The 142,119-nt window shown below is 44.6% G+C and overlaps 5 protein-coding genes, 1 non-coding gene and 1 pseudogene across 9 annotated transcripts; 3 read left to right on the forward strand and 4 right to left on the reverse strand.

Annotated features, from left to right (window-relative positions):
* Positions 1-16,436: 16,436 nt before the first annotated feature.
* LOC131911094 (ubiquitin carboxyl-terminal hydrolase 1-like) lies at positions 16,437-21,686 on the reverse strand (annotated as a pseudogene).
* Positions 21,687-31,139: 9,453 nt separating this feature from the next.
* On the forward strand, positions 31,140-40,896 carry Duxb (double homeobox B). The gene is made up of 5 exons (XM_059263057.1): positions 31,140-31,164; positions 33,302-33,403; positions 37,660-37,796; positions 39,224-39,274; positions 40,381-40,896. The coding sequence occupies exons 1-5, from the start codon at positions 31,140-31,142 to the stop codon at positions 40,894-40,896; spliced, it is 831 nt and encodes a 276-aa protein (XP_059119040.1).
* Positions 32,498-32,570, reverse strand: Trnaa-agc (transfer RNA alanine (anticodon AGC)). Its single transcript has one exon. It is a non-coding gene; the product is annotated as a tRNA-Ala (tRNA).
* Positions 40,897-52,292: 11,396 nt separating the features above from the next.
* On the reverse strand, positions 52,293-60,836 carry Terf2ip (TERF2 interacting protein). Its single transcript, XM_059263962.1, has 3 exons — positions 60,045-60,836; positions 55,975-56,099; positions 52,293-53,623 (listed from the first exon to the last, which is right to left on the reverse strand). The coding sequence occupies exons 1-3, from the start codon at positions 60,703-60,705 to the stop codon at positions 53,228-53,230; spliced, it is 1,182 nt and encodes a 393-aa protein (XP_059119945.1). The 5' UTR covers positions 60,706-60,836; the 3' UTR covers positions 52,293-53,227.
* Positions 60,837-60,872: 36 nt separating this feature from the next.
* Positions 60,873-82,002, forward strand: Kars1 (lysyl-tRNA synthetase 1). Of its 2 annotated transcripts, XM_059263960.1 has the most exons (14): positions 60,874-61,003; positions 64,300-64,478; positions 67,487-67,652; positions 69,435-69,600; positions 72,874-72,967; positions 73,309-73,495; positions 73,595-73,720; positions 76,241-76,360; positions 77,526-77,862; positions 78,053-78,138; positions 78,732-78,817; positions 79,410-79,536; positions 80,424-80,567; positions 81,740-82,002. In XM_059263960.1, the coding sequence occupies exons 2-14, from the start codon at positions 64,333-64,335 to the stop codon at positions 81,836-81,838; spliced, it is 1,884 nt and encodes a 627-aa protein (XP_059119943.1). In that variant the 5' UTR covers positions 60,874-61,003; positions 64,300-64,332; the 3' UTR covers positions 81,839-82,002. The 2 variants fall into 2 exon arrangements, with proteins under 2 accessions (XP_059119944.1, XP_059119943.1); XM_059263961.1 differs by lacking the exon at positions 64,300-64,478 and having other exon boundaries at positions 60,873-61,003.
* A 1,949-nt stretch (positions 82,003-83,951) lies between these two features.
* On the forward strand, positions 83,952-110,320 carry Adat1 (adenosine deaminase tRNA specific 1). 3 transcript variants are annotated; one of them, XM_059263965.1, is made up of 10 exons: positions 83,952-83,987; positions 86,216-86,430; positions 86,649-86,717; positions 89,431-89,485; positions 90,246-90,376; positions 94,588-95,191; positions 97,871-98,016; positions 99,334-99,433; positions 105,703-105,789; positions 107,075-110,320. In XM_059263965.1, exons 2-10 carry the CDS (start codon positions 86,235-86,237, stop codon positions 107,208-107,210), a joined length of 1,524 nt encoding a protein of 507 aa, XP_059119948.1. In that variant the 5' UTR covers positions 83,952-83,987; positions 86,216-86,234; the 3' UTR covers positions 107,211-110,320. The 3 variants fall into 3 exon arrangements, with proteins under 3 accessions (XP_059119948.1, XP_059119946.1, XP_059119949.1); XM_059263963.1 differs by lacking the exon at positions 83,952-83,987 and adding an exon at positions 84,022-84,643; XM_059263966.1 differs by lacking the exons at positions 83,952-83,987; positions 107,075-110,320 and adding an exon at positions 84,022-84,643 and having other exon boundaries at positions 105,703-105,793.
* Positions 110,321-125,162: 14,842 nt separating this feature from the next.
* Positions 125,163-137,647, reverse strand: Gabarapl2 (GABA type A receptor associated protein like 2). Its single transcript, XM_059263967.1, has 4 exons — positions 137,485-137,647; positions 137,131-137,186; positions 135,718-135,890; positions 125,163-125,764 (listed from the first exon to the last, which is right to left on the reverse strand). Exons 1-4 carry the CDS (start codon positions 137,516-137,518, stop codon positions 125,674-125,676), a joined length of 354 nt encoding a protein of 117 aa, XP_059119950.1. The 5' UTR covers positions 137,519-137,647; the 3' UTR covers positions 125,163-125,673.
* Positions 137,648-142,119: the final 4,472 nt, after the last annotated feature.

Genomic DNA, 142,119 nt, shown 5'->3' on the forward strand with positions numbered 1-142,119 from the left:
ATAGGACTTAGCTGCTTAGGCTCTGTCCTGACGAGTAAGGAAAATGGGCCCCAAAGGGAGTGGCACTATTAGGAAATGTGGCTTTGTTGGAGTGGGTGTGGCTTTGTTGAGGGAAGTGTCACTGTGGAGGCAGGCTTTGAGGTTTCATATATGCTCAAAACATACCCAGGGTCACAGACCATTTCCTGTTGCCTGTAAGTCAAGATGTAGGACATTCAGCTGCTTCTCCAGCACTACGTCTGCCTGCATGCCACCATGTCACTAAGCCACTCCAATTAAATGTTTTTCCTTTATAAGAATTGCCATGGTCATGGTGTCTCTTCACAGCAATAGAAACCCTAAGACACAAGTTGGTACCAGGGATTGGGATATACTGCTGTGATAGGCCTGACCATGCTTTTGTTTGGAGGAATCTGGACTTTGGGAGTTTGGGTTAGGAAAGCAGTGGAATGCTTTAAGCGCTGCTTAATGGGCCATACCTGTAGGAGCATGGAAGACCGTGGTGCTGAGAGTGATTTGAACTGTGGGGGGCTGGCTCAAGAGGTTTCAGAGGAGAATTTCAGTGTGTTGCCTAGAGATTTTTCTTGTGATATTTTGGTGAAGAATGTGGCTGCTTTTTAAGCCCTTGTCCAAAGAGTCTGCCTGAGGCTAAACTGAAGAGTTTTGGGTTAATTCCCTTGGCAAAGGAAATCTCAAAACAGCCTAGTATATAGACTCTGTCATGTGGTTATTAGTGGTCATTCTTACATAGATTTATAATGAAAAGGAGCAAACTGAGCAAATAAAAATATAAAATGTACAGATTGAGAAAGGGGGCAGCAGGAAATGGACTAGAGCTAAATCCTGTGTTCAAGGAGATAAACAGAGTAAGAAATGGAATAAAGGGAGTAGTGACCTCAGGGCAAGATCCCACCCAGCTAAATTTCAAACTTGTGAAAAGAAACTAAAGGAAAACTTAGAGCTGAGTGTGGTGCTGCATGCCTTTAATCCCAGCACTTAGAAGGCAGAGGCTGGCAGATCTCTGAGTTTGGGGCCAGCCTAGTCAGCAAGTTCCAGGACAGCCAAGCTTAGGCAGTAAAGGGAGCTATTAAAAACAGAAAGCCGGTGGAGATGTAATTGAAGGAGGGGCCATGTTCCAGCCCCAGCAAACAGCAGAACTTGGCAGCTTCGGCCATGTGGTTCTGAGCTTTAGAGTCAAGGACAGAAGAAAGGGGTTATGGAATCTCCATCCAAGACTAAGGAAAGCTGCTGAGACTGGGCATGTGTCCGGGGTGTCTGTCCCTGAGTGGAGGCCAAGAGAGGCCATTGTGTGAAGCTGTGAAGGTGAAGCCTGGATTGCCTTGGAGACTCCAAAATATTGGAAGTTACCAGAGCCATGGGCTACCTATGAGGAGAGCTGCTAACAGGGAGTGGAACCAGCCCAAGAGAAAGAAGTGTGTTGCAGTCAACAAAGCTAAAAGGAGTTGCTGATCTACAGAGCGTTTTGACATCAGACATGGAGATATAGAGTTTGAAGTTTGCCTAACTGGGTTCTCATCTTGCTTTGGTCCAGTATTTCCTCACTATGCTCTCTTTCCTCTATTTTGGAACTGTAATGTCTATCCTGTGCCATTGTATGTTGGAAGTATGTGATCTGTTTGTTGATTTTTATTTTATAGGGGATTACAGTTAAGAGATTGCATGAATCTCAGAAGAGACTTTGAACTCTGGACTTTTAAACATTGTTGAGATTATGATAGACTATGGGGACTTTTGAAGTTAAACTAAATGCATTTTTGCATTATGATATGGTTATAAGTCTTTGGGGGCCAGAGAGTGGAATGTGGTGGTTTGAAAGAAAATGGCCCCCAAAGGGCGTGGCCCTATTAGCAGGTGGGGCTTTGTTGGAGGAAGTATGTCACTGTGCAGGTAGGCTTTGAGGTCTCATGTATGCTCAAGCCACACCCAGTGTCTCAGACCACTTCCTGTGGGTCAAGATGTCAGACTGCTCAGCTCCCTCTCCAGCACCATGCCTGCCTGCAAGCTGCCATACTCCCAGCCACCATGCTCTGCTCCCCGCCATGACAATAAAGGACTAAACCTCTGAAGTGTAAGTGAGCCACCTAATTAAAGGTTTTCCTTTATAAGAGATGTGGTGGTCATGGTGTCTCTTCACAGCAATAGACACCCTAACTAGGACTGGGTTCCTATTGCTGTGATGAGACACCATGACCAAAAACACCTCAGGGAGGAAAGGGGTTTTTTGGCTTACACTTCCATATCACTGTTCAGCATCGAAGGAAGTCAGGACAGGAATTCAAATAGCGCAGGAACCTGGAGACAAGAGCTGATGCAGAAGCCGTGAAGGGTGCTGCTTACTAACTGGCACCTTAGACTGATTTCTTTCCTTTCTTCCTTTTTTGTTTGTTTGGTTTGGTTTGGTTCTGTTTTTGTTTTTGTTTTTCAAGACAGGGTTTCTCTGTTTAGTTCTTGCTGTCCTAGAACTCACTTTTAGACCAGGCTGGCCTCGAACTCAGAGATCTGACTGCCTCTGTCTCCTGAGTGCTAGGATTAAAGGCGTGTGCCACCACCACCCAGCAGCTTGATTGCTTATATTCACTCAGGACACCTGCCCAGGAGTGGCACCACCCACATCAATCATCAATCAAGAAATGCCCCACAGGCTAATCTGGTCCGAGCATTTTCCCAAATGACTCTAGCGTGTGACAAGTCAACATAAAACCAGCCAGCATACAGAGTAATTTAGAATGCCACTAACTTGTCATCTGGCCATTTTTCTTGAATAAACTGTCTATACATCACTAGAGGCCTTTTATTTATTTCTGGAGATCCAAAAAGTTCGTTCTAACAATTTTAATCATTTTTTTTCTCATTTCATTGATTCGTGGATGGGGAAAATTCACATTTTTGAAAGCTCTCACTTTGCTAGTTTTGCTGATGCCATCCAAATTTTCCACAGGGGTCAGCCAGCAAAGCTTTCTGGAAAGGAACCGTGGTGACTGGTTTATGTCAACTTGACACAGGCTACAGTCATTGGGCAGGAGGGAGGCTCAATTGAGAACAGAAACACCCTGATCCCAGCTCATTCTCCATCAGAAACAGGCTTTACAAAACGACTTGCCTGCAGGGCTCATGAACCGGCTCAGGAGGTTAAGGGTGCCTGCTGACTGGTCTAACCTGAGTTTCATCCCTGGAACCCACTTGGTGGAAGGAGAGAACAGACTCCTGAAAGTTGGTCTTGACCCCCATGCTCGTGTGCCCCCCCACACACACAAGAATAAATAAATAAATGTTTTTTAAAACGGAGAGTGGGGGGGATGGATTCAAGATGGCAGCAGCAGCCCACATCTACTGCCTGCGGGGTGGCTCCAAGGAATCTGAGAAACCCACAGAGACTTTGAGGAGAGATGCAGCAGTGGACAGTGAGCCTGCAGAGCCCACAATATCTCCAGAACAACCAAATGAGTGACGTATTGGCTACAGGCATGGGAGGGTGGCTGCAACAGATAAAGGAGCCTGCTGTTAATGACTGGGCAGTCCTCGGGCCACCAGGAGGCTTGCCCACCTTGCGCCTGTCGCCAGTGCCTCCTCTTGACCTGCAGTAGTGGAGTTACTGCAGCTGCTACTACTGATGCTCCAGCTGCCTCTCACACAGCTCACCCTGCTGGGGGAAGGAGAGCGCTCAGGCCACTGAGCATCGAGTGATGGTTGTGCCCCTGGTGCTGCAGGATGTCCAATGCCAAGGACAGGGTGATGTACAGCAGCCTGGAGCTCGTCTAGGTCCTGCCCCCAACATGCTGCCCAACCTCATTGACGGAACAAGATCTCTGAGATGAAGAATGGTTCATTTTCTGGATTAAGTCTCCTTGAAAGACTTATGTGGTCCATGCTGCCATCAGGGGCCACGTTGATATCTGTGATCCATGTTGCTGCCAGATGCCATGTTGATGTCCACGGTCTTGGTGACTGGGGTCCATGCTGGCAAACAGAAACCATGTTGAAGTCCACGATCCATGCTGCTGCCGGCTGCTATGGGCAAGGAAGCTTCTTTTGCAGTGGTATTGATGACTGCAGACTCATAACTAAGAAAGAAAGACATTAAAGTGGAAGTGGAAGTTTCTGTCCCACCAGGCAGCTCCCAAATAACCACACAGAGACTTATTATTAATTATAAATGCTCAGCCAATAGCTTAGGCTTGTTACTAACTAGCTCCTACAACTTAAATTAACCAATATTTCTTATCTACACTCTACCACGTGGCGATACCTTTTTTCAGCACGGCATTTCATCTCCTTCTTCCTCTGCATCTGGCTGGCAACTTCACCCTTCTTCTTCCCAGTGTTCTCAGTCTGGCTCTCCCACCTAACCTCTTCCTGCCTAGCTATTGGCCAGTTAGCTCTTTATTAAAACCAATGAAAGCAACACATCTTTGCAGTGTATAAAAGGATTATTCCACATCATTGAAGGCTTCAGTGACAACCTCTCCCCCACCCCACCCCCCAAAAAAGAAAGAAATAGCCAAACAGGAAGTTATTGAAGAGAGTCCTTTAAATCTGTGATAAAGATGCTGAAGTGTAACAGTTTCAGAGAATGTGAATGCCCCTTCTCGCCTCCTCCTGCACTTGTGTGTTCCTAGTGCACATACAGACAAGCAGGCTCACACACACCTAAATAATTAATTTAATTAAAACATTTTTAAGTAGAGAATGATAAAGGGAGATCCTTGAAGACTACTTGACTCCTCAGGAGCAGGAACAGGTGAGTCCACCTGCACGCGCGCGCGCGCACACACACACACACACACACACACACACACACACACACACACCTGCCCATAGTTCACATACATTTTGTCAGACAATTTATAGTTTCTGGGGGGAAGATATTTTCACCAGTGGTATAGCCCCTGGTAAGATGCCCAAGCTAGAAATTTGCAGGCAAATGAATGGAACTAGAAAATATCATCCTGAGTGAGGTAACCCAGACTCAGAAGGACAAACATGGTATGTACTCACTCATAAGTGGATTCTAGACATAAAGCAAAGAACAATCAGACTGCAACCCACAGAACCAGGGAGGCTACATAGCAGGAGGGACCCTAAGATGACTGTGGCTTATAATAAGTTTTGGTTTTACTCAATTACTGGGCAAGCCTCAATCAAACATTTCACTATTAGGATAAGAATTTATACTGTATTAAGCTGATAATAGAAAAATAAATGAATAAATAAATGATGCCCATGCTATTGTAAACAGCTCCTCATCTAAGCTTCCTTAAGCAAGACTCACTGGTGGAGGAAGGAAGGAAGAAAAGGAGGGAAGGAAGGAAGGAGGGAGGGGAGAAACAGTCGCCTAATTCCCAGAAACCCCCACAATTGTGTACAAAGGTCTAGGTAAGATTTCTCTTCATCTCATAAAAACCCCAGCTCCCTAAAAATTGGGGCTCTCGGCTACACAGCCTATTACCCTCTCCAACCCCCACTGGGAGAGCATCCAATGCCCTCTTCCATTTTCCTCAGGCACCAGACCCCCACATGATACACACACATATACACAGGCAAAAAAAAACAAAAAAACACATGCACTAAATAAATAGAATTTTAAAAAAGATAACATTTTGTCTTTACCATCTTTGGGAAGGGCCATGGTGTTGATGCATTCTCAGGACAAGACGTGTGGAGTTTATTTTGTAGAACTGAGTTAGGGAAGAGTAATGGAGCCTTATTGCAACTGTCCTTTATAATTTGTATGAAACGTGCTATTTTCCTGTGCCCTTGCTCCTGCTCTGATAATTTGCAGATTCTGTTTTTCTTTTACTCTGTGTTAGTCACAAAGTCTGTTGTGCAGGAGAGGATATTGTGATGTATCGGTATTCTAGCACATACTGTAGTTACTAAACAAAATCACTGGAGACAGAAAAAAAATTACCTCCCCTGCACCCCTCCCTCAAGGAAAAAAAAAAAACGTGTTAGCAACCACTAAAGCTAGTGTATGTTTCTGCTGACATAAAACTGGAATATAGGGATATTTACTTCATGTTAGTAAGTTTAAATTATCAAGTTGAAAATAATATTACATCAAAGGCTGATTTTGCAATTGTATGGCTCATTTCATAGAAAATCAGGGAACTGGAACTAAAATATAAATGAGCTTTTTAATCCAAATGTCAAGTAGAAATGTGTGGCTTCACATGTCTGAGGACCATAAAAAAAATAAATTAAATTAAATTAAATTAAATAAATAAATAAATAAAACCCACATATCCTTCAACTCAGCTGAGGGACATCAGCCAGTATTTGTTATGCTGTGCTCACTCACTCCAGGAAAATAACTCCTCTCTCACTCAGCTTCCAAGAACATCTAAATTACACAGGACCTAACTGGACCAGGACGGTTCCGCCAGTAACGATGCTTGACTCCAAGCCTGACAGTCAGAGTTTGGTCCCCAGGACCCACATGGTAGAAGAAGAAAACTGACTCCTACGAGCTTCCTCTGACCTCCACACAAGCTGTGGCACACAGATAAATAATTTTAACGTTTAATTACACGGGCTAGGCTGGGGAAGTGGTTCAGTGGGTAAGAGCGCTTGCCGAGTGAGCACGAAGACCAAGGAAAACGTCAGCCATGGCCAGGCGACCCTGTAATTCCAGCACAGGGGGGATCAGATACAGGAGCATTACTGGATGTAGTGCGGCCAGCCTAGTTCCAGGTTCGGTGAGAAATCTAGGCAGAGAGTGCAAGATACCCTACATCCTCCTCTGGCCTCTGCATACATGCACAGAAAACGGATGTGCACATATAGCTCGCGCGCGCGCACACACACACACACACACACACACACACACACACAAAGTATAATAACTAAATCACACATGGATTGTATGTGGCTTCTTTAAATAAAATAATAAAATAACACCTGGAGTAAACGGTGAGACGATATTAGCACCGTCATCGCACACACTATATTGTGGTACTGTTCCATTAACTACCACGAATTCAGCCTTTAAAAGTTGTCAAGAGCAGCTCCGATAATGAATGCCTGTAATCTCAGCACACAGAAGGCCGAACCAAGAGGACTGCTGGGAGTTTGAGGCCATCCCAGGATACACAGTGAGCACCAAGTCAGCCTGGGCTACATAACAATACCCTGTCTCAAACAGAAACAAATGTTAAAACTAAAACATCTCACCAGTACCCCACCAATGTATGCAATTTTTACACTTTATGTATCAATTTAAACTAAGTTTAATGAAAAAAGCTTTTTTTTTTTTTTTTTTTTTACATCCCGGCCAAAATTTCCCCTCTTCTCCTCCAAGTCCCTCCCCTCTAAAAAAAGCTAAATTTTTAAATGTCAAAAATCCCTTTTGATATTCCTCTGACTTCTCACTTTAAACAAACTAACAAAAACCTAAAACGACAAGATGGTTCAGTGTGTACAGGCACCCGCTGCCAAGCCGATGACCAGAGTCACACATGAGTTCAATCCCCGGGACTAACATGGTAAAGGAGAGAGCAGATTCTGAAAGTTGTCCTCTGACCCGCATTGCACTCGCATGCCCACACTGACATAGCACCTCATCCATGTGCACACATTAGTGACAAAACACACACACAAACTGTGAAATAGTACTCGGTGTTGCAGATAGTTTTTAACTCTGTTAATAGTAATACCATCTTTCCATTTCATTAAAAGAGATCAAGCTTCCACAAATAATGCATTTGTTCACAGAAGTCTAGACTGTCAGAAAAGTGGAAGACTGTAAAACGGTCAGGAGTAACTTGCAGTCATAATAGAGCAAAGTCATGCCTCAGCCATGACCACCAGGTGGCGCTAATACACTATGACTCCATCACCGAAAAAGCCATCAGCACCTGGAAACCAAGACCCTACGAAGGGCATAGAAACTCCAGCATCCCTGTCAGCTGTATGAAATTCTGCCCCAGCTGGACATGGTCTTGTGATCTTGGGTGGTATCAGAGGATAGAGAGTGTGTGGAAGGTTAACTGAAGAGGGGACTCCATCTTGGCCTCGACGGGGAGGAGACTGTTGGTGACATGGTTTTTTTCATATCACCCATATTTTTTTTTTATAACATAAAACAGGTTATAATTCAAAAGTCCAGGGTTATTTGAAACTGGAAAATATTTTCTCTGTAGAAAACAGTAAAAATGATAACATTTCCCAATAAGCCCTTTTAAGCCAAATAATAGCTGAAATTATACATATAAATATTGATTAGATTCTGGGATACAGAAGAAACCTATCTTCATCTGTTCAGAGAGCTATGTTTTACTTAAGTTGTGTAAGTGAGATTCCTATTCATCTTCCCCTTCACTGTTTGATTTATGGCAGACATTTTTCCATAGGCTAGTTCATAATCTCCCCTCCTGAAAGTACAGCCAGGATATTCTTTCATCAGCTTGATACAGTACAAATTCTTATCCTAATAGTGAAATGTTTCACTAAAGCTTGCCCAGTGATTGGGCAAAACCAAAACTTACAAGCCACAGTCATCCTAGGGTCCCCCTGCTAGGTAGCCTCCCTGGATCTGTGGGTTGCAGTCTGATTGTCCTTTGCTTTATATCTAGTATCCACTTATGAGTGAGTACATACCATGTTTGTCCTTCTGGGTTACCTCACTCAGGATATTTTTTAGTTCTATCCATTTGCCTGCAAATTTCATGCTGTCATTGTTTTTCTCTGCTGAGTAGTACTCCATTGTGTATATGTACCACATTTTCTTAATCCATTCTTCAGTTGACAGGCATCTAGGTTGTTTCCAGGTTCTGGCTATTACAAACAATGCTGCTATGAACATAGTTGAGCATGTATCTTTGTGGTATGATTGAGCATTCCTTGAGTATATGCCCAAGAGTATCACCCATGTTCTGTAAGCAAACCCTTATCCATACAATATAAGTAAGCTGTAGGGCCCTGGTCTCCTCCCATATTGAGTAAAGCCGTTGCCTGCTTGCTGACCTTGACCAGATGTCCTCCCTATTCTAATTCCCTGCCGGTATCCACCCTCCTGAATGCTTTAGGGAAGTTCCTTGTTTGTGTATCCTGCATATTGGGCGTTAACAGCTTAGATGCAAGAATGTAGAACATTCAGTAGCAAACTTCTGCCCTCCGGGGATCCGCCATTGTGCTGTAAGCCTGTATTTAAGGTTTCCTCCCTCTTTCAATAAACGGCATTCGGCTGGCACCCGGCTTACAGCCGTGGCGAATGACTCGCTGTTTCTTGTCTCTATTTTTTATCCGCAGCCCCTCGCTCGGACATGGTGAACGGGTGACAGTAACGCGGGCGTTACCGTTACAAATGGAGGTCCCACCGAGATTCTACCAAGACGTTACCGAGATCCGAGAAAGAAGGGACGAGCTGATGGACACCCGAAAGGTAAGGCTGGCCAGCAATTTAAAGAAAAAAAAAAAAAAGAAAAGATAAGGATGAATTGAAATGGGTGCAGCTAGCTCACAGTCAGTTGATTGGACTGTTGAAGCAGGAAGGCACCGAAGTTAAGAAAGGGCAAGACAGCTAAAGATTTTAAATAAAAAAGGAAATCTTCCCAAAAGAGAAGAGGGAAGGAAAGGAAATTTCCCATTAGAAAAGGGAGAAAAAATTTTAATCAAGAAAAAAGGATTTTCCCGGTAAAAAGGGGAAAAATTTTTTGAAACTAGGCCTAAAGATTGGGGCCCTGTAGAGGAAGGATGAAGGAAAGAGAGAAGCCTCTTCCCAGTGGTAATGGAGGAAGAAAAGACTTTTTCCAATTGTAGAATTTTCAGGATAGCTGAAACTCTGAGCTCTTTCTGCAGTGCAGCATCTGAATTACCAAGAATCGGCAGGTAGGCCTCATTGCTGCTGGCTGAACAGCAAGAGAGCCCAGAGGTTAGAAGTTCTGCTGTCTGTTTGCTTATTTTGGTTCAAATGCTTTTTATTTCTCCCTCAGAGTGGGAATAATTCAATATTTAGGATCCCTTCGTGGGAAATGTTTTTCTGTTTTTCCCTTATGGTGGGAATAACTCATTAGGTAGTCCCTTCATGGGAGTAGGAAGTTTAAACATGAGTTTGTCTGTGCGGGGCGTGCGCCCAGCGGCGGCAGTGGTGGACATGCACAAGATAGCTCGGAGCGGCGGGCGGACAGGTACAGGCCGGTGGGAGGTGGAGCTGCAATGGAGCGCGGCCCGGGCGGGCACCAGCACTAGAGCCTGGGCACTGGACGGAGCCAAAGCTAAGCCACAGCTTCAGCTTGCTCCAAGTGAGCAGAGGCCCAGGAAGGGACTAACGCTAAAAGTTTAAACAGAAATGTGTGTGTGTGTGTGTGTGTGTGTGTGTGTTGCATGTCCAGTATGGCTGTGGTCAAAGGCACATGCTGCAGCAGCAGTGTGTGAGATAGCCCGGAGCAGTGGGTGGGCAGGTATGCCAAAGCAGGAGGTGGAGCCACAAGGCCAACAGAATGGACCAAGCCAGCAGAGTCCGGGAGAGGGACTAGCGCCTAAAAGTTTAAACGGGCCTAACTTCTGGTGAAAAATGGTTTCGGTCAGGACACAGAATGCTAAGTCAATGCTGTTTGAATAAAGGATGTTCTGTTCTTTTGACTGTCTTAATAAATGTTTGGATGAATATTTGATTCTCATGGTAGATAAACTAAAGGAACAGAATTCATAATTTTAAACTATATATTAGGTATGCTCTTGTCTGTTGATCATTACTGAAAATTTGGCCCTGCAATTTAAGTTGCTTTCTGGAAATTCTTGGTTTAATTCTATAGAAATATAACACCTGAAATGTATTGGGTTGTTAGCTTATTAAATAATGTTGCTAAGATAAACCCATAAATAATAATCTTTTACTGATAAAGAGGTTACAAAATTATTTTTCCAGTAAATAAAATACAGGTAAATTGTTTGGTCCACATTGTTAATAATTGGCAATTTACATTAATGTTACTTGGAATCTATAAAAAAGGATCCTAATTTTAACATTTTATAAAAATACTCAAGAGTATTACCTAAAGTTACCTCTTAATCCTGTAGAGATTGTATTTAATGCTTTTATAATTGGTATATGTAAAAAGGACCATGAAAATAGAAGCTGGTGATAAAATTGCTCGATTAATATTGCTTTCCTATTTTAATTGCAAAATGGCACCTATATGTAGAACTGGAGGCTTTGAAAGTATAGGAAAAAGGTGTTTTGACAAACAGTTATCAATGATAAACAGCCTAAATTAAAAATAAAATTATATGGGATTGAGATTAAAAGATTACTGGATTCTGGTGCTGGACATATCTATAACTTCACAAGAATCCTGAGATCCCAACTGGCCTCTACAAGAAGTCAGGAAAATGGCGGCTATTACAAGATCTTAAAGCCATAAATAATACCATGCTTCTCATGGGAGCAACACAGCCTGGTTTGCCTGCCCCATGGCATTTAATTGTGATTGACTCATATGGATGATATTTTATTGGCTGCTAAAGATAAAAAACTTGTTTTTGATGCCTTTTCTAAATTACAAGAGGTTCTTAGCCTGGCTAATTTACAGATTGCCCCAGAAAAGGTACAGGTATCTTTTCCCTATCATTATTTAGGTCATGAATATTTTGTTTTACTCATTCACCTACTGGAGCGTTTTGACAAACAGGTCCTATTCTATGGGTACATTCCCCAGCTTCTCCAGCAAAAAACATCACTCCTTATCCACAGGCTATTGCTCAGATTATATTTAAGGGAATCAAGATCAGTGTTCAAACTTTTGGTAAGGAGCCAGATAGTGTGGTGACCCCATACATCCAGTCTCAAATAGCATGGTTGCAAGCTAATGATAATGATTGGGCCAAATTAACATGCTCCATGCAGAGTCAGTTTGATACCCACTACCCCTCCAATGATGTGTGTAAATTTTTTTTAAATTGCATCCTGTTATATTTCCCAAGATAGTACAGATGACTCCTATTCCTCAGGCCCGTGTAGTATTTACTGATGGCACTTCACGTGGTTTTGCTGTGGTGGTTTCTGGTAACATAGTAAAGAGAATAAAAGTCCAGGGCACTTCTGCCCAAATGGCAGAGGTACAGGCGCTGTTGCTTGCTTTACAGATGTTTTCTGATGAGAGTGTAAATATTTATACTGATAGTCAATATGTGGCACGTGCCATTATGCCTTTGGAGACAACAGCCTACATACCATCCATTTCTCCCATTCATGAATATTTATTGCAAGTGCAAGGACTTATATGGTCCCGCTCACATAACCTTTATGTGGGCCATATTAGAGCTCACACTCAATTGCCTGGACCTCTAAGTGAAGGTAATCAGAGGGCTGACGCCATTACTCGTATGGCTGTCACATTAGTTTGTTCTGCCTTTGATAAGGCTACTCAGTTGCATCAACGTTATCATCTTAATGCTGGATCTCTTCGTCATCATACAGGCATAACCCGGGAACAAGCCATCCAGATAGTTAAATCATGTCCTATTTGTGTTGAATTTTTACCTGTTCCTCATTTGGGAGTTAATCCCCGAGGACTTTTACCTAATCATGTGTGGCAGATGGGTGTCACACACGTGCTTCCTTTGAAAAATTACAGTATGTCCATATGTCTATTGATACATATTCTTCTCTAATTTTTGCTTCTGCCCATTCAGGGGAAATGGTTAAGGATGTAAAGAATCATTGCCTTCGTGCTTTTGCTTACATGGGCGTGCCAAAATGCATAAAGACTGATAATGGTCCCGCCTACAGCAGTACGGGATTTTCAAAATTCTGCCAAGACTTTTCTATTGTTAATAAGACTGGTATTCCTTATAATCCTCAAGGACAGGCTATAGTAGAACGCTGCCATCGTACCTTAAAAACATATATTGCTAAAGTAAAAAGGGGGGAGCTAGGGGCTCATCTCTCCTCTCCACATTCTATTCTTTCCCTTGTTTTATATATTTTAAATTTTTTATCGGTGGATTCTGCTGGAGTATCCGCTGCAGATAAGCACTGGAGGGCTCCTGTTGCAAATCATCCTCTGGTGCGATGGAAAGATCTTTCTACTGGCACTTGGAGGGGACCCGATCCGGTGTTGGTGTGGGCCCGGGGATCTGTTTGTGTCTTTCCGCAGGACAATGAAGTTCCTCTTTGGGTTCCTGAACGCTGCGTGCGCCCTGTGGCTGCTGCTGAAGCCCAACATGGCAGAGACCTATTGGGCCTTCGTAAAAAACTCTCCCCTTCTGATGCCAATGGGGATTGAGAGCCCAATACGGCCAGCCTTGGCAAACATTATTGTAAGCCTAGGGACTGTAGCCATGTGGTTGGATTCTTCAGAAGGTAATGTATGGTAACTTTTTTCAAAAATGTTAAGAATGTGTCACACCTTGGAGATTAAGGATAACCCCGAAGGTCAATGACCTTCATTTGTTAACAGTAACATGCCAGCTAAGCCTTTTCACATTTTGCAACCCTCTTCAAGCTGGTGTAGTACCTACTTTTCAGGAATGGCTCTGTGCAACATCTATTGGCCTCCTGAAATTCATCTAGCCTCTTTTGAAGACACCTTAAAATTTGTGAGCCTGAATGTAGCCATTAATGAGACCATTAGTTCTGCTCCTTGTTTGCTGTTTTTGTTTTTGTTTTTGTTTTCTTTATGGTTCTTAGTTCTTTTGCAGACCTGCCAGCCTAAGTAGTGCTGGGATGAAGAAAAATGGGCCTTGGTGGTTCGTGTTCCTGGAGCTGCGTCCATGCCAGTGGACCATGGCAGTTAGACACAGATGATGCTCACATGCTCCAGAAGACTCTGACATCGCTGTTGCCATTGTTGCTGTTACAGCGGTGGTGGCCACTGCTGCTACTATTTCTGGGATGGCTATTTCATAATTGGGTTCTACAGCTAGCACAATGGAGATCCTGGCAGCAAAAGTAGCTACCACAGTTAGTTAGTCTTTTATTTTATTGGCATGATAAATTTAATTCTACATTTATACATTTAAATTGGCTTTGAAAGTTGTAAAAATTATTTAAACTCAAGTTCCATTTGCGTATGGGATACCACCTTACAAGGACTCCAATTTGCAGTAAGGCTCGTTTACGAAGGGAATGGCTCAATCGCCTTTAGCCTCCTGGCTATGGGTGGGTTAGGACTACTGTTGGTCTTTTCTGGGTCACACAGATTGCAAGCCCAGCGCCACTTTGAGATCTTTGGCAACAGTTTACTCTACAGCTCACGTGGTTGAGCCTGTATGATAATGAGTATTCAGAGACGGGTAATGCTTGGGGGGCGCTCACCAACCTAAGACAGAGCACTTGCGGGGCCTGGGCAGGTGTCTCCATGACGGGTAAGGTGACCTGCTGACGTCCCACGCAACCTAAGTCAGAAGCTCATTTTTTAGTAAAAGGGGGGACCTGTAGGGCCCTGGTCTCCTCCCATATTGAGTAAAGCCGTTGCCTGCTTGCTGACCTTGACCAGATGTCCTCCCTATTCTAATTCCCTGCCGGTATCCACCCTCCTGAATGCTTTAGGGAAGTTCCTTGTTTGTGTATCCTGCATATTGGGCGTTAACAGCTTAGATGCAAGAATGTAGAACATTCAGTAGCAAACTTCTGCCCTCCGGGGATCCGCCATTGTGCTGTAAGCCTGTATTTAAGGTTTCCTCCCTCTTTCAATAAACGGCATTCGGCTGGCACCCGGCTTACAGCCGTGGCGAATGACTCGCTGTTTCTTGTCTCTATTTTTTATCCGCAGCCCCTCGCTCGGACATGGTGAACGGGTGACAGTAACGCGGGCGTTACCGTTACAGTAAGCCTAATAAACTCATATAAATTAACTTATCTACCCAAATCACTGGCCTTCTAAATAACTGGCTCACTTGGCAGCCTCATCTGCTGTCAATCCAAGACTCAGCAGGGGCTAGCTAATGGAAATTTTAACCAGATTAAGCCCAAGACCACCCGGGCCTTCTTCCCCACTAAAACTGAACTCCATGATAACATAATCATATAGATACACAACATATGATTTAAATCTTGTTCCTATTTAAGGATATAAATGGGTATTGCCAGGTGTGGTGGCACATGCCTGTAATCCTAGTGCTCAGGAGGCAACAAGGATAAGGCATTCAAGGCCAGCCTTGACCATATAGATTCCAAGGCCAACTATGCTCCATGAGACCCTGTTGCAAACAAACAAAAAGAATAAGGAAAAGTAAATAATCTATATCTATAAGATACTTTTCTTTTTTTGTTAAACAGTTCAAATTTTATTGACCTCCCAGTTTTTAAAAAAAAATTAAAGGTCACACCTCTAGGTCAATGAACTATATACAGATCATGCAGAATGAGTATGAAGAGATACAAATTAGTCATGCCCAAATTAGTCATGCCCAAAAGATTGACTAGAGTATAGAGTCATCTTCATAAATACATATAAAATCCTTAGGAAGACAGAAGTGACTGCCAGGTTTTCTGAGACACTTTCTAAAGTTATTCAAGCCACAACATATACACCACTGTGAATACACACACTCTAGGCTCTGTGCCTCTGATACAGCCCAAAGATTTGGCTCCATGACTATTATAAAACTAAATATACTGAATGAGATTCTGTTTCTCAGTTGAAAAAGCCAGACCTATAAACATCAAGTAGATAATTACTGCAAAATATAGAGAATACAAATACAAGCACCTTATTTTAAAAAGCAAACACAAAAGATTGTGTAGATCCAAAAGTGTTAACTGCTTCCAAGCTTCCATTTTGGATCATTTAGTACCCATACAGGTTTGTTCCCAGGAGCTTATTATGCATCACTCGTCTCTACTAAGGAAAATAATTCTAAAAATTAACATGGTTTTCAGTCTTTAAAAATCTTCCTCTCTTAGAACAGTTAGCTCATGTAGAGCCACTATAATGTCATATGACCAAGGAACAACAGAATGCCAGGATTAGACAAATAGGCAAATTCTATAAAGATATAAATGTGAACATTGTATTATGCCAGAATTTTAATAATAACTGCAGCAGCTTTAGCCTGAGGATTTTTCCTGGGCTCTCTGACCGCTAAGAGTTAATAATACATTGCCTGAGACATGCTAAAATGCCCAGGGTGGTTGAAGATTTTTGTTTTGGTCTAGTGTCCTTGAAGCAACCAAAGCAACCAGCCTGAGCATGGGCTGTCATTTGCCTCTAGAGTATCAAAACTTGGGTTATGGGGTTAATGAGTAAGAATGATAACTCTGTTTATTAATGATGTCAAAATGAGGGAAAATGATTGGCAATAATAACTTTGTTCTGTCATAGTTTATTAATGAAGACTAAAAGATGAACAAAAGGAAGCAAAACACATGTCCAAAACCAAAAATGATATGATCTATGTTTTGGAACATCATGAATGTATTCCTGCTAATTAAATTCTGTATAAATAAACACTCTGGGGGCTGGAAAAAAATCTCACTATTTATATAAAAGCCTAGAGAGACCAATAATATCCGATAGCTTCAAAAGATAAACTAAGATAAAACTCTTAGGTGTAATCAACTTTACCAATGTTTGTCCAGGTCTGTTTAATATATACACAAGGAAAATATACTCATATAATTTCTTATAAAATAGCAAGTAGGGAGTAGATGTAGGAGATGTAGAAGGGGAAAGAGAATTCAGAAAGTCCTTCTCTTCTGTAACTTTTACTTCGGAGTCATCAAAGAGCAACCACTTCCCCTCACACTCCTTTAAGCTTTGCACTACACAGGAAATTTTGTTCTCACATCCATTCATGTTAATTCCTGTTTGGTCACTGGATTCCTTGTTCCTGTGGGATTCGTGGGTCCCATTTGTATCATTAGTTTCAGAATTTCTATTTTCAGCCAACACTGTCCCGGCAACCTTATCAGGGTTAGATGCTTTGTTGCACAGTTCATAACCTGCTTTGCTCTTTTGTCCTCCAAGAAGTCCAACAGCTTCTACAGTTTTTGTTGTTCAAAACTTTCCTTGGCTGGGCATTTCCACCAACTCTGACACTTCAATCGTCATAATTTTCAGCCATCACCCTTGCTTCCTCCTCGTTCAGTGGCTCTGGTTTACCTAGTTCACATATCTGGTCAACCACAAAATTCCCTTTGTCTAGTTCTAGACTGTTAAGGTCAGTGACTTTAACAGATGCAGTATAGTGCCCACTACTAATGACAATGCCACTGTGCATCACAACAGCAAATAATCCATAGCTGTCATTAGTCGGTCAGCCTTGTACTCCATTCTTCTAGTGACAGTTTAAGAGGCGTGACAGTGTCAATAAAGGCGTGTTGATCTTGGAAAGTCCACCACCATAACAAACAAACCTTTAGAAGGAAAAAGAGGCTTCCCATAATTACGTTTTAAATGTAAAATTTTGCACACAATATAAAACCAAGTAGTAAGTCCTTAATGTTTAGTTATGAGCAAAGACAGAATGAGACCTCAATTTTGAAAAAAGTTCCTACACAAAAATATTAAAATAGAACCTAGGATTATAGTATACACCTTTAATCCTGGCACTTGGGAAGCAGAGGCAGGTGGATCGAGTTCATGGCCAACCTGGTCTACACAGCAAATTCCAGGCTGGCCAGGGCTACACAGTGGGCACCCTCTTTAAAAAAAGCAAAAAGAGTTTAAATAATTGATATTTGGGTATTTCTGTGGAAAGTATATTTTCTTCATTCTTTTATTAGATTTATAACACTAGGAAATAAGCTATTTTTTAAGGTTTATTTATTTATTATGTATACAGTATTCTGCCTACACACCAGAAGAGGTCACCAGATCTCATTACAGATGGTTGTGAGCCACCATGTGGTTGCTGGGAATTGAACTCAGGACCTCGGGAAGAACAGCCAGTGCTCTAAACCTCTGAGCCATCCCTCCAGTCCAGAAACAAGCATTTTTAAAAGACCAAACTTTTTTTTAAATAATTTATTTATTTTTATTTTATTTGCATTGGTGTTTTGCCTCCAGATATGTCTATGTGAGGGTGTCAGATCTTGGAGTTATAGACAGCTGTTAGCTGCCTTGTAGGTGCTGAGAATTGAACTCAGGTCCTCTGGAAGAGCAGTCAGTGCTCTTAACCACTGAGCCATCTCTCCAGCCCAAAAGACGAAACTTTTAAAACCAAAGTCTTTTATGTTCTATTTTTGCTTCATGTAATATATATATATTAAAATGACTAAAGTAAAGACCCTACATCTCTTTGATGACATCTGAGGACTGCTAGAATGCTCTCATGCTAATTTCAAACAAGTCAGTAAAGAAATGTAGAAAACCATGAAGTGTCCAATAGCATTTCAAAAAAGACAGATTATCCAAAAACATCCATTTTTATATCTATTTTTAATAGCTTTTGCACAAATCCTCAACTATAAAACTTCCCAAGGTTTTCAGAGATGAGTTGGATTTCCTAACTTTCCTTAAAACTGAGGAGAATTTTGGTTTGCTATCCTCCCAAAAAACGTGTGAGCGAGTCTGGTGGCTCACACCTCTAATCCTAGCTTCGGCGTCTGAGGCAAGAGGACAGCTGCACGTTGAGGCCACCATCGCTATAACAGTGAATGAAACCCTGTCTCAGGGAAGGGAAAAGAAGGGGAATTAAAAAAAAAAAAAGGACTATTAAAGCTTTCTCCCCTTCAGGAAGTCCCACTGAGGCGGAATACTATCACTAGCACCTACATGACTTTGAAAGGATAGATCTGAGAATTGTGCTGTTTTTTGTGGGGTTTGGTTCTTTGTTTTCTTTTTAGTTCTAGAGATCAAATCCGGGGCCTTATCTTTGCTAGACAAGCACACTACCCGAGCTGTGTGACCAGCCCCCAAAAGCGTATTTATGTATTTATACCCAAACAACCAGCCTGCTAAGAGCAGAGTGGTTCTTACAGTGACGTCACACAGCACTGAAACAAAGCTACTGCTTCCCTCTGCTTACTCACACTACTCACTCCAGGCCACTAGCAGCCAAGCACTTCAGAGGGACAGTGATAACTTCAGGCATTTTATCAAATAAGAGACTTCGCTCTGCTTCTGTATAACGATGGCAATTTTCACAAAAATATTTATCTTCCCCTACAATTCTCTCCACTGAAGCCAACTGTGAAATTGCCCATCTCAAGGTCTTCATTTCTGTTTTTGGCTCTGGAGATACTGTAAAACAGAATTGTTCACTCATAACATCATTCAGACAGTCAAAAATTAACAAAGTTCCATGTACAATATTATTCAGTTTCAAATAACCCATCCCCAACATCTAAAGAGATTCCTTTTACTTTCAATCATCCTAAAGTACACATACATGTCTTCTAAGCATCATTAGCCAAGAAGAAAAAAGAAAAAAGAAAAAAATGTTAGGGACAGCAAAAGCCCAGTCAACCCAGTCCGTGCTCAGTCTAAGTCAACTGCCAGTATCTCCAGGTAAGTAAAGCTAGTCTCATGATTCCTCAGGACATTCCACACTTTTCATGGTTTATACTGAATACAACAGTGGCTCAAGTATTAATTTTAAAATGACCCCAGTTACCAAAATATTAAGAACTCAAATGTTAAAGTATTTCATTTTTGCATTCCAACATTTTACATTAAAATGCTACAATTTCATAAATGGAATTAACAAGCAGTGCAGAAGAAAACAGGAAAGCTATGTATTATATACCAAGACACTAATATATATTATATACCAAGACACTACCATATATTATATATCAAGACACTACTACATATTATATACCAAGACACTACTATATATTATATACCAAGACACTACTATATATTATATACCAAGACACTACTACATATTATATACCAAGACACTACTATATATTATATACCAAGACACTACTACATATTATATACCAAGACACTACTATATATTATATACCAAGACACTACTATATATTATATACCAAGACACTACTATATATTATATACCAAGACACTACTATATATTATATACCAAGGATACTGCACTCTTCTGGAGAAAACTAACTAGTCCATGGTCCACACTGGCTCCCATTTGCTTACTTTCAGAGCTCTCCTCAACTTTAGAAAGCTCATCTTCTTGTACCTGGACACTAATATCCTGAAAATCTTCTCTTCTTTCTGTTACGCTTTCACATTCCAAACAGCGAGTCCTAAATACTAACTGACCTTGAAATAATTTCTCTGCGTGCTCAGAACCAACCTGTTCTGCGCCTTTGTTTATGGGCTTAGGTTCACTAACGTTCACAGGTTTGACACTGCTTCCTGGAGATTTGAGTACATCGCCATTAACTGTGTTCTCACTTGTGTTCTTCCCTAAATCCTCTTCCAGGTCATCCTCATTCTCTTTAGGTTGTCCTTTGGATCGCTGGTTTGTTGTTATTTTCCCCAGACTACAGAACTTAGAAAGAAAGCTGGGCTGCTTAGTTGAGGACTTTAGCCAATTGATTTTAATTTTCGCTTTCCTCTGAGAGGGTCTTGCACTCTCATTTTCAGAAACACACCTGGGGATGGTTTTAGAAATCTCTACTGTGTCACCGTAGCTTTTCTTTTTGATCTAGTTTGTCTCTGGTTCTCTTCCAATGACTGGGGTTCCTTGGACGATTTAACTTTTTTCTTCAGCTTACCAGACTCACTGTCTCTTTTTCTTTTCCAGTTTCCTTTTGGGAGTTTTTCTTTAAAGTCCTCCGAATTCCTCCTACTGTCCATCTCCGTGCTAACTCCACTCATCTCCTCTTTCTGATGAGATTTTTCTTCTACTTTAGTAGATAATCCAGCCAAGTTTTTCACTTCTTCTATTTTTGGGAGTTGACATGTTTCTTGAACGTTTCCCAGAATACACTGTAGCACTTCCTGTGCATCATGCTGTAGATATCCTTCATACAGGGGTTGAGTTCCCCGAGTGTGTTAGGCAGTCGCCTTGTCTGTGTAGCAAGTTCATCTGTATATTTCTCTGGATTCAAGAGAAAACTAGCCTGAAGCTGTTCAGCTGAAATTATTATTATTATTATTATTATTATTATTATTATTATTATTATTATTATTTCTTGGTTTTTCGAGACAGGGTTTCTCTGTGTAGCTTTGCGCCTTTCCTGGATCTCGCTCTGTAGACCAGGCTGGCCTCGAACTCACAGAGATCCGCCTGGCTCTGCCTCCCGAGTGCTGGGATTAAAGGCGTGCGCCACCACCGCCCGGCCAGCTGAAATTATTGAGGACTGTAAACTGCATACTTCTTTGCAGCTTCCCTTATTTTTCTGATTAGCGTCATCCTTCAGAGCTTCTTTATTCCTTGAAATAATGTTAAATAAGTGCTTCCCTCCGGACTTAAAACCAGAACAAAAGTAGAACACCTGAAGAATACTATTCAGATAGCAAGTGTTGCCAAGATTATTCAGTCCCACAAATGGTAACACGTTTTCTCTCTTCTCACAGTTTATTGGTGAGGACTGTGCGGCAGGAACAACTTGGCCAATCTCAGATCTCGATATTCAGAAGCTTTTTCTTCATTTTCTTGAGAATCGGTGAAATCTAAAGCTCTTTTAGTTTCCTTTTTCTGGAAAAAAAAAAAAACTTCAAAGAAAGTCTGTTCTTCTTCGATGGACTACCTCTTGAAAGCCCATTACTTTCACTAGGTATGACAGCAGGCATTTTCTTTTAAAATTGCAAGGAGTTGATGAAAATTAACTTCTAGAAGGCAGCTGTAATCACCAATTATATCCAGACATGGCCCTGAGCAAGTCCGCGGCTACCCAGCTGGGGAGACCAGCCGGGCAGAGTGCGGGCGCGACGGGTGAGCCCCGCCGCTGTCCCGGGTGAAGGATCGCTGGTGGGTGCCTCCCGCGCGGGGGTGAGCCGGGCCTCCGCTCGGTCCTGCCCGCCGCCGCGGCCCCACTACATCCCCGGAGCAGCCGGGCCGCGAAGGCTACGGGCCAGCAGCGCACAGCGGTGGCCGCGCTCCCGAGCCGCAGGGCCACCCAGACACTTCTCTTATGTAACCATATCCAAATGTGTGTGTCAGTCAGGGTTCAGGTGAAGAAGCAAAATCAACAGTGTTATAAAAGGAACTAGTGAACCATACACGTGCGTATGCTCAAACGCGTGTATCTTTTTTTTTTTTTTCTTTCTCTGAGCACGGGTGTCATAGATGGGTCTTAGTCTTGTTTTTGTTGCTGTGGTAAAATTCCTCGACTAAAAGCAACTTAAGGGAGAAAGGGTTTTTTACAGTTCCAGGCTATCATCACCATTGCTGGGAAGCCAAGGCAAGAACACAAGGCAGGTAGGCATATCACCCAAGGGCAGAGAGAGAATAAATGCACGCATGCTAAGTACTCACCTAGCTTTTTCTACTCTTTTCCCACAGCCCAGGGCCCCAAACCAGGGAAAGATGCTGCCCACTTTCAGGCTAGGTCTTTCCACCTCAATCAACATAATTAAGGGGGAAAGAAATCCCTCCCGAGCACGTCCCCAAGCCAACTTGAACTCAGGCCATTCTTCAGGAAACTCTCTTACTCTCCTGTATATAGTCAGAATGACCTTGAACTTTTCTGATCTTGCTATCCCCACCTTCTGAGAACTGGGATTGTGGGTTTAGGCTGCCACACCTGGTTTTCACAGCTAACAATACAGAGAACATATACACATATGTATATATAATAAGGGTGTTTCACTCACACTGTGTCCTAGTCTCAGCTGTGATAAAATGCCCTAACAAAACTAACTCGGGGGATGGGGTGTCCAGGCAGGGCAGTCACAGTGACAGGGACTTGAAAGGGAGCATCATCATGCTACATTCAAAGTCAGGGTGCAGAGAAGTGAGTGCTTGCTAGTCAACTCTTTCCGTTTTATACAGTTTAGCATCCCCTGCCCTAGGACCGGTCCTGCCACAAGTAAAGTGGGTCTCCCCACATCCAGTAACGTAAGCAGAATAACACGGCACAGGCGTGCCCAGACGCCCGTCTCCCAGTCTCCCAGTGGTTCTAAGTTCTGGCAGACTGAGGATGGTTGGTTCTAGTCTGCTTTTCTGGTGCTGTGATAAACACCAGGACAAAAAGCAACCAAGGAGAGAAAACTGTTCATTTCAGTTTACACTTCCAAGTCACGTCCATCATTGAGGGAAGCATGGGCAGAAACCATGTAGGAACCAGAGTTCCTGGCCTGCTCACTGGCTCGTGCTCAGTAGTTACATACAGCCCAGACCACCCGTCTGACGGAAAAAAAGAAAAAGAAAAGGACTGGTCCTATGTGGTGATATTTTGTTTGTGCTCTAACAAATAAAGCTTCTCTGGAGATCAGAGGGCAGAGCTAGCCACTAGTTAACCGTAGAAGCCAGGCGGTGGTGGCACACACCTTTAATCCCAGGACTTGGGAGGAGGAAGCAGGAAGTGATATGGCTGAGCAGAAAGAGGAAGTGATAAGGCAGGGTGGAGACAGGGACTTGTCCCCTTTTTTGGCTGAGGAATTGGAGAGGTAAGAGGTGGCTGTGGCTTGCTCCTTTGTCTCTCCGATCTTTCAGCATTTACCCTGATATTTGGCTCCAGGTTTTTATTATTAAGACCAATTATAATTCTCGGTAGAGTCCTAGGTATGGTGGAGGAGAAAGTTTATTATAGATATGTGGGGAAATGTAGCCAGAGGCCGGGACATCTGGGAGAATCCAGAGTGGACATGATCCTGAGCTATGTGAGGAGAGCTGCAGAGGAAGGGCGAGGGCAGGGAGGAGGGCCAGGTACAGCCAGGGGGCCCAAAGGAGAGTGGGGTGACCAAAACGGTTGGATTATATAGGGAAGGGCAGTTGGGGGAGGGAAGCCCAGCCCAGTACCTATGCTGAAGAAGTTTGGGGTAGAGGGGCAGGGTATGCCATCCAGGAGGACCCTGTAATAGGTAGGGACTGAGGGATGCTGGGAGAACCTGGCAGCTAGGTCCACTTTGATATGTTAAATAGGCATCTCTGCCTTTTGTCCCAGGGTTTGAGACTGAACACTGCCTGGGGCTAGGACTGCCCAGTGCCACTTCATCAGTCAGGATAATCCCTCACAGAGTGGTCACAGGTCAACTGAATAAAGGCAATACTTGAGTTGAGGGTCCTCATCCCAGGTAACTCTGGGTTGTGCCAAGATGACAATAAAATCTAAGCAGGACAGCAGTGAACACTAACTAACCACCATAAGCTGCTGTGACAGCATATTTATGCTTTTTTAGGATTGATTTTATTTTTACTTTATCTGTATGTATGAATGTTTTGCCTGAGCATATGTCTGTGTACTGTGTGCGTGCCTGGTACCAGCAAAGGGTGTAGAATCCTTTGGAACCAAAGCTACAGGCAGTCGTGAACCACCATGTGGGTGTCATAAATGGAAACAGGATCCTCTCTGTAAGAGCAGCCAGTGCTCTTGACCACTGAACCATCCCTCCAGCCCCAACAAACCACTGTTAACATAAAACACAGCTCTCACCTCAGTGGGGTGAGATACTTTATTCTAAAGCCAAATATGAGTGACAGTGACCCAGGGACACAGATTTAGTTTCCTCCAAATTTTACATTCCAACATGGTGACAATTCCATGACGTTGTTATAGTAATAGAACAAAGAGAGTCATAAATCAAAATCAAATATTTCAATTATTGTTAGAAACATCAGGGGGGTTGGAGGGCTTGAAAGAAAATGGCCACCACAGACGCATAGAGTATCACTATTATGAGATCTGGCCTTGTTGGAGCAGGTGTGGTGGTGTTGGAGGAAGTGTGTCACTGGGGATGGGCTTTGAGGTCTCAGATACTTAAGCCAGGATGGTCCCCAACCTTTCCTTGATGATTTGAATCAGCTTGTTGAGGCTTTCTCATACTTTGGTCATAGAGTCCTCAACTAGCTCAGAGTGATCTACATAAAAACATCATTTTTCTCCCAGGGCTGCACATAGTCCCCCATGTCTTAAGAACTGGAGGTCATCAGGCTGTGGTGGTGCACGCCTTTAATCCCAGCACTTGGGAGGCAGAGGCAGGCAGATCTCTGTGAGTTTGAGGCCAGCCTGGGCTACAGAGTGAGTTCTAGGAAAGGCGCAAAGCTACACAGAGAAACCCTGTCTTGAAAAACCAAAAAAAAAAAAAAAAAGCTGGGCGGTGGTGGCCCACGCCTTTCATCCTAGCACTCGGGAGGCAGAAGCAAGTGGATCTCTGTGAGTTTGAGGCCAGCCTGGTCTACAAAGTGAGTTCCAGGAAAGGCACAAAGCTACACAGAGAAACCCTGTCTGGAAAAAAAAAAAAAAAAAAAAAAGAACTGGAGGTCTAGCCCTAGCCTATTCTGTAACATGACCTCAGAAAACAAGGTGAGGGATTCTAGCATCATCAGTTTAGTGGCATCCAAACAGGAATTATTATTTAATTAAGGCATCAATGACATAAGAGCCAGCAGTAATTAGCAGAAACATAAGGGCCAAAAGCCCTGTGATGGCTGACAGAGTTCCTTATCCTGAAGGAACTTGGAAATGAGAATAGGGACTAGTTATTATTTTATCTCAGGTTCCCTATGATAGAAAATTTTCTTTGATCTAACATTCCAAGAATAAGGGGTGATGTTTTCGCTTCTGTAATTACTTCCTGCTGATGTTGGGACGTCGTTTTCAGGGCCCTAGAAAGTCAGAATGTTAGTCAAAAACAAGGAGGGGATTTAGGAGCATCTGGTTCATTGACCAGCTGAAGACACAGCATTTATATTGGCTGGATTGGTTCATATTAGCTTTCAGCAAGTCCATATGTCACAGGTTGAAGTCAGTAGCCAATGCTTGGATGTGTCTGCCAGCCAAATTGAAGCCCACTGAAACAGATATAGACTAGAGACAAAGTTAGCTTATCTGGAATTTTTAGGCCCACAGCCTCAGTAAATATATTAGGGTTATCAATCAATAGTGAAATACATATTGGAGAAAAAGCAGGTAACAGGTATCTGTCTATAAATCTATATTCAGAAGACAACCAAAAGAAATCCAAAATCTTGAGCTCATAATCCAAACAGTAAGCAGTCATTGCTCTATCAGCTTGTCAAAACTCAATGTTAAATTCTGAACTTATTAACTTTTAATGCAATGACAGTGTGGTCTTTAATTAATTAATGCATTGATCAATGAGTTAATAAGGTGACTGCAACTTGTGGAAGACTCTGGTTGCCTGATGTTGCTAAGCTGACAAAGCTATAGCTAGCCCAATCGTCAATGCCATCAGAGATCTGAGAAGGATAAATTTTACCTGAGTGTGGACTTTCAAATCTATTAAAAAATGACAGAGACTATCCATTGCCCTGACTGCCATCATCCCAGGCTCCTGTAGTCTTCATACCATTGGCAGGACAGGTGTCAGGACAGCATCAGTCTTGATGCCGGGACCATAATGTGAAATTTCTCCCCCTGGAGGAGCAATTTGGTAAAGACTGACCTTATCTTGTCAGTGTCTCCATTCTGGGCCAGATCTCTGGTAGCAGGTGTTGAGTCGGGGCAACTTGCCCAGTGGTCGGTGTTGTCCGAAATTCAGGTGCCGTCTTCTTGTCCTTGTTCTATATCTTCTTTGGAGACCTTGGGAGTCATTGCTAGGAGCTGGGAGTCTCTGTTTGCTAAAGTAAGCTTTTTATCAAATAATGTAAATACCATAGTCATCAGATCTTTGGCGGGTTTAAGGACCATTACCTATTAAATATATCTGAAGCAAACAAATCTAGGCCTAATCTTGAAAACATCTCTAAATTTGGTAACAATAACCAGGCCAATTTGCTATCTTGTAGATATATTAGTCAAATGGACCTTCCAGGTTCTGTTTTATTTATTTTTTAATACCTTATAATTAAATAAGATTTAACAGTTTATGCTTTAAACTAGTATCTGTTTGCCCGATGACTAGCATTAACTTGTATTCCTTAACATAGAGAACATGTAAACTCAGACATTCAACACCAAACATACATGTGGCCAGAGCAGACAGACATTTTTAAAACTATAAACCTTTGGAGTCTCAGTGTAACAGCAGAATAGCAAGAGAAAGAAATCCGAAACATGTTTTATCTTTTATGGTCACTTTCTTTTATCATTACTTAAGCCTTTTTATCCTCAGACCTTTATAACTTGTATTTCACGTACTTTCCTTCTTTCCAAAACATTCTTTCTTTTATATTCCCATACCTAAAACCTTTACATCTTAGACCCCACAAAAACTTTACTTATGCCGGGTGGTGGTGGCGCAAACCTTTAATCCCAGCACTCGGAAAGCAGAGGCAGGCAGATCTCTGTGAGTTCGAGGCCAGCCTGGTCTACAAACGAGTTCCAGGAAAGGTGCAAAGCTACATAGAGAAACCAAAAAAAACTTTACTTATGTTCAAACCCCACAACTTATTTGAACTTTAAAGTACTGAAAGTTCCACATTTTTATACCTCAAACTACTTTCTCAGACCCAAAATATCCTTTATTTATTACACCTTTTATCCTCATATCTCAGGCCTTTATATTCTTATAAAGACATTACATTCTAAATTTTTTTTTATTTAATTCATTTAGTTATCCTCTACTTGGAATTTTATATAGGTTTTATCTTATTTTACCCAATAATTTGTAACCAGTTTTCTTAAATGAGTATTTGTAACCCATTGAACCCAAATGACCAAAATCCATGTATTATATTTTTTTCACTGTGGAAACAAAAGCATATTTTTAAACCTAATATATCTTTAACATTTTTTAAGTATTTCCAGGACAGAGAAGGGTTAAAATGGGAAGCTAATGAACCTGGTTTAGGAAGGAAGTGAGGGAGATTTAGATTCAAAGTGTGTAGGCAGTAAACTCCCCACCCCACCCCACTCCCATCTCCCCTGTCTCTGCCTGCCTGTAGAGAGTGTGCATTTCTACCCTCTGTGAGAGCCACCCCAGCCTCTCCTGCAGGCTAACACCATCCCCGCTTGTCCTGCTCCAAGCTCCCACGAGGGAGGCATCTGCCCACTCAGGGCCCTCCTGCCGGGTCAGCCCATGTGTGGAGCCTTGCTGTCTGGGAACTCACCTCCCGGCTCGGGGAGAGCCTGGTTAGGGCTGTTGGAGGTCCTAGTCTCGGATCTCCCCAGGGGCAGGGGAGGGACGAGCAGGTGGCCCCACTGATGAGCTTCCCCCGCCCATCAGTGCTGCAGGTCTGATAGCGACAAGGAAAGCTAGCAGTCAGAAACGAGTAACATACCACTTTACCGGGATCTATCTCTATCTCTATCTCTATCTCTCTCTCTCTCTCTCTCTCTCTCTCTCTCTCTCTCTCTCTCTCTCTCTCTCTCTCTCTCTCTCTCTCTCTCTCTCTCCCCTCCTCCCTCCCCCCTCCCCCTCCCCCCCTCTCTCCTTTCCTCCCTCCCCCTCCCCCTCCCCCTTCTCATCTCCTCTGCCTCTACACACCGCACCCTTCGCAGCCCTTTATAGCCGGCTCTCCCCTTAGGGCAGAGTCTGCAGGAACCACGGGGAGTAGCTCTTCCTCCAGCACCAGGTTCCCTCCAGAGGCCAAGTAAACATTGTTAGAGGCTCATTCTGCGCTGCAAAAGTTGACAAAGCTCCCCCTGTGAATCAATCGTTCTGTTGTGAGCAGTGGCTCGCAGTCCTTCTAGTATGCTAGGCAAGGGCCTAGGAGAGAAAAGGGAGACTGTCCCATAGCATCCCTCTTAGTCAACAATAAGAACAATTAACATGCTACACACAAGACACAGGACACACCAAAATAAACTTTGCTGTGCTCTGGAGGGAGCGACCCTCCAGGCTCAAACACACCAAAAACCGTCCAGACTTGAGGCTCTCAGTCCTCAGTTACCAGACCAGGGGTTCCACATCCGGTTAAACATTGAGACCCCCGTGATCCCGGCTCACCAACACATCTGCTGACTGCCTGTCACAGGCAATGTCTGTTACCGGAACGCATCACAGACCTTAGCGCGCCTCAGAAAATGAACAAACAGAGTCACACAGAGACAAAGACTAAGACACACAGAAACTTAGCGGCCGGTTAGAAACCCCTCGGAGGATTAGGGTCTGGGGGAAGCAGGGGAATTCAGGACAAGCCCCTAAATGTTGTGCCAAGGTCGCAAGACCTCCCCAAGCAAGACCACCACAGAGCCATTATCCCGTGCAAGCAGACAGAGATTTTTATTAACAAAACAAGCAAGCTTGGTCCCCATCCAACATCCGACACAGTGCGTGGAGGAGACCGGCCCCCAGCACTCACTTTAAGGGGTTTAGATAGGAAAAGTTTACATGCAGCTTGGGATTGGACGAGGGGTTAGGGGTGAGGCAGTTCTTTGAAGTTACTGGCTGAACTATAAGCGTGAGGTTGCTGATGGCTAACAGGATTCAGGGTATCTACAGAGACATAAATTTTTACTCCCTATGTCCTGCTTTTGTTGAACCCAAGATATATACATTCAGATTTATTGTTCCAGTCCTACTCTCCTCTAAGGTCAACTTCTGGTCAGTGGAGTCCATTACTCCCCATATCTTGTTTTGCCAAGTCCAGAATACATAAATTTATTGTCCCAGCCTTAAATTCAACTTCTGATCACTTCTAAAACTGCTGGTCAACAAATACCTTTGGAGGAGGAGAGGGGGAAGTGTCTCTCAAGATAGCTACTGATTTTTCCCTTTCAAGAGGAGCTGTGCGTCCATGATCGAAATTACCTCTCAAGAGTCTCACTTCCTGTTATGATTGTCTTAGAAAGTTTTTTGTTTTGCTTTGTTGGGTTTTGTTTGTTTGGTTTTGTTTTTTTGAGACAGGGTTTCTCTGTAACTTTGGAGCCTGTCTGGAACTCGCTCTCTAGATCAGGCTGGCCTTGAACTCACAGAGATCCACCTGCTTTTGCCTTCTGAGTGCTGGGATTAAAGGCATGTGCCGCCACCGCCCGGCGCCTTAGAGAGTTTTAACAGATGATGGAAGCTCCATAAACACTCAGATCTCGACAATACAGAATATTCCAGCAAGATCCAGGGGGTTACTAGGCAAGAATGAAGTCTGTATGGCAGGCCCTGGGGAAAGGCAGCTGGAACACAGGCAGGTGGGGAATCGAGAGTCTGTTTCCTTGTGGAAGTCGGAGCCATGCTCTATTTGGGTTTGGGGTGTTGTGTTTTGTGTTTCTGCTTTGAAGACAGTGCTTCACTAACTTTTCCTGGGGAGACAAAAACAAATGTCTTTTTACCCCAGAAGGGCATCAATATCAGGCCAACGTAACCATTTCACCAGAAATTTTGTGAGCCAGTATACACTTTCAGAGCATGGCTGAAATAATGTGAGGGTCCCCTCCCCCCACAAAACTGCTGCATCACAGCAAAGTCCCACCCCAGCATGGAGGATGACCTCATGGAATCTGCATCTTCTCAGCTAGCCAACCACTTCCTCTATACTCCAGTGTCTCCCGAGATCACGTACAGCTGGGGTAGAGCAGGAGCGAGCGAACAACAGCTGAGATTCCACGAGGGTGTCTCACTTGCAATGGCTTCATTACCATGACCACACACCTGCCTATCCCTGTATTGTTATGCTCAGTTAGCTCCATTAGGTGTGGTGCCCACCTGACCAAAGCAGTTTCCAAGATAGTGAATTTGGAGGGGAAAAGCAAGCCACACTGGAACAGAAAGGGTCTCACTTGGTGTAGCCTCAGCTGACCTGGAACTCTCAGTGATCCTCCCGCCTCTTCCTCCCAAGGGGTGGGGTTACAAGTGCAAGCTTTGCTGCTAAGAAAGGCTTATCACTGAGTATCAAGCACACTAAGATGATCCAGGATATCACCTTTACAGAATGTCCATGCTTAGAGAAACCAACTGAAGCTACAAAATGTCCTCTCCGATGATTGGGGGTTTTGTTTGCTTGTTTTATTGTTACATATGTAGTTATAGCTCTCACTTTTAAAAATAAGTAAAAAAAAATTTTTTTTGAACACAGCGATAAAATGTCTCCTCTAAACATATCCATGAACTTTAACTCAGACTATCTAGATATTACAGAAGTAAAGACACTTTATTAGAGATGCCATTGCTTCAAATTTCTCCCCTAAAGAGTTGAATATTTAAGGAAGAGAGAAACCCTAAGGGCCTACAAAAGGGGGCGGGGTCAACCCTTCTTACACGGCCTGGGCTCCTTTCCCATCACACCGCAGTCTAGCTCTTTTTAGCAACATGGCCGCATCCAGCCGCTCTCTCGGTAAGTGCTCACCGGTGTTTTCAGATTATGCCAGCCACGTTCTGTTTAGAAATGGAAAGTGCAAAGATGTTTGGTTAGGAAGGTTTTCTAGTGACCTGTGGTTCGGGTTGGGAGGAAATGAATGTTACATGTAAGATAGCCGCCGGGAGCCCACTACATTTATCTCTTACTTACCGAAACTTGGGTGTGTTTATTTCATCTCGTTGCTTAAAGTTTCAAACTTGTCACTTGTAGTAAGGGGTGGGGGGTGGGGGTGGTGCACAAACCACTTAATAGATTCATTACTTAATTGTATAATTTATTTTCATGTTTCATTAGTATCACTTCTTGCTTTTCATTAATTTTCCTCCTGCCTATCGTTCGTTTGTGATTTCTTTGTAATGTTCTGTGCCTTCTAAATCCTTGTCTTTTGATTTTTTGAGATAGGGTTTCTCTGTGCAGCCTTGCCTGTTCTGGAACGCTGTAGACTAGGCGGGCCTTGAACTGAGAGAGAATCTCTTACCTCTGCCTCCCGAGTATGGGATTAAAGGCATGTGTCACCTTGCCTGTCTCTAAGTCTTTTTCTTGATTATGTTTAGGGGTGTGTGGGGTGTGTGTGTGTGTTGGAAGGGCACATACATTGAAGTCAGAAGAAAATTTACAGGAATCTGCTCACTCCTTCTATCATGTGGGTCCCGGGCTTGAACTCAGGTCATCAGGTTTGGTAGCAAGCACCTTTACCCACCAAGCCATCCCACAGCCCTCAAATATCTTAACAATAGCTGTATATATCTTGGTGGCTTCTGAAGTTACATTTTTCATAGGGTTTCCAAGTGATTTCCCTCAATCACCACATTTTTCACATTTTTTCCCCCGAGACAGGATTTCTCTGTGTAACTTTGTAGCCTGTCTTGGATCTCATTCCATATACCAGGTTGGCCTTGAACTTGAAAAGATCTGCCCGCCTGTGCCTCCTGGGTGCTAGGATTAAAGGCGTGTACCACTACCTCCTGGTTTTTTTTTTGCTTTTTTCTAAATGAGATCATAGCCTGGTTCCTAGAGTATACCAGGTAGGATTATAGACCAATAGGCTAAGGAGATAAAAACCATACATTGAAAGGGTTGAAGACCCCCACCACCACCCCTTTTACTATAACACAAAGGAGTTCCTTTTTTTTTCTGTGAAAAGTTTATAGTCTTGTTTACAAAATTCCCAGAAAATGTGGGCTTACAGCTAGAGAAGGACAAGACCATACTTGAAGATCACACAAGCTTAGGCTCTAAGCATGACATTACATTAATTTTTTTTTTTTTTTTTTTTTTTTTTTTTTTTTTTTTTTTTTTTTTTTTTTTTTTTGGAGCTGAGGATCGAACCCAGGGCCTTGTGCTTGCTAGGCAAGCGCTCTACCACTGAGCTAAATCCCCAACCCCACATTAATATTCTTATTTGAAGTAGTTCTACATAAAAGGAATTTGGGAGCTGGAGATATGGTTCCACAGTTAAAAGCACTTACTGCTCTTGAAGAGGACCTGAGTTCAGTTTTTAGCATGCACATGGGGTGGCTCACAATGGCCTATAACTCTAGTTCCAGGGGACCTGAACCCTCTTCTAACCCCTAAAGACATCCACAATGCACACCCACTCACATGCCACACACAAATAAAAAGCAAGCCTCCCCCGACCCCTTTTAAAAAGGACTATTGTACCTAGGCAGTCTTCAGAATAGAATTTCTTAGTATCAAAATTCTCATCTCTACCAGCAACAGACCTGAGTGAGAGCCTCATTGTCCCTCCTGTATCTCCTTAATTTCCCCTGTCTTCCTATCCTGCACCACTTCCTGTGTGTCTGTGTTCAATTTAACATGTCATCACCATATGCCTAAGGTAAAAACATAGAATGGGATCTAAAGTGGTTTGGCTGATGTTTTGAAACCAAGTGTCACTATACATCCCAGGTGAGTCTGGAACTTACTGTGTAACACAGGCTGACCTCAAACATCATATCCTCATGTTTTCCAAGAGGTAGAAATGTGTTCAGACATCACAACACCTGGGTGGATCTACTGGCTTTCAATGTGGGATCAGTATAAGACACATGCTCACACTATGATTTTTTAACTTCTTTGCACTTCTCCCCAACTCTCTTTTCTTTATCAGGTATACCACGAAAAGAATCCTTGCGACAAAGAGTGAATTACACCCAGAGCCAAAGGAATATCCTCCAGGAATGGTATGAACGCAACCCATATCCTGATGCAGGTATCCTGAACCAACTGGCTGAAACTATTGATGTTCCAGTACCTAAAATAAAGGTGGGAAGCCAAACAAGAAGATGGTACATGGCTGTACGAGTGTTCGGAATGCTAGAGCAGGAGTTATGAACTCATTGCTGAGTTCTAGGTCACTTGGGGCTACCTAGTGAGTTCCAGACTACCATGGGCTACAAAGGAAGGCCTTGTCTTTAAAAGGGGGGTGTGTAGGGGGGAGAGTCCATAAAAATCAGAGCCAGAGGTGGTGGTTGATGCCTGGAATCCCAGCCATCAGGGAGACTGCTGACGGCTTAGCTGACTTTGACTACACACGGAGCTGAAGGCCATCCTGGGCTGCACAATGAGACCATATCTCAAGACATTCATTAATTAATCCAGGTAGACATTCAATCTCCATTGTCAGAATCAACAGAAAGAGAAAGGCTGGCCTCAGAAAAAGGTGGTCGTCTAATGTCAAGACTTCACTGAGCAGGCTTTTCCAGTTAAAACTGGAATTAAAAACAACCTGCTTTCTCCACCAGTGATGTGTTTGAGGGTAAAGGGAGACAGCCACACTGGCTCAGGCTGTCCCGGTTAGATCGTATTTTGATATAGTGAAATGTCTTAAGATTTAGCAAATACAGGAAATTGGCTCACCAGGATGACAATGATATATTTTTTGTATAGCCTTGGCTGCCCTGGAAACTCGCTCTGTAAACCAGGCTAGCCTCGAACTCACAGAGCTCCACCTGCCTCTGCCTTCTGAGTTCTTTTTGTTGTTTGTTTTGTTTTTGTTGTTTTGTTTTAAACTGTATGTGTGTCTATATTGTTTTGTGCACCTGAGTGCAATGCCTGCAGAGGCCAGAAGGTGGCACCTGATCTGGTGCTGGAGATGGCGGGCAGTTTTCAGCAGCAGGACATGGGTACTGGGAACTGAACTCAGGTTTTGTGCAAAGACCAGTACTCACTGTTAACTGTGGAGCCATGTCTCCAGCCTGTGAGTCTGTGTTTGTGGTTGGTTGGTATTAACACTGGGACTCAAGTAGTCCAGGCTGGTCTTGAACTTTTTAAGTAGCTGATAAGAATGGCTTTGGACTTCTGGTCATCCTCCCTTACCCTCCTCAGAGCTGAGATAATGGGCATGCCTTACCATGCCTATTTTTTGTGTACTGGGGACTGAACCCAGGGCCTCATGCATGCTAGGTAAGTATTCTACCAACCGAGCTATAACCCCAACCCCTAAATTACCAATTCTCAAGCTAGTAGGTTGTTTTTTTCAGTATCCCAAATGAAATTCATACACATATGCAATTACTTTGATAAGAATTACTTACATGAAAATGAAACTAAATGTCTTCACTTATCAAAAAGAATTTAATTAGGTGCAAAAAGTGATGGCTCAGCAGTTAATGAAGTCTACTGCTCCTGCAGAAAACCCAAAATTGGTTCCCAGGAGCCTTAACTCTAGCCCCAGAGGAGCAGACACCCTTTTGGCATCATGAGCACTTACACAGGTACACATACCAATACATATAATTACATGTAATTAAAAATCTTCAGCTGGAGAGATGGCTCAGCAGTTAAGAGCACTGGCTGTTCTTTCAGAGGTCTTGGGTTCAATTCCCAGGAACCACATGGTGGCTCACAACCATCTACAGTGGGATCTGGTGCCCTCTTCTGTCATGCAGGCATACATGCAAATTCAGCACTCATATACATAAAATACATAGATAAATCTTTAAAAAGCTTTTTGAAAAGAATATACATATATTGGGTGAGAATAGTAACATTATTCAAGAAAAAAGTGTTTTAAAGGAAAATGCTGAGTTTGGGTTTAAGATTTTTTTTTTTTTTTTTTTTTTTTTAAAAGATTTATTTATTATATATAGAGTGTTCTGCTTGCATGTATGCCTGCATGCCAGAAGAGGGCACCAGATCTCATTATAGATGGTTGTGAGCCATCATGTGGTTGCTGGGAATTGAACTCTGGAACTCTGGACCTCTGGAAGAGCAGCCTGTGCTCTTAACCTCTGAGCCATCTCTCCAGCCCTTAAGATTTTTTAAAAAGGTGTGTGTGTGTGTGTGTGTGTGTGTGTGTGTGTGTGTGTGTGTGTGTGTGTGTGTAGGGAGTGCCCACAGAGGCAAGAAGAGGGCATTGGATCCCTGGGAGCTGGGATTACAAGCATTCGTGAGCCACCCAATATAGGTGCTAGGATCCAAATTTTGGGCCTCATAATTGAGCAGCAAGCCCTGTTAACTCCTGAGCCATCTCTCCAGCCTCAAACATTTTCTTACTCTTTCACAATTTCATACATATACATAATGTACTTTGATCGTACGAGTTCTGGTTTTTATGTCAACTGCATGGTTTCAGATTTGGTGTACGGCCTGGGTCCAAGATGATGTTAAGAGAGGTACTGCACATTTATCTCATGTATCTATACTGATTATTATGCAATATACTCAGATTGCAACAATAAAAAGTACATCCTATGGGAATATCCGGTGACTGCTTTAGACAAGAGAGTTTCATTTATTTGAAGTAGCAGGAAGGATGCTAAGTCTCAATGACAATGTGGGGTAAGGCTGGCTCTGCCTGTGTCTGAATTTCCAGTGTCCAGCTGTGCTTATGGTGTCTTACTGAAAACATTCTGATAAATTAACCTAGCGAAGAAGGTAGAACCTTCCAGCATAATTTCTGGGTTGTCATTAACAGCCTTCTGTAGAAGTATCAAGAATGTGGTTCCGCTGGTAGAGTGCCTGCCTAGCATGCACAAAGCCTCAAGTGTCATCCCCAGCACTGCATAAATTGAGCACTGCATCAATGTGGCTTGTAATCCTAGCACTTGAGAAGTGGAGGCAGTCATGAGATCCAGCTCTATGGCATTTTCTCAATTAGTGATCAGTGGGGGAGGGCCCAGCCCCTGGAGGTGGAGGTCCTGGGTTCTATAAGAAAACAGGCTGAACAAACCAGGGGAAGCACGTCAGTAAGCAGCTCCCACTCCATGGCCTCTGCATCAGCTCCTGCCTCCTTTTCCAGCCTTGCTTGAGTTCTTGTTCTGACTTCCCCCAACTATGATCTGGAAGTATAAGCCAAATAAACCATTTCTTCTCCCCCGCCCAAAAGGAAAAAAAAACAAGAAAAAGAAAAGTGGAGGCAGGAAGAAGATCAGAAGTTTAAGGTCATACTGAAAGGATGAATAAAAGGAAAGGATGAAGTGGGTACCTTTTGGTGGGTCCTGCCAAGATATGCCACTAAGCAAACACGCCAGGCACAACAGAGTTCGAGCAAGAGGTTTATTGGGGGAGGGGAGAGCAGAAGCGTGAAAGGCCGAGTGGGGACATGAGAGAGGCAGACAGACAAGAGGAAGAAGAAAGGTAAAGAGACAAAGAGCGAGCTGTGCCTGAAGGGTGCACATAGCGACAGGTGATGATGTAACTGCCCTGGCAGCAGAGACTAACACATACCCTGCTACACAGGGATTTCAAGGCCAGCCTAGGCACTCTAAGATGCTGTCTCGAAAAAGTTACCAAATTACCAAAATAAAACACTTGGGAAAAATTAGAAACTAGGTTCCATTTTGACTCCAGTAACAAAGCAAACAACAAAGAGATCCGCTGTTTGTGCTCGTGCGGGTGGAGACAAGCAAGGTGTCTAGGTAGTCTCCTTGTCTGCTGCTGACTCTGAAATGAAAACAACCCGCTCACACCTTCTCTTTCTATGTAGAATTGGTTTAGCAACCACAGAATGAAACAGAAAATCTTGGAGCAAGACCACTCTGAAGGTAAGAATTCACTGGACAAACCTATTTCCAAGGGTCCCACTGAGAGTAGAAATGACTCTGTTATCTAATTCTCCTAAAGATTTCTCCATTGAAGAGCTTGTTACAGCTTGCTCTGGGCAGAGAGCTTCCAAGGAAACATTAATTGTGGGCCATGATGGCTCACACCTTTAATCCTGGCACTCCTGCCGCCTCTGTGAGTTCAGCATCAGCCTGGTCCATGTAGCAAGTTTCTGGCCAGCCAGAGGCTACAAAGTTAAGCCCGCCCGCATTGTGTCCCCCCTCCCCCGAGAAACAAAACAAATCCTAAGCAGTATTCCCCCAGTTGCCTGGAACAGGCAGATTCGCAGCAAGCGAGGCCTTGGATTTCTGAAGAAGCCTTCTTTTCTCCCACCCCAGGGAGACTCAGAGAGTAACTGTGAGCATGTTCTCGTGTGAACACGAAACTGACTGAAAAGTCCCTTTTTGTCCCTGTCATCTTAAGTCAGACCTCACCAGTTGTCCTTCACAAGAGCCCAAGAGGACTTCCTAAGTAAGGCCTTCCGGAAGAACAGGCTCCCTGACCGTGCTACCAGGACAAAAATGGCTATAAGACTAGGCATCAAGGAGTCAAAAATTGAAGTAAGTTGGATTCGAGTAAGCAGTACCGAGTCACTGTTGTAAGTAATACCGCCCCTAAAGACATAACTGAACCTTTGGGCTGTCTTGGGTGTCCACAGAGAGGGCAAAGTTCTGGGTGGTTAACACACAGCAGCAATAAATGTCATGTTCAAAATTGAAATACATCCACATAGAATCACAAGCAAGGAAGCTGGAAAGTGTGTAATTTAAATCCCCCCCCCCTTCTTGTTGTTGTTGTTGTTGATGTTGTTGATGCCAGGTAACTTTCTTTGGAGGGTTTCTGTTGTGGAATACTAATTAGGCAAAGATGTGTTACATTTAATTATGCTGCAGAATATATTACTTTAACTGTGTAAAGGTGTGTTACTTTTGTTATGCTGTATTTGTTTAATTATGTAAAGATGTGTTGCATCTGTTTCACCTTGTCTGCCTAAGGCACCTGATTGGTCAATAAAGAGCTGAACAGGCAATAGCTGGGCAGGAGAAAGGATTGGTGGGGCTGGCAGGCAGAGAGAATAAATAGGAGAAATCTAGGCTCAAGAGAGAGGAGGAGAGAATGAGGGAGATTCCTGGGGCAAGAAACCAGGTAGCCACCAGCAGACCTTAGAAGCAGTGAAAGTAAGATATACAGAAAGAAGAGTAAAAAGCCCCGAGGCAAAAGGTAGATAAAGAGAAACAGGTTAGTTTAAGTTAAAAGAGCCAGAAAGGAGCCTAAGCTAGGCCAGGCATTCAAAATTAGTAAGTCTCTGTGACATGATTTGGGAGCTGGCTGGTGGCCCAAAAGAAAAAAGCCTGGTACAGGTTTCTGTGCATGGTAGAATATTTTTCAGCAGAATTGGCCTCTACCAAATGTATACCAGTGGAACCCATGCCTACTTCGTCTAGCCTCTTAGTGACAATCAAGATAATTTATAGTCAAAATTGTCCCCATTATGCAGGGTGTGGTGGCACACGCCTTTAATCTCAACACTCAGGAGACAGAGGCAGATAGATCTGTGAGTTAAAGGACAACTCGGGCTGTACAGAGACCCTATCTCAAAAAAAGAAGCCAAAAACAAAACAAAAAAAAAGGTAGAGTGAAACAGGAAAAAGTAGACATCAATATCTGACCTCTATGCCCATGAATCCAACATACCAATATATGTGCGCGCGCGCGCGCGCGCACGCACACACACACACACACACACACACACACACACACACACACACCACGTGCACATGAAAGTTCACATGCACGCAAAAGTCATATATGATCTTTTTACTTGGTTGTTAAGGATTCATTTGTGCATGCGTGTGTATGTATGTATTGTATGTATGTATACCCTATGGTATACCCTATGATTCAGACTTCTGCCAGTAGCCTGACAGCTTACAGAATATGAGAAGCTGAGCTAGTGTCATGTGAACGTTCCTTAAATGTCAAATAGGACATCAACAGACCAAAGTACAATTTCACCACAGTTCAGTCCGGGGAACCGGTGAGTTCAATGGCTTTTACTTACAGAGCCTGGGTGACCCCAAAGCAATTGTTTCCCTGGGAAGTCTCACCCCAGAGTAGACAACTCCCCATAGCTGCAGTTAGCCTTCCACAAGCCACATAGCCTATCACTGCCTGAGGCCATGTGCAGTTAGGGAGGAATTGTACACAGCTGGTTGGAGGAGCAGGAAGAGTGGCTGGAGTCTGGGGTGAGGTTTTCCTGACCTGTCTGTGAAGGAATGTCAATAGGCCCAATCATGTGATTCTTGTAAATTAGTCACAACAGCCCCATGAAGAGGGTGAGTTCTTCCCCTCCCCTAACTCCTCCTAGTTCCTCTCCACCTCCCCTCTTCCCACCTCAATCCACAAACAAATAGAAGAAAGACCCAAAGAAAAAAATACAAGAGACAGAGACACACACTCACACACACACACACACACACACAGGAATCCCATAAAAACAAAACTGGAAGCCATAATATATACTCAAAGTATTTTTGAGGTTAAAAAAATTGCCCTGACAAAATATTCTGAGACAGAAATGCCACTGAATTCCTTTTGTGTAGGCCACCACCTGCTCTCAGGAGTGGTTTATACCAGGTGGTGGTGGCACACACCTTTAATCCCAGCACTCAGGAGGCAGAGACAGGCAGATCGGATCTCTGTGAGTTCGAGGCCAGCCTGGTCTACAGAGTGAGTTCCAGGACAGTCTCCAAAGGCACACAGAGAAACCCTGTCTCGAAAAAAAAAAACCAAAAAGAAAAAAAAAAGGTGGTTTGTACCCCCAAGTGAGACTCTGGTTGAAGAAAACTAATTTTTCATTTTGTGAGCAGTTATGAATTGGAGATAGCTTCTGGGTTAGGGATGGGGACTTGTGTCCATTTCACCTCTCAGTGCTTGGGACCCCATCTGGCACAGGCCTATGCAGACCCTGTGCATGCTGCCACAGGCTCTCTGAGTTCATATGCATCAGTCCTGCTGTGTTTAGAAAGCCTTGTTTCCCCAGCATCCTTCATCCCTGAAGATGGTGATTTTTTGCTTGTGGGATAGAATTTTGCAACAGCTAGACTGACGTGTTTGACAATGTTTATATCTTGTTTTCCTCAGACATGGTTTCAGACGCAAAGATTTCTAAATCCTGAGCATAGAGAAGAGTCCTCAAATTTATCAGATGGGACAAATGAAGGACCGAATCCAGCCGCTCAGCAGCAGAACATCGACCTAGCCACTCCCACAGCCAATTGTTTCCCTTCCTCTGAACCCTGCTGTAATGACCAGACGTCCCTACCTGCCCCACTGGAATCCCAGGGATTGGTTCCTGGGGATTCCTTTGGGGTCTCTGGGAGCCAAGTGTCAAGCACTATAACCCTACAGACCACAGAAACTGTGCAGGAAGAACAGAACCTCGATGCTCCTCTGACTTCCATGAATCCCTTGCCAGAAGAGCCAAGTCCAGGACAGGATTTCTCAGGTTCCCAGGCTCCTTGTTCTCAGCCTGATGCAGAGCATGAGAAACAACAATCTGAGGACCCAGATTACACCGACATAGCTTACATTATGCAATGGTGGGACAAGGGCCGCCTGGATCTCATTGCAAATTGGGACCCTCAGAAAGAGGTGTAGTTTGCTCTGTCAGGTTCACCAAAGCCTTAAGCTCCTGCAGTTCATTTCATTTCTTTCTTTTCTTTCTTTTCTTTCTTTTGGTTTTTTGAGGCAGGGTTTCTCTGTGTAGCTTTGGAGTCTGTCCTGGAACTCACTCTGTAGCCCAGGCTGGCCTCAAACTCACAGAGATCCACCTGCCTCTGCCTCCCGAGTGCTGGGATAAAAGGCATGCACCACCACCGCCCAGCTTTTTTTTTTTTTTTTAAACATTTTTTTACCATAATTGTTTTTGTTTGTGGGGGGCACAGTCATGCATGCATGGAAGTCACAGGCCGACTGTGGGAGTTGGTTCTCTTCTCCATGTTCAAGGGATCAGGCTTGGCAGTAAGCACCCTAGCTAACTCAGCCAGCTTGGCAGGGTCTCATTATGTAGCTCTGGTTGGCCTGGAACTCCCCTTGTAGACCAGGCTGCCTTTGAATTCAGAGAGATACACCTGCCTGTGCCTCCTGAGTTTGTCTGGGACAAGGGTATTGTTCTGTAGCTTAGGCTGGCCTTGAACCCATGGAGATGTAGCTGCTTTAGACTTGATTAAAGCAGTTTTGGTGGGGAAGTAAGTGCCTTTAGGTTTGCCGAGGGCTGGTCACACATAAAGTTTCCTTATTCAGGTTCCTGACCCTTAGACTAGGTTAATTTGCTTTTACCCTGCATATATCTCCTCCCCATCTTCACATTTGTCTCTTTCTAAGGCCTAGCTGCTTTTAAATGTCTCTATCATTCCATTTTCAGTGATGTGAGAACATGGGCCAAAGCGGTTCCGTTCAGTTTTTATTAACTTCCTCGTCAACAACAGCAGTTTGTTTCTTGATGTATGTGTAGCCTCACCATGTCTGAGGGACATTTGTGTTAATTCCTCAATGAGCTCCTGATTATTACTGTGAACGTTTGTGCACAAGTGTTTGCATGGACGACATGTTTTTTTGTTTTTTTATTATTATTATCAGATATGTGTAACCAGAAGTGTAAGTGTTGGGTCTTGTGGTAATTTAGTGTGTGTTACTGAGGGTTGGTTGGATCTAGGGTGGCACTTTGGTTTCGTCAGGCTCTCCAGTTGCTGGGATTATGGATGTATATCACTATATTGTGCTCTTAATTTAATCTTTGTTTGAGAATTTCATACATGCATGTACTTTGATCAAGTCCAACCTCTACTCCCCTCCAATGATGAACTATTTTTAATAAATGTTCTTTTTTTTTTTTCCTCCTGAAAACCACAAATGACCCATTTTATTTAAGAATAGTAATTGACGAGCTGGGTGGTGGTGGCACACACCTTTAATTCCAGCAATCACTCCAGAGGCAGAGGCAGGTGGATTTCTGTGAGTTTGAGGCCAGCCTGGTCTACAGAGCGAGTTCTCGAAGGACAGGCTCCAAAGCTACACAGAGAAACCCTGTCTCAAAAAACAAAAGAATAGTAATTGAAAGCTTTTCTCGATGGGTGTTGGTGGTTCAGGCCCATATCTCAGCTCTCTGGAGAGTGAAGCAGGAATATTACACAAACAGTGAGTGCTAGTGTTGGCTACACAGTTCAAAGGAAACTGGGGTCCATAGCAAGACCCCGCCTCATAACAACAACCCCATGTGGTAGCACATACCTATAATGTCAGCACTCGGGAGGTGGAGGTAGGAAGATTAGGACTTCAAGGTCATCCTCTGCAATGTAGCAAGTTCAGGACCAGCCTTGGATAGATGAAACCCAGTCTCAACCAAAACAATGCTAACTAATGTAAAGAATAATGTACTTAGATGATGTTTTAGATGCATTTCTGTTGTGGTGGCAAAAATACTCTGGTCAAAGCATCTTTAAGGAAGGAAGGGCTTATTTGACTTAAAATTCCAAGCTACAGCATGGCACCAAGGGGAGTCTAGACAGGAGCAAGCAGCTAGTCATACCCATAGTCAAGAACAGAGAGAATAAATACATACATGCTTACTTATGCTCAGTATCCCTCTCCACACTTAACAGAGTCCAGGACCTAAACCCAAGGGATGGTGCCACCCACAATGGGCACCTCCCTACAGACATGTCCAGAAGCCAACCTGATCTAAACAATTCCTCATTGAGACTCTTCCCGAATGAGTCTAAACTATGTCATGTTGACTGTTAAAACTGAAGATCACAACACAGCTTCACACCTTGTCCCCAAAGTCTCATGCTTCTCTCATAATGTAAAATACAGTCCAATTTTTAAAATCTCCATAGCTTAAAAAATTACAATACTTTAAAAATCCAATCTCTTAACTATGAGCTCACTCCTAAAAAACAAACCAAAAAGTTATGTGCTTCCAAAATATACTAGCATAGACTAGACATTCTCATTTCAAAAGGGAAGAACAGAGAACTAAAATGATCACACCAAAGCAAAACTGAAACCCAGCAGCAGCTGCGCCAGGCATCTGGGGCTCACAATCAGATCTTCGGGCTCCGGAAGGTTTGGGCAGCCCCATTCCTCCATCTCTGCTACCGGAAGTACACCCAGCTTCTCTCTGAGGCTTAGATCAGTTCTACTCCACATCTACAACTCTTGGTTGTCAGAGGTCCCAGGGTCCCCCGATCCTCACCCAGACTGACCCTTCACTTTCACAGCTTTACCAGAGAGCTTCTTAGAGCTTCCAGTCCAGCTACCCGGTGCCCCACCCTGGCAGTTCTCCGTGACATCCTCGGTCTTACATCTTTCCTGCTTTTAAGATCGGTGTCACATGGACAGTGCTTATGACATTGCCAGATTCTGCTTGTCTGGCAATGTCATAAGCACTGTCCATGTGACACCGATCTTGAGCCACAGCTCTATCAGCTTTTGTGTGTGGACAGGAGGGAACACTGTCCTGTGTAGTTGCTTCTGAAGAACAGGGAAACCCCATTCTTTTTCTCATGTGCATTTATTTATTTATTTATTTATTTATTTATTTATTTATTTATTTATTTATTTATTTATTTATTTTTCGAGATAGGGTTTCTCTGTGTAGCTTTGGAGCCTGTCCTGGATCTCACTTTGTATACCAGACTGGACTCGAACTCGCAAAGATTCGCCTGGCTCTGCCTCCTGAGTGCTGGGATTAAAGGCGTGCACCACCACCGCCCAGCTGAAACCCCATTCTTTAGCTTAGGATCTCCACGCGACATCCAGAGTGAGGCCTTGACCTCGGGGTATGCTTCCTTTTGTTCCAGCGTAGCACTGATATTTTACTTCGGTGGTGCTGATCTCTATGGGCCTGAATGGCAAACAAACTAGTTTATCATCTCTCAATTGAACTTTACCCAGATTTTCAGGACGCAGGCAGAATTCGGCCAGATTCTTGGCCAGAATATCACACAAATGCACTCTCTAACCCAGTTTCTGATATAGCTCCCATTCCTTTCACAGCAACGACCCCTCCTTCTGGTACCAAGTTCTGCCGGAGTTTTATTTCTGTTGCTGTGAAAAAATACTCCGACAAAAAGAGGCTTAGGAGCCAGGCGGTGGTGGCGCACGCCTTTAATCCCAGCACTCGGGAGGTAGAACCAGGCAGATCTCTGTGAGTTCAAGGCCAGCTTGGTCTACAGAGCAAGTTCCAGGACAGGCTCCAAAGCTATAGAGAAGACCTGTCTCAACGCCCGCCCCCCAAAAAAAGAAGAGGCTAGGAGAAGAGGGGGTTATATTTGTCCACAATTCATCATAGCAGAGAAGTCACAATAGCAGAAACTTGAGCTAGTCATATCAGTTGAAACTATAAATTGTGGGGGGAAAAAAACTTTTTTTTTTTTTTTTTTTTGAGATTAGGTCTCAAGTACCCTAGGCTTGCCTTGAACTCAAGATATAGCTGAAGATAATCTTGAATTCCTGATCCCCCTGTTTCTACCTCCTAGGATTCTACTTCTGGGATTACAGGCTTAGCACCAACCACACCATGTTTACTTGGTGCTGATGATTGAACCTAGGGTCCCATGCATATTAGGCAAGCACTCGACTACTGAACGACATCCTCAGTCATATGGCCTAATTCTGCACGCGCACACACACACATACCACCCCTCGCCCAGCCCCCAAGACAGGGTTTCTATGTATAATAGCCCTCCCTGGCTGTCCTAGAATGCAACAGAGATCTGCCTACCTCTAGTATAAGAATTAAAGATGTGTGCCACTACATTTGGCTGATATGGCCTAATTCTTGATGAAAAACCCAACTAAAAGATAAGTGACTGAGTGTGGCAGCACACGCCTTTAATCCCAGCACTAAGGAGGCAGAGGTAGGCGGATCTCTGAGTTCAAGGCCAGCCTGGTCTACAAAGTAAGTTACACAGAGAAACCCTATCTCAAGAAAAAAAAAAAAAAAGACATGTGGTTTCTTCGTTATTTTTCTATTCCTATGACAAAACACCATGACAGCTTATAAAGAAAGCATTTAACTTGATTTACAGTTTCAGAGGGTTAGAGTCCATGATGGTGGAATGAAGGAATAGCGGAGAAGTCAAATCGTAAACACAACCACAAGACAGACATGAGACTGTTACAAATCCTTTGAAACCACAAAGCCTACTGACACACCAACAAGACCACACCTCCTAATCCTTCCTAAACAGTTCCATCAACTGGGGACCGAGTATTCAAATACATGAGATTATGAAGACCATTCTCATTCAAACCACCACATGTGAAGAGAGTAGTTTTGTCTGAGCCAGATTGTTGAGGAACCAAGCAATTTGCACATTTTCACCTGCCCCATCTTGCTAGCTGTCCAGCTTTTCCTTCACCTGCAGTGACATCAGAGATCTGATTCCATAGCTCTAACAGAGCTCTGTTTCGACAGGTCAATGTCAAGGACTAACAAGTGAGTAAGCCTTCCAATATGCAAGTCTATGTGAACCCTTAAGTGACTGTCCTTGCCTGTACATCTGGAAATCAGTTCTCTCACCATATGGGTCCCAGGGATCAAAATCAGGTCATCAGGCTTGGCAGCAAGCAGAATTATTACAGAGTAAAATGGGGATGCCCTCCAGGGATGAGAGTGGACCTTAGCAAAGGGGTTACCACGGAGGAAAACATTTCACAGTGTGGGAGTGTATGGTGTCCCCTTTTCCCACCAGTCCACAGGGACAAAGGGGCAGCAGGGGCCACAGAGAGCTTTGCACAGCCTGTGAACACACTGGAAACAGCCTTTCAGGATCCAGCTTCAGTGAGACAGCTCAGCTTTATTCCAGAGTGAAGGGAGATATAAAGGCTGGGGACAAAGGCATCTGGGGCATCACCTGATTTGCATTAAACAGCATGCTCCTATCATAAGGCTCCTAGCACAAGTCTAATTACCATACAGGCAGCAGGGAGAAAGCTTCTGCAGGGGACTGTGTCAAGGATCATACTAGAGATAAGTCAGGCATCCTGACCTGGAGACAGTCTCCAGATAAGGTCATCAGACAGCAGGAAGCCCCTGATGGGGGACGAGGGAAGGGGAGAGAGATCCTCCCTGTTGCCAAGCTCAGAGAGACCTGCCAGACCATGGTGGACTGCAACCTCTGACTGACAGAGTCTCCCAACAGGAGTGGCCAACGACCAAAGATACTATAATGCCAATCTACCTTTTCAGACAGGTTTTCTTTTTCATGAGTATTGGTGTTTGCCTACGTGTTTGTCTGTGGTATGTCTGTGTACCACATGTGTGCCTAGTGCTTGCAGAGGTCAGAAGACAGCACTGGACCCCCTGGAACTGGAGTGACAGACAGATGGTTGTGAACAGATTGAGTGTTGGGATTGAACCCGTGTCCTCTGGGAAAGTAGCCAGTGCTCTCAACTGCTGAGCCATCTCTCCAGCCCTCGGACAGGTTTTAAACTATTAAAGTCCCTAAAACAGCTTTCCTGAGCGTTGCTTTACTGCCCATGCGATTAAGAGGCCAGTAACACTTTTTTCCCTTTTATTGAAAAATAGGGAATTTTCCCCCTCACATAATATATCCTGATCACAATTTCCTCCTCGTTCCTACCTACCTCCCCTCCCATCCAGATCCACTCCCCTTCGGTCTCTCATTAGAAAAACAGACAGGTGCAGGGTGGGCAGTGGTGGTGCACACAGTTAATCCCAGCAGAGGCAGATGGATTTTTGTGACTTCCAGGCTAGCCTAGTCTACAGGGCAAGTTCCAGGACAGCCAGAGTTACACAGAGAAACCCTACCCTGAAAAACAACAAGCAAAACAAGCTTCCAAGGAATAATAAAATGTAATAAAATTAAACAAAAACTAACACACTGGAATAGGACAAAACAGAAGGAAAAGAGCCCAAGAGATGAGAAAGCCCATGAGAAAGTGACCCACTCTTTCGCTCACACAAGAATCCCATAAAAAAAACAACGCTAAACTAGAAACTATAACATATACACATAGGACCTTGTGCAGACCCACCTAATTTAGCCTCAGTCTCTGTGAGTTCAATGTGCATCAATCATGCTGATTTGGAGGGCCTTGTTTCCTAGGTATCCTCCATCCCCTCTGGCTCTTACACTCTTTCTTCCTCCTCTTCTGCAGGGTTCCCTGAGCCCTGGGGCTGGGTGGGTGGGGGTTGTTAGAACCATCCCATTTAGGGATGAGTTTTCCAAGGTCTTGTACTCTCTGCATAATGTCTGCCTGTGGGTCTCTGTATTTGTTCCCATCTGCTGCCGGAGGAAGGTTTTCTGATGATGGCTGAGCAAGGGGCTGATCTGCTTCCCTGGTCTGAGTGTTTGTGTATTATCTGTATTGACTCTTTTTTTGGGGGTTCTTTGAGACAGAGTTTCTCTGTGTAGCTTTGCGCCTCTCCTGGAACTCACTTGGTAGCCCAGGCTGGCCTCGAACTCACAGAGATCCGCCTGGCTCTGCCTCCTGAGTGCTGGGATTAAAGGCGTGCACCACCACCGCCCGGCCCTCTGTATTGACTCTTAAGAGAATGAACCATGGTATGCTTTTGTCCCTTGCAATCAAGCCTCCTGCTAGATAATACTCTTGGGGTCTTCCTGGCAGTTCAGAAAATTGTATTTCCGTCCATCTGAGGCCAAAAATACAATTCAGATCCCATTATTTTGACCAACAATCAAAGTCCTATTTCATTCTTACTTTTTTTTTTTAAAGATTTATTTATTTATTTATTATTTGTATACAGTGTTCTGCCTGCATGTGTCCCTGCAGGCCAGAAGAGGGCATCAGATCTCATTACAGATGGTTGTGAGCCACCATGTGCTTGCTGGGAATTGAACTCAGGACCTCTGGAAGAGCATTCAGTGCTCTTAACCTCTGAGCCATGTCTCCAGCCCTCATTCTTACTTTTACAAGGTGCTGATCACGATGTAAGAGCCCATCCTCATTAAACTTCAAGCCTAATAATTTACTTTAAAAAATTGGTGGTGGTGCGGGCTGAGTATGGTAGCACATGCCTTTAATCCTAGCACTTGGGAGGCAGAGGCAGGTGGATCTCTGTGAGTTCCAGGCCAGCTAAGGCTATACAGGGAGATTAAAAAAAAAAAACAACAAAAATTTAGGGTGTGTATGTGTCACAGCACACATGTAGTGATCAGAAGACAACTTTAAGGATCTGGTTCTCTCCTTCCACCATATGAGTTCCAGGATCAAACACAGGTCAGCAGGCTTGGCAGCAAGCACCTCTACCCACTGAGCCATCTCATGGGCCCCCAGCCTGCTGATTTCTAACTGGCTATCTAACAGTAAGTAGCATGGCAGCCTGACTTCCTGGGAGAATGGGAGAAGCCGACAGCCAGGGATTCTTCTGAGGTAGAGTACTCGAAGGGTCTAGGAATAGAAATAAAAAAATATAAGATTACAAGCTGAAAGAAATGGGAACAGACCGTTGTCAGCTTTGGATTAACTTTTTTTTTTTTAATTTTATGTGCGTTGGTGTTTTGCCATGGGTGTCCGGTCCCCTGGAACTGAAATTACAGACAGTTGTGAGCTGCCATGTGGGTGTTGGGAATTGAACCCAGGTCCTCTGGAAGAGCAGTCAGTGTTTTTAACCATTGAGCCATCTCTCCAGCCCTGCATTAACTTTTAACAGTGGTTTTCTTTGCTTACAACCAGCAGCTCTGGCTACGACCAAAGGTTAGCTTTTTAGAATGGCTCTCTGCAGCTAGGGGTTAGTTTTTATAACTGCACAAGCAGTCCCCGGGCTCTGGGACAGAACCTCTGAGGAGCAGGTATTTAGTGAAGATCTGTCCAAAGCAGGAAACTAGTACACCGTGGATAGCATTTTGGTTTAGTTAGATTTCAGTCAGGCATGCGCCTTACTGACAAGTCCTTGTTTTATGTATTCAAATAGTGGGGAGTGTGGTGGTGTAATTCAGATTAATCAGATTCACCTGCACAGCCATCCCCACTCACCAGAAGACCCAGGCTTCCTAGGGCCTCTATTGCTGTGATAAACATCATGAACAAAAGCAGCTTGGGAAAGAACAGGTTTATTGCAACATACAGTTTGTAGTCTGTAGCTAGAGTTTTCCTGCCTGGCCCACACCACAGTCAGGGCAAATCTCTTTCACCTGCCAGTCCCACAGCCTCTCAGACCTGACCAAGTAAACACAGAGACTTATGTTGCTTTCAAACTGTATGGCCGTGGCAGGCTTCTTGCTAACTGTTCCTATAGCTTAAATTAATCCATTTCCATTAATCTATGCCTTGCCACATGGCTCGTGGCTTACCGGCATCTTCACAAGCTGTTCCTCATCGTGGTGGCTGGCAGTGTCTCTCTGACTCAGCCTTCCACTTCCCAGCTTTATTCTCCTTCTTGCCCCGCCTATACTTCCTGCCTAGCCAACGGCCAATCAGTGTTTTATTGATTAATTAGCAACACATTTGCCATACATCCCACAGCAGTAGTCCATCATCCGTGGAGGTCAGGGAAGAAGCTTGGAAGCAGGAATTGATGCAGAGACTATACAGGAGTGCTGCTTACTGACTTGCTCAGCCTGCTTTTCTTATACCACTCCTAGACCTGCCCAGTGGTGGTACCCACCCACAGTGGGCTGGCCCTCCTACATCAATCATTAATCAAGGACATATCCTACAGACCTGCCTACAGGCTAATCTGATGGAAGCATTTTCTCAATTTCACAGATATGTCTAGGCTTGTGTCAAGCTGACAAAAGGTATCCAGCACACCAGAAGACCCAACAGTCCTTTCTGACTGCTTCCTCAGAACTCTGTGCCTGGGAAGCACAGATCTGAACAGTCAAGAATGAGGTCCATAATTTGGCAGGCTAGTTCCAGTCCTGATCATGTGGGTTGAGAGTGACACTAAAGGCAGTCAAGGGGAATTAAACATCAGATTAAATCCCGTTAGTCTTGGAGAAATGCTATGGCCTCAATAATGCCCCTACTCCCAGTTCATATGCTGAAAACCCTTAGGACCTCCAAATGTCCTTGTACTGTATTAAAAGTGGTAACTAATATAAAATGAAGCCATTAAGGTAGGCCCTGTTCTAATCTAACAGATGTCCTTAAAGGAAGAGACCAGAGCAGATACACTAAGAGACAAAGCTAGAGGGCATCTGACAGTTCAGAGAAGAAACCAGAGTTTTTCACAACTTGATCCTGGACTTCTAGCCTCCAGAACTGGGAAAACAAATGTCTATTGTTTAATCCATCTAATTTGTAGCATATTTAGTCAGCACTAGCAAACTAAGGCAAGGGAAAGTGGTAGACAGCATCAAAAGACGGACAACAGGTTTAGGAGAAAGGGTAGGCTGGGGTGGGGGGCTTGTTACTGGTAGAGGAAGGACACAAGCAGAAATCCAGCACTACGCCTGTATTAGGGTTCTCCAGAGGAACAGAACCAAGAGGATGAACGTGTACTATACAAGGAAATTGATTAATCTGACTTACACAATAAAGGCTGGATCATCTAATGCCCAGAACCCTGGGGCTGTTCAGTCCATAAGCCTGGATGTCTCAGCTGTCCCAGTCTGAAGCTGAAGTCCTGGAGGATTCCTTCAGCCCACCTTGGAAGGCTAAGGAAGCTGGGTCCTGGTGGCAGCAGTACCAGCAGTGGGATAGAGGATATACTCACCAGCAGTGGGAGGGATGACGTACTCACCGGCAGTGGGAGAGATGATGTACTCACCAGCAGTGGGATGGGTGATGTACTCACCGGCAGTGGGAGAGATGTACTCACTAGCAAGAAACCAAGGCAGGAACAGCAGCAGCACAGACTGTCCTCTCCTCTTTGTGTCCGGGACCACTATGGGGGATGGTGCTACCCACTCTGAAGGCCTTTTCCCTTCGGTTAACCCTTCCTGGAAATGACCTCACAAACAGACCCAGAGACATGTCTCTTAGTTGATTCCAGATGCAACTAAGTTGACAATCCAGATAGACTGTCATAATATACAATATATAGTAAGCTGTAAACTGCTTTGTGTTTGGAATATCTTTTGAGACTCGGGGTATAACAAATCAGGTCACTGTGTAATATTTGACAAAACTGGAATTCTAGCTCTGTAAAACCAGTAGATGACAACTTTACTAAGGTACTGACATCCTAAATGGCATATGTAAAGCAGTAATTTTAACCATTTTAGAGTTCTAACAAGAGAGTATACATTTTAAACAAATCCTACCATATAGCCCCTCTCAATTCCCATCTAAAAGTCACTACTGTAGTGAGAATTATAGTACTGGAAGCATGTCATATGCCAAAAACATCCTCAGAATCGGGTTAAGGTTAAACACTTCACTTACACAGATTCCATTAGAAGTAAGCTATACAGAAAGTATTTGAGATATAAACTCTTTTTTAAAACAAAACAAAAACATCTGTTTTTCAGTGCAGCTGATTCCAAAATACACTTAGGTGGTAAATGGAGTGAGACCAAGATGAGTACACTTCATCCTCTGATTGCCAGCCACCAAAGCGTGTGACTGCTCCCAAAGCATTAACTCTACAGCGCTTCAAGTAGGAAGGGCCAAGCAGATACTGACTCCCGTTGGTGGAAGGCGCTGGAAGTGTGAGTGTCCAGAGTGTGATAGACAGGGCTCTCAACCCTGCTACACAACCTCTGGTTCTCTTCCCTTAAGACTCAGTATTTCAACCAATTCTGCCACTCTTCATAGTTCTGATGCACATCTTCCCTTTGCTCCACCCAGAAAGATCATCTTTTCATGATTTATTCATTCTAGAATGACAATTTACCTAAACCATTTCCTGTATAAAATCAAAGGAAACCGCTGTTGATGAGACTCGAACACAGCCCAGGCGTTGGTGGCCCACACCTTTAATATTAATCCCAGCACTCGGGAGGCAGAGGCAGGCAGATCTCTGTGAATTGAAGGCCAGTCTGGTCTACAGAGCGAGATCCAGAACTGCCAGGACTACACAGAGAAACCCTGTTTCGAGAAACCAAAAACAAAACTCAAACACAAAATTATATTTATTTTGAATGATATAAGCAACACAACAAAGTGGACCAATCCGCTAAATTTTAACTCTAGCACAATTTTTCAGCAGAAAACTTATGTTTGATAAGATTATAAAACACATCACAATTAACAGTATCCAACCAGCAGCCCCCATGTGGTTGGGGAGAGCTACAAAAGGGAGCTGCAGAATCATAGACTTACAGCACAGAGGTTTTTTGAGGGTGTGTGTGTGTGTAACTTGATTTTTTTTTCTTCTTGACTGTGAAGTTCATGTGTGACATCTGTTATGTCAAAAGACTGGACACTCCCCCACAACTATAGGGTTTTATTGTACACAAAACTGAGTTGGTAAGTAAGCAAATGCATACTAGAGACTTGACTGAGAACTCAAAAAATAACAGCCAGGGGAGGAGCAGAGTTTTCAAACACTGTTAGCAAGCTGAATGTGTCATTTTTCAACACAGTAGAAATCAGAGCTCCCTGGGAGATGGGATGGTTCGGAACAGTCCATGGTATAAGCTTTGCAATTAAATCTTATTTCTAGACTCATGGTTTGGGACTCTTCATCTAAAACAACTTCTGCCCAAAGAGGAGGAGGTTTTTACTCATCAAGAGTGGAAGGACCTATGCCTTTTTATTTCCAACTGTGATTTTGTCACTAGGCTCCTGTCACCAATACGACAGGGGTTACTTTCCAACTAAGGATCACTACTGTACACTCTAGCCTCTCTGATTTAGATTTCCCTATCATAAACACAGAGATGCTTGCCAGGGACCACTCTACATGCAGTTTCTTTTGTTTCATCCTGCTACATAATGCTGCTTGGCTACAAAACCTGGGGCTCAGAGAACAGCAGTGCTGGTCGGTTTCAACGGTCACAAAATGTTTGTGTCATCTCCTGCCACACCTTTCCCATTATCTTGTCCACTATTTCTTTCGGAATTCAATCCTCCGAGCAACATTCTGAGCTCCGAATTTTTTGACCAATGCATTTCTAGTGTCTTCATCATCCTTTTGCAAATCTAAGTCATCTTGCCAGGACCAGATTGGATAACCATCAGATCTCCGGCCAGACTCTAAAAAGGAGGAAGTGGCCTCCACCTCACCACTGTTTTTCAGGAAGGCCTGTGTAACTGTTGATAGATCCAAGTTAAACTTTTCCATCAGTTGCCGGATGATTTTGATGGCAGTTCCCACTTCTTGTGTAGAAACTTTTGGTTCCTCTTCCTCCTCATCTGGCTGTGTTTCGGAATCTTCCTCAGGTGTGGGAGGATCATCATCACACATCGTTATATGTATTTCAAAGTCAGGGCTCTCACCCACCTATAAAGAATGAGGAGGGAGACCAGTTTGTATTTACTTAGCCTTGAACTCTTGTAACATGTATCTTTCCCAACTACCATTCCCTGGCTCTTCACACAACATTCCCTGGGCCTCCTCCCTTCAGTTTCTCTCATCTATCTTTATCCATGCTGACACGTGCACATACATATATGTGGATAATATATGGAAGGAAAGTATTTGCACACATCTATACATATATATTATCTGATTAAAACCCCAGCATTCCTGGCAGAAGGGTCACCCATAAATTCAGGGCAGTTTTGGCTATACAGTGAGAATGTTTCATGTAGTCTAGCTGACCTTGAATTTACTGTGACCTTTAACTTTTTTTTTCCTCCCTCCACTTTCTGAATTAATTTTTAATTTTTTAGATTATTTTATGTGTATGAGTATTTTGCCTGCATGTATGCATGTGCACCATGTGCATGCCTGGTGCCCACAGAAGTCAGAAGAGGGCAATAGATACCTGGGACTGGAGTCAAAGATGGTTACGAGCTGCTGTACGGGTGCTGGAAGTCTAACCTGAGTCCTCTGCAAGAGCAACAAGGACTCTCAACCTCTCAGCCACCGCTCCACCTCCACCTGTTTCTGATTCCCCCCTCGGACTCCCACGTGTTGTAATTATAGGCATGTCCCACCACATTCACTGAGACAGTGTGTCTTTTTTCTTTTTTTTTTAATTTGAGACAAGGTAGACTGGGGTTCCATCAGAGATAATATAGCCAAGGGTGAATCATAACCACTTTCTTTTCTTTTGTTTTCCAAGATAGGGTCTCACTATGTGGTTCTGGCTATCCTGGTCTCACTATATAGACCAGGCTAGCCTGGAACTCACAGAGATCCATGCGCCACTACGCCTAGTTCCATAACTACTTTCTTTTGTGTTAATAAGCTAGATTAATTCAGGACCAGCAAGATAGCTGGGTAGGTTAAAGCACCTGCTGCCAAACCTGACACCTGAGTTCAGTCTTCAGGACTTACATGGCAGGAGAAGACAGGCTTACTATCCAGTAAATAAGATTGTAATAAGGGGCTGGAGAGATGGTTCAGTGGTTGAGAGCACTGGCTGCTCTTCTGGAGTACCTGAGTTCGATTCTCAGCACCCACATGGCAGCTCACAGCTCCAAGGGATCCAATACCCTCATACAGGCAAACTAATGTACATGAAATAAAAATAAATAAATCATAAAAAAAGATTGTAATAAAATTTTTAAATGTTTCTAAAAAGTTAATTCATAAGATATTTATTCTTACTGAAGATACACAAATATAATTTGGATAAAAAAATTAGTTGCCATCATTTTACAGCACCTGTTTTTCTCAAAAGCTATTACTGTGGGATTCTAATATCATAGACAGACTGAATATAAAAGAAAAATTTCCAAAGAGCCAGGCAGTGATGGCACACGCCTTTAATCCCAGCACTCAGGAGGCAGAGGCAGGCGGATCTGAGTTGGAGGCCACCCTGGTCTACAGAGTGAGTTCAGGACAGCCAGGGATACACAGAGAAACCCTGTCTTGAAAAATAAAACAAAATCTCCAAAGCTCTAAGCACACAGAAACCTAAATGCTTAAACAACATTACTAGAAATGTTTTGAGAGTTAGATTTATACTGCTAAGAAGCATAAGAACATTCTGAAACAACCAAATAAACTTGGAGAAGCACACACTCAGATCAAGTGGTTAAAGCAGAATACTTTACACTGCTTAAAATCCAGCCATTCCTTGGCACACGCCTTTAATCCCAACACTCAGGAGGCAGAGGCAAGCAGACCTCGGTCAGTTCAAGGCCAGCCTGGGCTACATAGCAAATTCCAAGCCATCCACGACTACACAGTGAGACCCTCTCAAAGTAAAACAAAAGAAAAATAAAATAAAATAACTGTGCCTATTCAGTGTGATTTTTCCCCCTCTGCCACTCATAGTATCCTGCCAAATACTAAAAGCTTTGTGAAGCCTAAAGCCAGATCACATCTATTTTCTCTCCTCTTCAATCCTCAACTTCTCTCCTATGTTCTCAGCCTTAGGTGAATGAAAAATGTAGTTTTTTTTTTTGTTTTTTTTTTTTTTTTTAAAGATTTATTTTTATTTATTATGTATACAGTGTTCTGTCTGCATATACACCTGCAGGCCAGAAGAGGGCGCCAGATTTCATTACGGATGGTAGTGAGCCACCATGTGGTTGCTGGGAATTGAACTCAGGACCTCTGGAAGAACAGGCAGTGCTCTTAACCGCTGAGCCATCTCTCCAGCCCCCGAAAAATGTAGTTTTAATAAGCAAACAAGAATGGAGGCAAGGGGGAGAAAGAAGTAAGCTGAGCTAACATACCACAGTGTCTTCAAACTCCCGAGTGGCTTCCTCGAAGAGCTTCTTGACTGACTCGTCACTCTCCTTGGTCTCTCCCTTCACACACTCTTCTTCAGGCAAGTCTGGTGTTCTCTTATTCTGAGGTTCTGTTAAAGAAAATGACAGCAGATCAGCATGGCTCATCTGCACAGACCATCTGTATCGGTTCCGTGCATGCAGACTTTTTTCTTTTAGAAAATACCTCTTTTATTATTCAGTATGAAGAGCATAAGATATACCCACCCAATAATTCTCACACTTGTTTCCAGAAATAACCCACAGTTCCAACACTCAGGAGCCTGATGCAGGAAGATTTAGGCTACCCGAGGACTATAAAGTGAGTTCCAGGTCGAATGAAATAATGAATGAGGACATGATGATTCTAGGTATGGTGGAGAAGGTTTATGGTAGGTATGAGGGAGATCATAGCCAGAGGCATCTGGAAGGGACCAGACTGAACCAGGCCATGAGAGGAGGAGAGAGAGAGGGAGAGGGAGAGAGGCAGAGAAGAGAAGAGGGAGGGAGCAAAGAGTACCTAGGAACCCAGAGGCCAAGAGGCTGGCATAGCTAAAATGGCTAGGTTATACAGGAATCGGAGAATCTCCTGGACTGGAGAGGTTGAGGATAGGAGGCAGGGGGCGGGGTACGTCAGCCAGGATGATGCTGGGAGAAGCTGGAGGCCAGCATCTGCTTTGATATGTTAAATAGGCACCTAAGTTAGCCATTTGTCCCAGGTAGGGCTAAATTGCATGATTCTACCAAAAAAAAAAAAATTCTGACAGATGTTACAACATATATTGCGCTAAATGATGTCAGCCAGATACAAAAGGACAGATGTATGATTCCATTTACATGAGGTACTTAGAGAATGAACTCATAGGGAATGTACAATGGCAGAGCTGAGGTGAGGGAAGAATGAAAATTCAGTGTTTAATGAATAGAGTTTTAGTTTTGGGAAATGGCTAAGTTCTGAAGGGGGATAGTGGTGATAGTTGTACATCTGAATGTACTTACTGCCACAAAACTGAATACTTAAAACAGCTAAAATGATAAATTTTACATTCTTCACAATAAAAATTCTAAAACGTATATAACTACCCAGCAAAAAATCAATTTTACTGTAAAATTTATATATAGCAACTAAAACATCTTTTAGAGATATGTTCTTAAATGATGAAAATGATACAATGGAAAACAAAATAGTGTATTTCTGTGAACATAACACTAAAGATAAATATGGAAGTCAAAAATGGCTGACATTTGGGGCTAGCGAGATGGCTCAGTGGCTAAGAGCATTTATTCCTCTGGCAGAAGACCCAGGTTTGGTTCCTAGGACCCATGACAGGAGCCATAAGCCTAAGCGACCCTTGACACACATGCTGCCATATTTGGGTTTCTCTCTTTTTTCTTAGATCTAGGCCTTGCTTAAGTCTCCATAGCACCAGAACCTCTTCTCAGATATCAGATGAATGAGCTGCAGTTAAGTAATTAGGCAGTTAGACAAGAATAGATACCCGCAGAGCAACATTCCCTGCTGGCCCAACGAACAGCCCATAATTAAGTCCCTTCCTGCTCGCAGCCCCCTTTGCCTACCTATATATGCCTTGAGAGAAAAATAAAATTTTGGAGCTTGATCAGACGTCCTGTCTTGCTCTCATTCTTTGTGTCTCTTCTCCCTCTCATTCACCGGCCCTCCCTTTAGGTCCCCATTGAAGACCCCACTGGCCGGGACAGACCCACACACCAGGTCATGTCTGTCTGTAATTCCAGTTCTAGGGATCTGATGCCCTCTTCTGATCTGCACAGGCACCAGGCACATGGTGCACAGACATACATATAAATGAAACTCATAAAATGAATATGAAAAGGGTTTTTTTTTCTAATGTCTGACATTTGTTTCAAAATCCAGTAAATTGGGAAGAAGGGCATAAATGATAACAGTGGCCATGAACTATAAACTCGCAATACAGGGAAACTGTATGATGAGTACATGTGGTGTAGCTCATCATACTATTCTACATTTACAAATGTTTGTACTTTTCTATACTAAAGTGGGTTGGGAGCATACGCACAGAGCACGTGTTCAACACGCACAAGGTCCTGGTCGAACACAAGAAGAAAAAAAAGGAAACCCATCATGTTGCATTCACATAATGGAATAAAATGCAAATGATGGGGAAAAAATAAGGCAAAGCTCTATACAGTCACAAAGAGTTCAATTAATTAAAAAACAAATTCGGTGCAGTGGTGCATGCCTTTAATCCCAGCACTAAAGGAGGTACTGTGGAACAATCTTTTTGTATACCGAATATTTGTTACTCTCACTGATTTAATAAAGGGCTAAATGGCCAATAGCTAGGCAGGTAGAGGTTAGGTTGGACTTTCGGACAGAGAGTGTGGGGAAGAAGGAAGGTGGAGTCGCCAGTGAGAGGCAGAAGAAGCAAGAGATGCACATGCTGTGCTGAAAAAAGGTACCACCACATGGTAGAGTATAGATAAGAAATATGGATTAATTTAAGTTGTAAGAGCTAGTTAGTAACAAGCCTAAGCTATCAGTGGAGCATTTATAGTTAATAAGTCTCTGTGTGGTTATTTGGAAGCCAGCTGGCAGGACAGAGCTCACTGGTGGGACAGAAAAGTCTGCCTACAGGAAGGAAGGCATCTAGCTATCTGAGTCTGAGGATAGCCTGGTCAATATAGCAAGTTCTAGACCAGCCAGGGCTACATAGTGACACTTGTCTTGAGACAGACAGAGAGAGAGAAGCAAGCGGTAAAACAAACTGTTATTTAGTTGCTAGTATTTAGTAACTATGAGCAAAGGGGGCAAGAATGGACAAGACAGGACAGTAGCAGTTATTCCCAGGACAGAAGCCAGGAGAAGGGTATTTAGCAGGAGACGAACTTCACTATGCACTAAATTTAGAATAAACTCCTCAAAGCACAACTGCCATTTAAGAAAACATTTTTTTAGCCAGGTGATGGTGGCTCACAACCTTTAACTCCATCACTCGGGAGACAAGAGGCAGGTGGATCTCTGTGAGTTTGAAGCCAGCCTGGTCTACTGAGAGAGTTCCAGGACAGCCAGGGCTACACAAAGAAACCCTGTCTCAAACAAACAAACAAAATAAATAATAAATAAATTCACCTCACCTAAGATCACAAAGTAACCGTCCTTCCTATATGAAAGTACATTCAATCATATCAAAGCATGGAAAGAAACTGATCTGCCATGCCTTTCACCTGGCGTATATTGAGTAGACCAGAATATGGGCAACATCTTAAAAAGGAAAAAAAAAAAAAAATTCCAGGCAAGCCGGGCCATGGTGGCACACGCCTTTATTCCCAGTACTCAGAAGGCAGAGGCAGGCAGATCTCTGGGAGTTCGAGGCCAGCCTGGTCTACATAGTGAGTTAAGGACAGCCAGGGCTACACAGAAAAACTGTCTCGGAAAAAAAGCGGGGCATGGTGGAACACACTTTAATCCCAGCCCTCGGGAGGAGAGAGAGGCAGGCGGATTTCTGTGAGTTTCAGGACAGTAAGACCCTTTCTCAAAAAAAAAAAAAAAAAAAAAAAAAAAGTAAGAAAGAGAAGGAAAGAAAGATCTCTGAGAAGAGAAACAGGATACCCTGTTACTTCCTGGAGGAGAGTTGGGTAGCTGGTGGGCAGGAAGGGTAGAAGATTTTCATATATACTGAATTCCTTCTGAACACAGAACCGTTATTAAAAACTAGTTACTGTCCTGTAGTCCCAGCCACTCCGGAGGCTAAGGCAGGAAGATCAGCCTCAGAGATCAGGGGCAGCCTGAGCAACAGAGCAAGACTTCAAGTTCCCCGCCCTCCCAAACCCAAACCAATCAGTCAACAACATCCAGTCAATGCGAAGGAAACGTTATTGAGAAGGTAAATTAAAACCAGAGAGCAGGGGATAGGAGAAAATAATGTACTTTCACCCGGACCTCAACAAAGAAGGGTCTGAGCTATGACCGTGGCGCCAAAACGGACGCTGCTGGACAGACAACCCAGCCCCCAGGTCCCTGGAGGTGCAAGCCTCACCCCCGCTATCCGCGGCCTCCGGGTCCTGCTCCGCCTTCCGCTTGAGCTTCTGGGAGGACGGGCTGACGGGGGCGTCCCCTAGCAAGTACTTGTGCTCCTGGCCCCGCAGGTGCTTGAGGTAGCGGTCTTTGAGCGACTGCCAGGAGTGCTGCGTGAGCGAGCTCTTCTCCATCGCTTTCCACAAGGCGTTGCCTGTGACCGAGTTGGGCGAGCGGGCGTTTTCCTTCACGTAGGTCAGGATGGCCACGTCGTCCGCGTCTGTGTAGGCGATGCGCCCCGTCAGAGGCTGCGGCTCCAGCTCCGTGGAGCCCTCGGTGGAAGCCCCGGGCTTTGTGTCTGCCGCCTGCTCGGTCAGTCCCAGCCGGTATGCCTCCAGGTCCAGTCTTTCGTTGCGCTCCACGCAATCTAGGATGTACTGCGTGGAGATGAAGTCGCCCGACGCCTCGGCCAGCGCCTCCCCGGGCTGGGCCAGCAGCACGGCCCCGGGCTCCTGCACCCGGCACACGGTGCCGCCTCCGTGCAAGATGAGCGTGGACAGCCGGCGCTTGGCCGGGCTGGGCCGCACGTAAAACGACATAGCGCTGCCATCTCCTCTCACGAAGAGAGTGGAGGAGTGAGTGGGTCCATTGGGGTCTTTACCCAGATCCAGTGCCTCGGCCATAACTGTCACTCCGCTGCAGAAGAGCCGGCCCCAGACTAGCGCTCCGGGAACGACGAGGAGATTGACACTCCGGCGGCGGAGCCCAGCACCGCACCGCGCCTGCGCCGCCAGAGCCCAGCCGAGTGCCCGCCCCCCTCCCCGGAAGAGGCGGGGCTTCGGGTCCTGACCTGGAAGTTCTAGCTCTACGCTGGTCATTTCTCCCCCACCCCCCACCCCCTTAGGTCTAGCCGGTGGGGAAGATGGCCACGCTGCAGGAGAGTGAAATAAAAGTGGATGGCGAGCCGAAACTAAGCAAGAAGTAAGTGTCGCTGAAGGTCGTTAAGTGTCGCGGTCGCAGTGGCCCGATGGGAAGTACCTGGAGTCTTCCCCACAAGGCGACTGTGCCAGGGGCCTCTCTGCCCGCTCCGGTAGGTGAGCACATGTTGGGACAGAGATGTAGCGCCCTGGAAACTAGAGCCCCCGGGATGATCTGGGGTCAACGATCCTGGCTGGTGGGTTCGCTGGTCCTAACTGTAGGGACGAGCATGCGGAGGGAGGGAAAGCCCGCACAGAAACCGGGAGGTGACAGGAAAGCAAAGTGAAACTAACTTTTCCTCTCCCTCTTAAGAAATGCGTTTTTTAATTGAGCCACTCCCCCAGTGAACAGATTGGAAAATGGCTAAATATCTACTCTACAAAGAAGAACCTGTTGTGTCGGGTGTTCGGCTCACGCGGGTCCGTGGGAGAAACAGGGCGGCGGCAGGGGGAGTCAGCTTCTGGTGAACTGACTGTACCTTCTCAAAAGGCTTTTTTATTGTTATACGATTATCTGAAGCCGCCCAAAGAGATAAATGCCAAAGCAATTCCCAGTCACAGGACATCTCAGTTTTCTGTGTCCTCCCACAACCAAGTTTTGCGTAGGCTTTGAACCGTTTAGGACTCAGATAGGATTTACATACTTCAAACAGAAGGTAGCAGTCACAAAACCCAGGTGCTAGCGCTCTGGAATCAGGCCAGCTGTAATGCTCTGCGGGAACTCCCGTTACAAGAACCTTACAATTTTTTCTTGGCCTATCCAAGATCATTCTGCACCTTACATGTTAAAAGAGGTCCATTCTGAAACTGGTGCTCCTGCTCATATGTGTCACTCAGAGGACCTGAGACAAATGAGCAAATGGTCTTATTCAGTCGGATACACCAGCCTCCCCTTTTCACAGCTGGGTGTATCTTTGTAAACCACCCCAGATCTGAGTGTAGATGACCGTGGACAGGTAGATTAACCTCCCTTCAACTGGCTGTTACTACACTTTGTAAATACTACACTTTCTCTAGTCCAGGCTTCCTCATTTGAACCACAGAACATGAGCAATGACTTCACTGTCTTCTGAAAGCCTAGAAGAACTACATAGTTAGTGCCCTTTAGAACTGTGGGAGATAGTTTAAGCTATTACATACCATGGCTTCTTTAGTTAGTGTACTAGCAATCAATCCTGTTGTTGAGCCCTGAGGGAAATACTAGAGACATTCTAGGTAAGAGCTGATTTTTCCTTTTATGTCTAGGCTCCTGCTATGAGTATTTTAGAATGATTTTAAAGGAAATGTTTAAATGTATGGGTTGCTAGCTCCCTAATAGGTTGTCGAGAGTGATTTGATGGATTCCTTAGAGGAAGTTGGGTGGAGTTTATTAAATCATAATTAAAAATTTGAGCAATCAATAAAAGTACCTCCGTTTTCAGGTAAATTAAGAACCGACCACCTTTTTTTTTTTTTTGAGACAAGGTTTCTCTGTGTAGCTTTGGAGCCTGTCCTGGAATTTGCTCTGTAGCCCAGGCTGGCCTCGAACTCACAGAGATCCGCCTGGCTCTGCCTCCCGAGTGCTGGGATTAAAGGTGTGCGCCACCACCGCCGCCCGGCTTTTTAAATATACCTACCACTTTTTTGAGCAACATTTACCTGTTAAACACCATGCTGGCACTGTACAAACTGGCTAATCTCAGGAGTAATCTTGCAAGAGAAATATTAATGTTCACTTTTCAAATTCACAAACTATAGCCCTGGGTGATTTTTTATGTAAAGATTTATGTTCCTAGGGGTTGGGAGGGTGGCTTGGTGGTAAAATGCTTGCTTCTATGCGCACGGCTCCAATAATGAAAGTATGTGTTCCTGATGTGTCTTGTAGCACTGTTACAATAATGAAAGTATGTGTTCCTGATGTGTCTTGTAGCACTGTTCTGAAGCACTGGAACAGGAACCTAAAGTGACGTCTGTGTCAAGTCTGTGATCCTCAAGTTTCTAAAATAAATCATTTGCTTTTTTGTTTGTTTGGGGGAGATTGTTTTGTTTTTGTTTTTGTTTTTTTGGGGGGAGGGTTCCAGACAGGATTTCTCTGTGTAGCTTTGGAGCCTGTCCTGGATCTCACTTTGTAGATCAGGCTGGACTCGAACTCACAGAGACCCACCTACCTCTGCCTCCCAAGTACTGGGATTAAAGGCGTGCACCACCACTGCCTGGCTGTTTTTTTGTTTTTTGAGATAAGATTTTTCTTTGTAGCCTTAGCTGTCCTGGAACTCGCTCCATAGACCAGGCTGGCCTCAAACTCAGAGATCCACCTGCCTCTGCCACCACCACTTGGCAAAATAAACCAGTTTTGATGTATGTTCCTAGAATTATCATGGGCTAAATTTTTTTTTTTTTTTTTTTTTTTTTTTTTTTGTGATTAACATTCCCTTCTTTTGCTGGGTAGTGATGGCGTACACCTTTAATCCCAGCACTCGGGAGGCAGAGGCCGGCGGATCTCTGTGAGTTCGAGGCCAGCCAGGTCTACAGAGCGAGATCCAGGACAGGCACCAAAGCTACACAGAGGAACCCTGTCTTGAAACCCCTTCCCCCAAGAAAAAAATTCCCTTCTTTTCCTTAATTGTTCTTGGAATTTCTTGGTCTGAAATCTTTACTGAAGACCATTTTATGCCTGATACCATCCCCAAAGTTAAAAACTGTTGGGCTATCTGCTCAAGTCACTCATGTTCTAATGAAAAATTCCTCTTCAAATGATTTAAACATAGTGGAGTGTGGTCCTGGTAGATCTCATGCTATCTAGTATTAAAGATACATAAACATGGTGTTGTCTAAGGACCTGTCTTCTCTCTTTGACTCAGAGATCGTTTCGTGTAGCTAGTGTTTGTATGTTTTTTTTTTATTTTCTGGGGTGGGATTTCACTGTAATCACCAGGCTGTTCTCAAACTCTTAGACTCAAATGATCCTGCTCAACCTGCCAAGTAGCTGGGAGTGTCTAAAATTTGCATTTGGTGTTTTCATCATCATCCAGTAGCCAGACTTCAGAACCCCACATTTTGCCTTCTATACTTTAGGATGTTGTGAGCATTTTTGCACATATAAAGCTATTGATTGGCTTGCATTTGAGTTCTTAATCCCAGATAGAAGCTTTTTGTTTTCCATAGTCAGGACTGAGAACATTGCAGATGTTTGTCAGGAGGGACTGAGTTCAGAGGGACATTGAATGTTAGTACAAGCCATGGCTCCCCTCCTCAGGAGTGCAGGTTGAGTGGGTGTATACTCTTTGTCCCCTCTGACTGCACATCTCTGTTTCCTGCTAGGTGGTGGTAATCATTAGTTCCAGGGTGTCTGCCATGTTGATGCAAGCTGCTGTCAGGCTTGTTAGGGGGTCCCTGCGCCAAACCTCGTGGGCAAAATGGGGTCAGAGGGAACTTCGACTGGGTCAACTTGCTCCCTTCACAACGCTCCACAAGGACAAGCCACTTTCTGATAGAAGAAGGTTGGTGCCCTTACCTTCTTTATTGCTCTGGGAGCAGAATCTTTCCTTCGGTGTCTGTTAGCTGGCTAAGTCTCTGGACAGATCTTTATTGCCCAAGCCAAGAATCCCTTCTTACTTTGTAAGTTCAGAGCCCATCTCCTGCAGTCCCTTCTCTTCTCTTTTCTTTTTCACTCCTTTGACTATTTTTTGTTTATTGAGACAGGCTGTCCTCAGACTTACTGTGTAATGAAGGCTGGCCTTAAGCTAAAGGTCTTTCTGCTTTCACTTTCCATTACAGGATTCCAGGCATGTGCTGCACCACTGCCTGAAGTAAGGAGTTTTAGTGCTAGCTATTCCCTTTCTTTCTGGGTCTGTTTATCAACTCTCTTTAGTTTTGGTGCTACTGTAGGGTCTTTTTGGACTGTCCTCAGAATCTACAAGAGTAAAACCTGGGTGAAGTAGAAAACAGGTTTGTCTTAACATTGGAGGCGGGAGGGCTGGGGCAGATAGTAGCCTTGCTCAATGAATTACAGAGTGATAGACCTAGCGGACGGTTAGAAAGATGAACTTAGCCTTGCTCAATGAATTACAGAGTGGTAGACCTAGTGGACGGTTAGAAAGATGAACTTAGACTTGCTCAATGAATTACAGAGTGGTAGACCTAGCGGACGGTTAAAAGATGAACAACTTACACGACACATGTGTCTAGAAAGAGTTGTCTTATTTTGAAACCATCACAGTTATTTTGCACATGAGACAGGATTTCTCTGTGCAGTTCTGGCTGTTCTGGACCAGAGGCTGGCCTCAAACTCAGATCCACCACCTCGCTTCCCAAGTGCTGGCATCAAAGTCGCTGCCACCACCGCCTGGCGGCTCCAAGTCCTCCCCACTCCCCCACTCCCAGTAGATTCATATTGAAAGTGAAGGCTACAGCAAAGAACAACACTGCATGGCTATAACCCCAGGAACTCAGGAGGCCAAGGGAGAAGGGTTGCAAGTTCAAGTCCCGATTGAACAATTTAACAATCCCATTTCAAAATTAAAAAAGGAGCTTGAGGGTATTCAGTGTTAGATCTTTCACCTAGCACACTTGGAGCCCTGGGTTCAGCCTCCAATACTACCAAACAAAGAAAAGAAAGTGAAGGGTGTGTTTTAAAGCCAGACATTGGGTGGCACTTTAATACCAGCACTCGGGAGGCAGAGGCAAGCAGATCTGTGAGTTCGAGGACAGCCATGGTTACACCGAGAAACCCTGTCTTGAAAAAATAAATAAATAAATCCAGACAATATGCAAGCATAATTTAGAATCTTTTGCCATGATTCACTATTGAAGAGTTATCAGCAGGAAAGAATGATCTGTGAATTCTCTTTGAATAATGAAGATATTCTTGTCTATCCAAATAAGTTTAGTTTTCCTAGATTTAAATAGCAAATTCAGATCATAAGGGTCACAGAGTTTCCCCATTGTTTTGGTTTTTGAGTTTGACGTAACATGTATGAAGTTTGGATAGTGAGAGACTTGATCAGAAATATATCCAAATTTGTCTAGTTTTTGCCCTGGAGTCAGAATAGTAAGAGATAAGTAGTGAAAGATACCCCAGATTCACTTTTGAGTGCTAGCTAAACCCTGGGACCAGTCATTTCCTTTTAACATCTCAGTCCTCACAGCTGGTGAGGGCGTCTTATTTCCTTCTTCTACACCATGAGGTGCTGTGGGATGTTCTGTATGGCAAATGTGTTGCTAATTAGTCAATAAATAAAACACTGATTGGCCATTGGCTAGGCAGGAAGTGTAGGCAGGACAAGGAGGAGAATAAAGCTGGGAAGTGGAAGGCTGAGTCAGAGAGACACTGCCAGCCGCCACCATGACAAGCTGCATGTGAAGATCCTGGTAAGCCACGAGCCATGTGGCAAGGGATAGATTTATGGAAATGAATTAATTTAAACTGTAAGAACAGTTAGCAAGAAGCCTGCCACGGCCATACAGTTTGTAACCAATATAAGTCTCTGTGTTTACTTGGTCGGGTCTGAGTGGCTGTGGGACTGGCAGGTGAGAGAGATTTGCCTTTACTGTGGGCCAGGCAGGAAAACTCAAGCTACAATGAGGAGTCATTTGCTCAAGACCGCTCAAGTGGTTAGTGTTTTAGAATTTAGCTCGTGGCAGTGTGACTACAAACTGGCGTGATATTCACTGTGTTGTGCTGCTTTGTGTAGTATTCCATTCTGGTGTTAAAGTCAGAGCAGTTTTGTTGTTTGGTTTGGTTTTGAGCTGGGTCTCAGGCTGGCCTCAAATTCACTATGTAGCTGCAGATGGCCTTAAACTTGTGATCTCTGCCTCCACCTCCCAAGTACTGGGGTTACAGATGTGCAGCATCACATCTGCAGTGCTAAGGGTCAAACCCAGGGCTTCATGCATGCTGGGCAAGCAACCGAGCCACATCCCCCGCCTCCAGACCAGTCTTTGACAGCTGTTCTGAGTGAGATTGTCACTGGGGAGTCTCTTAAAGCTCTGAAGACCAGCTCTCTCCCCAGCCTAACTCACTTCTGGGAGAGCCGTGGGCTGACAGGGTTAGAGGTATTGCCTTTTACAGCCTTGACTGGTACTGTAGGGACTTGTCTTCCACCAGGGATACCAGACTACCAAGATGAAGTTCCTGGTGTCAGGGAGCTTAAAAGTTTATCCTGCAGACTTCCTGGAAGTCTCTGTTCCAGGACTAAACATAAACTGGTACGTGTGGGCCTCTTGGCCCTTGTGCGTCTTGGTTCTGGTTGGTTTCTGATGGCAAGAGGATACTAGAAATGATCTGTTGCTTCTTTTTTCAATGCTTAGGTTTTCTTTTTGTCTTGTTCACATTTGGAGTTTAGTGACTAACAGGTCAGAGTTGGGGAGTGGAATTATTTAGGGGTGTGGGACCGAGCAGGAACACTTTCCACAGGCTGCTCGTACTTTTGAAAAGTGGAATGGAGCTTCTTGTGGTGGAGGGTTCTTCAGGCAGCTTTCACACTGGGTGCTGTCATCTTCCCAACAGTGAACTGAAGAGACGACTGAAAGCCGAGAAGAAAGTGGCAGAGAAAGAGGCCAAGCAGAAGGAGCTCAGTGAGAAACAGCTAAGCCAGGCTGCCGCTGCTGCTGCTGCCACCAACCACACTGCTGACAATGGTGTAGGTGCTGAGGAGGAGACTCTGGACCCAAACGTGAGTTCCCCTGGGCCACTGCGTGAGTGCACACAGGAAAGCTTTTGAGAGGCTGCAGCAGACAGCATGAGAGGCCAGTGACTAACAAGATAATTAAGAGCTTGAACCAGCGAGGGCCACTGCCAGTGGATTGGGGAGGGCAGAGTGTGCCCTTTGATTTGGTTAAAGATATAGGCCCTGTTATTTTTATTTATTTGTTTGTTTGTTTGTTTGTTTGTTTATTTATTTATTTATTTATTTATTTATTTATTTATATTTCAGAGGGTTTCTCTTTGTAGCTTTGGAGTCTGTCCTGGAACTTGTAGACTAGGCTGGCCTCGAACTCACAGAGATCTGCCCGCCTCTGCCTCCCAAGTGCTAGGATTAAAGATGTGCTCCACCACCGCCCAGCTCTGAATTTTTTTTATTTTTTTGCCGAATGCCGTTTATTGAAGGAGGGAGAAGGTCTTAAATACAGGCTTATAGCACAATGGGAGAACCCCAGAGGGCAGAAGTTGCTACCGATATTTTACAATCTTGCATCTAAGCTGTTAATGCCCATTATGCAGGATACACAGACAAGGAACTTCCTTAAGCATTCAGGAGGGTGGAACCCAGGAGGGAATTAGCATAGGGAGGATATCAAGGTCAAGGTCAGCTCTGAATTTTTAATATCAATTCCAGTAGACAATTTGGAGAGGCCAGTACTCCTTGGAAGTAGCTGAGCCTGTAGCAACATCAGAGGAGGTATTTTCCCTCAAGATACACTAGAGCTTCTGTTAGTCAGCAAAATATATCCACATGCCAAATCTCCTTTTCCACTCTCCCACTTCATCCTCTCTTCCTGGTTTTGTACATAAACACAGCCATGCCCATTTGTAACACTCTAAGGCTAATTTCCTATTACTAGATTTCTAGAATTTCTGTGGTAGAATTTCCATGTTTGCACCTTGTGGGTTCTATGAACCTGCCCCAGGGAAGGAAGAGTCTAATGTGTGTCCAGAAGAGTGGTTAGGAAAGTGACTCCACCATGCAAATACAGTCCACAAAAGAGACCACCTGTAACAATTAACTTACTTTAGATGCACTCCACTTTTTTTTCCGTTCTGTTGAATCTTGTATTTTGAATTCATTCTGTGGCTCTACATATTTTATTTTTCATTCGAATCTTGTTCCATAGTCAGTCCTATTTCAAGAATGCAGAGGGCTTGATTAGTGTTATGGCTGTGCCCCCTGCAGGCTCCTGTGTCCTCTTAGTCCCCAGATGGTGCTGCTTCTTTGGAAGGTTGTGGAAGCTTTAGGAGGTGGAGTCTATTGGAGGAGGTGGTCGCTGATGGTGGGTCTTAATGGGGTGTAGTTCTGCCCCATTCATCCTGATCTGCTTGTCTGTCTTACCTGATCTACAGAGATGAAGATGTGCCAGGCAGTGGTGGTGCACGTCTTTAATCCCAGCACTTGAGAGGCAGAGGCAGGCGGATATCTGTGAGTTTGAGGCCAACTTGGGCTACAGAGTGAGATCCAGGACAGGCACCAAAGCTACATAGAGAAACTCTGTCTCAAAAAACCAAAAAACAAACAAAAAAACCAGAGATGAAGTTGTTCCCTAAGTCTGTGATGGCCTGGACAAGCTGCTCCAGCTGCCATGCCTTCTCTTCCTAACCGTACCCTCTTAAACTAGATAACCTTCCTTCCTCCTTCAAGTGGTTCTGGAAGGTATCCTGTCACAGGGACAAGGAGAGTCAAGAATGCGATACTCTGCAAGACGTTCCGCTTCTGAGGACTGGCTCTTTTTTTTTTTCACAGCAATACTACAAGATCCGTAGTCAAGCAGTCCACCAGCTGAAGGTCAGTGGGGAGGACCCGTACCCACACAAGTTCCATGTGGACATCTCTCTCACTCAGTTCATCCAAGAGTACAGTCACCTGCAGCCCGGGGACCACCTGACTGACATCACCTTAAAAGTGGCAGGTAGGAGGAGCCGCTGGCAGCTCACTTGCCATCTTCGTCTTTGCTAACACAGAGGAGGGCCTGGGGTGCTCTTCTGCCCCTTTGATTTTTAGAGTCGGGATCCTGCTGTGTCCATAGGCTGGCCTCACACTTGAGATCTCCCGCTGCCCTATCCGCAGCTGGTGTTGAAGCTGCTTTACTGGAGACGGGACCTTTCTATCTACTCAGAAAGCAGAGCAGCTCTGAGGCCTGGGTCGCCTTCTGGATAAGGCGATCTTCTGTAGAAGGGATTTTCTCTGGGCCCTCCTGACTGGATGCTGCTCCTGGTTTATAATCCTCTAGAAGAATTTCTTTGCATCCCCCAAACCACGGCCCAGTCACCTAATTTAACTTTTTGTCTCTACTCTCAGGCATGTATTTCTAGACCATTACTTGGTGATTTGAGATTTTTAATGTCCTTCCCCCAAAATAGTAAAACTACTGGTTGGAGAAAATGTAGGGCATTCACAGAAAATAAAGAGAAAAAAAATTACCCATAATCTTACTACATAGGTAGAACCTTTGCAATGCCTAAATGTCAAAAGCCCATTCATTTTCCTAAAGTGTGTGTGTGTGTGTGTGTGTGTGTGTGTGTGTGTGTGTCCCCGTCCATGTACTCAATTCCTGTGTGCACGTGCATGTAGAGGTCAGAGGTCACCTTCAGTGTCAATCCTCAGGCCCAGGTGCTGTCCACATTTTTACTGAGATAAGGCCCCTCGCAGGCCTGAAGCTTGTGGAGTAGGCTAAGCTGAATGGCTGGCTGTCCAGACACTCCTGAATCTGCCTCCTCAGCACTGGGATTACAAGTGAGTGCCACACCTAGTATTTTTTAAATTACATTTTAAGGTTTATTGTTTATTTACCTCAAATATGTGTGCAGGTGCCCACAGAGCCTAAAAGAGAATGTCAGGTCCCCTGCAGCTGGGATTCAGGCAGTTGTGAGCCTCCCAATATGGGTGCTGAGAACCGAACTCGGGTCCTCTGGAAGAGCAGTGAGTCTTCTTAACTACTGAGCCATCTCTCTAGTGTGCCCTTCCCTCCTCTACTGTGATTTCTAAGTATTGAGTTCAGTTCCCCGTGCTTGTGAGGCAAGCACTTTGTCATCTAAGCTTTCTGTCTCTTCAGCCTCTGATACTATGTTTGGGTTGCCAAGTGCTGGGACTCCGGGTGTCACCAGCATACCCACCAACACTTGTTGATGTCAGTTGTTCTGGTTTAGTGTTTGTATGAGTGTGCTTTTAGATAGAGGATTTTCACATTGTTTTACTTACGAATGTTTTGCCTGCATGTATGTGTGTGCACTGTGTGCATGCTGGTGCCTGCAGAGGTCAGAGGAGGGAAGTTCTTCAGTTAGAGATGGTTGTAAACCACCATGTGGGTGCTGGGAACCAAACCCAGGTCCTCTGGACAAGCACAGGTGCTCTTAATTGCTCATCCATTCTCCAGCATTCTCCATGTAGTCACCCCTTTTTATTTCAGGTATTTTTCTTGGATATAATTTTTGTGGGTTTTTTTTGTTTTGTTTTGTTGCTTCTTGCTTTGGATTTTGTTTGAGACTCTATTTGAAGATAGTGGACTATCAGTTCTTTAAAGTAATTGTGATTATTAAATTTTTTTAAGCGTTTTAAAAAATGTACATTTATTTCATTTCATGTGTGTGAGAATGCAGCTGTGCTCCTAGAGTCAGAGAATACCTTTTCTGGAGTCTGTTCTTTCCTTCCCTGTTTTCAGACAGGGCCTCTCCTGTTTCTTTCACTGTACTGTGTGTCTGTCTGTGTACTCTAAGCTAGCTGCTCCTGTCAGATTCTCCTGCCTCTGCTGCCTCCCACTGAGCCACCAAATCCTGCTTGTTATGTGGGGTCCTGGGATCAAATGCATATCACCATCTTTGTCTGATTAGTTTCATACCACCACCTTGGCATGCTGAGGCATCCCCCAGCCCACCTAATGCTTCTTTGTTGCTTAATTTTTATGTGAAATTCATGCTGTTGTTTTTTCAGACAAGGTCTCACGTAGCTCAGGGTGGTATTGAGCTTACTATGTAGTCAAAGATGACCTTGAACTCCTAACCCTGTTGCTTCTGCCTGGGATTACAAGCATGTGCCACCACACTTGGTGTGTGTGGTGCTGGGGCTAAATTCAGCTTTGTACATGCAAGGCAAGCACTCTGCCCACTAGCTACATCCCCAGTCCTCATTTTCTGGCATGTTTGAAGGAAGATTGGTTTCATTCTCAACTTCACTGTATGTACTCTTGGGGTTTTGTGAAGTATTCATAAACACAGTAGCTGGTTACAGTTCTGGGATTTCTTGGGTTTCTTCCTCCTCCTTGCTTTGTAGTGCCTTGTGGGGCCCTGTCCTGGAAAGGAACCTTCGTGTTGAGCTTAGAGAGTTTCATGGCTTACTGTTCCATCCCCTCCAGGTCTTCTTAGGTCTTCTAGCCCTCACTTGTATGGAAACAGGTACAGCCTCTCCAGTCTCCGCTGTTGTCCTCACCTAGCCTAAAGTATTCACGTTCTTCAGTGACCACCCTTAGCCATTTGTAGTTCTTCAGTTCTCAGGTCCATCAGATGCCCAGTCCTTGGCCACAGATTTTTTTCCCTACATATGGAGGTCTTAGCGCACATTGCTTATATTTTGGATTCTTAGGAGTATCTTCTTCTTTAACTTTATATACTTTTTTATTTTTTTATTTTTGAGACAGGGTCTCACTATGCAGTCCTGTCTCTGCCTCCAAGTGGTAGGACTAAAGGAATGTGCCACTGTGCCTGGCCTTCTCCATATAAACTTTCATTAATGGGTTTAGCTTAGCCTATCCAATCATACTTTTCTTTTTTTTTGTTTGTTTAGGTTTTTCAGGACAGAGTTTTTCTGTATAACAGCTCTGGCTGTCCTGGAACTCACTTTGTAGCCCAAGCTGGTCCCTAGCTCACAGAGCTCCACCTGCCCCTGCCTCCTGAGTGCTGGGATTAAAGACAATCACCACCACTGCTGGGCTTTAATTTTTATGTAAAGATTTAGAAAAACCTAAAACCTGTGTTGTCGTTCCGACTGCCATCATCCAAGAATGCACTGACCATCTTTAAAGTGAGGTCTTCCTGTACAGCTTTGACTGGTTTTAATGAAGACCACTGACATGAAAAAGAGGGGAGGCCGCAGACCTCGGGCCACGCTCAGATTGCCGTGATTGGTGTTGCTCAGGGACACCAATCAAGGGTTTCTCATTCCATTGGTGTTTTTGCTGTTTTCTTTCTAGGTCGGATCCATGCCAAAAGAGCCTCTGGGGGAAAGCTCATCTTCTATGACCTTCGAGGAGAGGGGGTCAAGTTACAGGTCATGGCCAACTCCAGGTACATAGAAATGGTCAGTTAAAGATCCCATGTCATACCCCAGAGTAACAGGAACAGTTGCAGACACAGCTAATGTGATCCTATTTTCCCATTGCTGTTTAGAGTGGGGGTAACAAGGGGTGGGACATGATTGGGTACAGTTGAGTAGAAAGTGAAAAGGTCTAGAAGTGAATGACTGTTCTTACTTTAGGACAGTAAGCATAAAAGGAATCCAGCAGTTGTCCCTGAAGCAGGGACTCTTCTTGGACTGGCTCATAGTAACAGTTAGGGAAGTTTCCTGAGTAAGCCAGTAGTCTGTATTAATTTGAAGAACTATACATTGTTACGTTCCTTTCACTCAGGAATTATAAATCAGAGGAAGAATTTGTTCGTATCAACAACAAACTGCGCCGGGGAGATATAATTGGAGTTCAGGGGAATCCTGGGAAAACCAAGAAGGGTGAGCTGAGCATCATCCCCTATGACATCACACTCTTGTCTCCCTGCTTGCATATGTTGCCTCATCTTCACTTTGGCCTCAAAGACAAGGTAAGCTGTGATGTTCTGTGAGCTCTTCTCTAAGATGCATGTCACTTGTTGTGTCCTGCTGTCTCCTAAAACTGATTTCTAACCGCTGCTTTGGTTTAGGAAACAAGGTATCGTCAGAGATACTTGGACTTGATACTGAATGACTTTGTGAGGCAGAAGTTTATCGTCCGCTCTAAGATCATCACATATATACGGAGTTTCTTGGATGAGCTGGGATTCCTAGAGGTGATCGAGGGCCAAGGGGTTTTTACCTGGAATGGGGCCTGCCTTGCTGTGCTTGTCTCTGAGTGTCCGTCTTTACACAGCACATCCTGCCAGTGTCCTTCATGCCTCAGGAAACACCCCCTTGTCAAGTGTCTTTTGTTTAGTGCTCATTAGGAAGCAGGACCTGACTTCCAGAACAGTACCCACCCACGTGCTAATGATGCCATTTTCAATCATTTTTAGAGGGTTTATAGCATTAAAATAGTTTTTAGTGGCCAGCTATGGTGACACACACCCTTAATCCAAGCACCTAGGAGGCATAGGCAAGCAGATTTCTGTGAGTTCAAGACCAGCCAGGGATACACAGTGAGACCTGTCTCAGCCCAATCCCCTGTCCCCCGAAATTGTTTAGAGGCTAGGTATGGTAGTGCACACTTTTAATCCTAGCGTGGGAAACAGAGGCAGGCTGATCTCTGTGAATTCAAGTGCAGCCTGGTTTACATAGTGACCTCCAGGCCAGCCTGTCTGTTTCCCTCTCCCTCTCCCCCTCTCTCCCTCTCCCTCTCCCCCCCTCTCCCTCTCCCTCTCCCCCCCCTCCCTCTCCTCCCTCTCTCCCTCTCTCTTTCTTTCCCTCTCCCCCTCTCTCCCTCTCCCCCCTCCCTCTCCCTCTCCCTCTCCCTCTCCCTCTCTCACACACACACAGACACAGACACACACACACCTTTTAATTGTATGAAAATGCAAGTACATGTAGTGTAGATTCAGGTATGAAATAAATATAGCCAGGCGGTGGTGGCCCATGCCTTTAATCCCAGCACTCGGGAGGCAGAGGCAGGCGGATCTCTGTGAGTTTGAGGCCAGCCTGGGCTGCAGAGTGAGTTCCAGAACAGACTCCAAAGCTACACAGAGAAACCCTGTCTCGAAAAACCAAAAGAAAGAAAGAAATATAAACAAAACTGAAAGCACTCTGCTTTATTCACCTGACTTCCCTTCCTAAATTAGAATTTGATATATGCACTCTGTCACTTTTACTGTGTGTATGCACATATATGCACACATAAATACACTACATATGTATGCTTGCAACATGTAAATGTTTCAGGGAGTTTATTTTTATTATTCAGAATACAGTCATGTTGTATGTACCCTGATGTGCACTGGTGTTTTTGACATGCTAGAGTCACACAGGTATTTTGTTTTTGTCCTTCTGTTTTTGTAGTGTGTATGTTTGTGTGTCTGTGCATTGTGTATGCACATGTGTGTGTAGGTGCATGCATCTATGTGCAAAGGATAGAGGAGGAAGCCTAGTGTCTTCTTGGCCTGTTTTGTTGTTGTTTTTTTAAATTGTGTGTATGTGTCTTTGGAGACCAGAAGATTGGGATTACCATAGAGCTGCAGTTACAGTGGTTGTGAGCTACCTGACATGGGTCCTCTGCAAGAGCAGAATGTGCTCTTAATGCTGAGCATCTCCAACCCTCTACTGCTTTTTTTTTTTTTAATTTATTTATTTATTATGTATACAGTGTTCTACATGCATGTTTGCCTGCTGCCAGAAGAGGGCACCAAATCTCATAGGTGGTTGTGAGCCACCATGTGGGTGCTGAGAATTGAACTCAGGACCTCTGGAAGAGCAGCCAGTGCTTTTAACCTCTGAGCCATCTCTCCAGTCCCCTCTATGCCCCCACCCCCTACTGCTTCTTAAAGAGCATATTTGTTTTCTGTATTGATACTTTGGAATTATTTCTGGTTCTCTTTTGTAATGTTTCAGTGAATATCATACATGTGGGCTAATATTTTTTAATTTGGATTTTTTTAATTAGTTTATTTATTTAGCATTTATTTATTTATTATGTACACAGAAGAGGGTGCCAGTTCTCATTACAGATGGTTGTGAGCTACCACATGTGTGCTGGGAATTGAACTCAGGACCTCTGGAAGCGCAGTCAGTGCTCTTAACCTCTGAGCCATCTCTCCAGCCCAGTTTATTTATTTATTTTTGAGACACAGTCTTACTATATAGCCCTGGCTGTCCTGGAACTCACTGTATAGATCAGGCTGGCCTTGAACTCACAGCTGACAGATCTGACTGCCTCTGCCTCCTGAGTCTTGAGATTAAAGGCAAGTCCACCACACCTGGCTTATATTTGAATTTCTAAACATAGAATTAGTTAAAGGATTTAAATTGTAAATACTGTAAATGTCTTAGGTACTGTTCTATTGCTGTGAAAAGACACTGTGACCATGGCACCTTTTTTCTCTGTGAAGCTTTGGAGTCTGGCCTGGAGCTCATAGAGATCCTCCAGCTCTGCCTCCTGGGTACTGGGATCAAAGGCGTGCGCCCCACCACCTGGCGTAAGTGCTGTGTTATTACTAGAAATAGAGACGCACTTGTAGAAAGTCAAGCAATCTGTTTCCATCAAGCACTTATGTTACGGAGTTTTACTTTTGGTATATGACAGGCCTAGACTATGTTACATACCAAGGATGACCTGTCCTCAAAGCCTCTGGTATCTGAGAACTGTTTGTTTCTGTCTGTTGTAGATCGAAACTCCCATGATGAACATCATTCCAGGGGGAGCTGTGGCCAAGCCTTTCATCACCTACCACAATGAGCTGGACATGAACTTGTATATGAGAATTGCTCCAGAACTCTACCATAAGGTAGTCAATAACCACACACCCCATTTCCTTCAAGTAGCAGGAAGCTGGAAGAATCACTGGCTAGCCTAGTACAATCAGAAATAAGGAACATCAAAGGTAGAACGGCCAGGACAGTGTTCTAGTTCTTCAGGTTGATTGGTGTGGTTCTTGTAGAATTTCCTTGTAAGCAGCGAAGATTGAAGGCATTGTACAAGTGTGTACACATTTCTCCTTCAGTTCTCCTAAAGGCTTTAACTTCAGTCTTCTTTCAACTAGTTCTGAGTTTAGTCTTGTTTGTTTTGTTTTGTTTTTCTTCTTCAAAAACTTTACAACTGGCCAGGCATGGTGGCAAACACCTTTAATGCCAGTACTTGGAAAGCAGAGGCAGGCTGATCCTGTGAGCTTGAAGCCAGCCTGGTCTATATAGTGAATTCTAAGCCAGCCAAGGCTACACAGTGAGACCCTATCTCAGAAGAAGAAAAAAAAAGTCTGCCACTGAACTACATCCCAGTCCTTCTAAGTTCAGTCTTTCATAAAAGGACTTTTGATGATTTTTAACTTCTTCCTAGAAATTAAAAAGAAATCTCTTCAAATTAGCAGTGTAAATACCAAAGACTGTCGTCCAAAATTCTTAGTTGCAGACATGTAACACATTAAAGCAAACTTACCTGTGTTAGGAAGCCACAATTACCTTGATGGTCAGAGAGTTGTTCCTGGATCGGTGACTGGGAATGATGCCAGCTCATACCGACGCGCTGCTGTCACAGGGAGCACCCTCCTACTAAGCACAAGGCACTGTGCTAGGGTCTCTGCAGATGGCCGCCTCTGGTGCCTCAGGTCCCCTTCGCCAGAGTGAATTCTGTGTAATACCTACACCTTCCTTTAGTGGCTTCTGTGACATATCATTAGTGTGTTTGGCAGGTGGAGCAGGGTCACTTGCCTGTAACCTAACCCCAGAAGAGGCTTTGGAGCAACTCAGATCACCAAATAGCAAATAACAAAGACATAGGGAGAGACTCTGGAGTCCTGCACAGCCAAGTAAAACCAAAATGATGTCTACCACAAGAGTCTAAAGACAGCAGGGTGCTATTTTGAGTGAGAACATACCTAAGCTATGAAAACCAATTAGTCACAGGAGTTTATCAGGGCTATTAACACATGACTGTGGGCCCTGTGTTTTTGGTAGATGCTGGTGGTTGGTGGCATTGACCGGGTTTATGAAATTGGGCGCCAGTTCCGGAATGAAGGAATTGATTTGACTCACAATCCTGAGTTCACCACCTGTGAGTTCTACATGGCCTACGCAGACTATCACGACCTCATGGAGATCACAGAGAAGATGCTGTCAGGGATGGTGAAAAGCATCACAGGCAGTTACAAGATCACCTACCACCCAGACGGGCCAGAAGGCCAAGCCTATGAGATTGACTTCACCCCGCCTTTCCGAAGAATCAGCATGGTGGAAGAGCTTGAGAAAGCCCTGGGTGTGAAGCTGCCGAAAACCAGCCTCTTTGAAACTGAAGGTAAAATACTGCTCCCTCCCTTTCTTCCTTCCTTCCTTCCTTCCTTCCTTCCTTCCTTCCTTCCTTCCTTCCTTCCTGTCAGCTCTGCATTTATTGGGTCAAAGCTAAAATGTCACACATTTCATATTTATAGATACTTTTCCTAGACCACAGTGATGTTCCCTGTCCTAACTTGTACATTCTGTCACAGAAACTCGAAAAATTCTTGATGATATTTGTGTTGCAAAAGCTGTTGAATGCCCCCCACCTCGGACCACAGCCAGGCTCCTTGATAAGGTGAGATGGTACACTTGTGTTCATCCAGTGCTGAGCGGCACCTTAACCCTAGGAAATGGGTTCATGAGGAGAGTTTGTTCCTGCAGCTTTACGAGAAAGCCATACAGAGGAGCAGGAGAATTAAGAAACGTGGAATTGGGATTGGGAAAAGTAGCTCAGTGGTAAAGTACTCACCTAGCAAGTCAAGGCCTGGGGAGGGGGTGGTTCAGTTCCCAGCCCCGTGAGATATAAGCAGAGAGAAACTTTGAACTGTATGTGCTCTGTGCCAATAGTTCATGTATATTATCTTAGTTAATACTCTGTCCTTTGAAAAAGCTACAAGACAAGCCGGGCGGTGGTGGCGCACGCCTTTAATCCCAGCACTCGGGAGGCAGAGCCAGGTGGATCTCTGTGAGTTCGAGGCCAGCCTGGGCTACCAAGTGAGTTCCAGGAAAGGCGCAAAACTACACAGAGAAACCCTGTATCGAAAAACCAAAAAAAAAAGAAAAAGCTACAAGATGATCCCAGCTGCACTGGAGCTAAGGCCCCCCCTTGGGCTAGACTGTCAGTGATACTCAGATGCCATGTCTACTTCTGCTTTGTTTTTCACTAAGCTTGTTGGAGAGTTCCTCGAGGTGACGTGCATCAGTCCTACATTCATCTGCGATCACCCACAGATTATGAGCCCTCTGGCCAAATGGTGAGATACGGTTTGTTGCTGCATAAAAATCCCCGAGGTAGGGCTGGGGCTGCCGGGGCTGTACCTGTGCAGTAGAACATTTAGCTAACACGACCCTAGGTTCAGTCTTCAGTGCTGCTTTTCACAAACAAAAACAGAAATGAATGGTGTGAAGTGAGAGATTGTTTGGATGCTCTGCGTTGGCTTAGTGGTCTTTCTGCACCATGCCTTGATACAGTAGCTAGGGTGGGAATTCCAGGGCCTCTTCACCTGATTTCTCTGGCAGTAGTCTGGCTTTTGTCTGCGTGGTGGTTGGGTTCCCAAGGCAGACATTCCAAAAGAACAAGCCTCAACAAGCAAACATGCTAGACCTTTGCTGATAGCTCCTTGACCAAAGCAAGTGGGCAGCCTAGAGTATGAGGGCGAAGCAGAAGGGCATGGATTCAGTCAACTCCACTGCCTGTTGGGAATATAATCAAATCTTCTGGTCTCTCTCACCTTCACTCTGGTGCCAGTGATTGGTGCTGAGCCTTGGTGAGGCTTCAGGGTTCAATTTTTGCATCATGTTATTACCAGAGCCCTGAATATTCATCCTCTGCGGTCATGTTCCCAGGCACCGCTCCAAAGAGGGTCTAACTGAGCGTTTTGAGCTGTTTGTCATGAAGAAGGAAATCTGCAATGCCTACACTGAGCTGAATGACCCCATGCGGCAGCGACAGCTGTTTGAAGAGCAGGCCAAGGTAAGGAAGGAGGGTGAGCAGTGACATCGGTTTCATCACTGAGCTCACTCACCAGGAAGCACTGGCCTTACCCCTCTGTTGATGTCCACTTTCTCAGTGTCTCAACCAAAGCCAAAGAGGCTTTTTCAGTTTTCTGGGTTTTTGTTTTGTTTTGGGTTTCTTTGTTCATGGTTGGTTTGTTTGTTTTTTCGAGACAGGGTTTCTCTGTGTGGCCTTGGCTGTCCTGGAACTAGCTCTGTAGACAAGGCTGACCTCAAACTCAGAGATCCACCTGCGTCTGCCTCCTGAGTGCTGGGATTAAAGGAGTGCGCCACTGCCCGGCTAAATTTTTTTTTTATTTTGTCTTATGTATATGGGTGTTTTGTCAGCATGTGTATCAGTATATCACATGCACACAGTGCTCAAGGAGGGCAGAAATGGGAGTTGGATCCCCTGGAACTGGAGTTACAGATAATTGTGAGCCACTGTATGGGAACTGGGAATCAAACCTGGGTCCTCTGGAAGAGCATCTTCTAACCACTGAGCCAATTCTCTAGCCCATAAAGAAAGAGGCTTTGTAGGAGGAAGTCACATTCAAATTCCCAGCAAGTCTTAAGTGTCAGGAGCATCTTTGGCATCTCTTTTGAAAGTTTTGATGTGTTTTTGTGAATGCTAAGATGACCTAGAACAGCAGCTCTCAACCTGTGAGTTGCAACCCCTTTGGGGATCACATATCAGAAACTTACATTACAATTCATAACAGTAGCAAAGTTACAGTTATGAAGTAGCAATGAAAATAATTGTGTTGGGGGTCACCACAATATGAGGAACTATATTAAAGGGTGGCAGCATTGGGAAGGTGGAGAACCACTGGACTAGATTATTACATTTGACCTTATTTATTCTAGGCCAAGGCCGCTGGTGACGATGAAGCCATGTTCATAGATGAGAACTTCTGCACTGCCCTGGAGTATGGGCTGCCCCCAACAGCCGGCTGGGGCATGGGTATCGATCGAGTCACCATGTTTCTCACAGATTCCAACAATATCAAGGTATGCATAAACTTCTCAGAACACGCTTCCCCAGAACTCCACTGTACTGGAGGCAGAACATGGTGGGCCTGGAAAATAAAGTAAATGCTGAAGATGTTCCATATCTTACCCCACAGTAGAAGACTGAAGTAAAATCCTGACCCTACAGGATTTTAGTTTTTCCTACCTGAGACAGGAGGGACACTAATAGTTTGCTTTTCTTTAATATCCAGGGAAATGCTAAGTCCTCTCAAATGTATTGCCTCATATCAGTCAGTTCTGTAAGGTGCGAACACTGTTTTTATTGTATTTTATAGAGAAGGAAATCCATTTGTTGTTCATTTATTGTTACTGTCTTTTAGACAGGCTCTCAGGTAGCTGGGCTCAATACCTCATCTCTCAGTACTACCCATCCTGCTTCCTCCACATGGGATGGCAGCTCTCTCACTCACCTAGATTCCTCCTCCTACTACTTCTCTCTGCCTGGAAGTCCTGCCTGTACCTCCTGCCTAGCTATTGGCCGTTCATCTTTTTATTAAACCAGTCACAGCAATACACCTTCACACAGTGTACAAATATCCCACAACAGGGCTCTCTTGGATCTCCAATTGTAGTTTACAGTGACCTTGAACTCCTGATATAAGTTTTTTTAAATTATACATATGACTGTTTTGCACCACAAGCATACATTGTGCCTGCAGAGGCTGATTGTCAAATCCCCTAAAAGAAGTTACAGGTGGCTATAAGCCACCATGGAGCTGGGGCCTCTGCAAGAACAGCAAGTACTCGTAACTGCTGAGACATCTCTCTAGCCCCTGAAACTCACTTTTAGTAGAACCTGTATTGATTCATTCTTTTGACATGGAGCCCTAGGTGGTTTTGTGCTAGGGTGTGCAGTTCTCTTGATTTGGTTAGTAACAACAGAGACAAGCAATAAGGATAGCTGCGAAAACAACAACAAAAAATACTCGTGGGGCATTTATTTATTCATTCATTCGTTTGTTTGTTTTTTGAGACAGGGTTTCTCTGTGTAGCCCTGGCTGTCCTCCTGGAACTCACTCTGTAGCCCAGGCTGGCCTCGAACTCGCAGAGATCTGCCTGCCTCTGCCTCCTGAGTGCTGGGTTACAGATTTGTGCCACTACACCAAGCTCCTGGTGCTTCTTGTTTTGAAGTCTGTTTTGCTCTTCTGTAGGAAGTACTTCTGTTTCCTGCCATGAAGCCTGAAGACAAGAAGGAGACTACAGCGGCCACTGAAACACTAGAGAGCACGACAGCCGGACCCTCTGCCTAGAGGATGAAGAAGGTGGTTTCTCTGCATTCCAGCAGAGGATCTGCTCTGGGGGTTCATGTGTGCTGCCCTCCATCTGGCCACTGCAGTCCAACCACCAAGAGAGAAAAATTAGAGAATTTCTTTTTATTCCTTGTTACCAAATAAACCATTTCTCTCTTTACCTATGTAATGCTACATTTTTTCCCCTCAGACTGCTAGTCTAATGAATGTTTAGACCATGTTATTGTAAATTAGTTTTGTTTTGTTTGGTTGATTTTTTTTTAAAGCTTTATTTATTTATTATATATACAATGTTCTGCTTGAATGTATGTCTGCAAGGCAGAAGAGGGCACCAGATCTCGCCATAGATGGTTGTGAGCTACCATATGGTCACTGGGAATTGAACTCAAGACCTCTGGAAGAATAGCCAGTGCTCTTAACCGCTGAGCCATCTCCCCAGCCAGATTTTGGTTTTTCTAGATAGCATTTCTCTGTGTAAGAATTCTGGCTGTCGCCAGGCGGTGGTGGTGCACGCCTTTAATCCGAGCACTCAGGAGCCAGAGGCAGGTGAATCTCCGTGATTTCGAGGATCGAGGCCAGCCTGGTCTACAAAGCGAGTTCCAGGATAGGTTCCAAAGCTACACAGAAAAACCCTGTCTTAAAAAGAAAAAAAAAAATCTGGCTGTCTTGGAACTCACTTTGTAGACCAGGCTGGCCACAAACTCACAGAGATACACCTGCCTCTGCCAGTATTAAAGACATTTGCCACACCGCCTGGCTTGTAATTTTTTTGGGGGGAGGGGAGAGAGACAAAGTTTCTCTGTGTAGTTTTGGTGCCTGTCCTGAATCTCACTCTGTAGACCAGGCTGGCCTTGAACTCAGAGATCTGCCTGGCTCTGTCTCCAGAGTGCTGGGATTAAAGGTGTGTGCCGCCGCTACAGCCCGGCCGTAATTTTTTGGTTTGGTTTGGTTTGGTTTTAATTTTTTGACACAGGGTTTCTCTGTGTAACCATCTGGCTGTCCTAGAACTTGCTTTGTAGACCAGGCTAGCCTTGAACTCACTGAGATCCACCTGCCTCTGCCTCCCAAATGCTGGGATTAAAGGGGTACAGCACCACTGCCTGGCTTTATTTTTATTTTTAATTGCATGTGTGTGCATTATAGTACAGGTGCCCTCTGAGGCCAGAGACGGATCCCCTGGAGCTGGAGTTACAGGCAGTTATAAGCTGTCCAACCAAAAGGATGCTGAGAACCAAAGTCCAGTTCTGCAAGAGCAAGATGTGCTCTTAACTCCTGAGTCAACTCTCTTAAGTCTCATCTGCAGCTGTAATCCTTAAACAGATTTATATTAATGTCTGTTCAATACTAGGCATTGTTCTGAAATATTGGAAACAGCAGTGAACAATCAAATCACTACTTCCATGAAAATTCTGTTTTCTGCAGGGCTTGAGCGGGGAAGTTGAGGAAGAACCAGACAAGATCAAGTACATGTTCTTTTTTGTTGGGCGCACACACTAAGAAATAACACCAAGGGCTGGAGAGATGGCTCAGGTTAAGAGCACTGGCTGCTCTTCCAGAGGCCCTGAGTTCAATTCCCAGCACCCACATGGTGGCTCACAACCCTCTATAATGAGATCTGGTGCCCTCTTCTGGCCTGCAAGCAAACATGCAGACAGAACACTGTGTACATAATAAATAAATAAACCTTTAAAAAAGAAAAAAACACCGAGCAGGGGGTAAGAGGACTGCGGTGCTATTTTACATACAGTCGACAAGGGGCAGGATGTGTATTCATATATGTATGTAGAGTAACAAGGGATGTTACCCCTGAAGAGAAATGAGTGAGGAGCTATGTCATCCAAGCCCACGATAGTCAAGCAGGATTTGTTATGAGTAAGGCGGGGAACTGTCTGAGGATCTGATCATACTCCTGTTCAAAATTCAGACGAGTTTCGAGGTAAGTCGGTTTTGAAACCTTACCTCACTGCACAGGCAGGCTTCCTCCTCAACTCAGCATATCTGGATTGGAACTGAGTGGACTTGGCTCCGCTCCAACCCAAGGACTACAAAGACCAGCGTGCTCCGCGAGCGGAGCTTGAGCGAAGCTGTCGTTTAGCGCGTCACTTCCGCTGCGCAACCGGGTTCTTTGGCGAGTGTGGCAGTAGAAGGGGTTCGTGTGGCGGGAGTGGTGGAGGGTGTGGGGCTGTGGCGCGCGGGTAACAGGGTCTCAGGGCCTCCAGATCGGTGTCTCGGGCCCCGGTCTACACAGCTGGGCTTGTGTGGGAGGAGGCTGTGAGGACACGTGTCCTCTGCTCCCGCGGGGAGGGGTCTCAGGGTCCTGCTAGGAGCTCCGGTCCCGCGGAGCCCCACCTCCGGGGAAGGAAAGGTGGGGGGAAAAGTGGGTTTTTCAGCTTCCTGCGACTGTTGTTAGTGGTCAGAGAAATGCCTGTTTGAGTTCCTTCATATGAAGGAATTTTTCAAGGTCTTTAAATAGGGGTTGTAGACAAGCGTTACAGCGGACCCAAATATGCAAACATTCAACAACCGCGTGCGTGGTCCTTCAGTCCGCTGCCTGAAAGGCGTGACGGAGTTTGGGCTGCTTTCTCCCCCCTGACTTGCAGTTTGTAACATGCACCTCTAGTTTTAATTGTCGGTTGATGGCAGGTGACTACCTTTATAAAATAAACTGTTCTGTGCTGCCTCCCTGGACCTAACAGGATTCTAGGATCTTCCATGCTTATGTTCCTAGAAATACAAGACTTTACCAGCACTCAGGAGGTAGAGGCAGGCGGATCTCTTGAGTTCGAGACCAGCCTGGTCTACAAAGTGAGTTCCAGGATAGCCAAGGCTACACAGAGAGATCCTGTCTCGAAAAAAAGAGAAAAAGAAAGAAAGAAATACAAAACTTCTCTACGTTAGACTTTAAAGTAACTATCTCTGTCAGTCCCTGCTAGAATAATTATTACCATTTACTGTAAAAATAAATGCAACTTGGCAGAAGTTGTAGAAATACCTTGCAGAAACATCTCATCTGAGCTCAGTAAAAACTGTTCTGTTGTTTATGCTACAAATGCTCTGCTGTGTCTAGCCATCATATAAGCTCATCTAAGAAGCTTTTCATATAATCACATAAAGTCAAGATCTATCCAGTGAGCACTAACAGAGCCAAGAGTGGGAGACTCTCTTCAAACCTCTCAGGCCTCTTTCAGATTTGATCAGCTTAATGTTTTGTTAGTTTGTGTATAAGTGGCTTTATGTGCCCGTTACAATCCTTCCCCTACCAACTCAAATGTCCCTTGTTAAAGAGTTTGCTTTTTATAAGTATTTGTAAAATATGTTAAGTACTAGCCAGGTGGTGGTGGCATATGCCTTTAATCCCAGCACTGGAGAAGCAGAGGCAGACAGATGTCTATGAGTTTGAGGCCACCCTGGTCTACAGAGTGAGTTCCAGGACAGCCAGGGCTGTTACACAAAAAAACCCTATCTTGAAAAATCAAAAAGAAAAAAATGTTAAGTACTATTATCCATGATTTTTTTTTGGGAGGGCGGGGGTTGTTTGTGTTTTTCAAGACAGGATTTCTCTGTGTAGCATTGGCTGCCCAGGAACTCACTCTGTAGACTAAGCAGGCCTCGAGTTCAGAGATCTGCCTGCCTCTTACCCCTGAGTGCTGGGTTTAAAGGCACACACCACCACTGGCCAGCTATGATCCATGTTTTGTTTTTTGTTTTTTGGGGTTTTTTTTGAAGATTTATTTATTATGTATACAGGAGAGGGTGCCAGATCTCATTACAGATGGTTGTGAGCCACCATGTGGGTGCTGGGAATTGAACTCAGGACCTCTGGAAGAACAGTCAGTGCTCTTAACCTCTGAGCCATCTCTCCAGCCCTATGATCCATGTATTAACAGATGTGAAAACTAAAATAATCCACCCAATAATCACACAGTTAATCTGTGGTACACCTGGAATTGAAACCTAGAAAGTACAGCTCCATGCCCACACCCTTAAGTACAACTGTTGTGAAAACATCCAGTGAGAGACTTTGGAAATTTGTTACGAGTGAGGTAGGTTGACTTGTCTGTTGGGAAAAAAGGAGGAAAAGAACATCTGTCCAGAAAGTAACTTTGTAGGGTGAAGCTCTGCCCAGAGCAAGCTGATATTTGAAAGGACAGTGTAAAACATGGCAAATCCAGGTTCATTAACTGGTATAACATAGCTGTTTTAATCTTGAAGCGGTAACATGCCTTGTGGGAGTTGTGGCTCTCTCTTGTCTATTAAATATGGGAGGGAAGGGAGGTTAGTAGGAAAACAGGATCCTTACTCTGAGCACTCCGACTACACTGGAGACTGCTGAGGCACTGGAGTGAGGCTCTGTCTTACACTGGTTTTCCTTTCTAGTCTGATAGTTTTGGCTTTTATGGGGGCCTCAGCTCCAGCTCCAGCTATGTGGACAGCAGACGAGATTGCTCAGCTGTGCTATGCACACTATAATGGCAAACTACCCAAGCAGGGGAAGCCTGAGCCAGATCGTGAATGGACTTTGTTGGCAGCTGTGGTGAAGATACAGTCTCCAGCTGACCAAACTGGTGACACCACTGATAAGGAAGTGCAAGGTGAGACCGGACTCTAGTGTTGGGTGTTTTCCCATGATCTCCACCAGGTGGCGCGATACTTCTGGTGGTGGCAAACTCAACCACGGAACTGCAGTCCTGGTAGAGTCCACCTGTGGGAATCCTCTGGAGAAAGGAGACATGGACTTATTAAACCTGAACGCTGGGAAGCATTCAGCCTCTGAGACTTCACTTAATGATTTCTTTTTTTTTCCTTTCAGTGACAAAGGAAGTTGTCTCAATGGGAACAGGAACAAAATGCATAGGCCAGTCCAAGATGAGGAAGAGTGGTAAGCCAGGAGAGGCTCTCAACAGTTATCTCTGCGCAGGGTGTCCATACTGACCTTTAGTCTCCTTGTCAAAGAAACGGGGCCACACTGGTTGGAGTGGCTGACCCCTCATTTCCTACTGATTGTCCCGCCAATGGGAAGACTATATGTTTTTTAAAACGAGAATTCAGAGCTGAACTTGGTAGTGCATGCCTGTAATCCCAACACTCCAGAGGCTGTGGCAAGAAGTTCGAGACTAGCATAGTAAATATCTTGCCTCAAGGGGAAAAAAAAAGAAATAAGTCCAAATCAGAGCAAAAATCACCGGGAACATGCTTCTAAAAGTCAGTAATTTAATGTTTAAACCGAAGGTTCCCTGAGTTTAATTGTTCCATGTTATAGCTAGAAGGGATTAAGGCAGAGTAGCAGGAAGAGGAAGCAGCCTGAGTGGTTTCTGAAGCCCCAGAAAGCAATCTTGAATTAAATAGACCTTTGGCACCAACAAGAATGTGGATGTCCCTTCCATTCTCCTCGCCATATCTCCTGTATATGAGGGAACCATCTCAGGTCCCGTATGGAAATGTATCACCATGAGCATGAATACAATACCATAGTATGAGATAACTCCATCCCTGATTTACAGATGGAGGATTTCTGTAGCCAGGTGACACAAGCCTACAATCCCAGCAGCTACAGATAGAGTCAAAGAAGAGCTTAACCAGCTTAGTGAAACCCCTTGTCAGGGTTGGTTGCCCAGGCCTTTAAGCCCAGCACTCGGGAGACAGAATCAGGTGGATCTCTGTGAGTTCAAGGCCAGCCTAGTCTATAGAACTAATTCCAGGACAGCCAAGGTTACACAAAGAAACCCTGTCTCAATAAATAAAGTGTCAGAGTTGGTGGTGCATACCTTTAAGCCCAGCATTTTGGAGACAGAGACTGTTGGATCTCTGTGGAGTTCTAGCGAGTCCCAGGCCAGCTAGAGCTACACAGTGAGACCTTATCTGTCACCAAGCCACAAGCTAAGCTTGATTCTCAGGATCCACATAGTAGAAGGAGAAAACTGACCTCTATCTACATGCATATTGTATCACATGTGTACACATCATGGCACATATATACAAAATAAATAAATGAAAATGTAATAAGATATCTTCTTTAAAAAACTGAAGGAATTTGGGGATATAGCTCAGGAGCAGTGCACTTGCCTAGATGCATAAGGCAATAGATCCAATCCCCAAGCACTTAAAAAAAATTGTTTCTATAAATCTCAACTAGAGGTTGTTGTGGAATATTAGTTAAAGATGTGTTACATTCATTTATGCTATGGAATATTTGTTTAATGATGCAAAGATGTGTTGCATTCTTTTATGTTGCATTTGTTTAACTCTCTGAAGCTGTGTTACTTGGCCTGTCTAAAACACCTGATTGTTCTAATAAAGATCTAAATGGTCAATAGCTAGGCAGGAGAAAGGATAGGAGGGGCTGGCAGGCAGAGAGAATATATAGAGGAGAAATCTGGGAAGAAGATCAAGGAATGAGAAAAGGAGAGAGGATATCAGAGGCCAGCCACCCAGCTACACAGCAAGCCATGGAGTAAGAAGTAAAGAAAGGTATATAGAATAGAGAAAGATAAAAGCCCAGAGGCAAAAGTTAGATGGAATAATTTTAGTTAAGAAAAGCTGGATAGGGCTGAGCAGAGGTGGCTCACACCTTTAATCGCAGTACTCAGGAGGCAGAGGCAGGGGGATTTCTGTGAGTTCGAGGCCAGCCTGGTCTACAGAGTGAGTTCCAGGACAGCCAGGGCTACACAGAGAAACCCTGTCTTGAAAAAATCAAAAAAAGAAAAAAGAAAAGCTGGCTAGAAACAAGCCAAGCTAAGGCCGGGTATTCATAAGTAAGAATACATCTCTGTGTGATTATTTAGGAGCTGGGTAGCAGGCCCTCCAAAGAGTGAAACAACAATTACAAGAGGTATTTTTGTTTGTTTGTTTGTTTGTTTGTTTCACTTGGTTTATTTGGGTTTTTTTTATTTGTTTAGTATTTTGAGATAGGATCTCAGTATGTAGCCAAGGCTTGTCTAGAACTTGCTGTGTTCATGGTATTCCTGCCTAAGCCAGGGATTTTAGACACCATGATAAACCCAGCAACCAATGGCAATTTTGTACCCAAGATACTTTGGCATTGTCCAGAAGTGTTTTTAGTCATCATCACATGGGGTGGGGTGGGGTATTCTTGGCATCTTGTGGGTAAAGGATCCTGTACATCCTAAATATTTTTGTTTGTTTGAGATAGGGTCTCCCTATGTAGCCCTGGTGTGTGTGTGTGTGTGTGTGTGTGTGTGTGTGTGTGTGTGTGTGTGTGTGTTTGAGACTGGGTCTCTCTGTATAGCTCTGGCTGACTTAGAACTCACTGTGTAGACCATGCTGGCCTTGAACTCACAGAGATCCACCAACCTATGCCTCCTGAGTGCTGGGATTAAAGACATGCACCACCACATCACACCTACCTCATCCTATATTTTATATGCTTCCCCCTACAAGAAAGAATTTTATTGTCCCAAATGTTGAGAAACTCAAGCTGTAAGTACATCACCACTAATGACTGTGACACTTTCTCACAGAGCCCTCGAGGTAGTAACATGGCCATCCTGAGTGCTGGCGGGGTACTGCTGTATTCCGCCAGGCCCTCCAGATCCCAGGCTTCATTTAATCCATATCTCCTGTCTTTGCCACAGGAGACATCCTCAATGACAGCCATGCTGAGATCATAGCCAGAAGAAGTTTCCAAAGGTAAAGTCATACTTCCAAAGAGTCTGGTTGAATATGTCTGGGGGGTGGGGTTTGCATTTCTAATGAGCTCGAAGCTGATGTAGATTGTGTCACTTTGAACTACCAGAGTCCAGATTAGTGTTCCCAAACTTGAGTATGCCTCAGAATCACATGTTAAAACCCAGGGTTCTTGCCAGGCAGTGGTGGTGCACGCCTTTATCCCAGCACTGGGAGGCAGAGGCAGGTGGATCTCTGTGAGTTTGAGACAGCCTAGTCTACAGAGTGGGTTCTAAGACAGCCAGGGCTTTTACACAGAGAAACCTTGTCTTGAAAACAAACAAACAAAAAACCCAGGTTTCTGGGACCAGGGTTATAAGCTTAGTAATGGAGCCCTTGCCTAGCACATCAGACCTTTGGGTTCAAACCCCGGCCCAGGGATGGGAGTGGACAAGATGGCTGAACCTACCTCCAGAGATTCTGATTTCAGTAGATCCAGGGCGAAGCCTGCAATCTTCCTGACCTTTACAAAGGACTCATTTCTATCACTCTTAGAATGCCAGATCATTATCAATCTCATTGTTCTCCTTTCCTGTAATTGCCCAGCAAGAGAGCTCTCTTTACCACAGAAATTTGTTTATTCTTTTTCCTCCATTTAACTCATTTTATAGTGCTGGGAGTCAAGCCAAGGGTGCTGCATATGCTAGGCCCTCAGCATGTATGTAAAGTAGCCTGAGCTGCTTCCCCAGCCTAAGTGTTCATTCTGCTATCTTCCAACCCTCAGGTACCTTCTCCATCAGCTCCATTTGGCAGCCGTCCTGAAAGAGGATAGTATCTTTGTGCCAGGAACTCAAAGAGGACTGTGGACGCTCAGACCTAACCTGTCTTTTGTGTTTTTCTCTAGCCACACACCCTGTGAGTATAGTCAAGCCTTAGGAGTAATGTTGCATTGACTACTTCCTTAGGCTTATCTCGCTCATAGAGATACTTCTCCAAAAAACTTCTGGCTGGATATAGCTACAACTAATGGTAGTGATTATTTATATACATGACCACATTTCTACCGGGGGGGGGGGGGGAGCAGAAGGCAGATATAGGGAGGTGAGAAGTCTTCTACTGTTAGTTCTCAAAGTCAAGACTGGACAGCTTCAAGCTTAACCCCACGAAGTACAACGTAATTATTGGGGCTCAAAAGCCCAAAGTCTTACTGCAGTAACTTACCCTAAAGCCCATTGCATTCAGTCATCTATTCACTGGAGACGATATTTCTAGTTATGTATTTAGAGAGAGGCTGTGTGCATGTGCATGTCCTCTGTACACACGTGGAGGTCAGAGGACAACTTGTAGTTAGTGCGTGCCTTCCACTAGGTGGGTCTCCAGGTGGAACCCATCAGGCTTGGCAGCAGGCACCTTCACATACTGAGCCAGCTCACCGGCTTTTGAGACAGGTTTTTGCTAAGTTGTCCTGGCCGGCCTTAGACTTAATACGTAGGCCCATGTTGGCCTTGAGCTTCAGCAAACTTCCTGCCTCAGTCACCCAAGTGCTGGGAATGTAGGCATGCTCCCCACTCCCAGGGTTATTTGTTTTGTGTGTGTGTGTGTGTGTGTGTTTTAAGACGGTCCTGCTGTTAGTCCACTTTGCCTTGAACTCCTGAAGTTACAGGAGTGTGGCACCATGTCTGTCTCGAACAAGTATTCTCCATTACTCAGACACAATAGGGCGTTCTAAGTATAAAGCAGTGAATAAGGGGCTAGGGAGAGAGCTCAGTGGTAATGTGCTTGCTTAATGTGAGTAAAGACCTGGGGGATAGATCCAAGGTATCAGCCTTCTAACAAACTACACGGACCAGCGGGCTCAGGGCCGTACTGATCTGTGAGCATCTGCAAAGCAAGAAGAATCCAGACTGTGTAGTAGATGATTCTAAAATAAAGGTTTCAAGAGTTTTTTGTTGTGTTTTAAGCAAGGGTATGACTGTTTGAGGGAGGGTAGAGGTCATTCATGAGAGGTAGACAACTGAGTAGATGTAAGGGAGATTTAGGAGGACAGTTGTCAGACTTCATGATTGTTGTGAAGGAGGAGGCAAAGATGGCTTCCAGTTTCTCCTCAGGCGTTGAAGGGATGGTGACACAGTGTGCTGAGAGGAAGAAGAGCTGTGGAGTGGGCGGAGGCTCTCTCTTTGTTAATTGTGGTAATTGGCTTTTTGTTTTTAAAGATCTTAAATAAGAAGTTGGCAACCCTCTGTTAATCTTAGAAACTCCGGAAAGTGTTTTGCTGGAAAAAATCTTCAGTCACTGATATAACTCCCTGCGTTCATGAGTAATCTTTTGCATGTGGCGCCCCCTCCCACCCCACCCGTGGTTTATCTGTAGGAAGGAAGCACACTGCCTAGCAAATGTGACTCTCTGGCTCCCTTGACATTTACTTCTCATTACTAATTAATAATTTGGTGTCTTGGTTAGCTACTTTAGACTTACTTTTGTGTTTTATTAGCGTGAGTCAGCCTCTTGTATTCAGGTGTCTGTCAAGATCACATCTCTGTGCCTACAGAGTAGGAGGTGGACCCCAGTGAATTCTCCAAAGTTGCTGTCACCTTGTAAGGTCTCTGGAAGTCAGCCAGGCGGCCTCTCCTGTGGCATTTCTCCTTCTGTGCCCCTCTTGCCTTTCCCACTCTCTGGTTATAAAGACTACAAGGATATTCTTTCCACACTGAAAAAGCAACACGTTGGGTTGGTTTGGAGAAATAGCCCCCTTCTCAAGGGAGCACGTGCGTTCCCTGACCTCAGGTTTTCTCTGCTTCCTGTGGGCACAGAGTAGGTTGGACATCTGTAATCCAGCAAAGGGAGACACTGGAGCTTTTGGAAACACTGGTGTGGACTGGAATTGGCAATTTATTGTGGGTTTTTACTGTAGGAATATGCATCATAAAATCCCTAAGATGAGGATATTTTGAATAATGTTTGTCAAATTTACTCAACCGTGAAATAAGCCACTACTGTATTCCAAGGCATTTACAGGATACCAGTCCACAAAATGCCCTTGGGAAACTTTTCTCCTTGCAAATCAGTAGTTCTCAGGCTGAGGTATGTAGCTCAGTGGTAGAGTGCTTGCCTAGTATTCACAAGACTTGGTTGTGATCTCCAGTGTCACAAAACAAGTCTTTGCCTAAGCAGGTGAGGTGGCTCAATGGTTAAGGACACTAACTGCTCTGCTAGAGAACATGAGTTCAGTTCCCAGCACCCATCCTGGGCAGCTCAAAACTGCCTGCAAGTCCCGTTTCATGGGACCCAAGACCCTCTTCTGGCCTCTGTACACACCTGCACACATGTGAATATGAGACAAACACATATACTTCTTTAAAATGTCTTTTTTTTTTAAGGCTTCCCTTAAAACTGTAGTTCTTAGCTGAGGATAGTTTCACTCCAATCCCCATGTGTTGGGATTACATGTGTGTGCAACCAGACTGGCTCTGGAGACACTTGTGATTGTTGGACTGGAGGATTAGATCATACAGGATCACCTCCGTGGCAAATAATTACCTGACTCAGTTTCATTAGACCCAGGCTTGAGGACACACTTGTGATTGCAGGACTTGGGAGGCAGAGGCAGGAGGTTCAGAAATTCGAGGCCATCCTTGGCTAATAGGGAGTTTGAAGCCAGTCTGAGTTACAGGACGTGTTGTCTCAAAAGAGAAAACAAAAATTTCATGAGTGTGGAGATTGAGAAACCCTGGTCTGAACAGTGTTTCTAAAACTTCTTTGTGGCAGAAATTTCCATAATTCTCTCATCAAGAAGTTTTAACTCATGGGGTCTAGTAGAAGGGTTTCATCAAGACCTCAGTGGGTTTTTGTTTGTTTGTTTGTTGCTTTTTTTCTGAGACAGGGTTTCTCTGTGTAACCCTGGCTGTCCTGGATCTCACTCTGTAGACCAGTCTGGCCTCGAACTCACAGAGATCTGCCTGCCACTGTCTCCCAAGTACTGGGATTAAAGGTGTGCGCCACCACCACCCAGCTGACCTCAGCAATTTTTATTAGAGCTTTAGCACATGCATGGGTTTTTGTTTGTTTGTTTGTTTGTTTATATATGTATATCATTAATTTTGTAAAAGATTTATTTACTTTTGTTATGTGAATATGTGTGTGCTTATGTGAGTTTATGGGTACCACTTGCATACAAGTGCCAGTAGAGACCAGGGGTGTCAGATCCCCTGGAACTGGAATTATAGGTTATAAACCACCTGATGTGGGTGCTGGGAACTGAACCTGTGCCCATGGGAGAACAGCAAGTGCTCTTCATCACTGAGCCATCTCTCCAGCCCTAATGTTAATTTAGTGTTGAAAGAAGCATGTCTGTGGAGGTCTGATGTGTAAAGTGCTTGCTATACAAGCTTTCAACCATTTATGGCAAGGTTGAATTCCTAGAACCCACGTAAAGCCAGACACACTAGCACATGTCTGTAATCTTACCAATCTTATGACAGAATGGATTGCTGGCATATGCAGTAGGGAACACGATCCCGTGTCACACAGAGGAAGGTGAGTACCAACGCCTGCAGGTGTCCGTTGATCTCCGCACATGTGCCACAGTATGTGCATACCTGCGTGTGTGTATGCGGATTTTGGTTTTGTATTTATTTGTTTCTCTTTTAGTGGTGGTTACAATCACGCCTGGGCTTCATGCTCATTAGACCTATGCTTTACCGCTGAGCTCATCACTTCTCTGCCTCTTTCCTCACCTCAGTTCAGCAGGGAAAACAAACTGACCTCGGTTTGAGGATATGGTTCTCTAACTTGGGCTTGCATCAGAATGGCCTGCTCAGCTTATTAAAACAGACTTCTGGGTCCAACCTTCAGAGTTTCTCATTCAGCATGTCCATTAGGTCCCAATAATTTGCTACACACACACACACACACACACACACACACACTCACACACTCACACACTCACACACTCACATACAGTGTTGAGGATTGAACTCAGGGTCTCCTGCATGTGAGACAATCACTCTACCACTGAGTTATCTCTCCAGCCTTACAATTTGCATTTCTAATTCCTAAGGGACATTAATGTCACTGGCTGGGGAGGCTCATTCTGAGAATTCCTGGTTAAAGGGTCCCCTCTCATGCAGGTGGGGATGCCTCCATCATTCCAATGCTGGAGTTTGAAGAACAACCTTGCCGTCTTGTCATCAGAAATGGGGTCAACAACTCACCTGTGGAAAGGAGTGATAATCTAGAGGATTCCAAAAATAAAAGGGATTGTGAAGACCCTGACAGCCCTGTAGCCAAGAAGATGAAGCTTGGAGCTCCTGCCAGGGCGCTCTCCAGTTGCATAGCTCACCATGGGATGCAGGAAAGTGGTACAATCAAACCAGATGTCAGCAGCTCTGATCTCACCACGGAGGAACTGGATGCTGCCAATGGAACAGCTCCAGGTAGTTTCAGAGTGGTAGATGTATATAGAACAGGAGCCAAGTGTGTTCCCGGAGACACCGGAGACTTGAGAAAGCCAGGTGCTGCCTACCACCAGGTGGGGCTGCTTCGAGTAAAGCCGGGCAGGGGAGACAGGACGTGCTCCATGTCCTGCAGTGACAAGATGGCAAGGTGGAATGTCCTTGGATGCCAGGGTGCACTGCTGATGCACTTCCTGGAAAAGCCCATCTACCTGTCAGCTGTGGTCATTGGGAAGTGCCCATACAGCCAGGAAGCCATGAGGAGAGCGTTGATTGGCAGGTGAGAGGCCGTGGGGAGGGCAGTAGAAGGTGTGCGAGGAACCAGGAGAGTCTCCACCTTATTTATTATTTCTAAAGAAATAATTAAGAAAGTATAATTCTTAGGTTTATATATACAGTAACTTAAAAAGAAAAGGAAACCAGAAATGCTCTGCCATTGGAAATTAAGTGATTTCTTTTGTTAAAAATAGTATTGATGAATATTTAATGTAGAAAGATGTTTGTGATGTTTAAAGAGCAATTTAGAAGATGAAGTGAGCTCCATCTTGGTCTTAAAATATGGATGTGCACAGAAAGCTGTAGGAGGCTGTATATCGATAATTATCTCTGAGTCATGGTGTTATGGGCTGTTCTTCTTTGTTATTGCTGTACATTATCATTTTTCTTCTGTGCATTTCTACAGTAAGCAGAAATAATTGCCAGGGCTGGGGAATGTATCTCAGTTGGAAGAGTGCTTGCCTAATTTGAAGGAGCCCTAGGTTGAATTTCAGCACTGCATAAAACTGGCCATGAAGGCATAGACTTCTAATCTTAGCATTTGGGAGGAGGAAACAAGAAGATCAGAAGTTCAAGGTTACCCTTAGCTACATAGGGAGTTTGAGGCCAGCCCAGGCTACATGACCATTATACTTAAAAAACACTAAATAATCTCTGTGAATTTGAGACTAGTTTGGTCTACATAATGAATTCCAGGACAGCCAGGGTTACACAGAGAAACCCTTTCTTGAAAAAAAAAAAAAAAACCCAAATACTAGTTTTAATCCCAGTACTCAGGAAGCTATAATGAGGGAACTCAGTTGAAGGCCAGTCTAAGCTTCATAGCAAGATTCTAAATCTTGGCAAAATAAACAAAGACGCTGTTTCAAAAAAAGAGAAACAGTGATGGCTGTACACATGACCACTCTGGTGTGTGCTGTAGTAGATGAGGGTTAGAGAGGCATCATGGGGATATAAGCCTGGGTAGCAGATTCCAAAAGCAGCACCCCAGACAGAACCTAGTGTTCCCACTCCTAGGCATACACGCAAGAGAAGTGAAAATGTACAATCCCACTAAAACACACACACAGATGTTTATAGCAGCATGCTAGGAATAGCCCCAAACAGAAGCAGCCCAGTGCTGCTCAGAGGATCCATGAGCAAGAAAGACTTCACGTATGTCCAGGCATGGTGGCACAGGTCTTTATTCTCAGCCTCTCAGCACTTGGGAGTCAGATGTAGTTGGATCTGTGTGAGCTTTGAGGCCAGTCTGGTTCCAAGATAGCCAAGACTGTAACACAGAGAAACCTTGTCTCAAAAAACTTAAAAAAAGCAAGCAAACCAAAGTAGTGTATTCAAGCAAATACTGTTCATTGTTAGAAAGTCTTGGAGTACCAAACATGGTGGCACTCAGCCTGTAATCCCAAAACTTGCACGGGAGGATCAGAAGTTACATTAGGGTCAAGGCTAGCCTGGGCTACATGAGATCCCGTCTCAAAAAAAAAAAGACTAGTGTGCTGATACATGCTACAACATGAGTGAACCATTAAAATACCATGCTAAGTGAAATAAGCCATGAATGTTTGAGTCTGTTGATGTGAAATAGCCACAAAAGGCAAGTACAAGCTGGGCGATGGTGGCGCACGCCTTTAGTCCCAGCACTCGGGAGGCAGAAGCAGGTGGATCTCTGAATTCAAGGCCAGCCTGGTCTACAGAGTGAGATCCAGGACAGTCAGGGCTGTTACACAGTCAGGTACATAGAGATCTGGGTTTGTGGTTACCGGTGGCTGGAGAAGGGCATGGAGAATAGTGGAGGCTGCTAATGGTTATAAAGTTTCTGAGATTTGAAGTTCCTATCCGTGCATTAGATTTGCATCATATGAGCACCTGGCTTGTTCAGAAAAGGGGGAAAACCAACTTACAGTATGGGATGATTTCAGTTTGGGGTGAGTTTGAAGGATTTCTTAGGAAGCCTGTGTAAACAAGGTAAAGTTTAAGTTTCTCAAGTGAAGAATGAAATTTGAGATTTCTGACACCACTGATGGATATTAACTCAGTTTTTAGTTATGCCTTTAGACCAGTAAAATGGGATCTTTTTCCAGTCATAGAATTCCTGCTGGGGCTGGGGATATAGCTCAGTTAGTAACTGCTTGCTAGCGGGCATAAGGCTGTCTGTTTGATCCCCAACACCTCATAAAAAAGGGTGGGTTATCCTGTACATCTGTAATCCCAGCACTCAGGAGGTAGAGGCAGGGGGATCAGAATTTCAAGGTTGTACTCTGCTGTATTTCAGGTTGCGGACTATACCAGGCTAATTGGGATCCTGTCTCAAATAAATAAGTAATAAAATTCAAAAGTTCCATGACCAGGCGGTGGTGGCACATGCCTTTAATCCCAGCACTCGGGAGGCAGAGGCAGGCGGATCTTTGTGAGTTCGAGGCCAGCCTGGTCTATAGAGCAAGATCCAGGAAAGGCACAAAGCTACACAGAGAAACCCCGTCTCGAAAAACCAAAAAAAAAAAAATCAAAAGTTCCTACTGTGTGGTATTCTGGCGTTCTTCACTCCCCACTTCAATAAGTAAACTGGTAGATGCACTCGGCCACTAGGGTCTTTGTCTGTCCTAGGGCTCGGGCACGATGAGCTTCTCTGAGTCTTCTTCTCCAGGTGCATCTAAACTGAAGGCAGTTCCCTCCTCCTCTGTAGGTGTCAGGAGGCCTTGGAGTTACCCAGAGGCTTTGGAGTTCCTGAACTGAAGATAGAGCAGTCGGGTTTGCTGTTTGGACAGAGCCGCCGTGCAGTGCAAGTGCGAAGAGCCGACGGAGCGGGCCGGCTCGCTCCTTGTGGGGCAGGTGAGGGGTCCAGGTTAGCTGACCCTGGACCAACTGCTCTGACACTGTCCCAGGGCGACAGTGCTAACCTCTGTGTTCCTTGGAAGACACCCACACAGGGTTGAGTGTATGCCCTGGGAGATCCTGGCCAGGCTAGGTGCCCTGTCTTGGCCTTCTTTATGGCCTTTCTTCTTCAGATGAGAAGAACATTGCTTGTCATGCCTATTATGAGAATTAAGAAATTGTATTTATACATTTATTCTGTGTCTACCATATAACACATTTTCAATGAGATTATAAGTTAGGAGCCAGTGAGATGGCTCAGCAGGTAAAGGCACACTTGCCAGCAAACCTGGTAACTGGAGTTTGATTCCTGGAACCCACATGTGGGAGCAAAGAACCCACCTCCCCTCAGGTTGTCCTCTGACCTCCACACATGCACCACGGCATACATATGCCTCTCCCAATAAATAAGTATAATGAAACATTCAATTGTAAGCTATAATAATAATCATCATGAACTACTGGGTGTGGTGGCACATACATAAATCCCAGCACTCAGGAGGCAAAGGCAGGTGGATCTCTGAGTTCAGGGCCAGCCTGGTCTACAGAGCTAGTTGCAGGACAGCCAGGGATACACAGAGAAACCCTGTCTCGGGGAAAAAAACGATGAACCGTTTGATATCCTTGAACCCTGAGGAACCAAGCATCAGATCCAACTGGGTTTTGATGTCATATCTAACTTTCATGGTGCTGTAGAGGCAGAGAAATACTTTTGTGAGTGAAAATATTGTAACATTCATGGGAAACTACACAGGTTTCTATCTTTTATTTTGACCCCAACTCTCCCAACATGTCACCCTCCCTCCTCTTTCATGTATGTGTTTATGTGTTGGTTCTCTCTCTCTCTCTCTCTCATTTATTTGGTTTGGTTTGGGGTTTGTTTGTTTTCTTTTTCTGGAACCTGCTGAGTCCGGTTAGTGCTGCCTGTTGACGGTGTTGGAGTTTTGCAGGTAACCATAGCTACAGTAAGCTCCTGAGTGCAGCGGCCATCAAATGTCCAGAGAAGAACATTGCACAGCCCTCCTCCCCATCCTCCAGCCCCCTCCTCCATCTCACCTCTTCCGCAGTGCTCCCTGAGCCTTGGGAGTGGGGATGGAGACAGTTGTCCCGTTGAGAGATGAGCTCTCAGTGGATGCTTGCTCTCAACACTGTGACCAGTTATGAGTCGGTATTAATGGCTGCCCACTGCAGAGAGGAAATTCTTGGGCCAAGATCGAGGGCAGCACTGATCCAGGAGTAGAAAATGTTTTAATCCCAGAATTCCTCTCTCCACAGCTATCAGCTGGAGTGCTGTTCCTGAGCATCCTTTGGATGTGACTGCCAATGGTTTTCCACAGGGAACAACAAAGAAAGAAATTGGAAGCTCTCGGGCCAGGTACAGCTCACTGGGGCTGGGGAGATGGTATCTATGAACTCACTCTTTCCTATCCAACTCTGAGACTTTTCCCTTTCCCCTAAAAGGAAACTACCTGCTCCTTCCCTAGCCCTTGGAAATCCCTCATTTGCTTCATTTACTTTCTCCACATATTTCTGTCTTCTGGACACTTGGTATAAATGAAATGATTTACTGTGTGGTCCTTTGTGTCTGTTTCATCCACGTAGCATGCCTGCACCGTTCACTCGTGTGGTGTGGATTGGTACTTCTTTTATGGATGGCTGAGTAGTGTCCACTATATAGCAATGCCTCATTTGACTTCTCTCTCATCAGTGGTGGCTTTGGGGGATTTTTTGCTTTGGGCTATTATGAGTAGTGCTGGTGTGAACAACTAGGTGCCTGTTTTTGTATACTTTCATTTCTCTTAGGATTGTACGTAGGAGTGGACTTGCTGGGTCTGTGGTAACCATATGGATAGCTTTTCAGGAATGAGTGAACCATTTTCCTAGCAGCTCCACCATGGTGAGGTCCCAAGAGCAGTTGCCTTGCATCCCATCTGACGCGTGTGATGACTGTCTGTTAAGTATGAAGTGCTCTCTCCTTGTTTTGCTCTGCATTTCCCCAATGACTAATAGTATGGGCATCTTGTTAGGTGCTTACTAGCCATTCGTGTATCTTCTTTGGAGAAATATTTGTTATCATTCCTTGCCCATTTTATAATTGGTTTGTCTTTATTTTCAATTTTTAAGTTACGTTTATGTGTCATGTCAGAAGACATTTTGTGGGATTCAATTCTCTGCTTCCACCATGTGGGTCCCAAGGACCAAACTCAGGTCTCTATGGACCAGGTTGGGTTTGAACTCGCAAAGATCCAATCCACCTAGGTATGTGCCACCATACCCAGACCTTTTTAATTTTTTTTTTTTAAAGATTTTGTTCATTCTATGTGTATAGGTGTTTTTCCTGCATGTATGTCTGTGCACCATGTGTGCACAGGGCCCACAGAAACCAGAAAAGAGTCCATGGAACTACAGTTGTTACAGACAGTTGTGAACCATTTTATGGGTGCTAGAAATTGAACCTGGATCCTTTGGAAGATCAGCCAGTGTTCTTAAGCACTAAGCCATCTCTCTAGCGCCCTTCTTTTTTTTTTTTTTTTTTTTTTTTTTTGGTTTTTCGAGACAGGGTTTCTCTGTGTAGCTTTGCGCCTTTCCTGGGACTCACTTGGTAGCCCAGGCTGGCCTCGAACTCACAGAGATCCGCCTGGCTTTGCCTCCCGAGTGCTGGGATTAAAGGTGTGCGCCACCACCGCCTGGCTCCTTCTTTTTTTTTTACTTTTGATGGTGCTCTTTAAAGCACAAAAGTTTTAAAATTTAATGAAGTCAAATCTATGTACTGTTTTCTTTGTTTGGTTGTACTTTGGGATTCTTATCTAAGGAATCTTATGTAATTCATACTCACAAAAATGTACTCAAAGTTTTTGTTTCATTTTGTTTCCAGCCATCTTTTGTACTTGTTAGGAGACCTGCCATCAGCCTGAAAGCAGGATGTGTGAGCAGAGCAGGTCATGAGAGGTCAGGCCTGCAGGCTTCCTGCTGCACTCTGGCTCTGTTGTGAGTGACAGACTCAGACTCCTCATCAGCCCCACTCAGCGGCCTGTGGCTTCCATTTGCTCCTTTGCTCAGAGTGGGAGAGTGTTAGTCTTTGCCTAGAGTCTTTACCCTCATGCTTTAAAAGCCCTGCTCAACTCCCAGCACCTCCTGAATTAAAGGGATCATTTCTCTCTAGATTCTTGTGGTGCTGTTCTCCAGCTTGTCACAGTCTGTCATTGTTCCCTGTGTGACCTGGAGTGCCTCACGTTCTAACCCTGGCTCTGTCTCCAGTTGTCTGTGTGACTTGGGGGCAAGGCCAGCTGCTCTGTGGGCCGCAGTGTACTTATCTGTACAATGAGGGTTTGTGGATAGACAGTGTCTTAGTTAACCTTTCTACTGCTGTGACAAAGCACCGTGACCAAGGCAACTTACAGGAGGCAGCATTTAATGAAGGCTCACGGGTTCAGAGGGTGAGTCCATGGCCATCATGGGGGGAGCATGACAGCAGGCAGACTGAGAGCTTACATCCTTGTCTGTAAGTAGGAGGCAAAGAGAGAATGGGAATATGAATCAGAAGGCAGACTGCAGGGCAGCAGGGCTTGGGGATCGGAGGGGCCAATATTTAGCTCCTGCCACTGTTTCTCCCAGGTGTCCCCGAGCAGATCACTCCACTTCTGAGCTTACTTGCCAACTGTAAAGCAAGGTTAGCCAATGTGAGATTGAGTAAGGTAGATACAGCTTGAAATGGCATCTTGCTAAATGATCTTTGTAACATTATTGTGTGCAGGAATTAGAGCTCACTTTTTTTGGTTTGTTTTGTTTTTTGTTTGTTTGTTTGTTTGTTTGTTCAAGACAGGGTTTCTCTGTGTAGCTTTGAAGCCTGTCCTGGATCTTGATCTGTAGACCAGGCTGGCCTCGAACTCACAGAGATCCTCCTGGCTCTGCATCCCAAGTGCTGGAATTAAAGGCGTGCGCCACCAACGTCCAGCTAGAGCTCACTTTGTACTAAGACCTTCAGCTGCTGGGAGAAGCAGGCTCCTTACTGCTTATCCCTTAGTGGCTGCATTGTGAGGCCATCTCTGGGAAACTCTGGGGATCTCAGATGACATTGTTAGAGATGCAAGAAAGGTGTGTTTATAAACACTGGGATGATAACAGGAATCACATAAACGATGCTCATTTTAAGAAGATTGATTTTACTCTGCCTCATAGAGGCTAATTCTCTTTATTACAAAGAAAAAACTCTGTGCCAGTTGAGATAATAGAATATACTGGAAAGATCATGATACAGCTTTGAATTGAGAAGAGGTTTATAACCATCTCCCCTATCCAAGCCATGAACATGCCAGCACTCACTCTACCACTGAGCTGTACTCCCAGACTCTAATTTGCTTTATTGGCATAACTCTTTTTTTGGAGTGGAGAGGGAGCTGATGATATAGCTCAGGCAGGCTTTGGTCTGGATCCTGCCTCAGCCCCTGAGTGCTGAGTATGTGCATGCAGTATCTTACCATTACTAATGAGATGACTTAAGTGGGAAAACATTCAGAGTTCCTCCTGGTTCTCCAGGGAACAGACTATTGAGAACCTGTACAGGTATGTTCCCAAGAGGGTATTAGGCTGTCGGCACTGGCCTTGGCACTGTGCTACCATGATGGAGGTAAATAGATCCCAGTCGGCATCCTTCCAGTGAATTGAGTGACATGTTGAGCCTTGATGTGGATCTGTTCTCTGGGTGATAGAGTATGAACGAAATGTTCCAATATACTTCACTAATACTCAGTAATAAACCAGGCTTGGTGGTGCATGCTTTTAGTCCCAACACTTAGGAAGCAGAAACAGGCAAATATTTTTCAAGCTGAAGTCTTGACTAACATTATTTTATTAGTAAATACATATAGTCAAATGATAAAATCATATTTATAATAAAATTACTAGATACATGAAAATTTAACATTTTTATTGCCTTTGTTGCCTATCCTTGGGGTATGTTCTCTCTAATGTTTAACAGGTGACTTTGTTCTTGAGTATTAATTTTCTGAGTAGTAATTAATTAATCTGGGCTTAACTGGCACCGTTACATGAACATGTGCCAGTATTTGGTTATATGACTTGCTTCAGTCCCAGGAGACTGTGTCTCAGCTGCAGGGTCTCTGTTGGTGCATAGATTCTCCGGGCCACTCTATTCAGGTGGGGAGAAATAAACTTTCTGAGCTCCAGGAGGTTTGAGGTACAACTTTCTGGTACTCCTGCAGTCACCCAGCACTTAGTTATATAGAAAAGCCTACTGTTTATAGTACTGACTTCCTGCCAGACACACTCACTTTGTAGTTTTTATGGCAATGTAAGCTACTGATTTCTGAAAATCCACATGCTTTAAGTGGGATTTTGGTGAGTCAGGGGTCAAAATAGGGTTTCTCTGTGTAGCCCTGGCTATCCTAGAACTCACTCTATAGACCAGGCTGGCCTCTGCCTCCCAAGTGTTGGAATTAAAGGTGTAGGCCACCACTGACCAGCCAAGTGGGATATTTGTGTCAAATCTAGGAACCACATGTACGATTACACACACACACCCCTACTTATTCTCTTCTGTTGTTCTATTTATCTCTATAACAAAACCATACTCTTTATGCCTTTTTAGATACAGTCTCTCTCTCTCTCTCTCCCTACCCCTTCTCTCTCCCTGTCCTAGATTGTCCTTGAATTCACAATTCTGCTCAACCTACCAAGTACTGGAATTGTATGTGCATCACTACTCCTGACTCAAAAAACACACTCAGCTCTAGCTTTAAATAAGATCATCTCTGTTAGAGAAAGTCCTCATGGCGTGTCCTTCAAGACTGTCCTGTCTTGGCCATTCTTGGATTTTAAATCTAAAGGTCAATTTGAGAAAAATAGACATCTTTCAGCATTGTCTTTCAGACCAGAAACAAGGAAGGCCGCTCTGCTAACCACTGTCCCACTAATGGCTCGTAGGAACATGGACTGTGAGTGTATGTAACACTCCTGCCAGGTCAGCGCTTTGTTCCCCAGACTGGATAGTTTTGAGTTCCCAGTTTTTTAGGACTTTTTTTTTTTTTTTTTGGTTTTGGTTTTGGGAGACAGTGATTCTCTCTGTGTATCCCTGGCTGTCCTGGAACTCACTCTGTAGACCAGGCTGGTCTCCAACTCACAGATCCGCCTGCCTCTGCCTCCCGAGTGCTGGGATTAAAGGCGTGTGCCTCCACCACCTGGCTATTTAGGACTTCTTGAAGTTTTTTATTACATTTATTTATTTATTTTTGTGTCTGTGAAGTATGTACTTACAAACACCACGCCATAGCATGTGTGTTAAGGTCAGAGGACAGCTTTGGAAGGCTGGTCCTCTCCTACCATGCAGGTCCCATGCACCAAACTCAGGCTGCCATGGCTTCATCCACTGAGCCATCCCACCAACCCAAAACTTAGTTTTCTTTTTTTAAAGATCTATTTTTATTTTATATCTGTTTTATTTTATGAGTATTTTGCTTGAATGTATGTGTACCACATACGTGCAGTGCCCACAGAGGCCAGAAGAGAGCATTGTATCCCCTGAAACTGGAGTTACAGGCAGTTGTGAGCCATTCTATGGGTGCTGGGAACTGAACCCAGGTCCTCGGGAAGAGTAGCACATACTCTTGACCGCTTAGCCATCTTTTCTGTCTAAGGTTTATTTTTTATTTTTCATTATTTATATATGTTTATGTCTGTTTGTGAGTATGTGCACATGAGTGCAGGTACCTGCAGAGGCCAGAAGAGGGTGGTAGACCCCCTGGATCTGGAGTAACAAGGCAGTTGTGAGCCACCTAATATGGATGCTGGGAACCAAACTCAGGTTCTCTGCAAGAGCAGCAAGTGCTCCCAACCACTGAGCCATCTGCCTAGCCCCAGGTTTTTTTTTCGGATATCCTAGCAGTACTGAAGATTGAACCTAGAGCCTAATACATATACAAGGTTCTAACCCTGAGCAATAGCCCCAGCCAGCCCTTAATAAACTTTCATAATTTCATTTTATTATCTTAAATTATTTTAATTTTTATAATTTCCTTATATACATCTTTCATACCCCCATTAGATTTATTCTATGAAAGTATGTTAGTTATCTGTTGATGTTTAACAAATTATCTACAAAAAAAGCTTCATTAGATAACAATAGACCTTATTCTTCAGAGTTTCTGCTGACTTGGAATAAAAAAATGAATTTAATAGGCGATTGTACCTTGGGATTTGAGAGGTCAATAATTACGTCATGTGGGTTTGCAGTCCCCTGAAAGCTTGAATGGGGTGAGAGGATTTAATTCTGAAAATGCTCAGTCATGTGGCTAACAGGTCAGTGTCACTTGCCAGCAGTCACAACACAGATCTCTCTAGAGAGCCAGGGTGTGGTGACTCGTGCTATAATCTTAACACTTGGGAAACTGAGGCAGGAGGCTCATGATTCAAGACCAGCCTGGGCAACATATCAAGACATTTTGTCAGGGGAGGAGGCGGGGGGAAGAGGAAGAAAGAAGGAGGGGAGGGGCTGATGAGACATTTCAGGTCAGATGGGGGATCTGGCACATCCACTCCTGAGCACTGTGATGAGGCCTAGTGTCTCTGATAGTGGCCTGGCACCTAGTTATTATTAGTTAGTGATGTTTACTTTCTTTTTCTGAACAGATCCCGAATCAGCAAGGTGGAACTCTTTAGATCATTCCAGAAGCTGCTGAGCAGCATTGCAGAAGACAAGCAGCCGGACTCTGTCAGGTGACACTGTCCATCCCTCTGTCCTCCTGTCTGTAAAGACTTCTGCTCTGGTTCTGGCTTGTGCATGGTGAGACATCTGGCAGGTGACTCATCCACTCAGCAAGCCTGTGGGCGCTTACTACTTACCAGAGAAGGGGAGCTTGTAGGTTTGTGTCAATGTCTTACCTGAGTTATAGAGGAGACACTGTGCTTGCAGTAAACACAGAAGGGTAAGAGGAAGGTTCTGTTTTAGGTTTACTTACTCACACATTGATTTACTTATTCTGAGATAGGATCTCACTGCCCAGGTTGGCCTGAAACTGAAACTCACTATACAGGACAGCTTAAGCTCAAACCCACAGCAATTCTCCTGCTTCAACCTCGCAAATGCTAGGATTACAGGCCTGATTTTTTTTTCTATTTTATCATTTAACTGATTGGCTGACTTTATGATGCTGGGAATGGGACCCAGAGCCTCTGTTAGGAAGCTACACCTGTTTTCCAGGAGCACAGAACTTAAATACAGCTTGAAATGATCAAGTTCATGAGTCCCACTCTTAACTAAAAAAAAAAAAAAAAAAATTTTGATTAAAATAAAACTTAAATCAGTATTTACTGCAAGAACCCTCAATCTCCTCTTCTTCTCCTTCTATTTATTCTCTCTACCTAACAGCCCCACCTATCCTTTCTCCTGCCTTGCTATTGGCCGTTCAGCTCTTTTTTAGCCCATCAGGTGTATTAGAGAGGTAAAGTAACACAGCTTCACAGAGTTAAACAAATGCAACATAAAAGAATGCAACACGTCTTTGCATCATTAAACAAATATTCCACAGCATAAACAAATGTAACCCATCTTTAACGAATATTCTACAACAAATTACAACTGTTCAGAGTGTTAGACGTTTTTCAGCAGTCAGAGAGGCTAAAGGCTGTGGATGTTCCATAATGTTCTTATAAGAAGAAACAGAGCTAAGAAGGTTCTTAATCTCTAGATCCTCTGGAGGAAACTTTAAGTCGGGGCTGGGGTAGACAGCTCAGTGATAGGAGGAGACTGTCGAAGCATACATGAAACCTTGTATGATCCCCAGCACCACAAAGAAAAGAAAATTTTATCTAATTGGACAAGAGCCATACGTACTAGTGTCCTGTGATTCTAACCTGCCTTAGCATGTATTGCTTTAACCTGAATTCCCTGTAGAGGGAGCAGAGTGTTCTCTCTGCTCCTGCTGTGCTGTTTGAATCTGTCCAGTTGCTCCCAGGGTGAGCACTGCAGTGAGAACTGTGCTTGATGACATGTGTGCATTAGGGTGCAGAAGCTGGCCACCTACCAGGAGTACAAGGAGGCTGCGTCTGCCTACCAGGAAGCCTGGCGCGCACTCCGAAGGAAACAGCCGTTTGCATCCTGGATCAGAAACCCACCTGACTACCACCAATTTAAGTGAACTCTTGCTCCTATCAGGACCCTTCATATTGACCTGCCTCTCCCTTCATGCTGAGCACACCTCTGCTTTCCTGGTGGTTAAATCAGAGAAGAAAGAAATGCCGTCTCTCGGTGCTGCACCTCTTTGGGGTCCTGTAGATGGAACCTGGACCTCATCAATCTGCACTTGATTGGAGTAGCTCCTTGCTAAAGTGGCCTCTCCATACTGACTGTGGCGCTTCATTGGTGCTGTGTACTACAACATCAGAGTTCGGAACATGACGCTTTTTAAAGTGATCTGCAGCAGCCCTGGCTTATGTTGTCCTACACTGATTCGGCAAATGTCTATTGGGCTGAAATGATATTAGAATGTCTGGAGACTTTGCAGCTTCTCCTGGAGTAGTGAACATGTATTTCATATTCCCAGCCTTCCTTTGGGAACCCTCATTTCTCAGTCCTCAGCAATCAGCTGTAGTTGAAGTTAACTTTACTCTCAGGCTCAGCACAGGACTAGCCTTGTTCTCAGACCTATCAAGAAAGGTCTGTTTGTTTGTTTTAAGACAGAGTCTTACTTTGTAGCTGCACTATCCTTGACTTTCAGCCCTGCATCAGCCTCCCAAGTGCCAAGATGATAGGCATGAGCCACCATCATAACTAACCCAAAATACATCATTCTCTCTTTCCCTCCCTCTCTCCCTCTCCTTCCTCTCCTTCCTACCTTTTCTTCTTGAGACAGGATCCCCTCCTTAGCCCAGGCTGGCCTTCAACTTACTATGCAGCCAAGGATGACCTTGAACTCTGATCTTCCTGCCTCTGCCTCCAAGTGTAACACTATACATTGCTTCCAGTATTCTCCTCTGATCGGTGTCGTGAGGGCCACTGTAATCTTGTAACTGCCAGTGGTCGCCATCTTTTCCTGCCACACAGAGACAGCCAGCTGAGGATAAAGGTAGCTGGCGTGGAGCATTGCTGCTTGACAAAGTTCCATTATTTGAACATTGCAGACCACACTTCTCCAGCATCTTTTTCCTTTCATGTTTAATGACTCCCTTTGGGAACTTTTGTTCGGGCTTTGGTAAAGGATAAAAATGTGTACAATGGTAGCCTCTCTAAACAACATTTTGGGAAAAAATTTTCTTTGGAAAAAAAATCCCCACCTCGGTGGAACCAGGAATTCCATTGTGCCCTCCTAATTACACCAAGAACCGGAAAGTTAGACATTTACTAGACACACCTGATCCCAAGAATGAAATGCCTACAATTCAGATCCAGAGCCTGAGGCCATTAAGGGCAATTGTAATTTTTAAAAAAAAATATTTATTATGTACAGTGTTCTGCCTGCATGTTCGCCTGCAGGCCAGAAGAGGGCGCCAGATTTCATTACAGGTGGTTGTGAACCACCATATGGTTGCTGGGAATTGAACTCAGGACCTCTGGAAGAATAGTCAGTGCTCTTAACTGCTGAGCCATCTCTCCAGCACCACCACCACCATCCCTTTTTTTTTTTTCAATTGTTGTATTTTTAAAATGGCTCTGCAGTGGCGTTGGCCCATAGAGCCAAGGTGCCCTACAGCAGGTGAGAGAGACATACCATGCAGATATGGTGGGTGGCGGCCAAGAGGACATGGCAGAAAGTCATTCACACCATACACCCATGTGGAAAAGTTTTATTGCAGGGAGGGAGAAGGGAAGAAAGGAAGAGAGGACTTTACTTAAGATGACGTGGTCAGGACGCTGGTGTGATGCCCAAGGGGCGGGTCTGAATGCTAACATTCCCTAACATTAAGAGTTCAGTTAATGAATACAGAGACGTCAGAATGGTACAGTATAATGGGAAAAGAGTAAGACATCAGAACCGTCCCTTTTGGGAGTGTATGAGGCCCATATAGTAAGACTAAGAAACTGTAGTATAATGTCTGCTCCCCAGAAGAAGTCCTTTTCCCAAGGTCAGGCATATGGATAAGGGTCTCCATTCCCTTGAGGGCTTGAATAAAGTTCCTGCTTGCTAAAGCAGTCATTCTTCTTATCTCTAACAAGAGGAATTTGTGATCCTTCCGTTAAGATATGACTGGTGCCTACTGTCAAGGTCAATGCTGGATTCCTCAAGCCGCATCCCAGCTCACATGCCCCTCGTCTCTGTTTAATCCTATGTGCAGGTATACAGTATAAAATTTGTAATGAGATCTGGTATCCTCTTCTGGTAGACAGACTGTATACATAATAAATAAATCTTTTTTAAAAAGACAAACAAAAAGGTTTAATTTTTTTTTCAACTAAATGCTGCTGGCAGCCATCCTGATTCACCTTCAGATCATGTCCTCCCCTCCCCACCCCAGACTACACACACACACACACACACACACACACCGAAGGGGAGCCTCAGGAGGCAGCAAAGGAGGAAACAGCCAAAGCCCTAGTATCCAGCCTGCACCCGAACTCAAATATGAGATGGGTGCCTATTTTGTTTTTAATTTATTGTCGGGCGCCCACACATGTCACAGTGTATGTGTGGTGGTAAGCACCTTTATCAGCTGAGAGGGTTGTTTTCTTTTAACTTAGTTCCAAAATGCCTTAAATTCCTATAGACCTAGCAACTAACCCTGTTTAACTGCCATTGAAGAGACAGCTCACAGTTTATTCCCACCTTGAAGAACTGGCTGAAAACAGAAGTTCTCCCCTTTGTTACTCAAGGTCACCATTTATTTATTTATTGAGACAGGGTTTCTCTGTGTTGTTTTAGTACCTGTCCTGGATCTTACTCTATAGACCAGGATGGCCTCGAACTCACAGAGATCCACCTAGCTCTGCCTCCCGAGTGCTGGGATTAAAGGCGTGTGCCACCACCACCGACCGGGCAAGGTCACTACTTTTTATAACTTTTTGTTTTTGTTGGGGGGGGGGTTGTTTGTTGTTTTTTGAGACAAGGTTTTTCTATGTAGCCCTGGCTGTCCTGGAATTTACTGTGTAAACCAGGCTGACCTCGAACTCAGAGATCTGCCTCCCTCTGCCTTCCAAATGCTGGGGTTAAAGGTGTGTGTCTCCTCTGTCTGGCTCTTGTATGAGATTTTTAAATAATAAAGACTTGAATGAAAATGTGAAGGAATAATACAGTTTTATTCCTAAAGTTAAAATCTGTCAAATTTGCTCACACCAAAAATAAAAATAAAAATAAAAATAAATAAATAAATAAATAAATAAACTGAAAACCATAGACTCTGGAATATGGGTAGAAAGCCCCAAAGGCTAGACACTACAGGCAGCTTTATCTTGACTTGCACCTGTTTTCTCAAGAGCTCGGTGGAATTTAAACATCCAACAGCCTACTTTTTTTTTAATGCGCTTAAAACCCAAGTTTAGGATTGTACGGACATTTCTAGTGCTGGCAGGTGCTTGCCCGCTTCCAGATTGTGTCTCATGAAACCTAGGCTGCCCTTGAACTCCCCTTCCTAAAGTCCCGGCTGTGCTCTCCATGTAGTTATCCTCTCCTTCTCTGTCCCCTACCACCAGCAACATTCTCAGGTCTGAGCCTTGCACCAATCCCATGAACACCTCTAGAACAAAGTGGCTTCAGAGCATCATCTGACTTGTGTCCCCTCATGGTCTCCAGACTCTGGCTGCAGCCGGCCTGCTTTCTCTGGTGACATCAGCGGATATGAGTCACACTGCCCCCACATCCATGCATGTCTCTGCCACCCTCCCACCAACCTCACTGGGCTTCACAGACCAACACCGGGCACAGGCCAACCAGCAGGACAGTTTGCCCTAATCAGAGAAACTAGGAAAGGCAGAGGAAACCTGGGGCCTTACACTGCTGGACAAGCGCTCTCCCACCCCACCCCAGTATTATTTCTTTTATTGATGGAGAGGATTTTGTATTTTTAAACGCCTCAGGCGTGATACTGCCTAGGAAATGGATTCATAGCATACCTTAAGCAGCTCTACCCATAATCCTGCAAAATTGTGTCTTCAGTGAAAAACGTCATCCAAATTTGGCTCTGGAGGGACGATTTCACTCTCACTCACCATCACTGCTTCTTCATCCTGCATTCCGAAGTAGGGTCTAAGGTAATGACTGTGTGTGTGCAAGGGTTCTTTTCCTTGGGGATTTTAGTTTGATTAGTTTGATTCAGACATGCAGTGTACATGTTCACACAGTTCCGCTCCAGGATGGGGTTAAATGCCGTGTTTTATCGAATGCTCGGTGCCGAGCATGAGCTCACTGAGGAAATGAAGCTGCTGTGGAGAGGACGGCCTGCCCTGGCGGCCAGTGCGCTGCTGGAAAAGTGCAGGCCCTTTTGATTGCTTGTGTCCGTGGCGGCTGGAAAGCTCTCCCCACCCAGACCTTGACATTTTTGGCCTTAAGACAATGTTCCAAAGCTAAAGTTTCCAGTTTCTAAACACCGCTCTCTTTTGGCTAGTTTTCAATTACCGTTTGCCTTGTGTGTTGGTGAGAAAGCCAGAGGTGTTGGGAGCCCCACAGCTGCGCAAAGGTCAGTGCAGTGGGAACTGGCCTCAGACAAAAACAAAAGTGAGTGTGTGTGTGTGTGTGTGTTCCCCCTCATGGGTCCAAGCAAATCTTCCCATAGGAACTAAGCTGGTTAGCCGGGAATGGCTAGATCAGAAAGGCCTGGGATTCCTCATCTACAGCTACACCATCCTGAATGTGCCTGATCTCAGAGCCAGGGAGGCAGATACCTTGGAGAAAGTGTCCTTGTTTTCTGATTGGAAGAGTTTATTTTATACCTCATTCTGAGGAATCATAGTTGGCCTTGACTTCCTATACATGTGAATCTCTTTAATTGTAAAAACAAAAAAACTGGGCAGTAGTGGCACAAGCCTTTAATCCCAACAGATTAAAACTGAAGGCCAGATCTCTGAGTTGAAGGCCAGCCTAGTTCCAGAACACTGAGGGTTACACAGAGAAACCCTGTCTCAAAAAAACAAAACAAAGTCAAAAACTGAAACTAAAACTAATTGTGTCTGTAATCATAATCAGGCCAGCTGTTTCCCCGTAAAGCTGTCCAAGTAGATCTGAAACCATTTTTAGTGGTTCTGTAGCCCAAAAGAGAGAGGGAGTTAGTCAGAGGTACTTCAGCTGTACGTAAACCTTTGAATTCAATGTCAGAGGGTAGGACTCAGCACTTGTTAACATGTACAAGTTACTGGTTTCAATCTCCAACACTGGAGAAATACAAAAGTATAGCCTCAAAATAAATGGAAAGGAATATAAATCAGAGTGCCGTGCCCAGTGTGGTGACTTGAAGAGAAGAGACTTATCAGATCTCCAGAGGGTAGAAATCAAGCTGTTTTGTCCATTTGTTTGGTTGGTCACTTTTTTTTTTTTTTTTTTTTGGTTTTTCGAGACAGGGTTTCTCTGTGTAATTTGTGCCTTTCCTGGATCTCGTTCTGTAGAACAGGCTGGCCTCGAACTCACAGAGATCTGCCTGCCTCTGCCTCCCAAGTGCTGGGATTAAAGGCGTGCACCACCACGGCCCAGCTTTAGTCTAGGTTTTAACTAAGGTATTAAATACCTTAATAAAATGCAGGTCTACTGGAAGTTTATTAAGGTCTACAGTTATGTTCTGTGCACTTTTTAAAATGTGACTATACCTTGATTAGAATGTAAAAGGAAAAAGTCCTTATTAATTACTTGAGATGGCAGAATAAACTTGAGTATGGCCATTGAAGCAATTACATCTTAGTGCCACATCTGCCATCAACTCCAGTTGCGTGTAGGGAAGGTGTTTAACCTTTGACTTCTGACCTCTATTCTGTTCTACAAAATAAAGTCCCAACAATTAGGATGCTCGGCTTTTTTCAAGTGTAAGGTACGATTTCCCATTTTAAAAAATTGTGTGAATCGGGCAGTGGGGGCACACATCCTTAATCCCAGCACTCAGGAGGCAAAGGCAGGTGGATCTCTGTGAATTCGAGACCAGCCTGGTCTACAGAGTGAGTTCCAGAACAGGCGCCAAAGCTAAACAGAGAAACCCTGTCTCGGAAAAAAAAAAAATTGTGAGTATGTATGTGTTGCTAGGAGTCAAACTCAGCTCTTGCACATGCTAAGCAAGCACTCTCTCTACCTCTGAGCTATTCCCCCAGTCCCATTTAAAAACAAACAAACAAAAAAAAACTCAAGTGGGTGGAATGTGGTAGCACATACCTTTGATCTGGGCATGAGAAGCAGAGGTAAACAGATATCTGTGAGTTCAAAGCAAGCCTGGTCTACATAGTGAGTTCTAGTGTAGCCAGGGCTACATAGTGAGACCCTGTCTCAAAAACAAACAAAAAGCAAATTAAACCTCTAATTGGATATATAAAGCATGCGACATTTTCTTCAATCTATTGATGATGTGACATGCATATGGCCTGAGTTATATTAGTGACAGGGGACAGGCACTTGAGAGTTGAGTTATAGGGGAGAATTTCTGTTATTACTCTAACAACCTGGGCACTCTGAGTTTGAATTTGTTATTTTGCCCTTATCCAGAGGAGCCAGCAAGGGTTAAGAATCAATATTTTAAACCAAATCTGTTTGGCACTGCTTTTAGGTGACCAAGTGTGGCAGAGGCAGAAAACCCCTCCAAGTAGGAACCCAGATTGCCAAATGTTGTTCTCAAGTACATGTTTCCCGAAATTGGCCCCATTCCAAAGGGAAGAGCTCACAATGGAAACAGTGACAGCCATTTGCTCTGGCGGCCAAGAGAATGAAAAGCACATTGAAACCCAGCGTCTCCAAGGGAGAGGGCCGGTGGGCCCCTCAGCGGTGAAACCAACCTGACAATGGAGCGGGACCACAGAGCCCTTTCCCAGCATCTGTCTTCAGTTTAACAACAGGCCTTTATGTGAAACCCTCAGGGAATCCATGAGAAAGGACACTGAGCAACTCCACTTCACTACCAATAAATGCATGCTCAGTCTTGGTTCCCATTTGTGTTGAATTAGGTTTTGTTGAGAAAGAAAAGTGTTCTCGATGTCTCAGGACAGGACGCTGCTCCTTCCAGTATTTACACACAGGTTACACATTCCTCCTACACAAGCTTTCAACAGCTTTCTGGTTTTGGTTTTGGTTTTGCCTCTTATGAGCTATTTTGGCCTCTGGGGAATGAATGACCTTCCCACTGGTGTTTTCCCGCACTAGTAATGTTGTTCAACTAACTCAGTGCCACCAGGAATGCCCTCTTAGCACCTAGCAGAGTAACTGCTGCATTGAGAGACTGCCGGGCGGCGGAGGGTGAAAGGAGTGTGTGAGAGAATGAGAGAACAGACCAAACCTGCTGCAAAAGAGCTCTGCTAGGAACATTCCTATTACCTTCCAAAGTCTCCGTCAAAGTCCAGCTCTGCCTCGCTCTGTGTCTGCCTCCTCCCCAGTACTTACGTGGAAACCCTGAGTCCCAGTATGATGGTGTTAGCACATGACTGCAGCTTTGAGGGTGATCAGGCAGGGCCCTCGTGAATGGGATGGATCCTGTATAAAAGAAGCCCCAGAAAGCTAGGTGTGATGGCACCTGCCGTAAGACTAGCAGGCTTGGAGGTGGAGGCAGGAGGACCAGGAGTTCGAGGGCGGCCTGAGTTACATCAGACTCTGTTTCTATAAACTCAGTAACTTTAGAACCATCTATGAAGCAGGGTTGGACCTCACTAACTCTACCCAGATTCCAGCTATGAGGGATCAATCTGTTGTGTCGAAACCACCTGCCTTACCATAGTTTAGTATAACAACCAACCCAGATGAAGACAAAGGCTATAGCCAGGCAATGGTGGCACACACATTTGGTCCCAGCACTCAGGAAGCAGAGGCAGGTGGATCTCTGTGAGTTCAAGGCCAGCCTGGTCTACAGAGCGAGTTCCAGGACAGCCAGAGCTAAAGAGTGAAACCCTGTCTAGGAAAGGTGGAGAGAAAGCAAAACTCATATTAAACAACTGGAATGTACTCCATGTCCAAAGCAGAGCCATTTTGTCCCAGCTGACTATATGCTGGATCCTAAGACACCTATGTGCATCTCTGTGGAATGCATACACACAGGCCTTCTTACCATCTGACCGAGCAGCACAAGGGTGAATTTGACACTGGATCAGAGTTGATGTGGCCCAGGATGTACTGGCTTGTGGTCCTGGGAAGGTACTAAGTCACCCGCAGAGTCTCCGTGTCTTCCCCCACTAGCTTTGGGTCTGTGGGATGACATGGGATCGTACGCAGCACAGGTCTGAGGAGAGAGCTGTGCACTGCTCTGACGGGGACTGGCATGTGGGAACTTCCAGTCTGGGTCTGCCCTTCAGCCCAGAAGCAACTGTATCCAGCCTGCTGTCTAGGCTTGCAAACCTAAAAACTCACCCTGGGTGGAAGCCTACTGGACGAATCTGGATGTGGAGGCAGGTACACACCACGGGCTGGCAGGCACTGCTCAGCCCACAACTGCCTCCCTCCAGGACCGGGGAGGGGAAAGCTGCTGATCACAGAGGGCATGTCTCCTCCTACGTAACTCAGTGGCTTTGCCTCCAAGCCACCCACAGGGAGCTGTTTGTTTGGTTTTCTTGGCTGACTTCTTACTCCCTGAGAAATAAAGACATGACGGAGAATCAGCTGCACTTTGTAAATCTTTCCACAATTCAGTCCAATGGAGTCTTTTGAGACTAGGAGCATTTCTATTGGCTTCTTCCAAATGCTGCTGGATTGAAGTCCTCAGAAGGAAGGGAGGGGGAGAGGGAGAGAAGGATGTGAGGAGAGCTCTGCATCCTGAGGTCCGAGACTCTCTTCATGATGCTCCTTGACTCCACAGAGGCACAGCACAGTGGGGGGTGACTGTGATGGAAGCCAGCACCCAGCCTGAGAGAAGGCCACAGTCACCTTGGGAGTTCTGAGTTCAGGGAAGGGCTGAGGGTTGGCAAGTGGCACATACAGGAACATGAGGGGAGGCATTTGAGGTAGAGGGCATCACATGGAAGGGCAGAGATGAGGACAGAGCATGGCCAGACTGGCAGGGCCTAGGAGAGTTTGGGAGGACGCTGACCATGCATTTGGGTCACAGTGAGGAGGATGTCCCGCAAGGGAGAACGGTTTTATCCTGACAACTCAGCACTTTGGAGACTTGGGGAAAGGTCATAGGATAGAAATTATACCTAGGAAGCTCACTCTCCTCTGTAATAAAGATATAGGCTACAGGAGAGAGCTGATACCCAGGAGGTCATGATTTTTTGGGGGGCAGGGTATCGGGGACTTGGGGGGTCCAGCCCCTCGATAGTCCCCTCCTAGGGTCCGGGAAGAATCTACAACCAGCTGATAATTAATCTTTGATGAAGGAAATGAATCTATGTACACGAAACTCCTTAGTTCATACACTTTCTTATTCTGTGATAGTTCTCTCTCTACACAGCTTCTATTCTGCTCTCATGTCTAGCTCCTTTCTTGCCTGATTTCTCTCTATATTTATCTGCTGTCCCCTCTAGGTTCTATCTTAATTCCTTCATCTAGTTCTGTCCCTTCTAGGTTCTCATCCATCTAGTTCTTTCCCCTATCAGCTCCTCTCCCGTCTCCTTCTCTCTCATCTGGCTCTTCCTCATCTTGTTCTTCCCCATCTGGCTCTTCCACATCTTCCATCTTGTTTCTCTAGTACTCCCTTCTAGCCCTTCAATCTAGTTCTTCCCCATCTCAGTTTGTTCCTCTCAAGTTCTTACCCATCTAGTTCTTCCATTCTCTTTTCTCTTCTCTTTGTGCCCTGGAAGTCCCGGTATATAAAGGGAGGGTCCGAGCTAAATTGTGTAAAGCTATTACTTAATGTCCACCTCTCCTAGGCGGTGTCTTCTTGTGGAATTTACCGTAAGTCAGGAGACTTGCATGTGGGCTGCTATCATTGTTAGTCCTCGGAAGTTGGGGCCCACCTGGGTGGTGTCTTCTTGTGGAATTTACCGTAAGTCAGGAGACTTGCAGGTGGGCTGTTATCACTGTTAGTCCTAGGAAGTTGGGCTCCCACCTGGGTGGTGTTTCCTGTAGTCCTTGAAAGTGGCTAAGGGAGATATCTGATTCCAGAGAAAGCCTTTTCCCGAGGCTGTTCTCCAAATACCTGGAATGTGTATGTCCAGAGAGTGATCAGTTAGCCCTTCTTAGGGAAAAGTCAATTGGGAAAACTATGAAGGCACACATGATTTTCATAACAGAATACAGCTGATATATAACAAGCCAACTAACACCAAAAACTCCTTGAGATTTGGCTTCCTCTGGAGGAATTCTCCGATTCCTCCAGGTAGTGACTTTGCCATAACCAGCTGAGTTCTTATGATATATTCCTGCGGCCTGCAGCAGTAGGGTACAGCAGTAACTGGAAGACAACTGGTGAGGTGCAGACAGTGGTGTCTGGAGGGAACCGACAGGCTCATTGAGAAAGACTCCAGGTCAACACATCAGAGGTACTTGCACATGTTGATTACAGTAGTATTCACAGCAGCGGAATTATGGAACCAGTCTGTGTCCACTTTGTTTGGCCATTTAAACAAACAAACAAAATAACTCCAAAAAACCCAAGCCAGGCAGTGATGGCACACGCCTTTAATCCCAACACTCGGAAGTAGAGGCAGGAGGATCTCTGTGAGTTCTAGGCCAGCCTGGTCTACAGAGTGAGTTTCAGGACAGCCAGAGCTACACAGAGAAACCCTGTCTTGAGAAAAAACAAACAAACAAACAAACAAAACCACCCAAACAGTTAAATGGTTATGTCATTTGCTAAATGATGGGTGTAGCAGGACAGGGCCCATAGGGTCAAGGAACTTGGCTCAGACTAGTTGCCAAGGCATGCACATAACATACTTCCTTATGAGCCAACCTGGAGTCTGTCCGAGGGCCTAGCAACAGGTGCTGTCCGAGTTCCTGGTCACTGTCAGAGTTCCTGATCCTAAGGCCTCCCCCATTATTAAATAAATGGGTTTGTCGTTTGCCTTCAACTGACTCCCAGTGTCCGTGCCTTCTCACCCCCTCCCCCGAGGGAGCTGTTAGGATCCAGCAACAGGTGGGTACAACAGGAAATAATCATAATAAATTATTTTCTCTATAAGATCATATATACATGTGTGCAGAAGACAAAGTAGAAACAAAACTGTCTGAGAGAGCAGAGAATAAAGGGGGAGGGTGGCAGAGAATGGGGGAAGACACACTCCAAGCACTTTATATCCTTGAATAATAAAATGGCCTTATTTAACCCAATGAAATAAAAGATTTAAGTGTTGGAGTTTATAGCCCCAGCCCATAAAGTGCTTGCCACACAAGCATGAAGACCCGAGTTCAATCCCCAGAACCCACGTAAAAAAGCCGAGCGCGGTGACCCTAGGTGTGATGGTGCACACCAGTAAACTCGCAATGAGGAGGCAGACACAGGAGGGTGGTGGGCCCTCTGGCCAGCCAGCAAAGCCTAAACCAGGTGGATAGCACCTGAGAAACAACACCCAAAGTTGACCCCTCGCTTGCATAAGCACATGTACACACATCCACGTGTGCCCAGGATGCACACACACAAAATCAAAGCACACCAAGGCACAGTACCGAAGGTGATGCAGGTGACTAGCATTTCAGGCATGTACCATTACACCCAGCTCCTGTGCGGTCTGTTGTGAATACCATCATTTTCTCTTGTGTTCTACTTTGTACTACACCACACCATTGGGTGGTTTTGTTCTCCAGAGCCCAGACTGACCTCAAATCTGAACTCCTGTCTCAGTCTCTGACGTGTTAGAGTACAGTGCTGTTAATTGCTGTTAGTAAAGCTACTGTCACGTGTCTACTGAAACTGGTCTCTGGCTTCTTTTTCTGACATTCCTTGTTATTCTTGGCCTTTCCTGGGATTTTTATTGAAATGGTATTAATGACTCATGATCTGGAGATGGCACGCATCTTCACATACTCAGATGTGCACTGCTGTGTCCTTTAGTCTGTCTGCTTTGACTCCTTCAGTACTGTTTTCTGTTTCTCTCTGAAGGTCCTGGGAGTCAGTGTTAAATTTATCCCTAAATGCGTCTAGATTTCACTCCTGTTAGCAGCGCATTTCTCCTCTTCCGTCCTCCAGTTGGCTATAACTGGTACAGAAAAACATCGGCATTTGTAAGTGTGGGCTGGGGTTGGCTCTGTGCCTATGAAGCAAATGTGAGGCCCTGGGTTTGCTCCCAGCACCACACGTAACAGCCGCTTCCAGCAGCCATGCTCCATCCACTTCCTCCCAATTTTTATAGCTTCTCTTGATATTTAAGACATAAGAAAGCAGTTGTGGTCTGTGTACAATTAAGATTTGCTCTTCATTTCCATTTTATTCATGTTTATATGTATTGTATAAAATGAGGAATGTTTCCCAGACCCTCTGCACTGGCATTGATGGGCTGTGTTTTTCCAGCTTTTTGTATGGGCTGCTGAAGCAAGCTCTGCATCGGAGCTGAAGCCTTCCACTTTTCACCTTCCCTTTTGTTGTTATTGGGTCTCTCTCTCTCTCTCTCTCTCTCTCTCTCTCTCTCTCTCTCTCTCCTCTCTCTCTCTCTCTCTCAAAAAACTGTTCAAGCTGTCCTCAGCTTGTGGCAATCCTCCTGCCTCAGCCTCAGTGCTTGGTGTACTGGCATCAGTTTGATGACACAGGTTTTTGTTTCTTTTTTGTATCTTTTATTTGCTTTTAGTTTCACACGTGTATACAATGTCTCTTGATCGTATCCACCTCAACTCGTCCCTTCCCACTTTTCCTTTTTCTTTAAAAAAATTTGTGTATAAACATTTTGCCTACATGTATATATGTACACCTCATGGGTGCCTGGTACCTGAGACCAGATGTTTGATATCCTAGAGCTGGAGTTAGAGATGGCTCTGAGCCACCATGTAAGTGCTGGGAACCAAGCCCAGATCTTCTGTAAGAGCAGTAACTGTTCTTAAACACTGAGCCATCTTCCCAGCCTTCCCCACGGTACTGATTTTACTATCAGAATATTGAGTAGTAGTGACTGCAGTTTTTTTGTTTTGTTTTGTTTTTGTTTTTGTTTTTTTAATGTAGGGACTGAATTTAGAGTTTTATGCCTAGAGGCATTCTATGTCTGAATTGTAGCCCCAGATCTCCATTTTTAAAAATAATTTTGAGACCAAGTCTCACTCCATGGACACAGGCTGAATGTGTGACCCCCCCTACCCTAGCCTCCAAAGTAGCTGGAATTATTACAGGCCCAGATTTTTTTAAACTATTATTTTGTGTATATGGGTGTTCTGCCTATGTCTGAACACTGTCTACATCTATGTGCAGTGGCCAGATGGGGATTCGGAGCCTCTGGAACAGGAGTTACAGATAATTGTGAGCCACCATGTGGGTGCTGGGAACCAGACCCAGGTCCTCAGCAAGAGGACCCAGTCCTCTTAACTGCTGGGCCAACTCTCCTCCTCCTAAAGATTTTATTCTGATTTTTTATGTGTATGGAGGGGAAGGTTTGCGCACATGAGTACAAGTTCCTTTGGGTCTGCTGGGGCTAGTTACAGGCAGTTGTGAGCTGCCCTATGTGAGTACTAGGAACCAAACCTGGATCCTCCGCCAAGATCCGTATTTGCTCTCAACCACTGGGATACCTCTCCAACTCCAATGGTGGGTTTGGAAGCTGTGCTGTTTCAACACTTTAAGGACTGACTCATTTTTTACTTTTAATTATGTGTATATGTGTGTGCATGTAAGTGCAGATGGCTTCAGAGTCCAGAGGTGTGAGAAGCTGGAGTTAGGCAGTTGTGAGCTACCTAATGTGGGCTAGGAACCAAACTTGGGTCCTCTCTTAACCGCTGAGCCACCTTTCCAGCCCACTTAACAGACTCTACCATAGCACTGGCAGCCTCGTCTGTAAACTCAGGATGGGGTAATCCTTTATTCACATTGCGCCCCAGTGTCCAGCACAGTATAATCCTATACTGTCCACATGATTAAGCAGAAGTTCACTACTGCACAGGTGGGACTGCTTGGTAGTCTAAACAAGTCCTGGGTACACTGTAGTAGAAACAAGCATGACATGATTGACCGTGGTCAACCATATCACTCTTCGTAAATCTCATCTGGTGTCTCAGTTCTGTCAACTGTAGCAATATGGCTGTGAAAACTATACTATTCACCTTACAGGCCTTTTGGGAAAACTGTAGTAATGTGTGTAAATTATCTAGTATCCAACAGGTGTTCCATAAACGCTAGCCATGAACTACTTAACAAGATAGTCAGGGGAACTTGCCTAACGTGCAGCCCTGTGCTCCATCCCTAGCAAGTCACAAAACCAGGTGTGATGGTGTGTACTTGTAATCACAGAACTCAGGAGGTACAGGAAGATCAGAATTCAAGGTCATCCTTGGCTACTTAGTAAGTTGGAGACCAACCTGGGATATATGAAACTGCCTTTAAAAACCCACAGCCAGCTTCGATGACTTGCCTTGAGATTTTCTTGCTCTTCTCCTCAGGTGCATTTGTGGGTTTGTGGTTACAAGCAGAAATAGATCAAAACGCCTGGAAAGCTGCCTCATCTCCTTTCCATTTGTCCTGTCCTGTTCCAATGGAGACTCCCCATCCCTGCCTACCTGTCCCTGGCAGAGCTGTGTGTGGCCCAAGGTCGGAGTCCTTCGAGAGACTTGAGAAATGGTGTGTTACTCCAACTTGGCCTCAGTGATACTCCTCCTCAGCCTCCCAAGAAGCTGAGTGACAAGCTGTGCCTTCAACTAACTCTATCTCCCCCAAGGGAGGACCCCCTTCTCCCTCAGATAAGGTTCCTATATGTAGCTCTGGCTATCCTGGAAGTCAGGGATCTGCCCATCTCTACCTCCAGGATTATAAGTGTGTGCCACCACACCGAGTCCAAGGGGCTTTTGTTTGTAGTAGAAGTGTTTGTAGGGTTTGTCAAAAGTAACTTGTAGGTTTCCCCCAAATTTGGCCAAATAAAATGTATGTTTGTCTTTGCTGGTAGTTTCAGACTGGAAGCAAGCGGACACTGGCCCTGGATGAGCAATGGACAAGAAATAGCAAGCTTGTTACCTAGGAGACTTTTTTGTGGTCATGTAGTGGTATATACCTTTAATCCTAGCACTTTTATCTCAGGGAGGCAGAAACAGGCAGATCACTGAGTTCTGAGGTCAGTCTCGTCTACAGAGCAAGTTCCAGGACAGCCAGGGCTACCCAGAGAAACTGTCAAACAACAAACAACAAAAAGTGTTCTTCCCAGAGCTGCTAAGCTGGTGAAAGTATCTTTGCCATCACATGCAAAGAATCTGCCTGAGAACCCCCGAGCTAGGGATCGCTGGGGCCTCTGTCAGAGTCTGGCTACCTGGGCAAAGGCAACAGCCTGCTGTCTGATTCCAGGCTCTTTCCCTCCTGCTCCCTGTGTCTAGAACACTCTTCTCTCTAGTCCATTTAGTGGGTCTCAGTCTAAAGGCCATAGCCTGACACTGCACCAGGGGAGCTGAGGCAGGAAAACTGTGAGAGTAGGTAATCCCAGGCTTCTCACGGGCTCCAAAAACCAAACAAATAAATTGGTCCAGGTGGTTCATCCCTGTAATCTCAGCACTTAGGGAGTAGATGTAGGAGACAGAAGTTCAAAGTCATTATTGGCTACATAGTGAGTTTGAGGTCAGCCTGGTGTACAAAAGACAGTCTCAAGAAAACCCCCACAACAAACTTGATCAACCCATCAATAGATCAATAAAGGCCATTCCTCAAAAAGAAGAAAAAAGCCGGGCGGTGGTGGCACACGCCTTTAATCCCAGCACTAGGGAGGCAGAGCCAGGTGGATCTCTGTGAGTTCGAGGCCAGCCTGGGCTACCAAGTGAGTTCTAGGAAAGGCGCAAAGCTACACAGAGAAACCCTGTCTCAAAAAACAAAAATGGAAAAAAAAAAAAAAAAAAGAATCTGCCTGAGAATGAAATCAATACACAGGAAAACCAAGCGAGAATTGAGGTTTTAATGTTACCATGCAATGCCTACAGCCAGTGAACCTCCCTGTGCTATCTCAAACAAGAAAACGTCTTTCTGTTGCTTAGGCTTATCTCAGGTTAGTGCACATGACTACAAACAAGTCTCCTAGGTAACAAGCTTGCTATTTCCTGTCCATTGCTCATCCAGGGCCAGTGTCTACTTGCTTCGAGTCTGAAACTACCAGCAAAGACAAACATACATTTTATTTGGCCAAATTTGGGGGAAACCTACAAGTTACTTTTGACAAAAATGTTTCTTCCAATTCCAACTGAGAAACTCATCAATAGAGAGCTGTGTCAGCCTGCTTATATTCTGGTACAGGTAAACCACAATCTTGACAGTGTGGTGGGACATGCCTTTAGTCCCAACACTCAGAGGCAGGGGAGGCAAGTGGCTATTTGCTCCCAGGCCAGCCAGGGCTACAAAGTGAGACACTGAAACAACAGAAAGGAGGGGCTAGAGATGGCTCAGCAGCTAAGAGACTGCCTCCAGAGGACCAGGCTTAGTTCCCAGTGCCCACATGGCAGCTCACAACCACTGTAACTCCAATTCTCTCTGGCTACCACAGGCATACACATGGTACACAGACATACATCCAGGCAAAACACCTATACACATCAAATAGAATAAAATGTTAAAGTTGATGATTATCATTTTAATTACATGTCCTTACATCACTGGGTGATACTTTGTTTCCTTTTTTGTTTTTGTTTTCAAAACATAGGGTCTCACATGTAGCTCTGGCTGTCCTGGGAACTATGTAGACCAAGCTGATGAATCAGATTCACCTGCCTCCACCTCCGAAGTGCTGAGACTAAAGGCAAGCGCCATTGTGCTTGGCTGGTTTCCTTAGTCTGATGATATATAAGATTACAGCCACCAACCTAGTCAGTCCATCTGTGGAAGATTTAGATACAAAGCCATGTTCTCCAAGATGCATTTGTGTCCTGACATGCATACACATCTATGCTAATTTGTGAGAAAACTATGCACCTTAAAGAACACAGGTACAAACCTGGGCGGTAGTGGCACACACTTTCAACCCCAGCACTCTGGAGGCAGAGGCAGGCATTTCTCTGAGTTCCAGGACAGGCTCCAAAGCTACACAGAGAAACCCTGTCTCGAAAAACCAAAAAAATCCAGGCAGCGGTGGCGCATGCCTTTAATCCCAGCACTGGGGCGGGGGGGGGGGGGGGGGGGGGGGGGGGACGACGGGGACGGGGGGATGGGAGACGGGGACGGACGACACACACACAACCCAAAAAAAGAAAAACCAAAAAAGAGAGCACAGGTACAAGCCGGGTTTGGTGGCACACACCTTGATCCCAGCACTCAGGCACAGTAAGCTTCAGGACAATCAGAGATCCCGTCTCAAAACAGAAGAGCACAGTTACACATAAAGGATGGATGGATGTCTGTCAGGTTGATAACTATAAAGTGAAACCCTGTCTTAAACAAAACAAAAATGCAATGTATAAATATATGCTTTATTTTCTGTAAACAAAAATGTGTATACATGGTGCCAGAGAGATGGTTCTGTGGTTAAAAGCACTGGCTGCTCTTCTAGAGGACCCGGATTCAATTCCCAGCACCACATGGCAGCTCACAACTGTCTATAACTCCAGTTTCCAGGGGATCTGAAACTCTCATATAGACATACATGTAGGCAAAACACCAATAAATAATAAATCTTTTAAAAAATGTATATGCATATATTCATATTTAATTATGCTACTAAAATACTGAAAAGAAGCCTATACAAGTAAATTTCCCATAAGCAGCAGAGATCAGAAAACAGTGGTAGAAGCGAGACTTTGAAATGTATACCTTTTTACATAGTCTTGGTATCTGAATCTTGTAACTGTATTTATTAACCACTGAAAAAAATAATCCCTTTTTATGATAGCAGCCACCACTTCCCATCCTAGGCTATGCTGACATGGCCCACAAGACCTTCTCCAGGCCTGATAAACAGGAACCATTTCTCTGACTCATCCAAAAGAAGGTGAATAAAGGACATGGTCACACTGTAATGCCTTTATAAGAGTAAGTTTTATTGTTAATTATTTACCTTAATAGTCTCAGAAAGAAGAACAGATTAGCTCAGTCCAACATGATTTGCAGTTGGCAAAATCTAGTGAAGCAAGTGTGTTCTGATTGCTAAGGATTTAATTTGGGTGCTTTTAATACTTAGCTATCTAACACTTGGAACATAATCCAGAACAATGCATCGACCCCTCCTTTTCACTTTGTACCACACCTACCTCCCTTCATTATGGAAATATCTTCATTAAGTATGATTCCCAGAGGACGGGTTCCCTGGAGCATATAGCCATGAGGACAGTGCACAAAAGAAAACTGAAAATAAAACTCTGTATAATTTACTAATCTAAGGAAACAAAACCTTCCAATATATTAAGAAATAAATCCAGTTACAAATGCACTAGTAGGTCTATGTGAAGAGGCTCTGGTAGAGTAACTGAAAACAGCCAGTTATTTACAAGATACACAAGCAGGAACGGTGCACCGAGCAAGCACTGGCCCTCAGAAGCCAAAAGTGTTCTCTCCGCTGTAGGCCACATACAAGAATCCATCTTCATCTTTTTCCTTCTCGTAAAGCTGTCCCATAGTTAGGCTTGAAAGAGAAAAAAGAAAAAAATCATTGAGAATTGAGTCCAGGTATCAAGTAGAAAAATGAGGCTTAAGGATGAGCAGCTTTGTGGTCGATGGTTGGGAGGTAAAAATAACTCAGGTTACCTGCTGTGACCTACAATCTGTTCTACTGAAAGAACACAGAGCATGAAGAAAAGGAAGATGGGGCTGACAGGTGGTCAGGGGTACAGCCTTCACAGCAAGCACGAGGTCCTGGGTTCAATCTCCAGCACCACAAAAAATGGGGAGAGGATTACAACAAATCAGAAGCCAGGTACAGTGGCAGGCAGACGCCAAAAGTCCCTGCACACTCTCAAGCCTTTCAAGAAGCCAACTCCTTGCAAAGGCATCTGATGACTTAAATGACCAGAATGATGGGCAACATAAACAAAAGAAAGAGCGAAAGGACCATCCCCAGGAAAGACCCCTGTAAGCAAGAACGTGTTAGGATTCTCCTCTTCAGGGTATTTATTTGAATATTTATAAATTTAGACTCAGTATCAAAGGTACAGGTGGATACTTACTATGAACTCTCCCAGTCCACAATCTCTGAGACCCCAGAGATCTATACAGTATGATCAAAGAGACTCTTGTGTACAATGCCCAAAGTTCCCACTGTATCTGGGATCTAAAGAAACCTTCCCTAGGCCAGGGATGTACTTCAGTGGTAGAGTGCTTGCCCAGCAGGGGTGAAGCCCTGAGTTGTATCCTCACTATTGCTAAAGAATAAAACGCAATAAAAGATTGCTCAAGCTTCCAAAGAGCCTCCAAAAATAAGATTCCTTAAGCTAAACATGTGGGTGGAAAATCAGCTTTCCCTATGCTGTGAAACAGACTGCAGTGGAGAACTAATCCAGTTCTCTGCCAGGAAACTGAGTTGTCTCAATGAGAGTAGTAACACCTACTGCAACCTCATGCAAACTCTGGCCACGTGACCATACTCATGCCATAAGACCACAAGTGCTGGGTCAACCAGAACCAGCAGTAAGATGCTGATCCAAGAACAAGCCCTGGTCACAACAGTTGTCTAGATATGGACATAGCAGGGGTGTAGCTCAGCTGGTAGAGTGCTTACATAGCATACCCACAGCATGGGTTCAACCTCCCACACTGCATAAAGCCTAGGTATGGTGGCTCAAACCTGGAATCCCAGTACTGAGGACGGGACGATCAGAAGTTCGAGGTCACCTTTAGCTACATATCAAATTCTAGGCCAGCCTGGCTACATCATACCCTGTCTCAAAAACAAATATATAGCCAACCAAGGACCAATGGGGAAAATGAGGGTTCCAGAACCTCAGCTTTGTGAAGCAATGATTCCTCCCCGGCTTTGCTGCTGGTGCTCCTGTGTCTGACTGAGACCAATATGTGACATTTACAGGGGGAGTTTTTGCTTTCCTATTTCACTTCCCACCCCATTTGCATGTTTCCTGTGGATGGCTGTGTGGGTAGATTATTAATTAAGTAATAATGTGAGGGATGAGTATGCATACGAAAAAGCCTCATCTTCTACAATCACAAAAACTCCCCATGTGAGGCTCTCAATGTGGAATATGTGAAAAAACTCTAGATTGGCTGGAGAGATGGCTCAGCAATTAAGAGCACCTGTTGCTCTTCCGGAGGACCCAGGTTCTGTTCCCAGTACACACAAGGCATCTCACAACCATCCATAACTCCAGTTCCAGGGGGTCTGACACCCCTTTCTGACTTCTCTGGGCAGTAGACACACACATGGTGCATACATATATATACATGTGGATAAAACTCATGCGTATAAATAAATCTAAAAAAAACAAACAAAAAGAAAACAAGCCAACTTCTCTGAACAGCACTGCTTAATCAAATCCCTGTTAAGGAAGAATATCCTTTATGGCTGCTTCGAAAACAGATCACTATCTCTATTCAGCAACTGCAATGTGCCATCAGAACTGGATGTGCTAAGTGTAAAAACACAAGATTTCAGAAATAAAACATCAAGTTTGGTTACATGTTGAAATGACAAATTTTTCCATTTCCTAAGTTAAATAAATGGTTAATTTCACCTGTTTTGTTTTTCTCTGTGTAGCTTTGGAGCCTATCCTGGAACTCGCTCTGTAGACTAGGCTAGCCTGACTGAACTCACAGAGATCCTTCCTTCATCTGCCTCCCAAGTGCTAGGATTAAAGGCATGCTGATTTTTTGATACAAGGTCTCTCTATGTAGTCTTAATTGTTCTGAAACTCCACGTGTAGACCAGGCTGGCCTTGAACTCAGAGGTCCTCCTGAGTGTTGGGGATTAAAGGTTTCACCACCACACCTAGCAATTTCACCTGTTTTTAACTTGTTGGGTGTTAAGGAGCTACTAGAATTTTTAAAACCCACAAGAGGTTTCATGCCATTTCCACTGACAAGTCAGGTGTAGAAGGAAGCTGGTTCATGAGAATAACTGTGTTGATTTTCAACCTGGGCTGCCTTCAGGACTCTAGAGAGCTTTACAAGCATCTCCATGAATGAAATGAAATCAGATCTCTTGTGGTGGGACCAAGGCATTTTTAAAAATTAGCATACAAAGTAACAGGTCTCCTTGAGGCATTCTCATACATGAATTTCTGGTTGATTTGACCCACCCTCTCCCTGGGTTCCATCCCACTGCACCCTTCTGCCCCATATTACCTCACTACTTGCTTCCCTCAAAGCTTATCTCATGACTGTATCTATTTCATGCCCCCTCTCTAGTTTTCATAGGTGTATTTTTCTTTTTTGGGGCAGGGCGGGGTTCAAGACAGGGTTTCTCTTTGTAACCTTGGCTGTCCTGGAACTTGCTCTGTAGACCAGGCTGGGCTCAAACTCACAGAAATCCACCATAGGCTCCAAAGCTACACAGAGAAACCCTGTGTCGAAAAAACACAATAAACAAACAGAAAATAAAATGCTGAAGATGAGTCTATGTGTGGCCATATTCAGGGCAAAGGCACCCATCCTTTGTAGGGTGTAGAATTTTCATCTGATTAGGAAGTCAAAACTGAGTGAAAAGCCAGCAGGTAGCAGAAGAACTCAAATATATAGCTGCTCCTCCCAAAATTCTTACACTGCTGGCTGGGAATGGCCAGAGAAACGGCCCCTTTCTGAGACTTCTCAGAGAGAAGCTAACAGGAAAACATTACAATAGTGCACAAGCCTCCCTACGTGCTCCAGTGTCAGGGTGCTCCAATATCTCCCCACGGTCCTTACCAAATGGGTTTAATGGCAATCGCCTACAGTGTTCAACTCAGCACTTCCCTGGTTCCACCTATGAAGTTCTACTCTTTCCCAGTGGGTCACAAGTACTAATGCAGCAATTCCAAACCCCGCTGCTGAATTACAAATACCCAAAGGGCTTCATGACCCACCCCAGGGTCTACCTCAGACTCCACAAGCTGCCCACAGTGAACCATGAGCAGCACTGGAACAGCTGTTGTCTGGGCCAAGAGTGGCCTGAGACTCAGTCCTGACCTCTAACAGGGCAGAGGTCATGATCATGTGGCTTGTGTTCCTTTTTGTGTTTGGGTTCCACTGTTTCTCTTTGCTTTTTTAAAATTTACTTTTATTTTACATACATGTGTTTGGCCTGCATGTATATCTGTGCATGTGAGTGCCTGATGACTACAGAGGACAGAAGGCAAGGGGCCCCCCTGGAACCAAAGTTCCAAACAGTATGAGCTGCTGGATGGATGCTGCAAACCAATTCTCAGTCCTCTGCAACAACAGCTGCTCTTCAGCACTGAGCCATCTCTCCAGCCCCTCAGCTCCACGGTCTTTTAAGTGCATCAGTTTGTTTAACAGTGCCCAAGCAGCTATAGAGGTCGACAGTAAAAATCTTATCTACCCTAATGCTCTAAGCTCTATTCTAAGTACTGTACATACTGTAACGTTTTATCCTCACAACAACCTGAAGTCAGCACTATCACAACCATAATTCAAAGGAATAAAAACTAATACATAGACAAATAATTTATCCACAAAACTAGAAAACATTCTTATCACCAACCTGTACTGTCTCCAAGTGAACACACAGGTAGGCTTGTCGCAATGACCCAGCATTAGCTCTTTGTACCTTTGGCAAGGACCTTCCTCAGAACAGCGTTTCTCAAACACACACTAACAAATGTCCCATTCAAAGTTTACTCAAATGAAGCACAGGCAGGCAAAACGGACCCTGTACAGGAGACTTTGCAGCAGAGGCAGCATCTGTCAGGTGACGACGACATGTTCTATACACCTCAGGGTGGATGAGCTTCCCTCTCAGAACAAGGCCTGAGCACCCGCACTGAGAAGGTACTGTCAGAATGGTCAGGAGTCCTAAAGCAGAGGCAGCCCTAACATACCTGATAGGCAGGCTGCCCAAGCCTGCAGATAGTTAGAGCAAGTCAGTCAGACCACAATTCCACGGCTTCCTACCTAAGCTACTGCAAGGTGTCTGTAGAGACCCAAAGCCTTTAAGTACACTGCATTCTAGTGCTATAGTATCCGGTACTACATGAAGGCATCTGGAAAGAATTCTGCTCTGGGTGCAGGGGATACTTGTTTCTACCTTCAAAACTCTTGGTTCTGATTAGTAAAGAAATGGAAAATGCCAATGTCAAATGCAAACCATGGAGTCGATCTAAGGAGAGATGGAATTCTGAGTGCTGAGTAAAAGGAATCACAGTTATTCCCTAGAGGCTGCTCCCATGCCTCCATTTGGGGTCACAAAGATCCAGGCAGCCATTTCTCCTGTGGAGGAACTGACCAACAGTAAAGTCAAGTCCTAGGAAGAACCAGGCCCAGGATTACCCATGGCAACCAAAGGCAAACATTCGCTTTCTGCTTCTCAACAGCCCTGTGGAGGGGGAGGCTGACCTAGGACTCAGGTGGGGGCCCAACCCCAGTGGAATTGCCTTGACTCCCAACCACAGGCAGGGCATGGAGGAATGAGTCATAAATGGGCTGGAGTAATGAACACCTGGCCAGCCATCTGTTGTACAGCTCATGTGCTTCCCTGTCTCTCAGCAAGGCAGGACAGTGGGGTGAGGCAGGAGTCAATGACCACCACCGAGGAACCTGCAAGGCATTGGTTGTCCAGGGCAAACCTAATGGACCCAAACCAAAACACACAGAGCTGACTCTTCCTTCCTATCCCATGTTACTCTTCACAAATCTGCCATTCCTAAAACACATCTTTTCTTAAAAACAAAAACAAAAACAAAACAAACAAACAAAAACCAGGACTCAGTTCTCTCCTTCCACCATGTGGTTTGAAAGATCAAACTCAGACCATCAAGCTTGGTGGCAAGCACCTTACCTGCTGAGCTATCTTCACCGACCAATAGCCATTTCTGAAGAAGTATTTACCCAGAAATGATGAAAATTTGTAAGTTTAAGCATACTTCTGAACAAAAGATGGACCCTAAAATCATCATCCTTTAAGACTTCTTTCAGACCAAGAAGCCACCAACCAAACACCATATTCAGCAGCACTGGTTTCTCCAGGCCAAACTGTCAACATGTTGAAGATATTTATTCAATAATATATTTCTATTTCTTTTGTTTGTGTTATTTTTCAAGACAGGGTTTCTCTGTGTAGCCCTGGATGTCCTGGAACTCAGAAATCTCCCTGCCTCTGACTCACGAGTGCTGGGATTAAAGGTGTATGCCACCACTGCCCAGCCACATTCCTGTTTCTATTTTTTTGTTGTGGTTTAGTTTTGTTTTTGAGACAGAGCCTCACTATGTAGACCAGGCTGGCTTTGAACAAATATCTGCCTGCCTGTCTCTGGTGCTGGGACTAAAGGTGTGCACCACAACACCCAGCTTTCTGTTTCTATTTTAAACAGGGAACTAACATTCTTGTGTGCTTTAAACAAAGAACAAAGATTATTAACGGACTTGGGTTCCCCTCCATTACAATGACTGGGAAACTTTTATCCCAATGTCTTTTTCAGTTCTGTCTGCATCAAGGGATAGTTCCTCTTCTGTGCAGAGCCAGATTCTTGAGGCAAGCACCTAGGCAGAGAACTCAACTTTCTAATGCGACAAGAAAAAGGCAGTATGGTGGCTTTGAATCCCAGCACTCAGGAGGCAGAGGCAGGTACATCTCTGAGTTCAAAGCCAGCCTAGGCTACATGGTGAGTTCTAGGACAGCAAGAGCTATGTGGAGAAAGCCTGTCTCAAACAAACATAAAACCCAGGAAAGAAAAAGAAAAGGAAGCTGAGATCCAGATCCCACCACCTTTTCTTTTCTTTTTTTTTTTTTTGAAGAAAGGGGAACCTATAACTGTATTTAGTACTAACTATGCCACTCTCCATGCTTATCACCTGTGTTCAGCTTGACACATAGCCCGTGTACTGTTGAACCTGGCAACACTGCCAGTTAAGGAACAGGGAGAGCCTGGATTCCCCGTCTCCCTATGTTCATTTCCCCAGCCACTCTGCAAGCACTGGATGCAGGTTAAAGGAGGCTCCAGGTCTCCCGAGGACCCTGGAAAAAGCTGACAAGAGGCTGCTCAACAGACTTTGAGGAGACGTGAAGCTGTCACCACCAGCTTTAGGAAAGAGACTCTTGTGGTGTTCTGGGCTATGACAGGTGTTTACATTTGTATGGGTCTGATGGTGTCATATACCTCTTTGTTTATAAACAAATTTGGGTTTTGGTTTTCATTTTTGTTGGAGACAGGGTCTCACTGTATTCTCTCGGAAGGCCTCCTCTTGCCAACAGCTAGAATTAAAAGTGTGTATCATCCCAAACCCGGCTAACAAATATGTTTTTGGGTTTTTTGTTTAGTCTTATGTCGAGACAGGGTTTCTCTGTGTAACAGCCCTGGTTGTCCTAGAACTGGCCCTAGAGACCAGGCTGGCCTTGAATTCACAAGGATCGGCCTGTATCTGCCTTGATGGGGTCTTTTTTTTTTTTTTTTTTTCCTTTGGGTGCTGAGAATTGAACCTAGGTCCTCTCCAGCCCCAAGATGGGGTCTTTCTATATAGCCCTGGCTAACCTGGAATTCACTATGTAGACCAGGCTGTCCTTGAACTCAGATCTACCTTTGTATGCCACCACTGCCCGTCAACAAATACCTTTTTAATAAAACTCCCAAAGGAGTTTGAATACAGATTGGCCTGCATCAAGCAGGGAAAGAAGTCATTAACTGGGACCTTTATTGCTAAGAGCCTGGGTGTTCTCTTCATCCTCTAGAGTCAGAATTTGATTTCTGGGGTTCTGGTCACTCAGTCCTAGAATCCTAACTTTGGTCAAATATAATCTGCTTTAGGATAGAGTCTTACCAGACTAGAAAGGCAAATGGGAAAAATGACAGCCTGTTGGTTTTTCTAGAAAGTACTGGGAGAGAAAAATGGCTCTGAAGCAGCCTCTGCTGCCCTGAGAACCACTTTTCACTTCCAACTCAATTTATAGTTCAGGGACAACAGGGAGGAAATGGGTGATGAGACCTATAAGCTGTTTCCAGTCACTAGATTCTGTGGCGCATCAGAGAAATCTCAATGTCTTCAGACATTAAGTCCCAGGGACTGAGGATGTGGCTAGTAGAGCACTTGCCCAGCAAGACAAGGCCCTGAACAGGATCACCACCACCGACGACTATACTCAGCATTAAGGAAAATCAACCCAGTGCCACTGATCCTACTTCCTCCCAGGAAGCCACTATCTCCAAGAAGGAGAAAACAGAATCAAGGTGATGTACAGGTTTTAAAAGCTATAAAGGAAGATTTACCTCCTCCTTTACTTGAAGGAGAGCCAAAAGTGACCCCACGATGGATGCCTGGCCTTCCTCCCTTGGTAAAGTACATACCCAACAACATACTCCCCAAAAGCCTGTGAAGAGAGGCTAGGTAAGGGGGTCTGGACCCAAGGATGATAAGATCACCAGAGCTATAGGTATTAAAAGACCAGTAGCACCCAGTGGGCAGTCCCTGGCCTTTCTCCTATCTCCTCAGGCAACTACTGGCTTTAGAGAAGCTTCCAGTATTCTCCTGTACTGCCACTCTACCAGACACCAGAAATAGGTAGTAGAGATTTGCAAAGAAATCAGACCAAGAGAATATAGCCAGAGCTTTTCACCTTCAATAGAAATAAAGTCTAAAATTCAGCTTAAGCCTCTTCTGGAACTTTCTTTTTGAAACAAGGTCTTTGTATAACTGCAGGCTATCCTTGAATTTTGAAATCCTGCCTCAGGCTCCTAAGAGCTAGGATTATAGGTATGTGCAACTACGCAGGGCATCTTTTGTAGTTTTCAGTGAATTATATTTTGACAAACTAGGCTAGTTCCCAGAACTTTGAAAGCTTAAACCGTTAGAAATATTACTTCTGAGGTAGTGTGAAATCTAGTGTGGGTCACTAAAATCAGATGTGACAGGAAACTCACACTGAGGGAACACATGAAGGCCAAAATCTGGCTAGGGTTTTTAAATGCCCAATCAATAACGGAAAGGAGTAACCAAATTTCAACTAGCTAGTCTATTTTCCTCTCTCCACGGGGGACTAAAGCCAGGCTGTGAGCTATATCAAGAGGGAAACTGTAATGGCCCCTGCCTAAATTCCGGTCCCAATTTATATTACAAAGATCACTTCTAAAGCTAGGCATGGTGGCACATGCTTTTAATCCTAGGACTTGGGAGGCAGAGGCAAGCAGATCTCCCTGAGTTTGAGGCCAGCCTGGTCTATAATTCGAGAGTTCCAGGACAGCCAGGACTACACAGAAAAACGCTGTCTGGAAATACAAGAACAACAACAACCAAAAAGAAGAAGAAAGAAAGAAACAAAGATTGCTCCTAGGCAACATAAGAGTCAGTTTTCCTGGCCGTCAAAGCAGGTGGTTCCAAGGGAGGTACCCTATAGATGTCACTGCTCCTGACTGGACATAGTCGCTTTATTAGACTTGTGGAGCTGGGAGATACCGACTTCCAGAAGAAGAAAGAGCTATGTTTAGAGTTAACTGAGCAGAATGATGAGCTAAAGATGAGCCTCTTCGGGACCTGATAGAGAGAAATGGGACCAATTTACATGAGTCATTAGGTGAAAACCTCACTGCAGGCCTCAGTTCTACTATGGTTTAAGCCCAAGAAAGTTCTGAATGGTTTTAAAGAATTTCTGAGAGTCATTTATTTAGGGTATGGGGTGTGCATGTGTATGTGGAGGCCAGAGGCCGGGAGGCTACAAGGGGTACATTTTTAAGTCCGGATCTGGTGGCGAGGAGGTGACTCGGTACACACTGCCTGCTGTGTGAGCATGAAGACCTGAGTTTAGATCAGGCAGCTCCAAGTTCAGTGAGACCCTGTCTCAAAATAGATGTTGGAGATGTAAGGTAAAAGCACTGGCCACTCGAGCCTTACAACTGTCCTCAGTGCCAATGGTGGAAGGGGAGAATCAACTCCAAAAGTTGTTCTCTAACCTCCACATGGACCTGCATGCACACACACACAATTTTTAAAAGTGAACAAAAAAATAAGCATTAGTCTAAAAAAGTAAATAGGGTAAAGAGGTAATTGAGGAAGACACCCAGTGCCGACCTCTGGCTTATACACACACTGTTCCATTCTCTTAACAGAGTACATACATAATTGTGCCACTATGGTTTTTTTCCCTGAAGCTACTGATATACAAATTAAAAGAGTTTCAATTGGAGCCAGGCATGGTGGCACACGCCTTTAATCCCAAGGAGGCAGATATAGGTAACTCCTGAGTTTGAAACCAATGTGGTCTAGAAAGTGAGTTCAGAACAGCCAAAGCTACACAGAGAAACTGTGTCTCAAAAAAAAAACAAAAACAAAAACAAAAAAAACCAACCAAACAAACAAAAAAAACAAATTGGAAAAAAAAAAAAGGAACTGCAGTCAGAACTCTTAAGCTTTTATACTTCCTAAGGTTTGGGTTTTACAAGCAGCAAATGAATTTCTAAGCCAGAGGCACATCTAGTAAACACCTCTCACCTGGACTGTGGGACTGTCTTGTCCACAAACAGGAAGATGGCCTTCTCAGAAGGAAGCTGGATCCTTTTCCTGATGATCCACATGAACTGGGCCACAGTGATGTCAGAGGGAACCAAGTACTTCCTTTTGTCAATGTCAACAATCTGAGAGCCTGAGACTTTTTCCACAATCACCTGGAAAAGTCAAGATACGTCAGCAGGGGAGGTTGTTCTTCAGCAAAGAGCAGCACTTGCCTGGCATGCACCGAGGCCTGTACTTGATTCCCAGCACTGTAAACAGATGAGAGTGGAAGGAAGGGGAGGGACATGGAGCACAGTGCACGTAAGCACAAAGCTCTGTCCTCACAGTCTGATGAGCACAGCGTGGGCAAGGAAATGCATGGGAGACTGCACAGCATGAGTAATACTCCTATGTCTTAATAAGCCACACTCTGGAGGTCCAGAACTGATAAAAATTTGTTATCTTAGTCAATTACATCTCTCATCTCTGATCTCAGCATCTGTAAGAGAAACACAGCTACAAAACTTTCTACCTTTCCAACTAAGAGATCTGCCTGCTTCTGCCTCCTGAGTGCTGGGATTAAAGGTGAACACCACCACCACCACCCGGTTTCTAACATTTTATCTAAGCAGATGAAAGATTATCTGGCCAGAGTTTCATCTGTAGTCTGTTAATCCAGGATCCCAGAACAGATCCACACCACTAGAGAATTAAAATCCCAAGCAAGAGTGGAAAGAAGAAAAGATGAGTTAATGGCAATGCTCTACAATCCCAGCCACCCAAGAATCAAGGTGTTCATTTGGCCTGTTGCTTCTCTAAACAGGTTAACATTTGTCCTCCTACTTCTCTCCTCAAAGGAACTGTTTACAAGCGAAGAGCTCCAGCAATAAGACTTTATGTCCTTCAAAAATCAATAAGGATAGCAGAAACCATCTCCCCAACTACAGCAGAAACATAGCATCATTTGCTTAAAGACAAAACGGTGGCATTTCAGATTTATTGGTAAAGCAAGGATGACAGAATCAGGGTGAAGAGAAACTACAAGTTAGAGGCTCAAAGTTAAAGACGAATGTCCTGTGACTGTGGTACTATATCAAAGACCAAGGGACAGTCTCCCTCCACCACCGTTCCCCAAAGTGGAAGTGACCTGTTGCCCTGTCCTAGAACACGGTTCCTTACATAATTGGCGAGGGAGCCTAGAGGCTGCAAGCAGCTTGCTGCCCTAGATTGGAAGATTCAGCACTGATGCCCCTGAACAGCACCACCCTCTCGCGCCCCAACCTTGGGCCGGCCCCAGCCCAAACCCGTCTGGTCTCCGGCTACACTTTGGGACCTTATCAACTGTTGCATGGCCTAGCGATCCAAGACTCTAAGGGTGACAGAGGGGTGAGGAGACGGGGAGTCCACACTCACCGGAACCCGGTCGGGGTACTTCGCTCTGATCTTCGCGGATTCCACGCATCTGTGTTCTGGGAGAGAAGTACACCGAGCTGACTGTCGCGTCTGCCCGCAAGTCGTCCCCTGGTTCCCGGAACCCCATCTTCCTGTCCGCCCTTCGCCACCCGCAACCAGCGCGCATACGCCCCGAGTCCTCGCCCCCGGGTCCCTGGCCGCGGCCCCCGTCACCGACTTCCAGCAAGGTCCGCGGGGGGGCCACACGGGTCCGCAGGAGGCGCCCCGGCTGGCGGGGCCTGGGCGACCCAGCGGCCCCGGCGCGAGTGGGGGAGGGGCCGCGGCTCGGGGCCCGGTCGGGCCGACCGCGCTTACCCAGCGAGTGGTCCTCCTTAAACATCCACTTCATGGCGGCGGGAGGCGACGGAGGCGGCTCTCTGAGCCGCGGACTTCGGAGAAGCGACCACAACAACAACGGAGGCGGCGGCAGCAGCGGCGACGACTACTCGGCAGGCGGGACTTCCGGCTGCCGGAGCCTAGCAACTACCCGGGGCGGGGCTTCCGGCGCGCCCGGACTGTGTACCAGGGGCATGAACTTACGTGAGGGGGCGGGGCTTAGGAGGACACCCCCTAGGGGCTCTCCGGTGAATGGTGGCTGACGTAGGTGGCTGAGGAGTCTGGAATGGGGTGCGTGACAGGCAGGTTACGGCTCATAGCTTAGAACGCTTATAAAGGACTCCGGTAGGAGAAGTCTGGGACTTTGGAGACATATGAGTATTAGTGTTTGGCCTGGTGACAAGGCGGGAGCTCGGTATCGAGGCACGGAGTGGCAGTGAGTACTTGGTGACCGCCTAGAGTTCTAGTCTAAGAGTTTTCTCACCTAAACTTTGATTTTAAACAAATGTCATTTCCCTTTACTCACGACTACATATTTAAACATTCATAAACATTTATGAACAAGTATCACAGATATGCATTGAGTCAACGGAATATCCCCGATCACAGAGATCCATGCATCAGAAACTGTCAGAGGCTAAGTGTGACTGTCAGGCACGGAGTATTCCCCCGAGAGCTGGTCATGAGACAGCCAAGGCGACGGAGCCAGCAGTGGGTGTGGCTCAGCCATCAGCACGAGTCGCTGGTGTCACCTGCCTAGGCATAAGTCTCGAGGTTCACCCACAGGCGAGTCGTAGCCCAGTCATCGGAGCAGCCCTCTCTGGGTCACCATCTGTTTATGCATTGGTGAACATGTAACACGAATATGCAGTTAATTGGGCATCTGACCACGTGCTTGTGTTCCTGCGGCATCTGTCAAGACTGTGTCTGAACGTTGTCATCCATCATTTCCTACAGCCGAAATTCCTGACATGCTGTGGCTATAGCTTCATTCTGAAAGTATTGTTGTTATTTTAAATTGGCGGGGGTGGGGGTGGGGTGGGGTGAGACAGCTCAACAGGTAAAGGAGCTTGCTGCCAAGCCTGAAAACCTGAGTTCAATACCCAGAACCGAAGTGGTGGAAGAAGAGAAGTTACTTACAAAGGTTATCCTCTGGCCTCAATGCATGCACTGTGGCATGCCTCTGTACACATACACACCCAGATGCACAAAAAAGTAATGTAAATATAAACAAAAATGTAATTTAAAAATTTTAAAGACTATGTGTCTGAGCAACTAGGTGTTTGTCTCTCATGAAGTGAAATATCCTTTGAATATTATACTTAGACATTGATGTTGCATACAAGAATGCTGTTCTGGAAACTGGGAGAAATCATGAGCAAAACAGACAATACCCATGCTTGTAGCAGAGTTTGCATTCTCATGGAAGAAGACAAAAAAAAAAAAAACCTGAGTGTTAGGTAATGACAGGTGATATTTAGAAAAATAAACCAGAGTGGATGACTAGAGCATGACGCGCTGGTGGGATGGAGTGATTATTGGACAAATTGTCATAAGCTAGGAACACAAAGAACCCCCTGTGGCTAGAACTAAATAAACAAAGAGGAGGATGCTAGGAGACAGATGAGAAAGACCTGGAACAAATTGGGTGGTGCTTTGACTTGCATGCAGATGACTTGGGTTTTTACCATAATATGATGAGAAGTGAACTTTTAAAGAAGATCTGTAATACACTCAGACTTTTTTATTTTTATTTTCAAGACAGGGTTTCTGTATGTAGTCCTAGCTGTCCTGGAACTTGCTCTGGAGATCAAGGTGGCCTCGAACTCAGAGATCCTCCTGCCTCTGCCTCCTGGGTGCCTGAACTGAAGACATTAGCCACCACACCTGGCTCATCCAGACTTTTTTAAATGATCAGCCTAACCTGGGAATGTAGTTCAGTAATGGAGCAATTGCAGGCCTGGATTTAATCCCCAGCCCAAGAAAGAAAAAGAGACAGAAAAAAAAATCATTGGGCTGGGGATTTAGCTCAGTTGGTAGAGAACTTTGTGCATGAAGCCTTGATTTCAATCCCTGTAATCACTTAAAAGAGCTGGGTGGTGGTACACATCTTTAATCTCTCTCTGTTTGGTTGGTTGGTTGGTTTCATCTTGTTTGTGTTTTTGTTTGTCTGTTTTTTTGAGACAGGGTTTCTCAGTATAACAGCCCTGGCTGTTCTTGGAACTCCCTTTGTAGATTAGGTTGGCTTTGAACTCATAGAGATTCGCCTGCCTCTGTGCTAGAATTAAAGGTATGCACCTCCACACCCAGTTCACCTGTAATCTCAATACACAGGAGGTGCAGGCAAGAGAATCAGAAATTTAAGGTTGTCCTCAGTTACACATTGAGTTGAAAACCAGCCTGGACTGGAGACCCTGTCTCAAATATAACTATCAAGAGCTGGTGAGATGACTCAGCAGGTAAAAATATTTGCTGGCAAGACTGAGGACCTGAGTTTGGTCCCTAGGACCCACATGATGAAAGAAAACTGATCAGGCAGAGGCCAGCCTGGTCTACAGAGTGAGTTCCAGGACAGCCAGGGCTACACAGAGAAACCCTGTCTTGAAAAACAAACAAACAAACAAACAAACAAACAAATAAATAAGCAGGGTTTAAGGAGCTAGAATTTAGCTCAGTAGTAAAATACTTTCCTACTATATACTTTCCTACTATATGCAAAATCCCTAGTTCAAATCTCCAACAGTGCAGAAAGGGAGATAGGGAGGGATAAAAAAGAAATTAAACTTAAAATTCCCACTTCTCAAATCAAAACAACTCTGAGATACCACCTTACACCTGTCAGAATGGCTGTGATCAAAAACACTAATGACAGTCCATGTTGGAGATGATGTGGAGCAAGGGGAACACTCCTCCACTGTTGGTGGGAATGCAAACTTGTACAACCACTGTGGAAATCAGTATGGCGGTTTCTCAGAAAATTGGGAATCAACCTACCTCAAGACTCAGCCAGACCACTCTTGGGCATATACCCAAGGAATGCTCAATCATAGCACAAAGATACATGCTCAACTATGTTCATAGCAGCACTATTTGTAATATCCAGAACTTGGAAACAACCTAGATGCCCGTCAACTGAAGAATGGATTAAGAAAATGTGGTACATATACACAATGGAGTACTACTCAGCAGAGAAAAACAATGACATCATGAAATTTGCAGGAAAATGGATGGAACTAGAAAATATCATCCTGAGTGAGGTAACCCAGACTCAGAAGGACAAACATGGTATGTACTCACTCATAAGTGGATACTAGATATAAAGCAAAGGACCCACAGATCCAGGGAGGCTACCTAGCAGGGGGGACCAAAACAACAACAAAATACTTCCCCTTCCTTTTTCTTTGACAATAAAGAATGTTGTATTTGTTCAAAAAACAAAAACAAAAACAAAAACAAAAACCCTACCTCTTCTCACCTTGTGGTGGGGGCACACGCCTTTGATCCCAACACTCAGGAGGCAGAGCCAGGCAGATCCCTGTGAGTTCAAGGTCAGTGTGGTCTACAGGGCCAGTTTAGTGCCAGAACAGGAACTAAAACTACACAGAGAAATCCTGTCTTGAAAACAAACAAACAAACAAAAATCCTGCTTCTCACTCTGGAGAAATGGCTCAGTGGTTAAGAACACTGGCTGTTCTTCCCCAGGTCCTGAGTTCAATTCCCAAGAACTACATGGTGGCTCATAGCCTTTCTATAATAACCACCTATTCCCTCTTCTGGCATACAGGAGTACATGCAGATAGAGCACTCATATACACAAATACATAAGTAAATCTTTTTAAAAAAACCTCCAGCTTCTCTTTATAAATCTGGTCACTATGTCCTAGTCCAAAACATGTGTATATCACTTACAAGTGTATAAGAGCTATGTACACTTCTCAGAGAGAAAAATCCACTGTTCATCAACTCATAGGCTTCTCAGGGAGGAAAATCCACTGTTCATCAACTCATAGGCATGTCCCCTGATGGTTATTATGACAAGCAATGTCTTTTTGTCTTATTTGCTCACTTGATATCTTTTTTTTTCAGATCATCCTCTAATTGGCTTCTCTAATCTGCTGTGATATGCATCCATGTGTTGGTCATTGCATTTAGCTTTTTTGAATATTCTAAGGGCACTAGATGTCTTCTAGAGGGGGTGGAGAACTGAGGAGGTGAGTCAGGAGGAGTGGTAGGATTATCAACACATGCAATCACACATCAGCAGACCTATAAGACAGGCAGGATGTCTCATGTAGCCAGGACAACCTTGAACTCACAATGTAGCCAAGACTGGCCTTGAATTCCTATGTGTGTGGTATATGTACACATGTATGTGGATGCCCATGGGATGATCCACGTATGCCCATGTGATGGTCAGAGTAGGATACTGAAGGTAGCAGGCAAAAGCACCTTGTCCTAAATACTGCTGTATTAACTTCAGACTCCATTTTACCTGTAGGGTGAAAAAAAGTTCAAGTTTCTAAGCACTAGGGGAGTTGGGAACTTTCCAATAGATGACTAACCTTCTCTTTAAACAATAGAAATAGTCTATTATGCCCCTTAGTTCTCTAAAAC

This window comes from Peromyscus eremicus, chromosome 5 (assembly GCF_949786415.1).
Source record: "Peromyscus eremicus chromosome 5, PerEre_H2_v1, whole genome shotgun sequence".
NCBI lineage: Eukaryota > Metazoa > Chordata > Mammalia > Rodentia > Cricetidae > Peromyscus > Peromyscus eremicus.

What these genes read in the sequence shown, in the direction of transcription:
- Kars1 (XM_059263960.1), top strand. Translation starts at nt 64,333, where the DNA reads ATGTTGATGCAAGCTGCTGTCAGGCTTGTTAGGGGGTCCCTGCGCCAA. An exon ending in AGGAGACTCTGGACCCAAAC is followed by an intron (nt 67,653 to 69,434) that starts GTGAGTTCCCCT and finishes TTTTTTTCACAG; the next exon opens with CAATACTACAAGATCCGTAG. An exon ending in ACTTTGGCCTCAAAGACAAG is followed by an intron (nt 73,496 to 73,594) that starts GTAAGCTGTGAT and finishes GCTTTGGTTTAG; the next exon opens with GAAACAAGGTATCGTCAGAG.
- Gabarapl2 (XM_059263967.1), bottom strand. Translation starts at nt 137,518, where the DNA reads ATGAAGTGGATGTTTAAGGAGGACCACTCGCTGG. An exon ending in TAAGGAGGACCACTCGCTGG is followed by an intron (nt 137,187 to 137,484) that starts GTAAGCGCGGTC and finishes CTTCTCTCCCAG; the next exon opens with AACACAGATGCGTGGAATCC. An exon ending in AGTACCCCGACCGGGTTCCG is followed by an intron (nt 135,891 to 137,130) that starts GTGAGTGTGGAC and finishes TGACTTTTCCAG; the next exon opens with GTGATTGTGGAAAAAGTCTC.
- Terf2ip (XM_059263962.1), bottom strand. Translation starts at nt 60,705, where the DNA reads ATGGCCGAGGCACTGGATCTGGGTAAAGACCCCAATGGACCCACTCAC. An exon ending in GGAGGCCGCGGATAGCGGGG is followed by an intron (nt 56,100 to 60,044) that starts GTGAGGCTTGCA and finishes TTTCTTTAACAG; the next exon opens with AACCTCAGAATAAGAGAACA. An exon ending in GGGAGTTTGAAGACACTGTG is followed by an intron (nt 53,624 to 55,974) that starts GTATGTTAGCTC and finishes CATTCTTTATAG; the next exon opens with GTGGGTGAGAGCCCTGACTT.
- Duxb (XM_059263057.1), top strand. Translation starts at nt 31,140, where the DNA reads ATGGCCGCATCCAGCCGCTCTCTCG. An exon ending in CAACCCATATCCTGATGCAG is followed by an intron (nt 33,404 to 37,659) that starts GTATCCTGAACC and finishes TGTCATCTTAAG; the next exon opens with TCAGACCTCACCAGTTGTCC. An exon ending in TCAAGGAGTCAAAAATTGAA is followed by an intron (nt 37,797 to 39,223) that starts GTAAGTTGGATT and finishes AATGTCAAATAG; the next exon opens with GACATCAACAGACCAAAGTA.
- Adat1 (XM_059263965.1), top strand. Translation starts at nt 86,235, where the DNA reads ATGGGGGCCTCAGCTCCAGCTCCAGCTATGTGGACAGCAGACGAGATT. An exon ending in CACTGATAAGGAAGTGCAAG is followed by an intron (nt 86,431 to 86,648) that starts GTGAGACCGGAC and finishes TTTTCCTTTCAG; the next exon opens with TGACAAAGGAAGTTGTCTCA. An exon ending in ATTGGAAGCTCTCGGGCCAG is followed by an intron (nt 99,434 to 105,702) that starts GTACAGCTCACT and finishes TTTTCTGAACAG; the next exon opens with ATCCCGAATCAGCAAGGTGG.